Source organism: Sorex araneus, chromosome 5, assembly GCF_027595985.1.
Source record: "Sorex araneus isolate mSorAra2 chromosome 5, mSorAra2.pri, whole genome shotgun sequence".
Lineage (NCBI taxonomy): Eukaryota > Metazoa > Chordata > Mammalia > Eulipotyphla > Soricidae > Sorex > Sorex araneus.
The window spans coordinates 128388896-128528632 of NC_073306.1; the positions used below are offsets into that span (position 1 = coordinate 128388896).

At 51.1% G+C, this 139737-nt stretch overlaps 5 protein-coding genes across 8 annotated transcripts; 4 read left to right on the forward strand and 1 right to left on the reverse strand.

Annotated features, from left to right (window-relative positions):
- The first annotated feature begins 9044 nt into the window (after positions 1-9044).
- SYS1 (SYS1 golgi trafficking protein) lies at positions 9045-14677 on the forward strand. The gene is made up of 4 exons (XM_055138820.1): positions 9045-9232; positions 9394-9581; positions 11874-11941; positions 13576-14677. The coding sequence occupies exons 2-4, from the start codon at positions 9420-9422 to the stop codon at positions 13814-13816; spliced, it is 471 nt and encodes a 156-aa protein (XP_054994795.1). The 5' UTR covers positions 9045-9232; positions 9394-9419; the 3' UTR covers positions 13817-14677.
- Positions 14678-17017: 2340 nt separating this feature from the next.
- On the reverse strand, positions 17018-42098 carry TP53TG5 (TP53 target 5). Its single transcript, XM_055140202.1, has 7 exons — positions 41961-42098; positions 41300-41405; positions 23986-24104; positions 21009-21903; positions 20695-20825; positions 17677-18163; positions 17018-17183 (listed from the first exon to the last, which is right to left on the reverse strand). Exons 4-7 carry the CDS (start codon positions 21171-21173, stop codon positions 17175-17177), a joined length of 792 nt encoding a protein of 263 aa, XP_054996177.1. The 5' UTR covers positions 21174-21903; positions 23986-24104; positions 41300-41405; positions 41961-42098; the 3' UTR covers positions 17018-17174.
- On the forward strand, positions 41780-48245 carry DBNDD2 (dysbindin domain containing 2). 4 transcript variants are annotated; one of them, XM_055140207.1, is made up of 4 exons: positions 41780-41915; positions 44290-44439; positions 44980-45117; positions 47574-48245. In XM_055140207.1, exons 2-4 carry the CDS (start codon positions 44301-44303, stop codon positions 47780-47782), a joined length of 486 nt encoding a protein of 161 aa, XP_054996182.1. In that variant the 5' UTR covers positions 41780-41915; positions 44290-44300; the 3' UTR covers positions 47783-48245. The 4 variants fall into 4 exon arrangements, with proteins under 4 accessions (XP_054996182.1, XP_054996179.1, XP_054996180.1 ...); XM_055140204.1 differs by lacking the exon at positions 41780-41915 and adding an exon at positions 42385-42520; XM_055140205.1 differs by lacking the exon at positions 41780-41915 and adding an exon at positions 43052-43465.
- An 8257-nt stretch (positions 48246-56502) lies between these two features.
- On the forward strand, positions 56503-67662 carry PIGT (phosphatidylinositol glycan anchor biosynthesis class T). The gene is made up of 12 exons (XM_055140333.1): positions 56503-56742; positions 57225-57402; positions 60348-60475; positions 60701-60801; positions 60909-60995; positions 61394-61481; positions 61598-61695; positions 61803-61968; positions 62778-62978; positions 65297-65462; positions 65556-65639; positions 66786-67662. Exons 1-12 carry the CDS (start codon positions 56541-56543, stop codon positions 67036-67038), a joined length of 1752 nt encoding a protein of 583 aa, XP_054996308.1. The 5' UTR covers positions 56503-56540; the 3' UTR covers positions 67039-67662.
- Positions 67663-111743: 44081 nt separating this feature from the next.
- Positions 111744-117770, forward strand: WFDC2 (WAP four-disulfide core domain 2). The gene is made up of 4 exons (XM_055140245.1): positions 111744-112173; positions 112674-112817; positions 116167-116316; positions 117391-117770. Exons 1-3 carry the CDS (start codon positions 112023-112025, stop codon positions 116313-116315), a joined length of 444 nt encoding a protein of 147 aa, XP_054996220.1. The 5' UTR covers positions 111744-112022; the 3' UTR covers position 116316; positions 117391-117770.
- Positions 117771-139737: the final 21967 nt, after the last annotated feature.

The following is a 139737-nucleotide window of genomic DNA, read 5'->3' on the forward strand; positions in this document are numbered from 1 at the left end:
CCAGCCCACTCCCTGACTTCCCCCAGCCCATTATGCTGCTTCTTCAGAGAGGCCATTCTCTGGGGCCGAATTATGTTCTTGCTGGCACCTTTGACATAACTCTCTCCACAGCACTGCCCACAATTCACATTTGTACACTTGTTAGTTTGCTTTCTTGCTGATTGTCTATCTCTCCTGGCGGATCAGAAGCTCCCAGAGCGGGGAGGTATCGGGGCAGAGTCAGCACTCAGGAAGTACTAGTTGGGTGAGTGAATGAAGGCAGCTGCTCCCCCCCCCCCCACACACACACACAGAGTCTCCCCTCCCCTCAGCACACCTCACAAAGGTGTTGTAGATGATAAAGAACCTGAAACTGGGGGTTCTTTTTTTTTTTTTTTTTGCTTTTTGGGCCACACCCAGCAATGCTCAGGGGTCACTTCTGGCTCTGCACTCAGGAATTACCCCGGCCGTGCTCAGGGGACCCTATGGGATGCTGGGAATCGAACCCAGGTCGGCCACGTGCAAGACAAACACCCTACCTGCTGTGCTATCGCTCCAGCCCTGAAACTGGGGGTTCTTGGTAAGGACTAATACCGTGGCCCCACCTCTTACTCAGGTCCTGCCACACTGGGCCGCACTGTCCCTCAGACATGCCAACCTCATTCCTGCCTTGGGGAGTTGCACTTGAGTTCCTTCCCTCTGGAATGTTCTTCTCAGCTATCCAGTTGGCTCTGAACTTCAATTCAAACGTTGCTTAAAGGTGCAGCTTTAGGGAGGAGTTTGCCACCTTCTGTTTCTGAAGTACATTTTACGCTGCTCCTCTCTTCCTCTGGCCCCACATGCTCAGGCTTCTTTCTTTCACGCCTGAAAGCAGGCCACAGGGATTTCAGAGTCCTCGCTGCTGGCGGTTCAAGGTGACAAGTCCATAGACTTGTTTATTGAATGCCTCCTCCATGAGAAAACAAACTCTAGGCCAGAGTCTTTCTCCTTATTCACTTCATTTGTTTATAATCTGTAGCACCCAGCCCAGTTCCTGACACACAGCAAATGCTCCGGGATACTTAGCAAGTGAATGATTGATGGAGTGAATGAATGATAAAAAGAAAGGTGAAGAAGAGTTTTGTTTCTAAAAATAAAGTCCTGTGTCTTTCCAGGTAAGAGCAAGAAAAATTTCCCTCCCTCCCTCCCTCCATCTCTCCCACCCCCTCTCCTTCTTTCCTTCCTTCCTTCCTTCCTTCCTCCCTCCTCCCTCCCTCCCTCCCTTCCCCCTCCCTCCTCCCTCCCCCCTCCCTCCCTTCCTCCCTCCCTTCCTTCCTTCCTTCCTCCCTCCCTCCCTTCCTCCCTTTCTCCCTTCCTTCCTTCCTTCCTCCCTTCCTTCTTCCCTCCCTCCCTCCCTCTCTTCCTCCCTCCCTCCCTCTCTCCCTCCCTCCCTCCCTTCCTCCCTTCCTCTCTTCCTCCCTCCCTTCCTCCCTCCCTCCCTCCCTCCCTTCCTTCCTTCCTTCCTTCCTTCCTTCCTTCCTTCCTCCCTCCCTTCCTTCCTTCCTCCCTCCTCCCTCCCTCCCTCCCTTCCTTCCTTCCTCCCTCCCTCCCTCCCCCCTCCCTCCCTCCCTCCCTTCCTTCCTTCCTTCCTTCCTCCCTTTCTCCCTTCCTTCCTTCCTCCCTTTCTCCCTTCCTTCCTTCCTTCCTTCCTCCCTTCCTTCTTCCCTCCCTCCCTCCCTCCCTCCCTCCCTCCCTCTCTCTCTCCCTCCCTCCCTTCCTCCCTTCCTCTCTTCCTCCCTCCCTTCCTCCCTCCCTCCCTTCCTTCCTTCCTTCCTTCCTTCCTTCCTTCCTTCCTTCCTTCCTTCCTTCCTTCCTTCCTTCCTCCCTCCCTCCCTTCCTTCCTTCCTTCCTTCCTTCCTTCCTCCTTCCTTCCTTCCTTCCTTCCTCCCTTCCTCCCATCCTTCCTCCCTTCCTCCCTCCCTCCCATCTTCCTTCCTTCCTTCCTTCCTTCCTTCCTTCCTTCCTTCCTTCCTTCCTTCCTTCCTTCTTCCTTCCTTCCTTCCTTCCTTCCTCCTCCCTCCCTCCCTCCCTTCCTTCCTTCTTTCCTCCCTCCCTCCCTCCCTCCCTTGCTCCCTCCCTTCATTCCTATCTTTCTTTCCTTTCTTTCTCTCTTTTTACTTATGCACCACACCTGGTGGTCCTCAGGGGTCACTTAAGGGATCATGCGGTGCCAGGGATCCAACCAGGCCTCCTGCATGCAAAACCTGAATGCGAGATTTTTGATCCTTTTCCCTGTCCCAAGGAATAACTTTCGGGGAGGGGTGGGCTGAGAAAACCTGGAAAGATAGTGTGACATTTCAGAAAAATCTCATCCTCTGTCTCCTCCCTCCGTGCCTTAGACCAGAGTTACCTCTCCCTCGAGAAAGCACAGCCTCTGCATGGGGGCGGAGGACCAGCCTCGGCCCCCCTCCTCGGAGAGAAGGGATGCAGCAACTGACAACCACTGAGCTCGCAACGCAGAAAACCAGCTCCTTGCTCCCCTGCATCTTGGTCAAGAAGTAGGAGGCTGGGGCTGGGGAGACGGCTCAGAGGGCTCCAGCACTTGAGGACGTGAGCTTTGCGCACAGGAGTTCCAAGTTTGAGCCCACCAGCACCTGCTCCCTTGAGTACCACCAGGTTGGGACCCCAAAACTAAGCCAAATCAAAGGAAGAAGCGGTTGGGGTGCGGGGGGGGGCGGGGGGAGAGCGGCATGGAAACACAAAACTTCCGAGAGTTCTGGATTTGTAACATTTCAGCGCTGTGCTGAGTGTTTAGGTCCCTTCCTTCACTGAGGAGCCTCTTTTCCTCATCTGTAAAATGGGATGAAGATCTGTCCCTCCTTCCCTGGAGCGATTGAGGCTCTACAGTCAGCGAGGCAAAAGTTCTATGTAATGCTGTAACACACAGGCACACGGAACCCCAAAACATTTGGGGGTAACCAAAGGTTTCTCAGATTGGAGGAGAAAAGAAAGGATGACCTCTCTTGGGGCTGAAGCGATAGCACAGAGGGGAGGGCATTTGCCTTGCACGCGGCTGACCCAGGTTCAATTCTCAGCATCCCATATGTCCCTTGAGCACCACCAGGAGTAACTCCTGAGTGCAGAGCCAGGAGTGACCCCTGTGCATTGCAGGTGTGACCCAAAAAGAAAAAAAAAAAGGATGACCTCTCTCTCTGTGTCTCTGTCTCTCTCGGTCTCTGTCTCTGTCTGTCTCTCTGTCTCTCCAGTTTCCCTTCCCAGACAGCCACTCACTGGGCTGGCCAGAGCCCAGGATGGTTGCCGAGGCAGGGGGCAAGCAGCCAGCCTGATGCTAGCTTCCCATGTGGCATTTCCGAAAAGTGGACACGCCGAGTTACATAACCTGGCCTGAGATATGCGTCTCCCCCAAAGTGTTTTTTATTTATCAGACATTCCCTGAAACGGAGAGAACGAAGACAGGAAGGGAGGCAGGGGAGGCGCTGGCTGACTAGGGAGGAAAGGTACTGGAGTGACTCTCCCAGGCTCCCACAGACCTGAGAAATCCGGCATTATCGCTCTCACCCCAGGGGAGGGAGCAAGGAGGCTCCTTCAATACCACTAAGCTTGGCAGTGGGGGGTTTGGGGGGGACTGTGTGCCCAGCAGCTTGACTAGGGAGCACATATTGGATTCTCGGGAGACCCCCGGAGCATCGCTCCACAGTGGGTCAGTGACCCAGCCGTTGTAGAGAAGAGGAAGCTGATCCCTCTCGTAGAGAGGAGGAAGCCTGGGGTGGTGGGAGGGACGCTGGGCACTGGTGGAGGGATGGGCACTCGACCGTTGTGTGACTGAAACATAAGCACGACAGTTTGTAAGTCTGTAACTGTCCCTCACGGTGATTCACTGATAAAAAATTTTAAAAAATAATAAAATAAAGTATAAAAAATAAATTTTTTTTAAAAAAAGAGGAGGAAGCTGATTCAGAGGCAGCATATGGAAGGGAGTTCATGAAGATGCAGCAGCCCGACAGTCGGATGAGGCAGGATTCAAATCCCAAACCTAGAGATCTGCCTAAGGGCATTTCCCAAGGGGTTGTCGGGGCAGCAGCGGGCAGGGGGTGAGGAGCAGGGAAGTGGCCCCCGCAGGAGGTGAAAGCCAGATTCACAATAGGGTCTCAGGGTGTGGGTGACGTCAGTGGCCCAGGGGTGGAGGCACACCCCTCAGCTGGGCTCTGAGGACAGTTTGTCCCAGACCGTGGTGGCTATTCGTCATTCTGCCTCTGACCTAAAGTGTAGATTTTCATTCATAAGTTTGGAACAACAAACTTGGCAGTGTGGGATGGCCCCTGGGAGATCAGCTAGTGCCGGCCAAGTCTCTCGTATTACAGACGGGGGAAAAAAAAATCCCTCTGTGGCCCCAACAAAGCGTGGACACGGCAAGGTCACAGAGCAATTTTCTGCAGTGAGGAGGAGTCCGAGGTCGCCGCCGGATCATTTTGTTCTGCAGTTGGCAAACGTGGCCGTGCATAACGTGGCCGTGCATCTGAATCACTTGGGGCAGCTCTGCAAAAACCCAGCTCTGCACGCTTCCCCTAGAGCCTCGACTCCGCCTCGCCAAAGGACCTCCTGCACGCTCACTTCCGCCGGTGACTCAGATGGCGCAGGGCCACGAACTGTCGTGGGAGGTTGGAGTCCAATATGCTCCCCTCAAGGTCAGGTGTGGACAGTAAATCCCCATATGGGACTGGCCCCCGTGCCAGTCAGTGGGGCCCCTGGCCCAGATTTTGTGGGCTGAACCCCGGAGCTCATTCTTATTCTCCAGGCAGCCTGTGTTCAAGTTCTCAAACTGGGCCAAGGAGGCTGGCCAAGGGACTTTCTGTAGTTTTTTTCTCCCGCTCTTGGTTTCCTTGTTGGACCCAAATTTAAGCAGAAGCTGCTGCCGTTTTTTTATTTTATTGGCTTTTTGGGGGTCACACCCGACAATGCTCAGGGGTTACTCCTGCCTCTGTACTCGGGAATGACTCCTGGTGGTGCTCAGGGGACCACAGGGGATGCTGGGACCCCCCGGGCCAGTTGCAGGCAAGGCAAACACCCTACCTGCTGTACTCTTGCTCCTACCCCAGCTGCTACCATTTTAGGGGGTCAGGAAAGTTGGAAATTCAAGAGCTGGGCCCCAAAAGGGAAAAAGGAAAGTGAAATATGCTGTCATGCAGGCCTAGTGGGGGTTTTCCAGTGGCTTGGGGATGATGTCAGATGCTAAGGCTTCCAACAGGTCCCTGGTTCTACTGAGGTTTCCGGTTCAGGACAGTGAGTAGGGACCGGCCTTCCTTCTGAGGGAGGGGGCAGGGGGGAGGGGGAAGCTGGGGGGAGGGGGATCAAGCTTAGGAATATGACTCCAGCCAAAGAGAGGCATTCTAGCACTGGGAAGGAAGAGGAATTGATTTAATTCCCCTGCCTCAGGGGAATTAAGTCTAACCTTGCAAGCACTTTCCTTTCTTAATCTCTCACCCAGAGCTCTTGAACAGTGGTGGCGTCACTGCCCTGTTTCTACCTCTCCTCACTCTACCAATTCTGTTTTGGTTTTGGGGCCACACCAGGCAATGCTCTGGGGGTTACTCCTGGCTCTGCATTCAAGAATTACTCCTGGTGGTGGTGCTCAAGGGATCCTATAGGATGCTGGAGATCGAACCTGGGTGGGCTAGGTGCAAGGCCAGTGCCCTACCCTCTAGACCCTCTTTTTTTTTTTCTTTTTCCTAGGATTATTATGGAACTGTTTTTAATAGCTTACCATTATTAACTATTCTTTTTGGCTCATTACTAACTTTTACTATGAGTCAGTAGAATTGTGTAAACTCACATGAAATAGCAAATAATGATGTTGGCTATGATTTTAAGAGAATAAACTGAGCTGTATCTGAAAAGTTCCATGGTTCCTGTAGCCAGTGCCCTAAAATCTGTAACCAGGTAGTGAGCTGATCTGCGCTGATTCCCTATTTAGCAACGAATGGAGCAATATGTTGGAATTTTAGATGTGATGATGATAAGGCTTCCGTTTCCACCATGCTGCTCTAGCTTCTGTAATGCGCTGGGGATGGTATCTTGTCTGAAGCCAGATGTTGCTTTCAGAGGCTCAGCTCCTGTGAGTTCTCTGGCCGAGGTAGAGTCACATTCCCTTCTCTGAGTTTCAGGATCTTTACCTGGGAAAAGGAAGCTACAGGGCTGGAGAGACGGCCCAAGAGGCCAAGGCACGCTCTGCGTGTTGTATGCCTGAGTTTTAATTCTTGGCACTGTATGGTCTCTTGAACGCCATCAGGAAGTGACCCCTGAACATAGCCAGAGAGAGAGAGGGTAAGAGGGAAGGAAGGAGGGAAGGAGAGAGGGAGGGAGGGAGAGAGGGAGGGAGGGAGAGAAAGGGTAGGAGGGAAAGAAGGAGGGAGGGAAGGAGAGAAGGAGGGAGGAGAGAGAGGGTAGGAGGGAAGGAAGGAGGGAGGGAAGGAGAGAGGGAGGGAGGGAGAGAGAGGGTAGGAGGGAAGGAGGGAGGGAGGGAGGGAGGGAGGGAGGAGGGAGAGGGTAGGAGGGAAGGAGGAGGGAAAAAGAGAGGGAGGGAGGGAGAAAGGGAGGGAGGGAGAGAGAGGGTAGGAGGGAAGGAAGGAGGGAGGGAAGGAGAGAAGGAGGGAGGGAGAGAGAGGGTAGGAGGGAAGGAAGGAGTGAGGGAAGGAGAGAGGGAGGGAGGGAGAGAGAGGGTAGGAGGGAAGGAAGGAGTGAGGGAAGGAGAGAGGGAGGGAGGGAGAGAAAGGATAAGAGGGAAGGAGGGAGGGAGGGAGGGAGAGAGGGAGGGAGAGCACAGGCCTGCCTTGCGTGTCCTATCCCAATTTGATTCCCAGCACTTCCAGGTGTGGTGGGGTGGTCCCCCATATCCCCTTCCAAATACATAAAAGGAGGATTTTGGGGTAAGGAGATCATTCAAAGGGCTGGCATGTATGTTTGAGGTCCCAAGGTCAGTCCTGGTACCACATAGCCTCCCCGAGCACTGTCAGAGTGGTTGGTCCAGGTACCCCACACAGCTTCTGGGCCCGAGCAGCATTGCGTCACTGGGTCTTAGCAATGGAACCTTTGGCCTGGCTGCGAATGGCTCTGGGGTCCTCTAAGCTTCGCTTGAGTGACAACCCCCAAATAAAAGTAAATAAAAAATTGAAAGGGGAAGAGCCAGAGAAATAATCCAAGGGTTAGGTGTAGGCTTATACGTCCCTGACAGGGGGTCTGGATCTGGCATCACACATGGTACTCCATGCCCCGCCAGGAGTGATCCCTGATGTACCCCAAACCGCCCCTTCCCAAATAAAAAATTGAAAGGGGAACAATGCCTATCTTCTTAGATCATAAAGCTGGAATAAGGTCACATGGGTTTTATCACAGGAGCAACTTGGGACTGGAGAGATGGCTCTACAGAACAAGCTTTGCAGAGGTGGCCCAGCACCGCAGCTTTCCCTAAGCACCTCTGGGATCAACTCGCAAGCACAGAGCCCGGAGTATCCCACAGGCACCAACAGACCAACATTGCCCAAAAAAAGCCTTAATAAAGAGGAGTTATTTGCTCAGAAACACTAAATCGTGTGAGTCATCAGTAGATTAGAGAGATTTAAATATATATATACTAGTTTGTTTGGGGGTTCCACTTGGCAGTGCTTAGAGGACCATTTCGTGTTGATGAGTGTGCTCTGTGTTCCTGAGTATAAAACACGCTTTCCAGCCCTTTCAGCTATCCCCTGGACCATGAGGGTATTTTTGTTGAACTGAACTGAGGAACCCAGAATGGATAAACTGGAAAGCACTGAAGAAATCTTTGGGCTTTAGTGACTTCCAAACAGGAGTTGCAGTGAGCTGTTTACAGAATTTCCAAACGATAAGGGAAATCACCTAGTCTTGATAAAGTCTCAAGTTTCTTTACTTTTGTCTGGAATTGTATCAGCCCCAGGAGATAGCACAGTTTATCACTTGCTTTTCTGAAGTCAGAGTGGCAGTTTTGGTGGGTCTTCGATAAGTTGTTTTTTTTTTTTTCTCGAATGTGGAAATAATTACTTGGAGGTTAGATTGGATGTTGGAAAACATTCATCTTGTCTAATTCCTCATTTCATCATCAGGGAAGCTGAGGTTTAAAGAAGAAGGAAGTAGTTTGCTAGTTACACTGGTAGTAGAGTTGACGCTGAAATCCAGATCCTTTCCTGGAAACAGTTACTTCCCTCCTTTCCACTCCAGAAAACGGGTGTGTGTGTTGGGGAGGGGGGGAAGGGGGGAATCTAAACTCAATCAATTTAAAGGCTTTTGGTCTGCAGGGGCAGGAAAAAATGATTCATGAATTAGCTGCTGGCCTTTCTCTGTTGACTCATTCAGTAAACATTTACTGACTGTCCACACTATCTGAACTCAGAAGGCAGAGAGGAAACTGCCCTGGACGCAGGCAGCCAGGAACCTGCTCCCAGGTACGCCTTCACAACCTGTGCCTTCCCCGGCCTCCTTGGATACTGCCCGGTTCTAAGAGCCCACTCACTCCCCTGGCGTTCTCATGCAGTTAGGTTGTGTTTGAGCGCAGGGAATGTTTCAGTCAATGTCCCGATCCCCCAGGCTCCCCAGCCTGCATAGCATCAACGCGATGGGGTTGGAAAAACCTCCTGATTCTTAATCCCGCCGGCCACACACTCTGTCCTTGGGTGGGTGGGTGGGGGAAAATCTGTCCTGCTCTAGCCCTTAATCATTGGCAGCAAACTCGTGTGTGTGTAAGAGTTGACCGGTCCATTTAAGATCATTCCAGACTTGAAAAGAAAACCTTGGGAACCCCGAGGTGACACTACAGACCACGTGGAGTCCCCCAATCGTTCCTTCCCTAATCCCAGGCCCCCAGTCCTCCGTCTCTCCTAGTCGACCCTCCTATTCCAGGATTCCCCTCTAGAGGGCACTCGAGCTCCACGGCTCTCAGCACTCACTTCCGGTCGCCTTCAGGCTTCATACTACGCAAGTGCACGCTTCGCTTCCGGGAAGGGGGGGTTTTCCGACGCGGCTCGACCCGACGGCGCCTGCGCGGCTTGAGCCCCGCCCACCGCCCCCGGAAACGCTTCCTCCTACGCGGCCGCTCCTGCCGCTACCGCTGGCGCTGGCGCTTGGCCTCTCTAGGCCGGCGGGGAGGACGGCTCCTCCATGGTCCGGCCTGTCCGCCGGGGGTCCCGGTCCGGCCGCTGAGGCCAGCGTGACTCGAGGGCGCTGCGGCCCTGTCGTCCCGTCTCCGGTGAGTGATCGGGGGCCGGGGCGGCGGCGGCGGCGGCGGCGGCGGCGGCGCGGGCGGGGTTTCCCCTCCTCTCCGGGCGTCGCCCCCCGCGGCCCCGCCGGCGGGTCGGCGTTGCCATGGCGACGGCCGGCGCGCTGACGTGCTGCCGTGTGTCCTCGCAGGTGCGGGGCGGGCCCCGGGGGGCGGCATGGCGGGCCAGTTCCGCAGCTACGTCTGGGACCCTTTGCTGATCCTGTCGCAGATCGTCCTCATGCAGACCGTCTACTACGGCTCGCTGGGCCTGTGGCTGGCCCTGGTGGACGGGCTGGTGCGCAGCAGCCCTTCGCTGGACCAGATGTTCGATGACCAGGTAGGGCTACCCCGTGGCCGGGGCTCGGGGGGTGGGGGGAGGCTGCCATCGGCTTGCTTTGCAAGAGTTGGGGGGTGGGAGGGTCTGTCCTGTCTGCTTTTCGGAGTTCCCCCCACCCCACCCCCCAACCCCGGGCTGCACCGTCCGTCCGTAGCGTGCAGTGTGCACAGGTGACAGCAGCTTAGGTGCCCAGGAAAGGGCCCGGACGCAGCTGCTTCCTGACACCCCAGGAAAGCGGGTTCGCTTCCTGGGCCCCAGATTCTCAGGTGTCAGGATGTGACAGGGCTTTGTTGGGGGTGGGGGGGTTCATGGAAGCTGCGTGGACGTGGTGCCAGGCAGTCTTCTTCCGTCTAAGTTCCACGCAGCGGCTGGGTAATCTGGGGTGCTGTCACCTCTGAACTTCAGTTTTGCTGCCTGTGAAAAATCAGAGCAGGGGCGGAGGAGGCGTGGACAGCCGGCTGCCCAGGGCCGCTGCCCTTTGGATTCAGAGCCACTTGCTGGCCAGAGTAGCAGCTGTGGAGCGTGGGGGGCACTTGGCCTGTTTCCCGTTCCGGAAACCGAGTAGAATAATCCCTAGCGAAGGGTGAAGAGGGTCACAGGGCCCCGTGAGTTGGATCGTCAAGTGGAAGGAAGCCAGAGAAGAGGTCTTAGCTGCCGAGAGGCAGCCTGGGTCTGTGCTTGTGATCGTGTTTTCTTTGTAGCATTCAGGGAAGTCACTTTTTCTTTTTTTTTTTTTCTTCTTTATTTGGCTTTTTGGGTCACACCTGGCGATGCACAGGGGCCATTCCTGGCTCTGCACTCAGGAACTACTCCTGGCGGTGCTCAGGGGACCCGATGGGATGCTGGGGATCGAACCCGGGTCGGCTGCATGCAAGGCAAACGCCCTCCCCGTTGTGCTATCGCTCCAGTCCGTGGTAGTCACTTTTTTTTATTTTTTATTTTTTTTATTAATAGTTTATTTTTAATTAGTGAGTCAATGTGAGGGTACAGTTACAGATTTATACATTTTTGTGCTCATGTTTCCCCCATACAAAGTTCGATAACCCATCCCTTCACCAGTGCCCATTCTCCACCACCTGTAAACCAAACATCCCTCCCACCCTCCCCAGTCCCGTCTTCCCCCACCCCACACTGCCACTATGGCAGGGTATTCCCTTTTGTTCTCTCTCTCTGATTAGGTGTTGTGGTTTGCAATAAAGGTGTTGAGTGGCCATTGTGTTCAGTCTCTAGTCTATATTTGGCCCGTATCATCCTTCCCCCACATGACCTCCAACCACATTTTACTTGGTGTTCCCTTCTCTGAGTTGCCCAGAATGAGAGAACAGCCTCCAAGCCATGGAGACAACCTCCTGGTACTTATTTATACTATTCTTGGGTGTTAGTTTTATAGTCTATTATTCTATATTCCACAGATGAGTGCAATCTTTCTATGTCTGTCTCTCTCTTTCTGACTCATTTCACTTAGCATGATACTTTCCATGCTGATCCACTTATATGCAAACGTCATGACCTCATTTTTCCTAACAGCTGCATAGTATTCCATTGTATAGATGTACCAGAGTTTCTTCAACCAGTCATCTGTTCCCGTGGTAGTCACTTTTCAAGAAGAGGCATTCGTAATGCTAATGTCCACCGTGTTGCAGAGTTCTTGCAGGAAATCGTGGATGTCATGGGCCTTTAAGAGCCATGGGTGACAGGTGGATGTTTGGCCTATTCCTGAGTCAGGTGTAGCAGAAGTCGCACACCTCAGGGACGTGGTTGTAGGAGCCTCTGAGCTCCTGGGAAGGGCCCCGAGGAACCGTCCCGTGCAGCTGACCTGAATTTCAGACCAGGGGCTGGCCAACGTTTTTTCTCAAAAGGCAGAGACAGTGAAGGTTTTGCGCATGTCTGGCACTGGCCTGCCAAAGCAGTCAGAGGCAGTACTGAGGGGGGAATGGAGTCGGGGGGGGGGGGGCTCCAGAAAACCCTGATTTCGGAGGATTGGTGCCTGGCCTATGAGTTAAGAGTTTGCAGAGTCCATGCTCTCGTCTTACTCTCACCGTCTCTTTATTGGATCACTTTGGGCAAGTGACTTGACTTCTTCCTCCTTCCTGAGGTGAGGGGGCGGGGGTGGTGCAGGGAGAGCTCAGCGCAGGGGTGTCTGGGAGAGCTCTGGCCTGCCCCGCCTGAAGGGAGCTGTCCTTGCGCTCTGGGGGCATGGCTTGTTTCTGAGGAGACTCTGGGGTCCCGGAGTCCCGGGCCCTGCCACGGGGCACTTGCCTAGTCCATTTCCGTCTGTGGTGTCCCCTGCAGATCCTGGGCTTCTCCACGCCCCCCGGCCGCCTCTCCATGATGTCCTTCGTCCTCAACGCCCTTACCTGGTGAGTATCACCAGTTTTGCTGTCTTGGCCCCGGAACTGACTTCTGGAACTTGAACTCGAGACACAGGCTGTGTCTGGCACTCGTGATGTACTGGGCGGCAGAGGCCAACCCGGGGGTGGGGTCTGTCCAAGGGCTCCTTCTGCGACTTTTTTTTGCTTTTTGGGTCACACCCAGCGATGCTCAGGGGTTACTCCTGGCTCTGCACTCAGGAATTACTCCTGGCGGTGCTTGGGGGACCATATGGGTTGCCGGGGATCGAACCCAGGTCGGCCGCATGCAAGGCAAATGCCCTGCCCACTGTGCTATCGCTCCGGCCCCCTTCTGTGACTGTTTTTGACTTTGCTGGGAAACTCAGTACCCCGTGGTGCACGCGCTCGGGGGGGACCGCTCCCAGCCCCTGCTGTGCTTCGGGACTCGGGCACACGGGCTTGTGTTCATACTCCACGTTCCCACTGGCCAAATCATTCCCCGCTCTCCGGGCCCCGGCTCCTCGGGTGAGCACTGCGGCATTTGGGTGACATTGAGGGACCCTCTCGATCCCTGTGGGGCTCCGAGAGACAGTCTCGCACGGCGAGGAGCGCTCGGGTTCCGGAGGCCGACTCACTGGCTTGACTCCTTGTCCAGGCTTATTTCCTCCTAGTAAACTGGGGCTAATGATGTTCTCCTCCTCATGGGGAAATGAGGAGGAGAAAGGCGTTAACACACAGGATGTCCTTAGGACAGCCCGTGTGTGTTACCATCCCTGCCTTCTCTCTCGAGGTTGAAGACCCGAGGACCGACTTGAACCTCATTTTGTCTCCTCCAGAGAGATGTCGGCCTTGCTTGATACTTAAAAAAACATTTTTCACTTAATTGAAAATGAAAATTTTTATTTATTTTGCCTTTTTGGGTCACGGTGCTCAGGGGTTACTCCTGGCCCTGCATTCAGGGATCACTCCTGGCCGTGCTCGGGGGCCGTGTGGGATGCCGGGGATCGAAGGCACGCAAGGCAAACACCCTCCCTGCTGTCCTACCGCTCCGGCCTAGAGGGTATCTTTTATTTATTTATTTATTTATTTATTTTTGCTTTTTGGGTCACACCCGGTGATGCGCAGGGGTTACTCCTGGTTCTGCACTCAGAATCTCCCCTGGCGGTGCTCAGGGGACCATATAGGATGCTGGGAATTGAACCCGGGTCGGCCGTGTGCAAGGCAAATGCCCTACCCGCTGTGCTATCGCTCCAGCACCAGGGGTATCTTATATTTAAAAAAACAAAAAACCCCAAAAACTGTAGGTTTCTGGCTTTTCTTGAGAATGGGAAGAGCCGCTGACTTTAGGCCAGCATCCTCGTGTGAAGGTTTGCACAGATGCAGGTAACTCTCGCCTTGGCTCCAAGCAGCCTGGGTATGCGTCAGGGTGTCACAGTCCCCCTCCAAACCCAGAGGCCCCCTGACACTGTCCAGTGGTCACCAAGCCTCCACTTTGTTTCCCCTCCCCGCGGTACCCGCCGGAGCCCTCTCCACGTCCACTCTTGGTCACCCTTTGCTTCCGCTCACTGCGGTTATCCGAAATCGTCCCCAGCTCCCCCAGCTACTAAAAGCAGCCTAAGGCCAGGACAACCCAGTGACGACTCACGGCTGTCCTCTCCCCACAGTGCCCTGGGCCTGCTGTACTTCATCCGGCGAGGGAAGCAGTGCCTGGACTTCACCGTCACGGTGCACTTCTTCCACCTCCTGGGCTGCTGGTTCTACAGCTCCCGCTTCCCCTCGGCGCTCACCTGGTGGCTGGTGCAGGCCGTGTGCATCGCGCTCATGGCCGTGATCGGGGAGTACCTGTGCATGCGGACGGAGCTCAAGGAGATCCCCCTCAACTCGGCCCCCAAGTCCAATGTCTAGAATCGGGTCCCGTGTGGACGTGCCGCGGGGCCCCCCGGCCTGCTCAGACTCTCCGGCGGAGCCCGTGGGTGCGGGAGACGGCGGTGAGCGTCGGTGAAGAAGGCAGCTCGCTAGAGCAGGATTGCGGCTGCGCAGACGGCCACCCCCGTCCGCCCGCGCCTCCGTGTCTGCGTGGGGGCCATGGCGCGGGGGAGGGGGGCAGCAGGACCCCAACCGTGTCGCTCTCTGGGGCCACCGTAGACCTGCCACCAGCCTGCTGTTTTTTAAAAAGGGAGAGGGGAGAAATCAAGGATAGTTGATTGGCCAACCTTCCACCCGGGATAGCCGTTCCCGGGCCGTGCTCCCGGAGCGCAGCCGCTCTGTCCAGAGAGACGCTTGGTTCCTGGACCCGGAGCCCCGGGAGGCGCCGGAGTCCCAAGCTGGGGCTGCTGTGAGGGAGAGCACGGCGGAGGGAGGAGCCAAAGGGAGGAGTCCAGCGCAAGGAAGCGCGCTCCTGGCTCTGCCCGCGGTGCTGTGCCCACACCCGGGAGCCCGGCCGGCCTCCAGCTTCCAGGGCCCCGGAGCAGGACCCCCGGCACTGCCCCGCGCCAGCCCTGGTGACGAGCGAGCCCCTGCCCGTGCTCCGGAAATGGCCCAGCAGCCCGCGCCCCGCCCGCCGGACCTGACCTCCTCTCGGGTCCTCGCTCCTTTTTCCTGCCTTACTCGGGACCCTGCAGTGGGCCGGACCCGCCCTCCCGGCTCGGGCTGTGCCATTGTCCCAGGGAGCTGGGAACGTGCCGCTGAGATTGTGTCCTTGGGGCGCCTTGGGTATCCTCTGTGAGGGGCTTGTCCTTCCCATGTACATAAACGCAGTATTTTCCACGGTGCTGTCTGTGCTTCCTTGGTGGTGCAGGGGTGGGGCTGTGGGGGGCCGCACAGCCAGACGGAGCAGAGCAGTAAAGCTGGATTCCCAGGCCACCTGCCCCCCCCCTTCCTCTCTCTGGGTTAAACGTTCTTGTGTCCCGTCCCCACTAGCTGCTGCCCAGGCCTTGGCTGGATAGCCTGGCCCAGCTCCTTTCCCGCTTCCCACGGCCTCTGCAGGGCCCGGCGGACACTGGCCCGGAGGAGAGCCGGTGTGGGAACTGTCCCCCGAGCATTTTGGCTCCTCGGAAGCCTGACCTGCGTTCCCTGTGAGGGTAATGGGCCGAGAGGGGCGTCTGCCGGGTCCTTAGGAAGCCTCGCTGGCAGGGGCGGGGATGCACCAGGGTAAGGCACCCCGGGGACCCAGGGTGCTCAGAACCTGCCAGAGGGACACAGCTGGCCACCTGGGCGTCAGTCCTGACCGCCGTGCCCAGGAGGTGGCCCAGGCTGTGCTACCACGCCTGACTTGGCGGGTGCTGGCATTGCTGTGTATCCGCCGGCTGCATGTGCCCCATGGGAGGGCACCAGCTCTGGACAGTCCTGGTTGGTGCCTATTGTGCTGTCATCTGAAGTGACACCTTTCTGCCTTATGGGTGTTGATTGGATTTGGGGAAAGCAGCCCATAAGGGAGCTCCCCCCTCTTTTTCTTTATTAGGCTGGGCTTTCGGGGCACTGGAATATGGGGCCCACTGAGATTTTTGCAGTCTGTAAAGGAGCAGTTAAAGCGGAGTCTAGAGGCGGGGCGCAGAGAGCCCTGGGCAATGGCAGGGACATGTGACACTAGTAATAGTCTCTGGAGCACCTGGAAGGTCCCGGCAGGGAGCCCAGGGCCGGGCACAGCTCAGAGCCAGAGCACTTGCCTTGCGTATGTGGGGCCTTGGTTTGACCCTCCCTGCCCCGCAAACACAAAGCGCCCCTCTGGGGTAGGGAACAGCGTCTGCTTCCCCCACACGGAGCCCACCGTTACACGGCAGGAGCTGCCAGAGCCGGCCCGTGGGTGCGGGCAGTGACATCGATAAGCTCCTGGAAATTTACCAGTAAAGGACCTGGGCTGACCAGTGTCCCTGTTGTCACTTCTCATCCTACCGATGGCCTTCAGTACTAGGGCAGGGGCGGGAAAGGCACACGGGGTAAGCAGTGCTCCTTGCATGTGGCCGGGGCTCCTCAGGCCCCATGCCCCTCGAATCACTGTGTGTAGCGCTGGAGGCCCCGAGAACCACCAGATGTGGCCAGAGTAGCTCGGGTGATTCCTGGCATCACCGCGCCCAAGTGGCACCCCTTCCTCGGTCACTTGCACCGAACTACTGGTCACTTGGCCAGGAAACTGCCAGGAGGAGCCCCTGAGCACTACTTAGGAGCCCCCACCCCAATACTAAGGACCTTTATTTTATTTTATTTTTTTGTTTTGGGGCCACACCCAGCAAGGCTCAGGGGTTACTCCTGGCTCTGCACTCAGGAATCTCTCTTAGTGGTGCTTGGGGGACCCTATGGGATGCCAGGGATTGAACCCAGGTTGGCTGTGTACAAGGCAGACGCCCTCCCCACTATACTATCGCTCCAGCCCCAGCACTTTTAATCCTCTATAAACACCACTAGACACGTTTTTAATTTGGGGGCCACACACAGCAATGCTCAGGGCTTACTCCTGGCTTTGCACTCGGAGATCACTCCTGGTGTGCTCAGGGCACCGCACCGTATCAATTGCTCAGGTAGAACCCAGGCAGGCCATGTGCAAGGAAAGCACCGACCCTGTATGATGGCCCCGGCCCCCAAACCCCGCTAAGTTTTTGAGACTTTTTGCAGTGCTGTGGTGGATGATAAAAGAAAAGGAGGGGCTCTTCCCCACCACGGAGCTGGGGGGGTCTGAAGTCTGAGCCTCCGTTCATCCACCTCCTGCCTGAACCGGAGTGTTCCCAGAGAGAAGGGGACAAACATAGTTGTGCAAGGAAGCCAGGGAGGAGGACGGGAAGGGATGCCAGGCCCGTGGGGGAGGAGGTAAGTTCAGGGGAGCCCTTTCTATTCTCCACCCCCCCGCCCCCTCAATCCTAGGCACCCCTTCCAGGAGGGCCGCCTCCAGAGGCTAGGAGACTCACTGTCCCCCAGCAGAGAGCCTGGGGCTTCCTGAGCGACACGCACAGCAGGACCTGCTGGAGGGGGGGGCGAGGGGGGCCAGGGCTGCAGTGCAGGGTGTCGCAGACCCCAGCTGACTCCCTGTGACCTCACAGAGCGCCGGCGGAGGTGCCGACAGGTGGGTGCAGGGGGCTGCGGGCGCGGGGGGCAAGAAGGCTGCCGCCCCGGGACCCAGACACACAGGGCAGAGGCAGCCGTCGCGTCGTCCGTGCCCTATTTATTCATCTGCAGTCTTACGAACATCCCCGCCCTTTCTTCCCTCCCGCTCCGCGCCGGCCGCATCCGCATCCGCATCCGCTCCGCGCTCGCTGCCTGCGGGTCCTCGGGCTCACGCCACCTGCGAGCAGACACCGCGGGGTCGGGCTGCAGCTCCGGCCGCCGCCGCCAGGGGGCGCCGAGGCCCGCGGGGCGCCGCCGCCACCGGTCGGGCATTGGCGGTTCGGTCCCCGCGGGGAGACACTTCCCCTCCCGCGGGCCCAACCCGCTTCCTGCCCTGGGACCTCAGATGCCTCCTGGAGGGGCTGGAGTATTTCCCCCCCTATCGTTTCCCCCACCCCCCACCCCCGACATTTGTTCACAATAAATCTTACTGCAAACCAAGGAAGCGGGTGGGTGCATCCCCGGGTCTGGGATGCTCAGAGCCCGCTGTGTCCCCCGGGGACACATTTGCAAGTCCCTCGACTTGCTTTCTTGCACCACTGCCCCGCAGGGGGGCCTGGGCCGTAGCCGTGCTGGCCAGTGCTGCCACCTCCAGTCCACAGCCCGACTCTTGCTCCCAGCTCTGCCAGCCCCCAGGGCCCTGACGTGGGTGGCCAGTGGCCGAGTCCTACCCCGTGTGGACGGTACACGCGCAGCTTAAAGGAACAGGAGCGGGTGCAGCAGCGGTTGACCCAGCGCCACTGAGAGGGCCTGCACAGCACCCGGGGCTTGGGCACGAGGATCCGCGTGGGCAGCCCCTCAAACCACAGCGACTGGCTCTCCACGGCCCCCAGGGGCGTTCTGTGCTGCAGGGTCTTCAGGAAGACAGCGGGGGGCTCCCCGGTGGGAAGTGGCCCCGTGGGGCCCCCACAGGGCCAGGCACTCCGGCTTGGGCCCTGCAAGGCCTCTGGGCTCTCGGGTTCCACTTGTTCTTGCAGCTTCGCTACTCCCGGCCACTTGGTCTGGTTTTCTCTCAGCCTCAGTGCGGGCACCGACCTCTTGCTCCCCACGGGCTCTTCTTTGGTCTCAATGTTCTCCGGCTTCTGTCCGCTCTGGGAGCTCCCGGCCTTCTGGAGCTCCTGGTCGTGCTGTTTCACCATCTTGCAGAGCTTAGTATTCCTGGCAGGGAGAGACATGGCCATTAGCAGAGCAAGGTCGGTCTCGGCAGGCACCTACCCAGCCCCTCACCCCCCGCTCCTTCCTTCTTTTGGGTGCTGGGGCCACACCCAACAGTGCTCAGGGCTTACTCCTGGCTCTGTGCTCAGGGGTCACTCTTGGCGGTGCTCGAGGGACTGGATGCCCTACCAGGGGTTTGACTCCGGGGTGGCTACTACACTCGAGGCAAACGCTTCCCCCCCCCCCCCCCCGGTGCTCTCTCTCCAGCTCGCCATGCCTATCTTCTTAAACTGGGGGCGTTGTAATCGCATGGGGCTCTGGCCTGCCCCTGACAGCTTCTGGGCAGCCCAGTGCAGAGTGTAAAAGGCCGAGTGTCTGCCACCCTGAGGTGCCTGGCCGGAGGCTGTGGCAGGGACAGGCCAGAGTGGAGAACTCAGAGCCGGCCCTGCGTTGGTCATCGGGTTAGGGTTCCGTGTGCCCGGGTTTCAGGGCATGGGCGAATGAGCTTCCGGTCCTCAGAGTGCACCCCAAGACACTCTAGGATCCTGGAGCAGTAGCGCAAACGCTCCTCTTCCGGGCAGCGCTGCACCGGGACGGGGGCTGTATTTGGAGAGAGGCCCCCTGCTTCTTGGTTTTGTCTTCTCTTGTTTTTCTGCATTTGGGGCCATGTCTGGCGAAGTGTGGGTGACTCCTGGCTCTGAGCTCAGGAGTTCCTGCGGATGATGTTGGCCCCCGGGGACTCATATGGGATGCCAGGGATTGAACCCGGGTGGGCTGTGTGCAAGGCAACTGCCCGACCTGCTGTACCATCTCTCCAGCCCCCAAGAATAGAGAGGTTTGGTGCCCCCGCCCCCCCATATGATTCTTTTTTTTTTTTTTTTTTGCTTTTCGGGTCACACCCGGGGATGCTCAGGGGTTACTCCTGGCTCTACACTCAGGAATTACTCCTGGCGGTGCTGGGGGACCATATGGGATGCTGGGAATCGAACCCGGGTCGGCCGAGTGCAAGGCAAACGCCCTACCTGCTGTGCTATCGCACCAGCCCCCCCCACCCCCCTATGATTCTGAGCCTTCTGACTTGGTGGCTCCGGCTCAGGACCCCAAAGGGTGTGTGTGGTGGATTGGCGCCCCCTGCAGCATGGTGCCGGCACTGCAGCTGAGTGTCTGGAGCGGGTGGTCTCTGGCTCTGGTGGTCAGTAGCCCTCACCCTCACAACAGTCCTGCAAGGGAGACATGACGGGCTACAGGGGCTTTTCGGAGAGACTGTCTGGCTTCAGACGCTGCCTCACAACCATCTGTTTGGAGCCAGGACTTGAACCTCTTTGAATCTTAATTTCCTCCTGTGTAGAATTGGGATGATTGGGCCAGAGAGATGGCACAGCAGGCAAGGCGCTCACCTGGCATGCAGCAGACCCACATTTGATGCTTGGCATTGTGACCCCTGAGCTCAAAGGCAGGAATAGACCCTGGGTGGGGCCCCAAAACAAGACAATTTTTTTTCTTTTTTGGGTCACACCCAGCGATGCTCAGGGGTTACTCCTGGCTCTGCACTCAGGAATTACCCCTGGCGGTGCTCAGGGGACCATATGGGATGCCGGGGATCGAACCCGGGTCGGCCGCGTGCAAGGCAAACGCCCTACCCACTGTGCTATCACTCCGGCCCCGACAAATTTTTTTCAATGGCATCATTTTCACTCATGGTGGTGGTGGGGTGGGGTGGGCCACACTCGGCGATGCTCAGGGCTGACACCTGGCTGTGCACTCAGAAATTACTCCTGGCAGTGCTCTGGGGACTATATGGGATGCCGGGGATTGAATCTGGGCCAGCCCAAGGCAAGGCAAATGCCCTCCCCACTGTACTATCTCTCTGGCCCCGTGGCATCATTTTCAGTCTATGGAACTGGCTTGTGAAAAATCATTTGGATGGGGACATATCAAGTCCTTAGCAAGTACCCAGCAGACGTGAGCATACTTGCTATTTCTCTGGGGTCTATGGGGAAACAGTCCCCGGGGGCTGGGGGGATTACAAGTCTGCAGGAGAATATTGTGTTGGCGAGATGGAGGAGTGGGCCCTCTAGTGCCCTCGAGGCGGAGTGGCCCTTTCCCTGGGTGGCTGAGACCACTGCCCCTTTATCAGGAGGAATGGCACCAAACCCGAGCTGGCCGCGTGTCAGCTCAGTTCCCTGGGCCACACCCTTGCCCTCTCTGAGGCCCCCCTCAGTAACTGGGGGCTGAGAGGCCCCTTTCCCGAGCCTGTGAGTGGATTCATCTCCTAAATGCCTTGGCAGGAGCCGGAGCCATAGTATAGCGGGGAGGGCGTTTGCCTTGCATGTGGTTGACCCAGCTTCGATCCCTGGCATCCCATATGGTCCCCCGAGCATCATCAGGAGTAATTCCTGAGTGCAGAGTAACCAGGAGTAACCCCTGAGCATCACCAGGTGTGATCCCTCCCAAACCCCCCCCCCCCACAAAATCTTGGCAGGACATTTCTGATAACTCGCGACTATTGGCTATTGGCTGCTTGGTGAGCTCACCGAGGGGACGTCGGGAGGACCCCTGGCACTCTGAGCAGCGAGGTCCAACAGGCTTTGGCCAGGCTATACAGTTCTTGGATCCGGCGGTTGGGGCTCTTGAGGAGCTTCAAGAGTGACAAGTTTTTTAACACCTGTCAGGATGGAGACATGGGGAAAAGCCAGGCGGTTCCGATTTGTTGCGCTCAGCCTCCCACTGTCACCCTGACCAGGACTCCGCACAGAGCTGGGCCTGGTGTCCACTCGGGTCGCTCAGCCGGGGGTGGGGGGGCAGGCAGGGGGCCCTCCCAGGTTGCCACCGACACGGGGCATCTCACCACTTTAAGACGGTTCCGCTTGATCGTTTTTCTGACAGGCTGCGGTGTCTTGCTCTGGAGTGCCTTGTCTTGCATCTGAGAGAGGGGGCGGAGGGAGAGAGAGACAGAGACAGAGACAGAGAGGGAATGCCACACAGGTGGAACGTCCCGCAACGCCTCCACCATCCCTCTCCGTTTGGCATGGTTGGCCAGCCCTCGAGGGAGAGTTTGGTCATCTTGCCTCGGCAGGGGGGAGGGCAGGAACGAGAAGACCGTTCTAGACTCTCTTGATCTCCCTTCACCCTTCGCCGTGTCTCTCCCCGCCCGGCTGCCCAGGCACAGCCAGGCCCTCCGCCAAGCCCCCCCTCACGGCCCAGGCCCAAGTCCCACCTTGGCAACCCCTCCAGGCTTGAGCCTCTTTGCGGAGTGACTCATGCTGGGGGATCGGGGTCTCAAAACAGATGGAGCAAGGCCTGGAGCTGCTGCTGCCTGCGCCCTGCCCTGCTGTCCAGCCAGCCAGTGCTCAGACTGCGGATCAGCTTGTGTGTGCTGCAGCCCCCAGACAGGGGCGCTGTGACATCACTGTGACAGAGCGGGGCTGGGTCCCCAGGGAGGGTGAGTGGCAGAGGAGGAGGGGGGGCGGCGAGGAGGAAACACCCCTCTGTGGAGCCAGAGCAGCGCGGACTGTTGCGCTTCCCATCTTTGCTTTGTGAGCAAGGAGGTCAGGTCACTCACGGAAGGTCACACATGTTGAGGGGGCAGAGTGCCGGGAGGCTCGGGCCTGACGCCCACTGCAGAATCTGGAGTTCCCACATCATTTTCTTCCACTCACTGGTGTTGCCAGGATTGACCATGGACCCGCTGCCTCTCGGGTGCTGTTCTGAGCCTGGCAGGACATAGCCTCACGGAGCGCCCACTGCACAGGAAGCAAATGCTGTATGTGTGCTCAGAAATGTTTACCCATTGACACCCTGAAATGTAGTGGAGATGTATATAAGTGCTTCTCTGTGTGTTTATTTTAAAATTTATCAGTAGTGGTCAGCAGTGCAGCCCAGACAGAGTTAAAACACTGGCCTCACACATATGAGGTCCTGAGTTCCATCCCTGCCATGACCAAAAAAAAAAAAAAGAAAAAGGAAGGAAAAACAATTTATTCATAGAGGAGCTGGAACGATAGCATAGCGGGTAGAGCATTTGCCTTGCACTCGGCCGACCCGGGTTCAATTCCCAGCATCCCATATGGTCCCCTGAGGACCGCCAGGAGTAATTCCTGAGTGCAGAGCTAGGAGTAACCCCTGTGCGGGTTACACCTAGCACAGAAACGAAAAAAGAAAAAAAAAAGGAAAAAAAATTTACTCATAGAAATCTAAAAGAATTCCCTATAGCTAGTTTTTTTTTTTCTCTTTTGGGTCACACCAAAAAGATGCACAGGGGTTACTCCCAGCTCATGCACTCAGGAATTACTCCTGGCTGTGCTCAGGGGACCCTATGGGATGCTGGGAATCGAACCCGGGTTGGCCGCATGCAAGGCAAACGCCCTCCCAGCTGTGCTATCGCTCCAGCCCCTTTATTCTTATTTTGACTAGTCCCTGTATCCTGAATGAGCTTGTGGTGGTGATGGACAAACAAGTGTGGCTGGAGCTGAATTTTGATATTCTCACTGACGCTTAAAGAGGAAGAACAAGATGAAGATGAGAAAGAACAGATACGCTGGGATTCTCTCCTTTATCAGTGACATGGCTGGCCAATGTGCTGTGCTAAATATATTTTCTTAGTGGTGTATATGTGTGTTGCTACCTCTTGTATAAGAGCTGAGGACAGGATGCACGTTTATGTTTAAACTGCGTTGTTGACACTTCCTCCATTCCTGTCTCTTTGTGGGTGGAGAGTAGCTAAGGCCACACTCAGCGGATCAAGTTTTCCTTTGTCCCTGTGCTTACGGAGAAGTCCTGGTGATGCTTGGGGGACCCTGCTGGGAATGAAACGGGATCGGAACGGGTTAGCCATATGCAAGGTTAGCACCTGAACCCCTGGACTGTCTCTCTGGCATTCATTATTTCACCCTGGGGAGGACAAACTTCGGTAAATAGCCACAGAACAGATAGGTTAGACTGCAGGCCGCACCATTGCAACCACTTTACTGTCCTTCTGGAGGCAGCTTAGATAATATGCAAATGAGCGGGCACAATTCAGTGCCAATAAAACTTTATTTACAAAATAAGTTGATGAGCTGGATTTAGCCCCTGACTAGTTCCTGAGCTAGACTGTGTGCTTCTCAACCTTTTTTTGACTGTGATCTTCTGTCCTACTGATTGACCCCCTAGTCTTGTGCTGAAATACCTTCCCATTGGTGTGAATTTTACCTGGCTCTGAGAACGAAAGCCCCCAGTTGTTTGGTATAAAAATTACTGGGTTGAGGGCCTGGGGCCTGCGAGATAGCACAGGCTGAAGCACAAGTGGCAGATGAGACCAAGCCGGGATGAGACCCTCGAGTTCCCCCTTTGGCACCGGGAAGCCTTCCCCTCCGTATTTAAAACTGGGTTGTTTTTCATATTAATCGTTGAAAGTTGTCCTATTTTTTTTTTTGCGTTTTTTTGTTTTGTTTTGTTTTTTGTCTTTGGATCACACCTGGCAGTGCTCAGGGGTTACTCCTGGCTCTGTGCTCAGCAATCTACTCCTGGCGGTACTCGGGGGACCATCTGGGATGCGGGAGATTGAGCCCAGATCGGCTGCGTGTGAGGCAAATGCCCTCCCCGCTGTACTATGGCTCTGGCCCCAAATGTTAAAGGGTTTTGGGGGAGGTGTTTGGGCTGTGCCTGGAGGTGCTCAGGGGCTCGTGTAGTGCCGGGAATCAAACCTGTACTATCCCAGCCTTGAGATTTTAATATTTTTACTCAGCATAATGCTAGGGAGAAATATCCTGGTGATTGCACGTATCAGTGATTCTTTTACAAGCTTTAAGAGAAAATAATTGTAGATTCACAGAAATCTGTCTTACCTCTCTCCAACCCGGCTCGATCCCGACACCACATATGGCTCCCGGAGCACCGCCAGGGATCACACTTAAGCACAGAGCCAGGAGTAGCCCCTGAGCACTTCCAGGTGTGGCCCAAACACCTTTCAGTCAAACAGAGCAAACGAAGCAAAAGAAAACAAAGAAAAATGAATGATCAAACAAGAACAGAAAACCCCACAGAGGTTCCTTCACCAGGTTCCCCGATAACATTCTACTTGGCTACGGAGCAGTAGCAGAAGCATATGGCAGTCCCTAGAACCATCTCAATCAACAGGCAAAGCTGTCCCTAAGGCAAAGCTGTCCCCGCCGTTCATAACCACATCCACCTCCTTCCTCCTGGCCCCGGTCCCGGGCGAACCACACCACAGGTTTGGCTTTCATTAAAAGCTTGCCAGCTTTATTGATTATGCCAGAGACCAAGCCTTGGGAGCAGGGGATGTGGCTCAGGTGGCAAAGCACATGCCAAGCTTCCATCCCTGGCACCAGCTGCCTCTGCCACCGCCACAAAAAAAGAACCAGTTTTTGTCTCGTTGCTTTTTCTCAGCGTTGCTCTGTGTCCTACAAATTTCTTTTTGTTTTGTTTGGGGGCCACACTAGGCGATACTCAGTGGCCACTCCCGATTCTGCACCCAGGAACCACTCCCGGCGGTGCTCAGGGGGACCGTATGGGATGCCAGGGATCAAACCCTGGGTCGGCTGGATGCAAGGTAAGTACCCTACCTGTGGGACAATCTCTCTGGCCCTGAAGTATGCAATTTTTTTTTTTTTTTTTGCTTTTTGGGTCACACCTGGCTATGCACAGGGGTTACTCCTGGCTCTACACTCAGGAATTACTCCTGGCGGTGCTCAGGGGACCATATGGGATGCTGGGAATCGAACTCGGGTCGGCCGCGTGCAAGGCAAACGCCCTACCCACTGTGCTATTGCTCCAGCCCCAAGTATGCAATTTTTTATGCTGTGTTTTCATTTGGTCAAAAAAATGTTTTGGCTTTTGAGTGGGCCACACCTGGTGGTTTTTAGGGGCTTCTTCAGGTTTGGTTGTTGGGGGGGGCTTAGGGGGTCACTGCATGAGGTGTGTGTGTGGGGGGGGGGGACCCTGCGGTGCCAGAGATTGAATCTGGGCTTCTGAATACCGAGACACATACCAGGTGATCTCATTCATGCACTCCAGCCTGTGGGACCTTCCTCGGCCTTGGTTAGCTAGTTTTAATTTCCCCTGAGACTTGCACTGTGATCATGGATTATTTAGAAGTATGTCAATGAATCTGTGTCTGGAGACGTTCCTGCTAGCTTTCTGTTACTGATTTCTGGTTTGATTCTCTTGTGGTCAGGGAACATATGTTTTTGATTCTTTTAAGTTTTTTTAAGTTTTTTTTTTTCCCCCTCTTAGGACCTAGGATATTGCATGTCATGGTGAAGATCCCATGTGCTCTCGTAAAGAACATATTTCTTGCTACTGGTAGGTGGAATATTTACTAAAGTTTTGTAAGATGCTCTGGGTTGATGGTTTTGTGAAATCATTGTATTTCTTTGCTGTTTTTTTAATCTAGCATTAATTTTAAATTTAATATGTATTGAGGTATCATTGGTTTACAAGAGTGTAAATGTTGTGATATTTTAAGACTACAATGTGACCAGACCATATGCACCACTGAAGTGCCAGTAATTCCTTAATTCCCTCCACCATAGTCCATCGGTCCCCCACCCCACCATAACCTCAGCTCTGCAGTCAAAGCCCGAGGGTTTGTCTTCACTGGACATTGTCTCTTTCCCTCTTTTTTCTTTATACACCACCCACGAATGAGATCACCTGGTGTATATGTCTTTCTTCTTTGGACTTGTTTGGCTTAGCGTCACCCCTTTCTGTTCCAGCCATGTTATAGCAAAAGGCAACATTTCATCTTTTGGGGGGCCGGAGGGCCAGTACTGCGGGGAGGGCATTTGCCTTGCATGTGTCAGACCCGGGGTTTGATCCCTGGTATCCCATATGGTCCCTGAGCACCGCCGGGAGTAATTTCTGAATACAGAGCCAGGAGTAGTAACCCCTGAGCATCGCCGGGTGTGCTCTCTCCCCCAAATTCACCTTTTTTTCCCCCCTGAATATGGTTTCGTTGTGTGGAAAAATACAACTCATTATTGAATTCTTAGATATTACACTAATAATATTATCATAATGAATATTATAACAACGCCCTTATCCATTTGGTCTATTGAGCATGCGGGTTGCTTCTAAATCTTGGCTAGTGTTGTGTCCCGGTGAACAGAGGTATGAATGAATCCTTTTGAATTTGTGTTTTTTTTTTTTGGATTAGAAGCTAGGAGTGGAATGGCTGAATCCACCATAAGGTCGTTCTCTTTTTAACTTTCGGAGAACTCTCCCGACTGTTTTCCATAGAGGCGGAATGAGGTTCCTTTCCCGATCCTCCCCTTTAGCACTTATTTCTGGGCTTGGAGATAGAGGCTGGTCTGTGAGGCTATACATCACTCACAGACTTTGATTTGCATTTTCAGGTGCCTGTTGGCTGTTTGTATGTCTTCTTTGGAGAAAAGTCTTCACTTCTCCTCAGTTGTCTAGTATTTCCACCAACTGTTTTTGTTTGTTTTGGGGTCACACTTAGCAGTGCTCAGCACTTACTCCTGCTGAGTAAGGAACCCAAGTTGGCTGCATACAAGGTAAACATCTTACCCACCATACTGTGGCTCCAGCCCCTGCCCCAACTGCTGAGAGATGTGTGGAGTCTCCATCTCTATTTGTGTGTTTATCTATTTCTCCTTTCCCGTCTTTCAGTTAATTGCCCAATTTTCTTTCCTCATAGTTTGACCTTATAATCATCATGGAACATTCCTCTTTGCCCTGGGATTTCCTTAACTCTACTGTCTACTTTATGGGATATTAAGCTAGCTCACTCTGCTCTATTTGGATGTTTTTTTTTTTTTTTTTTTTTTTTTTTTTTTTTTAGTAAAAACAGCTATATTTATTAGGATTAACACATAGTACTGGTATAAAAATTTAGCAAAAATTTAGTGATTGTTAAATTTAATTTTGGTAGAATACTTTAATAAATAGGTTATATCTTTCAAATAAAATGGTATTAGTTTTTTTTGTCTCTAAGTCTGTTACACATGGCCTCAAGATAACTGTTCAAGTTCTAGGTATTATATATCACATCTTAAAATATCTTAATTTAGGAGCTGGAGAGATAGTCTAACAGGAGAGGCACTTGCCTTGCACATGATAGCTGATGAAGGTTTAATCCTGGATTCTATGATCTCAGGAACCCTACCAGGAGTGATCCCTGAATGTAGAACTAGGATTGAGCTCTTGTACCACCTGGTATGATGGAAATACACACACAAACACAAACACACATTTGTTAAAACCAAAATGGAAGAAACAGCAATATTTCCAAGATTCTGTCTTCCTTTCTCTTTCCCTTTTTCCCACACACTATCTCTCCTCAAAATTCAGAATTACATACATCATAGTCCTCATCATTTATGGATCAGGTCAGGACAGATAGTACAGTGGATTGGGTGCTTGCCTTCAACCCTTGGCATAACAGATCGTCTCCTAAATTCCACCAAGAGTTTTCCCTGGGTGCAGAACCAGAAGTCTGTCCTGAAAACAGCCAAGTGTGGCCCCAAAACAAAAACAAGCAAAAACACATATGTATCAGAGTTAGTCACTAACATTTCTAACTGAGAGTAAGGAACATGGAGTCATCATGTACATCAAGAGTGAGACAGTTCACTTCATTCTTGGTATTAGTGAAAAATTTGCAATTATCTGCACATTGTGACTTAAACAGAACTAGCATTTAACCAACTCAATGAGATAACTAGGTTGTTGGTAAAACATAATATTGAGCTCCAAAGCACCTACACTATTTTGGACTACTCTGAACTTCTATTTGGATGTTTTTATAGTATATTTTTTCTCTAAATCTTTACTTTAGACCTACCTATATCATTCTATCTGAAGTGTTATTGTTTTTTTTTTTTATCACAACCAGCCAGTCTCCAAAAATTTTCATTTTTCCCTTGGGGGTGGGGAACACCTTCTGGTGCTCAAGGACTGTCTCTCTGACCCTGTCCCTCTGTTTGATCCTCCTCGGTTCCATTTTACTACTCATCCTATGTTATTTGAACAGTTAGAAATTTGTTCTTTGTATTAAAAATTTCAGAATTCCTGGAGCACGCGGCCTCATTTGCAGCCTTGTGACATCTCATATGTTAGTAATATCTTATACAAAGACTTACTGGCTCCAGGGTGAAATGCAACAATCTTCACACACTTTCCTCTAGGGAAACTTTTTTGTATCATTTTTAGCAGATTGTTCAGAACAAGCAATACAAAATAAATTATTATTTACATCCTGCTTTGGGGGCAGGGTTTGGGGGTCAGAGTGGAAACATTAGAAATATGGTGGTGGGTAGGTGTAAAGGTGGTGGGATTGGTGTTGGAATATTAAATGTAACAAATTATTGTGAACAACTTTATAAAAATAAAATTAAATTAAAAAATAAACATTTATTTCCCCCCAATTTACAGTATACTACTAATGCTACAGTTTTATGTATATGTTTTTTTTTTTTTTTTTTTTTTTTTGCTTTTTGGGTCACACCTGGCGATGCACAGGGGTTACTCCTGGCTCTGCACTCAGGAATCACCCCTGGCGGTGCTCAGGGGACCATATGGGATGCTGGGATTTGAACCCGGTTCGGCCACACGCAAGGCAAACGCTCTACCCGCTGTGCTATCTCTCCAGCCCCTTATGTATATGTTTTGAACATTTTTTTAGCATTCTATTTTATTTATGGCATTTTGGAGTGTATTTCTTTATATAGACTTTTCATTGATGGCTCTAGGTATAATATTATATATACACAATTATCCCAGTCTACTGTATTACATTTTGCCACCTCAGGTGAGGTGTAGAAACTTTACCTCTTGTTTTGGTCCTTTCCCTCTTCCCTTTATAATGTTATTGTCTTAGGCATTTCCTCTGACTACCAGCAGTATACAGAGAATCATATCAGATGTTATAATTTATGTTCAACCATCATTGATGACATTTATCCATATTAATTTCATTTCTTGTTTTTGTGGGGTTTTTTTTGTTTGTTTTTTGGGTCACACCCGGCAATGCACAGGGGTTACTCCTGGCTCTGCACTCAGGAATCACCCCTGGTGGTGCTCAGGGGATCATATGGGATGCTGGGAATCAAACCCAGGTCGGCCGTTTGCAAGGCAAACGCCTTACTGGCTGTGCTACCGCTCCAGCCCCTAATTTCATTTCTTGTTCTTGATATATTAAGTTTTTTTTCTTTCTTCCTTTTTGGCGCACTTAGGGATAATTCCTGTCAGGTTCAGGAGACCATCTGGGGTCCCGGGGACCCAACCTCAAGTCCAGCTCCTCCTGTTTCAAGTTTTCTTATTTTACTATTTCCATTATGGTTGAAAAACTTTCTTTAGTCGTGTTTTCGAGTAGTTGTCCTGACCACAAATTCTCTAGTATTTCTTTCACTTAAGTACAGGTTTATTTTATTTTGTGGCCACACCCAGTAGTGCTCAGGCCTTACTCCTGGCTCCATGCTCTGGTGTCAGTCCTGGTGGTGTGGAGGTTAGGGATGGGAACCATAAACAGCATTTGAGAGAATTTGAACAGGGTTTTCTGTATTCAAGGGGAGTGTCCTCCCTCCAGTACTATCTCTCTGGTTCCTGGTTTTTTTTTCTCTTTTTTTGTCGGGGGAGTCACATTCAGCAATGCTCAGGGGTTCCTCCTGTCTCTGCACTCAGAAATTACTCCTGGTGGTGCTCTGGGGACCATATGGGATGTCAGGGATTGAACCCAGGTCGGCCTCGTGCAAGGCAAATGCTTTCCCTGCTGTACCATCGCTCCGACCCCCCTGGTTCTTTTTAATCTTCTCCCCTCCCCCTGAGATATTTTGTTTTTTCTTTTAAGAATGTTCATAATTATTGCTCACGGAAGCACTTATTTTTTTTAATCACTCTTTTAAAACCCTTTTCAGATCATTTTGACACTCTATGATTGAAGGGTGGGCATTTTCTGGTTGTCTTTTCTTTTTTTGTCTTTTTTTTTTTCGTGTAGATGCTGTGATTTGCAGTAGTGTTACTAGCAATGTATTTTTATGCCATACCCGCTACCAGAGTGGCGACATCCGCCCGACCACCTCTAGGGCCCCTTTGCTATGCCCCATTCAGAAAACTCCATTTTCTAGGCAGACTCTCAGTGCCTCTTACTGTTTGCCATTGTTTATTCCCTTACTATGCATCTTTATATTCCATATATGAATGAGATTATGCAGTATTTATCCTTCTCCCTTTGACTCTCCTCACTCAGCATGATACCTTCTAGTTCCATGCGAGTTGCAGCAAATGGCAAGATTTCTTTTCTTTTTTTTTTTTTTTTGTAGTTGCATATTTTATTTTATTTTACGGTTTGGGGGCCACACCCAGCAATGCTCAGGGGTTGCTCCTGGCTCTGTACTCAGGAATTACTCCTAGCAGGGATCAGGGGACCATATGGGTTGCCAGGGATTGAACTCGGGTTGGCCGTGTATAAGGCAAATGCCCTCCCGCACTGTATTATCGCTCTGGCCCCTGTTTCTTCTTTTCTTATAGCTGTGTATTTTTACCACGATTTCTTTCCCCACTCATCTTTTGCCGGACAGTTGGGTTGTTTCCACATCATGGCTATTGTGAATAGCACTACTATGCATTTTCTGCTCCACGTCAAAATTTTCTTAGTTCTTGGGGTGGTGAATTCTTTTCATTTGTAACCTATGCTTGCTGGAAATTCTGTTCTGAGACTCTGGGTCTCACTCATACTGTTTTAGGAGACCGTGCATGCACCTGAGATGGAAGGTTCCAGTTCTTGGCCACCAGGTGGGGGTAGAGGCCCAGGCTCCCCCAAGGCCTCCGCGGTCCTCATTACAGGCGCAAGGTACCCAAGGAGAAGGCGCACGTGACCTGTACATTCATGGCAAGGAAATGATGCCTCATTCTCCTGGGTGGGGGTGGGGCGGGGCACCGTCGTGGCCTCCAGAGACACCTGGGGGAACTGTGACAAAAATGTACCGTTCAGCAGAGCTGAAGCCCAACATCCTGTCGGCCTCAAGTACCACCTGTGGGCACCCGGGTCCCCTGGCATTTTGCTAGACTGCCAAAAATTTTCGCCTCTAGTATCCCCCTTTTGTCACCCTTTGGTGAGAGGACAGGCAGAGATGGATTGATTGACTGATTTAAAATGTTAGACACCCACTGGCGAAGGAGTGGGTGCTCCATCATTGTATGACTGAAACGTAATCATGAAAGTCTGTAACTATCTCACGGTGACTCAGTAAAAAAAAAAATTAAATTAAATAAGATGTTATCCCATTGCTCATCGATTTGCTCGAGCAGGCACCAGCAACGTCTCCATGGTGAGACTTGTTGTTACTGGTTTTGGCATATCGAATATGCCACAGGGAGCTTGCCAGGCTCTGCCGTGCGGGCTAGGTACTCTCGGTAGCTTGCTGGGCTCTCCAAGAGGGGCGGAGTAATCGAACCCTGGTCGGCTGCAGGCAAGGGAAGCACCCTACCTGCACAGTGAAAATAAAATGTCAGGCACCATGGTTTACAAGGCTATCAGTGGGAGGGTTGAATGTCTGGCACATTCCAGCACCACACCCTTCACCAAAGTGTCTGCATCTCTCCACCTTTGTCCCAGTGTCCCCCCTCCCCCACCCCATCCTCTCCCCCGGACCCCCTGCTTTGTTAAACTGCCTACTAAAGACCAGTTCTTTTTTTTTTTTTTCCTTTTTGGGTCATACCAGGTGATTCTCAGGGGTTACTCCTGGCTCTGCACTCAGGAATTACCCCTGGCGGTGCTCAGGGGACCCTATGGGATGCTGGGAATCGAACCCCAGTCGTCTCTGTGCAAGGGCAAATGCCCTAGCCGCTGTGCTGTTGCTCCAGCCCCTAAAGACCAGATCTTTATTTGGCATTTCATGAATGGTTAAAGGAGATGCATGTCCTTAGCGTGCTATATTTCAGGACTGCCCCAGCCCCCAGGCCATCTGACTGCTCATGTTTATCATACCAATAACATCCAGCTCTCTTGGCTGTGCTTGGAGGGCTAGAGGGTCACACACCCACTTCATCTTGTCCCAAACTGGAAGTCCACTCTGCATGTTCTATTCTCTTTATCCCTCTACATCCAACTGGAGATGTTCACGGACACAGAATCCTTTTTAAGGACTTGTGGGCCTCTCTGAGTCTTGTTCAGAAAAGTCCACGTTCTCTTCTAGATTATTCTCTTCTCGAGTTCTGCTGAAGTGGCCATGAGGAAACCCACCAAGCTTCCTCGAATCCCTACTGTTTGTCTCACAGGCTCTGGAGAGACACCCGCGCCTTCCCTCGAGGTCTTTATCCGGTTGACTGGTCCTCGGGGCATTACCTTACACCTTTCGGAGAGGTCAGAGGAATCGCTGTACGCAGCATCCTCAGTTTCATTTTTGGACCATGTTTTTTTTTTTTTTTCTGGCAATGCCATGGATCTGAGTTTTGCTCGGAAAATACGTCTTAATTGCATCATCCTTTGCCCCTTGGGAAAGCAGAAAGTTTTCTCCTGTGAAACCTGGATTTAGTCACATTGAGTAGGTCCTGGTGTCTCAGGGCTCACAGACATGGGGTGTGTGGAGTGTGTGTGAGCATCATTTTGGGGGGTGGGGAGTGGGTGGGAGGAAGCAGTGCAGAAGAGGGGCTTGGCCTGGGCATTGTGAGGTGCTTGGAGCATTCTTCCCCACCAACGGTGGCTTGTAGCAACCTTTCCAGTTTCGACAGCCCCAAATATCTCCAGATGTCGCCACACATCTCCTAGGAGGCAAGCCCGAGTCTCACTTGCGAGCTGCGGGTTCTCTTCTGCATTTATTTCACCAGCAGCAGCCAGAAGGATCCAGGTGGTGCTATTAACAGCTTCCTTGGAAACCTCCTCGGCGAGATCACCCAGTTTGCCGGGCGCTTTTTGCTGCTTTCCCCTCCTGCCAGCTAAACTAAGCTGCTAAATTCTGGCCACGACACAGCAAGAATTCTGTTTGCGTTTCTGCCACTCTTTCCCTCCTCTTCCTGCATGCCCCGATTGCAGCCTTGTCAAAGGCCCGAGACTGCTCGTACCACCTTATCTTCAAGGCTCGAAGACCTTTCGCTCGACTCTTCTCCAAGTCTGCAGCTCTGGTGCCACTTCCACGCTGCCGAGTTCTGGGACGGCCCACAGCACCCTGGCCCAGAACCAGCTCTAGATGTTATCCACTGCTAAGAGTATTATATTCCCAAATATGGCCATTTGAACACAAGTCCTGGGCTGGAGAAAGAGAGAGAGTGCAGCTGGTAGGACGCTTGCTTTGCATGCAACTGACCCAGGTTGAATTCCCGGCACCCCAGGCGGTACCCCAAATCCCTCAGGAGTAATCTCTGAGCACAAAGCCAGGAGTAAATCCAGTGTACAACTAAATGTGGCCCCCAAACCAAAGAAGGGTGGGGAGAAGAAGAGGGAAGGAGGGAGAGAGGGTGGAAGGTAGAAGGAGGGAAGAAGGAAGGAAGGAAGGGAGGGAGGGAGGGAGGGAGGGAAGGAAGGAAGGAGGAAAGGAGGGAAGGAGGGAAGGAAGGAAAGAAGGAGGAAAGGAGGGAGGGAAGGAAGTTAGGAAGGAGGGAAGGAAGTTAGGAAGGAAGGAAGGAAGGAAGGAAGGAAGGAAGGAAGGAAGGAAGGAAGGAAGGAAGGAAGAAGGAAGGAGGAAAGGAGGAATGGAAGGAGGGAGGGAAGGAAGGGAGGAAGGAAAGAAGGAGGAAAGGAAGGAAGGAAGGAGGAAGGGAGGGAGGGAGGGAGGGAGGGAAGGAAAGAGAAAGGAGGGAAGGAAAGGAAGGAAGAAGGGAAGGAAGGAAAGAAGGAAGGAAGGAAGGAAAGAGGGAAGGAAGGATGGAAGGAAGGAAGGAAGGAAGGAAGGAAGGAAGGAAGGAAGGAAGGAAGGAAGGAAGGGAGGGAGGGAGGGAGGAGGGAGGGAGGGAGGGAGGGAGGGAGGGAGGGAGGGAGGGAAGAAGGGAGGAAGGAAGGAAGGCAGGGAGGGAGAAGGAGAGAGGGAGGAAGGGAGGAAGGGAGGAAGGGAGAAGGAAGGAAGGAAGGAAGTCTTGTGTATCTCCGGAATCCAGGAATGCTGTAGCCAAATGGTTCTGCCTCAGTTTCTCACAAGCACTTTGGGGGTGGGGGGAGCTGCAGGCCTGCAGGCATCTCTCAAAGGCTATGTGTTGTTTTTGTTTGTTTGTTTGTTTGGCGGGGGGATGGTGGGAGTCTGTGTCTGTGCTCCCGTCCTGGCTGCTGGCTGGGATCTTCGGTTCCTTGCTCCCGGGGCCTGTTACCTGCTGGGCTGTTGACAACATAGGCACATAGGCACTTGCTTGCCCAGATGAGTGATCTAAGCCTGGGGGAGGTGGGGGATGGAAGCTGTGATTCCCCCCCCCCCCCCCCCCCCCGTGTTTAATCCTCGTTTGGGATGAAGCACCTTCTCTACGGTCACACGGAGTAACCTTGATACAGGGCAGAAGAGGACTGTGCAAAAACAGGCATCAATAAGCAGCAGGCAAGGGACAGGGGATCTATTTCGGTGGTTGGCTGCCACATCGAGATATTGTTCCAATTTCCTTTGGGACTTCATCTCTGACTCATAGGTTATTTTCAAGTGTTGCTTTATTTCCAAGTATTGGGGTGTCTTCCAGATAGCCTTCTGTTATTATTTATATTTTAATTCTGTTACAGTCATAAAAGAGACTGAGAACGTCTAAGTTTCTTTTAAATGTGTTAGGGCTTGCTTTCTGGCCGAGAATATGATGTATCTTGGTGGATGTCTTGTGTATCGTTGAAAAGTGTATCTGCTGTACTGTTATAGAGAAAGCTGATTAAAAAAAATAAATAAAAGCTTTTCAGAGCATGTTAATAGACGGGGTCTGAGTTTTCTATAGCCTTCCTTTTTATTTATTTATTTATTTATTTATTTATTTGGTTTTTGGGTCACACCCGGCGATGCACAGGGGTTACTCCTGGCTCTGCACTCAGGAATTACTCCTGGCGGTGCTCAGGGGACCATATGGGATGCTGGGAATCGAACCCGGGTCGGCCGCGTGCAAGGCAAACGCCCTACCCGCTGTGCTATCACTCCAGCCCCTATTTTATTTTATTTTTAACCAATAGTAACTTATTTTAGTTTCACTGAAGTATTGATAAATTAAAATTGTAGATTTAAGATGCACACTATGGTGTTTTAATATGCGCATGCATTGTAAATATTACTACAGTCAAGTTAATTAATATATCCATTTTAAGAATTATTTTTGTGAAAACACTTAAGGTCAACATCTTAGCAAATTTTAAATACATAATTATTAATGATGGTCACAATGTTAGTACTTTATAACTTATTCATTTCATATAAACTTTGTAACCTTTAACTTAAACATTGCCCCTTTTCCCTCATCCCACCCCCACCCCTGGAAAATACTTTTCTAGCTTAATCCGTTTTAGATTTTACATAAGTGATATTATGGAGCATTTGCCTTTCTGCGTCTGGCTTATTTCACTTTATTAATATTCTCCACGTTCATCCAGATTAGCCTTCCTTTTTAAAGAACTGGTTACTAAGGAAGATGTGTTGGATTTCTGTAAGTGCAATATAGCTTTTTCTCTTTCTTGTTTTAGATCAGTGGGTTTTAGCTGCATATACTTACTTTTTTTTTCTTTTTGGGCCACACCCAGCGATGCTCAGGGGTTGCTCTAGCTCTGCACTCAGAAACTACTCCTGGTGGTGCTCAGGGGACCATATGGGATGCTGGGTATTGAACCCAGGTCAGCTGTGTGCAAGGCAAATGCCCTACTCGCTGTGCTATTGCTCCAGCCCCAGCTTCATATACTTTTTAAACTTTGTTTTGTTTGTTGGGCCGCACCTGGAGGTGTTCAGGCCTTACTCCTAGCTCTGCACTCAGGGTTCACTTCCGCCAGTGCTTAGGGGTGCCGGGGTCTGAACTCGGCTTGGCTGCGTGCAATACATGTGCAATATCTGCTGTACTATCTTTCCAGCCCCTACATTCACTTTTTTTTTCTTTTTGGGTTTACACCCAGCGATGCACAGGGGTCACTCCTGGCTCTGCACTCAGGAATTACCCCTGGCGGTGCACAGGTGGACCATATGGGATGCCGGGGATCGAACCCAGGTCAGCTGCGTTCAAAGCAAATGCCATCCCCACTGTGCTATCACTCAGGCCCCAAGCGTTAGATTTTTAAAGGCTTCAAAACAGGAAAATGTCTCCTAGTTTCCTTTATTCTATCCATTTCCAGAGTTCTATCCTTTCCTTGCTTGGGGGCCACACCAGTGGTGCTGGAGGGCTACTTCTAGCTTGGTGCTCAAGGGCCACGTGGGGTAGAGCTGGGTGACGCTGTGGGACCAGGGTTTGAACCCGAGCCTTCTTTTTTTTTTTTTTTTTTGCTTTTTGGGTCACACCCAGCGATGCTCAGGGGTTACTCCTGGCTTTGCCCTCAGGAATTACTCCTGGCAGTGCTTGGGGGACCATATGGGATGCCGGGGATCGAACCCAGGTCGGCCGCGTGCAAGGCAAACGCCCTACCTGCTGTGCTATCGCTCCGGCCCCGAATCCGAGCCTTCTGCATGCATAGTATGTGCTCCTGCCCTTTGTGCCATGGCCCGGACTCCATTTCTTCATTTCCTTATAAGGTCCAAGTTTCTTTTTGGTATCATACTCTTTCTGAACCAGAACTTCCTTAGCAATCTCTTGTAGTTGGAGCTGCCGGTAATGAGGGGAACCAAAAGTGTCTTGTTTTCAAGTTTGAAAGCTATTTTTCCTCGGTATAGAATCCTGCTTTGGAGGGGCCGGATCCATAGCACAGCGGGGAGGGCGTTTGCCTTGCACGCGGCTGACCCGGGTTCGATCCCCAGCATCCCATATGGTCCCCCAAGCACTGCCAGGAGTAATTCCTGAGTGCAAAGCCAGGAGTAATCCCTGAGCATCGCTGGGTGTGACCCAAAACGCAAAAAAAAAAAAAAAAGAATCCTACTTTGGAGGTCCTTTTCTTTCAGCATTTTACTTTATTTATTTGGGCTGGGGGGTCACACCAGGTGATGCTTGGGGGGGTTACTCCTGACTACATTCAGAAATTACTCCCGGGGGTGCTTGGAGAACCATATGGGATGCTGAGGATGGAACACCCAGGTCAGCCATATCCACCACAAGTGCCCCACCTGCTGTACTATCTCTCGAGCCCATCTTTTAGCATATTAAAAATATTACCCTATTGTTTCTGGTCACGTAACTTCTCTGGTGAGAAGTTAGCTGTAGTTTTTTATCCCCTGGGTAGTGTTATCTCTTTCCTCTACATGCCATCAAGATTTTATCTTTGATTTTCCACAGTTTGGTTATGATAGATCTTACTGTTGGTGTGTGTACTTACGCACGTGTGTTTGTGTGCATGTTTTTTGTTGTTGTTATAGTTTTGGGGCCACACCTGGCTATGCTTAGGTTTTTTTTTTTCTTTTTGGGTCACGCCCAGCAATGCACAGGGGTTACTCCTGGTGGTGCTCGGGGAACCATATGGGATGCTGGGAATCGAACTCGGGTTGACTGCATGCAAGGCAAACGCCCTCCCCGCTGAGTGCTTAGGTCTTATACCCAGCTCTGTACTCAGGGATCACCCCTGGGGATGTTCAGGGGAGGATGTGTAATGCCCATGGATTACATATACAAGGACATGCAAAGCAAGTGCCTTACCTGCTGTACTATGTGGTCTCTTGTATATGTATTTAATTGTTTTTTAGATTCTCTAAAGTGTATTTCATTGTTTTTTAGTTTCTTGGCTTTGTGGTTCTTCCACTGCCTTTGGGAAGTTAGTGACAATTATTTCTATAGAAATGTACGCCCTTTCTCTGTGTGTTTCAATCTCTTCCTTATATCCTGGGATCCAAGCTACATGTATGTTAACGTTGGTATGTTCTGTTTTTCCTGGTTTGTTTCACACTCTTTTCTCTTTCTCATTCAATGTGGGTAATCCTGTTGACCTATTCTCTCTTTTTTCACTTTTTTTTCCTGTTTGTTTTTGTTTTTGGTTGAGGGACACCCAGCATTTCTAGGGCTTTCTTCTAGCTCTGTGCTCAGGAATCATACATGGCAGAGCTAGGGGAATTTACAGGCATACTGGGGACCAAACCCTGGTCAGCTGCATGCAAGGCAGGTACTTAACCTGCTGTTCTATTCTTCTAATTCCAATGGCCTATTTTTAAGTCACTGATGTTTTTCTCATCTGTGTTGAATTACTGATGAGCCTGCTAGACACATTATTCATCTATATTTTAAATTTCTAGCATTGTTCAATGAGTTTTTTTTTCCATACGACTATTTTATAGTTCCTGCCATCTCTGCTAAAATTACCCTTCTGTTGATGCATTTTGTCCACACTTTCCAACAGAGCCTTTTGCATATCAGCTTGTAAAAATAAGGCAAATTCTCTTACCTTTTTTTCTGCTATAAAATTACAAACATTTACCAGTGACTTAAGCTTGATTCTGTTGAGTACTCTGTCTCTTCATAGAGGCTTTCTTTTTTCTTATTAGCTTTCTCTATGTGTGTTTAATTTTTGGTTGATTTCCTGACAATAGAGGTGGGGGCAGTCTAGACTGTCGAGACGGTTCCAGATTTATGCCTGGAACTTGTCATATCTCATGTCATATCTCATATCTCATCTTGTGAGAGTGGAGGATGGAGTCAATTCAATTGATTGCATCTGTTGACTCCGGAGTTGAACTGGGTTTGGGTTTTGTTGAGTTTCCGTTCAAGGGACTCTCAGATTGTGTGCTCTCAAGCTAGCCATCCTGGGCCTTAAGCAGTTCCCAAAGAATGTAGCCACGTGCTTCTTATCTGAACACACAGAGACGTCATCGTCTGCCCAATTCTCAAGTGTGCTGTGTCTACATCTTATTTCTTCTTGGACAGGCTTATCTTTTGGAATTCAGGTGAATTCAGGTTATTCAGGAATTCAGGTTAATCGGTTGCCGTGCAACCTGAGCACTGTGATGGATCTGTTTTATTTATTTTTTTGCTTTTTGGGTCACACCCAGCAATACACAGGGGTTACTCCTGGCTCTGCACTCAGGAATTACTCTTGGTGGTGTTCGGAGGACCATATGGGATGCTGAGAATTGAACCCGGGTTGGCTGCGTGCAAGGCAAACACCCCTACCCGCTGTGCTATTGCTCCAGCCCACTGTGATGGGTCTGAAAAAAGTTTTTTCATCTTAAAACTGACCTAAGGACTTTTCAAAATTGTTATTTGTGTGGTAAAGATGTTTGTCCCGGTTTTCTGCATCCTAGGAGGAAGCCAGAAATCCTGGCCAAACACATTTTACTGCCATTTGAGATCCCTGTGGAGTTGCTGTTTGGATCTATTTTAATTTTTTTTAACTTTGATACCTGTTCAGAGTAGCCCACTGAATTATTATCTAGTCAAGTTGATTTTTCCTTCTCTATTTCCCTTCAAGTTGCAAATATTAGGTTAAGAGAAGGCACAGAGAGGTCCTGATATATTCACATCTTAGGGAAAGCTCAGAACAGGCCTGCATGGACTTGAAATAAAGGGAGTGGGGGTCAGAGAGGTTGTACAGTGGGCAGGTTGCTTGCCTTGCACAGTCGACCCTGGTTCAATCCCCAGCACCCCATATGGTCCCCCGAGAACTGCCAGGGGTGATCCCTGAGCATGGAGTTAGCCCTGAGCACATAGCTGGTGTGACCCAAGATTTAAAAAAAGAGGGGAGCTGATTCTGGGAGCTGGTCTTTCATCCACTCTGCTCCTGACTTGGCCTCATTCCTCTGTGCTTGGAAATGGACCCAAATATTTTTGTTTCATCCATTAATGAAGACAGAGAATCAAATAGACCAAACGATTTTTTTCTTCTTTGTTGGTCACACCCAGTGATGCATCGGGTTAGTCCGGGCTCTGCACTCAGGAATGACTCCTGTCAGTGCTCGCTCGGGAGACCTTATAGGATGCTGAGAATTGAACCCAGGTCGCGTGCAAGGCAAATGCCCTACCCGCTGTGTTATCGCTCCAGCCCCGCCCCCCCAGCCCCCAATGATTTCTTGAAGGATGAAAACTGCAAGAGGAGAAAAAGGGGGAAAGGCAGGGAGCAGTGGTCAAAAGCAGGCTCTGGTGGCCTCCCTGGCTTAAACTCCAGCTGCATCACTGACTAGCTGTGTGGCCTTGGACCAGGACCTACCCCGCTCTGTGTCTCAGTTTCTCTCTGTGCCAGATAGAAATAATAACAGCGCTCACTTTATGGGATTATGTCAGAGAGAAAGAATAACAGCATTTACCTCCCGGGATTGTTCCGAGGACTTACAGGGTTAATCTATGCAAAACACTTGTCAGAGTGACTGATGCATAAGGAGCTCTGCAGACGCATGAGCTATTAGGCCCTCCTTCCTGTCAGCTACAGAAATCCATGGCAGAAAGCACTTTCCCACTTGTCTCAGAACCCAGCGCGAGCCAAACAGTTAATGTTTATTGAGCATCTCCAGGGTACCCGAGCGCGGCCCTAAGCGTTATTTATATATGCGTTATCTCACGAGAGAGGAAGAGATAGGGATTCATTATTCCCATTTAATAAGCAAGGAAATTGAGGATCAGAGAAGTTTGTGTTTACGCTTCAGCAGGGCCAGATGCCCAGGTAGTTTTATGGCCCGGAGCACCTGGCTCGGGTCTATAACCCCTGCACGGCCGCCTCCACCTTTGTTCCTCTGTGGGTCAGATGTGGGAGAGAGGCCAGAGCAGTAGGACTGCAGGGAGGGTGTTTGCCTTCCACGTGGCCAGCTGGGGTTCAACTCCCAGCAGTCCATATGGTCTCCTGAGCACCAGCAGCAGGTGTAACTCCCGAGTGCAGAGTCAAGAGTAATCCCTGAGCACTGCCGGGGGTGGCCCCCAAAACAAAAATAAAAATAGATGGTGGGCTAGCAGCTCGTAGTGGGTGGCACTGGGTGGTTTTGCCATCCCAGGAGCACAGGGCGAGGTAGTGCCTTCCTTCCTCGTGTGGATTCCCTGCTCCCTGAGCCTGCTCCTTCTCCTCACCTCCAGCCCTTTGCACAAGCGCCTGGAAGGCAACTCTTAAGATGCTGCTCAGATGTCCGACCCCAGATTCTGTCCTGACGATGGCGAGGCTGGGAAGGGGAGATTAGAGGGTGCCACACTTACACTTGGATCTGAGGCCGTGTCTGGCCGCTGTGTGGGACATGGAGGTGCTGGAAAGAAACCAGCCAGCCGACTTCTGAGGAAGAGAGAGCGATGGGAACCGTGAGACCTGGTGGATGGGAAAGAGATTTAGGGAAGAAAATCACAGGAAGCGGAGGTGTGTTTGGATGTGACAGGAGGGAAACTGGGAGTCCTGGCTAGCTCGTGGGGGGGGGGGAGTTTGCTGACTGATGGAGGGACCCCAGGCAGGAGCCCCTGGGACCGACGCCCTCCCGCACCCTCCGTGGCTTCTGGAGCTAGAAGCACAGAAGTGGCAGAAAGGAGAAGGCCGGGCGTGGGCAGCGAGGCCGGCACCTTCGCCCTACGCCGGGGGTGGGGTGGGAGGTGCAGGGGTCGGGACGCGGCGAGGGGGACCACCGACGCCTGGCCACTTGGCCCGAAGTATCCTGGCCCCCGGCGGTGCAGCGGCCCTCCCAGCACCCGCAAGCCACTGGCCCGGCGCCGGCGTCTGGGGGCGCGGCCCCGCGGCCCGCCCCGTCCCAGCGCCCACCCCGCCCAGGACTTGGAGAGGCTGGGCGGTGGCTCGGTCCAAACTCGGAGCGGGGAGCAGGGGCGGCTGGTGAGTCCCGGGGCCAAGGGGGGGGGGGTCTTCGCTGCCGTGCACCTGTCGAGACGGGCCTGCCCCGAGTCGCGGCGCATCGTCTCCCCTCCACGCCTCGGGCGGGACTTCAGCTGGGTCCCCGGCGCGCGAGCCTTTGGGAGAGGGGCGCGCGCTTGCTAGCCCTGAGCGGTGCCCGGGGAGTCCCGGGCGGGTGCGGGCGTGCGATGCTGCGTGGGCCGAGAGGCCGGGCAGCGGCGGGCGGGGCAGAGTGGACCTGGGCGTGCGGGGCGGAAAGGGAGGAGGACGCGCGGGGCGAGGGAAGGATGCGGCGGGGCTCGACAACTTTTTTTTTTTTTTGCCCGTCCTGGAAGTAGCCGCGGCCGCGCCCCAGGGGGCACCCCCCTCACTGGCCCCGCCAGGCCCGAAGCGAGCGCGTGTGCCCGCGGGCGCCCCTCCCCACTTCCGCCTCCCGCCTCTTCCTCGTTCCCGGCTCCCAGGGCCCGTGGGTTCCCGGGGGAGCCGGCGGCGCAGCCCCACCCGCCCGGTGCGCCCCGCTCCCACGCCCCCGCCGCTCGCCGCGCCGCGCGGACGCAACTGACTCAGCCGGGCCGCGCGCGCCGCAGGTAGGGCCGGGCGGCCGGGGCGCAGGTGCCGCGGCGGGGGGCGGGGGCACGGGGCCCCCCCCGGGGCGCGGGCGCGAGGGGAGCGGGGGGTGCGCGCGCGTGTGTCTGTGCGCGCGTGTGTCGGTGCGCGCGCGCTCCGCCTCCCCCCCTTCTCCCTTTCGCCTGCCCCCACCTCCCTCCCCCCAGAACGCGCCGTGTCCATTTTTAGGGAATTCTTTTGCTCCTGCTGACTTCAGGGCGGGTGGGGCAGAGGCCGGGAGGATGTCTCCATGTTGCTGCGCCACCCCCCACCCCACCCAGCCGGGCCCCTGCTAGTCTCCTGCACCCCAATCTCCTCACCCCTCTCCCCAGCACCTTGAGTGCTGTAAACAACTCCCTGCCTCTCTCTGGCATCCCAATGCCAAGCTCCCATTCCCCACCCCCACCCCCGACTCCCTATTCCTAACCCCCTCGAGTCAGTCTCCCAGGATGGATGATGGGGTGCAGAGGGAAGGGGAAGAGAGAGGGGGCGTCCCGGAGAGCCGGGGGTCCCGCGGCTCGCCGCCTGCCGGCGCTCCCTCCTCCGCCCGCTGCCCGAGCAGACGGCCCCAGGGGCCCGGGTATTTTTAGAGTTGTGACCTGGGCGGCCTAATGAATCGGCGTCAGCGCCTCCCTCCTCCACGGCCGGCCCGGCTCCCCCACACTTCCTGGGCCCCGGCCCTGGCGCGCTCCGGGGCTTTGCGGGGTCCCCGCGCCGGCGGAGCTGACCTGGGTCCCCGAGGGGCTGAGCAGCGCGCCCAGGATGGAGACGTTAGCTGGTCCCCAGGCCAGAGACCCTCCGCCCCTCCCCCGCCGGCCCCGGGGATGGACTCAGGAAGGAAACTGAGCTACGGGCAGTCCCTGCGTGCCGCCCAGGGGCTGGGCTGACCCGGAGCGCCGGCGTTCTGGAAGGCTCTGGGCACCCGGGTGGGTCGGGGAGGCTGGGTCTGAGTCGGACTCGGGGCCCGCCCCGCCAGTGCCTGCCCTCTGATTAGTTGGGTGGGTGTGGGGAGGGGGGTGGAATAGACCGTGAGAAGGGGGTGGCGGAGACGCACAAACGCGGAGCTGTGGGAGTTCAGAGAAGGGCCTGTAAATAGCCCATGTGTCAGCGTCTTGGTTTGACAGAGCAGCCTCGCCAGCGGGCCTGGACCCAGCCAGGTAGGGCGCCGAGGCCGTGTTCAAAGGGGGAGACTGAGGCCGGAGGAAGACTCGCTTAGGAACAGCCTCGGCTTTCCAGGATGTTGGCGGTTGGGGCAGGGATGGGGGCAGCCCCGGGTTCTGGGGTCTGGAGGGTAGGCAGGAAGGTGTTACAGCCTAAGAAGTAGAAGAGATCTCTGCCTGATCTCTGTGCTCTTCTCTTCTCCGGCCTGGTGGGGGGCAGGGAAGCCTGGCCCGGTAAATGGGGGGCGGGGGGGGGGGAAAGAAAGTGGCTCCTCGCTTGGCCTGGACCAGTTCCTCCAACCCCTCCCTGCAGAGCATAAGACTGAGCCGTGGTGTTGGCTGTGGGCCCTCGGCACAGAGGAGCCTCTTTCCCTGTGCCTGGTACTCTTGTCCCCTTTGTGATGCTGGGGCCAGCTGGGCCTCCCCAGGACACTGGAAGTGGATGGTAACGGACTTGGTTCCAGGAGAGGCCCATGCGGAGAGCTCCAGGCTGGTCTGGAGAACCCACGGACTCTGGGATGCCGAGTGCTGGGGCTTTCTCCTCCCTCCCCGGCTCTGCCTCAGAGCTGCACCTGCGCTTCCCTCTCCAGGAGACCCAGGCATGGATCCAAATCCCCGAGCAGCCCTGGAGCGCCAACAGCTCCGCCTTCGGGAGCGGCAGAAATTCTTTGAGGATATTTTACAGCCCGATGCAGAATTTGTCTTTCCTCTGTCGCACCTGCATCTCGAGTCACACCGACGTGAGTCCTCGGTCCGGAGGGGTGGGGAGCGGAGGGTCAGGAAGGAAGCCTGATATGTTCAAGGACCAGGGGGGGTAGCACTGGAGCGCTGTCGTCCCGTTGTTCATCGATTTGCTCCAGCGGGCACCAGTAACGTCTCCATGGAGAAACTTGTTGTTACTGTTTTTGGCATATCGGATACGCCACGGGGAGCTTGCCAGGTGCTGCCATGTGGGCAGGATGCTCTCAGTAGCTTGCCGAGCTCTCCGTGAGGGACGGAGGAACCAGGGTGGGGCAGGGAGGAAATCTCAGAGGGTCAGGAAACTTGTTAAGTTTTCAGCTCCTCTTGACTTGGCTCTTTCTTTTTTTGCTTTTTGGGTCACACCCAGCGATGCTCAGGGGTCACTCCTGGCTCTGCACTCAGGAATTACCCCTGCCCATGCTCAGGGGACCAGATGGGATGCTGGGACTCGAACCCGGCTCGGCCGCGTGCAAGGCAAACGCCCTCCCCGCTGTGCTATCGCTCCAGCCCCTTGACTTGGCTTTTCTTGAAATCTGTAGCCCCTATCGGTAGTATCTCGTCCATGGAAGTGAACGTGGATACGCTGGAGAATGTGGAATTCATTGACCTGGCGGATCCGGACGGAGCAGACGTGTTCTTGCCGTGTGAAGATCCTCCACCGACCCCGCAGACATCCGGTACGTTCCTCTCCGTGGGTCTGGGGCACCCACTAGCTGGAGCCGGATGTCAGAGGTCTGAGCGAGGCCGCCGGCCTGGGCAGGGGGAAGTGCGTGCTCAGGGGGCTGGAAGGGGGCGTTCCGCCCAGTGAATAGCTCTCTGTTCAGATTTTTGGGAAGTTGGCTCTGTGGAGGAAGCCGGGTTTCTCGGCACCGGCTCTACATTGTTGGCATGCTGAACTTCTCCGGCTTTTGCCTTTTCTACACTTGGAAATTCATATCATTAAAATCATATACGATCAATAAAATTATGTACAAATATACTTTTATTTTCCCCAGGGATCGGGCTGAAGCACATGCTTTGCCCATAGGGCACCCAGGTTCGACCCTCCCCCCCGCCCCCCCCCACACCCCCGGCTGCCACATGGTCCCAGGGCATCTCTGAGAATGACCTCTGAGCACCAAGGCAGGAGTGACCCTTGATGCAGTGGTGGTGGAGTTGGGATTGGAATATTGAATGTCTGTAACTAAACTGATGACTTAATAAAGATACAAACAAAAAAAAGAAAAAAAGAGTAACCTTTTGAGAACTGCTGGGGCAGGCCCCCCTCCTTCACCTAAACGAAGAGAGTAAGAGAGACCTAAATCCAGGAGGGTTTTTGAGGATAAAAATCTGTGGGTGCTTATAAAATACCTGCCCAGAAACTCCAGCAGTTTTAAATAAGAGCTTTCTAGGTCATCGTAAGGTTTTGGAATTAGCCCAGAGCTGATTTGAACCAGCTTCTCTGCTTTCTGGCCCTGACAACTTCTCTGTAAAGCTTGAGTTAATCTATGTCAAGTGCATTAGCACTGTGTGCGAAATTTAATCAAGGCTTCCCCCCAAAAAATGTTAATAGAGCTGGGAGCTAGGACAGAACTAGACCGGCGCCTGACCCAGATGGATCCAAATTAGATTCAGCACCTCCTGGTCCCCCAAGCAGTGCCAGGAGCAGCCCTGGAGCACCCCCACGCACCTGCAGGGATGGCCCCCACAGTCCCCGACACTGCAGGGCCTGACAAGCATCAGACCCTCCTTTGAATGGAACTATGGAATGGACCGGCCCAGTTATTCAAGAATTTCTGGTGGAGTCCTTGGCTTGGGAGACTCCCACCCCACACACAAAAAACACAGTTAATAGTCTCTGTCACTGTCACTGTCATCCTCTTGCTCATCGATTTGTTTGAGCGGGCACCAGTAACGTCTCTCATTGAGAGACTTATTGTTACTGTTTCTGGCATATCCAATATGCATGGGTAGCTTGCCAGGCTCTGCCTTGCGGGCTCCATACTCTCGGTAGCTTGCCAGGCTCTCTGAGAGGGGCGGAGGAATTGAACTCAGGTCAGCCGCGTGAAAGGCGAAAGCCCAACTGCTGTGCTATCGCTCCAGCCCTAATAATAATAATAATAATAATAATAATAATAATAGTAGTAGTAGTAGTCTCTAGATGATTCAAACTGCTTACTCTCATGAGAAATTACTCTTTGTCAGGGCTGGAGTGATAGCACAGCGGCTAGGGCATTTGCCTTGCATGCGGCCGACCCGGGTTCGAATCCCAGCATCCCATATGCTCCCCTGAGCACCGCCAGGGGTGATTCCTGAGTGCAGAGCCAGGAGTAACCCCTGAGCATCGCCGGGTGTGACCCTAAAAGCAAAAAAAAAAAAGAAAGAAAGAAATTACTCTTTGTCTTTCACTTCTGGGCAGTACCAGGCAGTGCTTGGGGACTACTTCCAGCTCAGTCCCCAGCTTTCCACATCCAGAGCGTGCACTCCGCCCCCTGAGCTGTCTTACCGCGGAGTCCCCAAGATGGAAAGCAGCCTGCCCAAAGCTACTGGGAGCAAGGAGGTGGCCTGAGCAAGACTTGAGAGGGCTGGAGAGATAGTCCAGCGGGGAGGGTGCTTGTCTTGTACGCAGCAGATTTGGGTTTGACCCCTGGCACCCTGTATGGTTGCCGGAGCCCACCGGGAGCAATCCCTGAGTGCAGAGCCAGGAGTCAGCCCTGAGCACCACAAGATGTGCACCCCCCAAAAGAAAAAATGTGGGGCTGGAGCGATAGCACAGCGGGGAGGGCATTTGCCTTGCACACGGCCAATCCAGGTTCGATTCCCAGCATCCCATAGGGTCCCTCGAGCACCGCCAGGAGTCATTCCTGAGTGCAGAGCCAGGAGTAATCCCTGAGCATCACCGGGTGTGACCCAAAAAGAAAAACAAAAAATAGGACTTGTGCTCTTGGGTTGAACTATGATGGCAGAGGCCAGATATAGTGTAGGCAAGTGGACAGAGCTGGGAATTGGAGAGCTAACTGTTCACTGGACTGGCCGGAATACTCGGGGAATGTGCCGCTCCTCTCTGGGCTCCAGTCTCCACTGGCCAGCCCCTCTTCAAGACAGCTTGAGTTGTGCCCGGAGCCCTAACGAGGTCTTCTCTCTCTCTGGGCAGGGGTGGACGACCATGCAGAAGGGCGGAGCCTGCCCATGTCCACGCAAGACAGGACCACGTCCCGCACCTCCTCTTCATCCTCCGACTCCTCCACCAACCTGCACAGCCCAAACCCCAGCGACGGCGGCGCAGACACGCCCTTGGCACAGTCCGACGAGGAGGAGGAGGACGAGGACGCTGGAGAGGCAGAACCCGGAAGCTGCAGCTAGCAGTGGGCCCCCACCGACTGTCGGCCCGAGCTGGCTCTTCTCCACTTGAGACCGTGGAGGCCCAGCCGGGCACTGTGGAAAAGAGCAGACTTCCCCCCTCCCCGCACCCCGAAGTGGGCCCCAGAGGAAGGTGGGCCGGTGGGCCTCTCTGGGAATCGACCCTCTCCCGCTAACCTCGGCCTGCAGTAACCCTCTCAACCCGTTTCCGGCTTGTTTCCTAGGGTAGGGCTGGCAAGTGAGGATGGGAGATGAGGTTGGACAGGATGCCGCTGCTTTTCTTAGCACCCCTCCCTCCCTCGCCCCCCTGCCACGTTCTCAGAGCCCCCTGAACCGTTGTGTCTGAATGGACATGGACTCCTCGGCGTTCCAGGGGAGAGGTACTGCAGCATCCTGCTTCCGTAATCCTTTATATTTTGGACAGGGCACGGTGTCAGTAATAAACGGCAGTCCACCCTCGCCTCCACTCTAGATGTCTCCCACTGCACGGTGTCGCACCCTCCTTATTTCTCTAGCTTTCTAATCAGCAGCCCTCTCCCTCTCACTCTCTCACTCCATCTGTGCTGGGCCTTTGGTTACAGTTTTGAACGGGACAGGGGACAGCCCTGTCTCGGTGGAGTTTATTGTGTCCGGCGGGAGTGGGGGTGGGGCGATCGGTTAAATTACCACAGGACACTGTGTAATAAATAACATGACAAGGAACGCCTCTGGTTTCAGAAAAATAGCGGCTTCACCTTACTCGTACAGTCTCTGAGGAGCTGATTTTTGAAGCTAAGATCTGAAGGCTGAGTGGGCGTGAGCCAGGTGGGGGCTGTCATCTAAGCAGAAAAAGCAGCTTGGAAAGACTTGAAATGGAGAGAACAATGCCCCGGGGACCTGAAAACCACCCGGCTTTGGTAGAAGTGACAGGAAACATTGGATTTATCAAAGGTCAAGTCCTGACACGCTTGAAGTTGCTATCTGGTTTCAACCCGTGTGCCAGTGACTTAAGATCTAAACCAGCGGTGGGGCCCAGAGAGAACAGGGCTTAAGGTTTTTGCCTGACCTGATGTGTGCCGGACCCCAGTTTGATCCCTGACACCACCTGTGACCCCCTCTCCCTCCCCCCTCCCCCCTTCCAACTTCCTCCCCAAAGTTATCAATTAGAAGTTCCCAAACTTACCCGGTCTGCCACCCCCTCTTCAGGGAAAAGAAATCACTCACTACCACCCTGAAAATCTGTCTTTCTAAGTGAACGAATAGAAACCTCATCCCTGTTGCACCAGAGGCAACTACCTCTCCCTGTAGTTTCCCTTTTTCTCTCTCTCCTGGTTTTTGGGACCCACTGGTTGTGCTCAGGGGACCAAACGCGGTGTCAGAGATCTAACTGGGGGCGAGGCCCACAGAAGTAGCCTCATGACCCAGCTCGAGCAGTTAGGAAAAAAGTCAACAGAAAGGACCTAAGGAAACAGGAGGAAGTAATAAAACTTAGAGCTGAAATGAACAAAACGGAAATGGAACTGGGAACGGCCAGGTCAAGGCACGTACTGTAACCCCTCTTCTAGCTCTCCGGCCCCAAATCTGGATTTTTCCAGTGTCTCCCTACCCCAGGGATCAGTGTCTCTATTTGGGGAAAGACTGGTGGGACTTCCTCATACGGAAGAATTCCCAAGTGCAGGACTCCGTGACCGCTCCACAGGTATGGGATGACCTAGGCTCTTGGGAGTCCTTTTTGCTCAGCCATCCTCGGTTCATGGCTTTACTTCTCTGATGAGTCAAGTCTGAAGAATGCTGCTACTGCCCAGGTCATTGTGCCCTTGGAACCAGCACAAAGTAGAAGCAGAGTTGGGGACCAGCCAGAGTAGACCAGTCAGCTATCGACTCTCACTGCAAAGAGCATTTTTTTTTTTAACATCCAAGTAGCATCCACTTTGATTTCCTTGACCAGAACTCACCCACACAAGAAATGTTTCCCTTATAGATGAAATGGCCTCATGTTTTTACCAACACGAGGACACAGCAATATCTTAGAAGAAAGGGAATTCTGGTTTTCGGAAGTACTAGCTCTTTCCGTTCAAGTCACTGAATTCTGCTTCTTGATTTCCTGGCTGCCTGTCAAAGCTCTGAGAAGTACCCCCGTCACCGGGGAGGCTGGGATAGTCCCTGAGTGGGGCACATGGTGTGTGAATAAAATCAGGGTTATGTTACTGAGGAATAAGAAGAGGACCAGAATCTTGGGTAGACAAAATTTATTCGTGAGAGGCCACATGAACTAATTTGAACTTTATTGGTAGTAAAGATGGATTATGATTGTAGATTGCATCACTTGCACTTGGTTGTTGAAAAAGATCATTTTGCCTGCAGTTCAGAGAATATGCTGGAAGAAGCAAACTCAAGACAGAAATAAAGCCCCCACCCAAGAAAACAGTTCCCCAGAGAAGAGTGATAATGGTTGGTCTAATTGGGTTGAGGCAGGTATAAACAACTGAATTACACTTACTCAACAAATTAGGGTGGGGGATTTGGGCTCACACCTAGTGGTACTCGTTACTCCTGCTGGTGTTCAAGGCTACCTGCCATGCCAGGGATGGAACCAGGGTTGGCCACATTCAAGGCAAGTGACTTACACCCTGTACTAGCTTTCCAGCAAACAAGAAATACTGTGGTATACACCACATGTAGCGCCACCAAACATAGCTTTAGGGTTGTTGGGGGGGGGAAATAAAGGGGTGTGGACACACACACACACACACACACACACACACACAGAAACAACCCTACTCTAATCTCGGGAGGGGCCAAATGTAAAATTGCCAACTGTGACTAGTGGTAGGAAGGAGTTAATAGCCTCTTCAGAGACATGAGGTCATTCCCTTGAGGAAGAAGCATTTGAGTTGAGATCTGAAGGATGAGTAGGAGTCAGCTAGGGAAGATGACTGGCAGGTTCCTTGTGGGATCCTGATAGGAGGGCCCCAGAGCAGATGCCTGGAAGCCAGGAGAAGATTAAGCCACAGAGACAGGAGTTCATGCCCAGCATGCAGGGGAAGGTGTGGGAGCTGCAAGAAAGCAGAAGGGGTCAAGAGATACTCTGAAGGTAAATCCCCAGTGGTTTAATGGAAGGGTTCGAGAGAGGAAGAGTTCCAGGGTGCCACCCTTGAACTTTTGATTTATAGAGCAGGGTGGTGACCCAGAGTTCTTCATTCTGATGGACTGTAGGAGAGAATCCGATTCAAGAAGGTCATAGATTTGGTTCTGGACATGTTGGGTTCGAGGTGTTTTGGGGACATCCAAGAAGCCCGGGTGGGTAGACACATAGATCCGTGAGTGTGGGATTTTGAGGAGAGGCTGTGGCTGGAAAAATAAACAGTTGAGTTCTCAGTGTGTAGGCGGTAAGTGAAACCATGGATGTGCACGAGCTTTCCCAGGGAGGAAGGGCGAGCGGAGCGGGGAGTTGTTGGACCCGACGCTAAGAAACAGAAAATTCATTTCTCATATTAGAGAAGAAAACCCCACGGCCCTTCATATCAAACACCGCCCCTGGGATCAGTGGCCGTCAGCCACAACCCCCAAAGCTCTTTGTGCCGCGGTAGCTGAGTGACAGGGCTTCAAGTCTTCCCATGGTTTCATCCCCCTTCACCCCTGCAGGAGGCCACCGTAAGTGACAGTTTTTCAGTTCTTTCGCTAGTGAGAAACTTGTGGGAGTTTTGTGCTGCTTTTGTCTAAAAGCTTGTGTGCGCAGCAGTGCTGGGATGTGCGGGTGTGTATAGTGGGGGTTTGTGGGGGGGCGGTGAACCGGTGGTACCCAGCAGTGAACTGCAGACCTCTGCACGCTGGCCATGGGCTCCCACTTTTGGGTTATCTCCCCATCCCCCTCTCCCTTCCTTTGGAGTAGCAAAACCACCTGGCCTGAAGCTCTGCAAAACTTCTTGGTCCTGGGATCACCCGGCTTCCCTCCAAAGTGACTGAGTGATGGTTCTGCCGCTATCCCATGAACGGAAGGCTAACATGTGTGTGGGAAGGGGCAGGGACTGTGCCTGGGGAGAGGAAGATAGGGGTCTGTGAAGAGGAAGAATGGTTTATGGATCTAGAGAAGCCTTCAGTTGAGCTGCCATGAGCCTCCAGCCCTGCCGGGGGACGTCTAAGAGCAGCTGAGACCCCCAGGACCACTTCCTGGTTGGACAATGGTCTCTTCTTTTCCCAAGCCATAGGGACTTGGCTGGCCTTTAGCGCCAGCATCTCCAACTGACTTCACCCTCGCCGCCCTCCCACCCCCCTCTCCCCATCCCGCAGGCCACAAAGTGCCCTTAGAGATGGGAGAATAATTGGGAGCCAAATCTGAGGCAAGGAGCCCAGCTCTTGGTTCCCAAGCCACAGTGTGCCTTCTGTCTGTTGCAGAACTTGTCAGGGGGTGGGTTTCCAGACCGATTCTACACAGATTTATCTGGAGATCCCTACAGGATAGGAAGACAAACTCATCCTATAGAACCCAAGGCTGTGGAGGAAACAGGTGGGACCTGTTTCCTCGGGGAAATATTCCCTAGAAGATTCTCACAGGAGAGGTTCCCACTGCGAAGAGAGTGACAGAGTGGGAACTAAACTCTGCTGTTGTCATCTTGGGTGCCTATCATCCACTTGCCTCCTCCATGGAAATGCTCGGGTGACTTACAGCTCTTCAGGACCAGACGTGGTCGCAGAGGATGGGAAATCTAATGCAGGATGGAGCGTAAGTGTAAGGAGGACTGTAGCACCCCACAGAGGGACAAGAGATGCTTCCTCTGCAGGCTACTGGCTCTGGATTAATGGGGAGAGTTTTTTTCCCCCCAAGGTTTGTTTCAAGGGAACACATGCATTGAAATACAAAAATAAAGGCTGGATAGTACAGTGGGTAAGGCATTTGCCTTGCATGCAGCAGACCCAGGTTTGATCCCTGGCACCCGAAGTGTTCCCCCAAGCCCTGCCAGGAGTGATCCCTGAGTGCAGAGCCAGGACTAAGACCTGAGCACCACTGAGTGCGGTCCCCAAACAAACAAACAAAAACTCATACTCATGACAGTAGCCACCTTTTACTTCATTTTTTGGAAGAGGTCACACCCAGTAGTGCTTAGGGCTTACTCCCACCTCTGCTCTTACTCCTGGTGGGGCTTGGGGACAATGTGTGGTGTCAGGGATTGAACCCAGGTTGACTGCATACAAGGCAAGTGCCCTACCTGCTGTACTATCTCTCCAGCCCTTGCAGCCACCTTTTAGAAGAAAGTTGAGTCAATTGTGTAAATTCTAGTCTTGGCCCCATCTTTCACCGATCTTAGGCCATTTTCTGTACTCCAGTTTTGTAGACGTTAAATGGAGATAATCATTCCGAAAGAATTATTTGAACACGAGCAATGTTACTAAGCATTTACTGTGTTCTGGCTCCTATGTGTCCATAAATCCATATAATAATAAAATTTGGCTTATCTGTTTTACAGATGCAGACAAGTGACAGGACCATTCAGATACATAAGGATTAAAGTCTGCTTTGGAGTCTGAACTCATATCTGCTTGATAGCTTAAGTTTTCTATTCCATGTCTAGTAGGGCAGAACAATGGGTGTAAAGAGAAGGAGGGTATCATGAGACAGACTTTTTTTTTCTTTTTGGGTCTCACCCGTTGGATGCACAGGGGTTACGCCTGGCTCATGCACTCAGGAATTAATTATTCCTGGCAGTGCTCAGGGGACCATATGGGATGCTGGGAATTGAACCCGGGTCAGCCGAGTGCAAGGCAAATGCCCTACCCGCTGTGCTATCGCTCCAGCCCCAAGACAGTTGTATTTTTTTAAAAAAAAATTTTATTAGAAAATCACTGTGATGTATAGTTACAAACTTATGAACTTTTGTGTTTGCATTTCACTCATACAGTGATCATTTACCCATCCCTCCACCAGTGCCCATTCACCTCCACCAATGATCCCAGTATCCCTCTCACCACCTCCTCCCCATCCCCCACCATCCCACCCTGCCTCTTCGGCAGGGCATTCCCTTTTGTTCTCTCTCCTTTTAGGTGTTGTAGTTTGCAATAGAGGTATTGAGTGGCCCTCATGTTTGGTCTATAGTCTACTTTTAGTTCGAATCTTCCAACCCAAATGAGTCCTCCCAACATTTTCTACTTGGTGCTCCCTTCTCTATCTGAGCTTCCTTTCCCCCCAGCATGTGAGGCCAGTTTCCAAGCTGTGGGGCAGACCTCCTGATCCTTATCTCTACAACTCTTGGGTGTTAGTCTCCCACTCTGTTATTTTATATTCCACAGATGAGTGCAATCTTTCTATGTCTGTCTCTCTCTTTCTGACTCATTTCACTTAACATGATACTTTCCATGTTGATCCACTTATATGCAAATTTCATGACTTCATCTTTTCTAACAGCTGCATAGTATTCCATTGTGTGGATGTACCAAAGTTTCTTTAACCAAGACAGACGTATTTTTGATACTTCCTCTTTGGTTGAGGCATATCTTGGCAAACCTTCCTAAATCTATATATATAGTTCTTCATAAAAGTATAGTTTTTACCAAGACACTGGGCACAGAAGACACTTGCAGAATATGATCCCCACAGGGCAGGTGAAAAAGCCCAAGCAGAAATTTATCATCTGAACTATACATCTCGCTAATAAAAAAGGTATGCAACCCAGTAAAAAAGGAGGTAGTTGCAAAACATCTTCCTCATCTTCTAATCATCTTTAGAAAAGAAAATATGTGGCCAGTAAACACAAAAAATTGCTCAACGTCATTAAGCACCAGGAAAATGCAAATGAAAACCACAAGGTACCGCTACAATACACATCCACATGGCTAGAATTAAATTTTTTAAAAAAATCAATGATGAAGTATTATTTGGGGCACGGAACAGCCAGAACTCTGATACAATAGTGGTATGTGAATAAAATAATACAGTTGGGGGCAAGGTATGGCAATTCTTACAAAATTAAGCAAGAAGTTAACTCTTTGACCATTCCTAAATATCTACTCCAGGGAAATTATAAACATATGTGCGCTGAGTACTTTGTATAGCAGACTACTAACTGCAGACGTGAGAGCCCTTAGGATCTGACAGGTGAGTGGATGACAGTATATTCATGGGCAGTAGGTAGTAACAAAATACTGAAAACATGCAAGATGCAAGAACATGGATGATTCTCAAAAACACTCTTCCCATGAAAGAAGCTTACCCCGAAAGTATACACACGCCAATGAGAGTTTAATTATATGAAACTCTTTTTTTTTTTTTTTCCTTTTGGGTCACACCCGGTGATGCTCAGGGGTTACTCCTGGCCCTACACTCAGGAATCACCCCTGGCGGTGCTCAGGGGACCATATGGGATGCTGGGATTTGAACTCGGGTCGGCCGCGTGCAAGGCAAACGCCCTACCCGCTGTGCTATCACTCTAGCCCCAATTATATGAAACTCTAGGAAAAATTATTTTGTACAGAAAAGCAGGACAATGCTTGCTGCTGAAAGTTGACAAGGAAGGCTGCATTAGTGAACTTTCTAGGCTTTCAGGGATGTTCTAGTTAGTGTGTAAATGTGGGTAAAACCAATGTCCTGGACACATTATGCATGGTCACATGCACTGAATGTGGACTTGAGATTCATGCAGTTTATTACATGCAATTTTACACCATTAAAAAAAGAAGGGTGTGTGTGTGAGCAAATACTAAACTCTAATGATTTGCATGCTGGGACTGTGAAAGGCATCAATCAAGATGAATGCAGGGTTCATCCCTAAGACACACTCAGGGATTACAAAAAAGTACTCTACACTCTTACTTGATTTTTATTAGAGGAGTGCTGAGTAACAGTCACACGGGGCTGTGTAAGGAGCCCTCCCCTGGGTTTTGGAGGCCATAAGGAGGGTCGCCTCAGTCCTTTGAACTATCCTTCCTGCCCAAATTCATGGGTTGGTTTACAGATACATGAGAAACAAGTATAGTCAACACATTAATGGTAGCATCTTGGTGATGGGGCAACATGTTCATTTAACAGGAGTTCATTCTTTCACTTCTGCCATATATTGGAAAATTTTGAATAATAATAAAAAAAAGGGGAGCCAGGGCGATAGTAGAAACACTAGGGCCTTTACCTTACCCAAGGCCGACCCAGGTTCGATCCCCGGTATCCCAGGATTCTCCAGAAGTATGCTCCAGGTGTATGCCCTGAGCGTCACCAGATGTGGCGGGGGAAAAAAAAATCACTGTATCACTGTCATCCCGTTTGCTCATCGATTTGCTCGAGCGGGCACCAGTAACGTCTCCATCGTGAGACTTGTTACTATTTTTGGCAAAAACAACAACAACAAAAAAGAAAACAAACAAAAAAACCAAAACAAAACCCCCAAAACAAAAACAAACCAAACAAAAAAAGTAAATGTGCATTGGGGTTTGGGGCGGGATCTCCAGCAGGGAGCAGTGACCAGGACGGGAGCCCAGCCGGGGACCTCCCGGAGCACTGTGCAATCGGTCTCCCCACCCATCTCCATGGTGATGACGACGCTCAGCCTCAACTCCCTCGTGTGAGAGAGAGAGAGAACGCCTCTCAACAGGGACAGCGGCCACCCTCCGGCCCCGGGTCTCGCGAGCAGCCCCCCGCCCCTTGCGCTCTCTCGCGCCCGCCCCCCAGGGGACGGCGGCCCCGGGAGCCTCCCGCGCTTCCGGGACGGCCCCGGAAGTCCTTTCTCAAGGGCGCTTCCTATTGGAGGTTGGCTGCGCAGGGGGCGGGCCGCGCCGGGAGGCGGAAGCAGCCGCAGGCATGGCGGCGGCCGTGCGGCTGGCCCTCCCGCTGCTGCTGCCGCTGCTGCTGCTGCTGTTCCTGGGACCCGGCGGGGGCCGAGCCGAGCCCCCGCGCGACAGCCTGCGGGAGGAGCTGGTCATCACCCCGCTGCCTTCTGGAGACGTCGCCGCCACTTTCCAGTTTCGCACGCGCTGGGATTCTGACCTGCAGCGGGAAGAGGGTGAGAGGAGGCGGGAGGAAGCAAACCCGGGGCACCTGCTGGCGTGGGGGTGGGGAGCCCATCCGTGGGAGGGATTCTGGCCCCTTTGCACCGGCGGTGAAATGGGGTCCCCCGGAGCTGGGCAGTGGCCTTGCTTCCTGATGCTTCCTGCAGCGACCCCGCTGCAACCTGATACCTCGGATCCTGCGGTAACGATGGTGGTCTTAGCGGTTACCATGTGTCCCCCCTGGGCACAGTGCAGGGTTCTTTGAACGCTTGCAGGGAAGAGACGAGAGGGTGTTGAACAAAGGCAAAGGCCTTATCGCACCGCTGCCAGGTGACAGTCTGATGTGGCACGCAGATCTCTTTGACCCCACGTTCTGGCTGGAGTCTCTTGTCAAAGATCCCAAAGGTTTGGGGTCTGCTGTTTCTGGGCGGGGGGTGGGGTGGCAGAGAGCCCCGCTTCCAGGATCTTCACTCATCTACTGCCCTCGATTCTCCAGTGTCTCATTATAGGCTCTTCCCCAAAGCCCTGGGACAGTTGATCTCCAAGTACTCTCTGCGGGAGCTGCACCTGTCATTCACGCAAGGCTTCTGGAGGACGCGGTACTGGGGGCCACCCTTTCTGCAGGCCCCTTCGGGTGCGGAGCTCTGGGCCTGGTTCCAGGACACCGTCACTGAGTGAGTGCCCACTTTGCAGCCTGCTTATAGGCCGTGGGTTGAGGGAGGCGTTGCCATCCAGCTGCTGCCCTTAGGAACAGCAGTTGGGGCAGGAGCAATTCCACGTGGGCAAAGCAGGTGTTGGGAGTAAGAAATTGACTCTGAGTGGGGCTGGAGCGATAGCACAGCGGGTAGGGCGTTTGCCTTGCATGCGGCCGACCCGGGTTCAAATCTCAGTATCCCATATGGTCCCCTGAGCATGGCCAGGGGTGATTCCTGAGTGCATGAGCCAGGAGTGACCCCTGTGCATTGCTGGGTGTGACCCAAAAAGCAAAAAAAAAAAAAAAAAGAAAGAAAAGAAATTGACTCTGAGTAATGGTCTTTGCTTGGCTGAATATACATCCTTTCCCTTAACACTCTCAGACCTGAGGTAGTGCACACTTTTCTCTACAAAGGCAGAGAGCATAAAGTTGTGGCTTTGAGGCCGTAGAAAACGAGCCCGCTGGATAACCCTTTAGAAAGACTTTCTTTCACATAATAGTTTCATGAGGACCAAACTAAACATGCGTGGCCTCCCATTGGCCTATGAGATGCCAGGTCTTCAGAGTAGAGGATTTGCTTTTGTTTGGGAGAAGAGCATGTCCAGGAGCCATAATCCACTTAATCCCACTATGAAATCACAGTATGCCTTTATTTTAAAATTTTTTATTTTATTTTTTTTTATTTTGGGGCCACACCCAGCTGTGCTCAGGGCTTACTTCTGTCTCTGCACCCCAGGATCACTCCTGGTGGGCTTGAAGAACCATATAGAGTTTTGGGGGTTGGACCCAGGTCAGCCTCATGCCAGGCAAGAACCCTACCTACTGTCCCATCTCTCCAGCCCCATGAGTTAAAAAAAAATTCTGGGGCACTAAGAAGGGTAGCAAGGATGGCCATAGGCTTGAGAACCTCAGGGGACAGTTCTAGTGGGCCCCTATGGAATGCTGTTGTCTAGGAAGAGAGGGCTTGCTGCCATCAGTTCCTCTTCATTTTTCTTTTCTTTTCGGGGGGTGTTGGAGATGGGGTTGGTGGCAGACATGGTAGTGCCCAGGGGTGACCCTGACTTGCGGTGCTCAGGGGACACGTGGTGTGCCGGGGATTGAATCTGGGCCTGCTGTATGCAAAGCCTGCAGTCCGTCTGTTGCGTTTCCCCTTTAGCCCTGATGCTCTCATTTCCCAAGAACGGCCATAAATCTGAATCTAGTTAACTCATAGCTTGGCAGTGCTCAGGCCTTACTCCTGGCTCTGCACTCAGGACTCACTCCTGGCGGTGCTCAGGATACCTTATGCAGTGCCGGAATTCAAACTGGGATCTGCTGCATGCAAGGCGAGCATCTAACCCTCCAGCCCCTAAGTCTGAATTTAAATGTGAAAATTGGAACATTGAAATACCGGCCACAGTGACTGAAACATTGGTTTTGCTCTGTGTTCTGGGGCCACATCTGGTGATGCTCAGGGCTTATTCCTGGCTCTGTGCTCAAGGATCACTCCTGGCAGGGACCATATGGGATGATGGGGTTCACACCAGGGTTGGCTGTGTGCAAGGCAAACGTTCTAGCCTGCGAAATTGTCACTCCAGTCCCTAGTTAGGCCCGTGGGTCAGTTTTGTGTGGGCTGTATGTCGTGAAACATCATGGCCGGGGATGGGACTCACTGGCTTTGCATGCAGTCCAGAGTGGTCCTGGGCAGAGCAAAGAGGACAAACAAAGGTGATCTCATGGCTTCTATAAATTTGAACATTTTTGTTTGAAAAACAAAACATGGCTATGAGTTGGGTAGCTTTCGGACATCAGGTTTGCTGCCTTTGAGCTGTCGGGGTTGGCATGACTGGAACCTCAGGAACCTCTAGGATAGCATTCAGGAGGTTCAGATGAGCAAGCAGAGACTCGCAGATCTTCTGGTCTGAATTCTCTCCCCTTCCTGCCCTTTTTTTTAAAAATTTTTTATTTTTTGCTTTTTGGGTCACACCCGGCGATGCATAGGAGTTGCTCCTGGCTCTGCACTCAGGAATCACCCCGGCAGTGCTCAGGGGACCATATGGGATGCTGGGAATCGAACCCGGCTCGGCCGCGTGCAAGGCAAACGCCCTACCTGCTGTGCTATCGCTCCAGCACCCCCCCTCCTGCCCTTTTCTCTTTTCTTTGCTTCCACTTTCTCCTTAGTTCAGATATGCTGGATTTGGAGCTGGGGTTTGGAATGCGAGTTGTTTGCATCCTGTTATTCTTTTTTTTTTTCTTTTCGGGTCACACCTGGTGATGCACAGGGGTTACTCCTGGCTCTGCACTCAGGAATTACCCCTGGCCGTGCTCAGGGGACCCTATGGGATGCTGGGAATCGAACCCGGGTCGGCCCCGTGCAAGGCAAATGCCCTACCCGCTGTGCTATCGCTCCAGCCCTGCAACCTGTTATTCATAGAGAACAAATCTGTGTTGCTCTGTGTCTTAGAAGAATGTGGATGAAATCGTGTTTACCTTTTTCCCTGGTACATGTCAGAACCCCCTACCTGAGGCTAGAGCCAGAACCAACCGTCCCACCCAGGACTTGGCCAGGGAACTGCCCGAGTGAGGAGAGAGCAGGGTTGGACTGCTTCAGGGGGGTGTGCACAGAGGTGGCCCCAGTTTGCTCCCGCGCCTTGGGGCGCTCCCAGCCGGGAGCACCCCAGAGAGCAGGTGGGCGAGCCGAGCGTGGCTGCCCGGGCGTCTGGTGTGGAAGGGGGCCAGGGGCGGGGGTCAGGGATTCCTGAGCTAAGGTGTGGGGACGCAGGCTTGCCCGGAGCAGCGGGAGGAAGTAGGCCCGGGTTGGTGAGCGAGGTAGTGATGCTTTCTGGCTGCGTCCCTGGCCAGGGTGATGGCTCGCCCGCTGGCTCTGGGCCTGGAGGGGGGACCGGAGTCTCGGGATGGAGAGCGGGCGTGTGTCTCCCCCCGCAGTGTGGACAAGTCCTGGCAGGAGCTCAGCAACGTCCTCTCGGGGATCTTCTGCGCCTCTCTCAACTTCATTGACTCCACCAACACCGTCACTCCCACGGCCTCCTTCAAACCGCTGGGGCTGGCCAACGGTGAGCGCCCCCCGGCCCCTGCTCTCCTCTCCCCTGGTGTCCCTGCCCCCAAGCCCGCCCCGCTGCCCTTTCCCGGCACCCCCGAACCGTGCCGTGTCATCGTCATCGCCGTCATGTCACTGGGAGAGCAGTGGGGCTGGGTCATTGCATGGAGAGTGTGGGGGGCGGGAATCGCCCCCGTCTCCCACTTGTGGGTCCACCCCAGACTCACCCTGTCCCCCTCAGACACTGACCACTACTTTCTGCGCTACGCTGTGTTGCCGAGGGAGGTCGTCTGCACCGAGAACCTCACCCCCTGGAAGAAGCTCTTGCCCTGCAGCTCCAAGGTGAGGCTGAGTGGGCCCAGAACCGGACGTGGCCCCCTGGTGGCCCAACAGGCCGTCAGGCCATCTCTGTTGAGCACTGACAGAGTCTCTCTTGCCGCCCCCTCCAGGCAGGCCTCTCGGTGCTGCTGAAGGCTGACCACTTGTTCCACACTAGCTACCACTCGCAGGCTGTGCACATCCGCCCGATCTGCAGAGTAAGTTGTGGAGAGGGGCGTGGGCACGCCCGGGGGCTCGGAGAGGGAGCAGCACCTGGGCCACAGGGCCAGGGCCAGCAGGCAGCGGCGGCGGCCGCGATGACCACTGGCCAGGGCACTGGCCGCGTCCCGGAGGAAAGGAGCGGCGGCCTGGCTGTGGTTCAGCGAGTCTTTGTTGTGGCCCGGGAAGGGGGCCGGGCCCGGGTAGCCGCCAGCTGGCAGGTCCTCGAATGAATCATTTTGTCTTCCCCCGGCCTGGTTTCCTCCTCCGTGCAGGAGAATAATGGTGTCAGCTCAGGGTTGCCGGGGCCCCCTGGAGCGCCGGGGTGCGGGGGAGGCACAGCCGGCCCTGGGGGGGGGGGGGGTGCCCGTCCTCACTGCCGTGTCTCCCCGGGTAGGATGCACGCTGTACCCATGTCTCCTGGGAGCTGCGACAGACCCTCTCAGTGGTCTTCGATGCCTTCATCACTGGCAAGGGGAAGAAAGGTCAGCTGCCTCGGTGGCCCTCCTCGCAGGGCCACCCCCTCTCCCTGCTGCCCCCAGAGCCTGGAAGACCCGGGCCTCGCCCCAGCCCCAGCTCAGCTCCGCTCTCTGCCCCGCAGACTGGTCCCTCTTCCGGATGTTCTCCCGAACCCTCACGGAGCCCTGCCCCCTGGCCGCCGAGAGCCGCGTCTACGTGGACATCACCAGCTATGGCCAGGTACCCGGCCTCCCGCCTCACGTCGCCCCTCCCCAGGACCCGCCAGCCTCCCCCTACCCTGCCTGCTCCCCCCCACCCACGTCTCAGCCCTGCCCTGGTGTCCTCAGGACAACGAGACCCTGGAGGTGAGCCCAGCTCCCACCTCCACCTACCAGGACGTGGTCCTGGGCACCCGGAAGACCTACGCCGTCTACGACTTGCTCGACGCGGCCACCATCAACAGCTCCCGCAACCTCAACCTACAATTCAAGTGGAAGAGGCCCCTGGAGAGTGGTGGGTGGGGGCTCCCCGGGACTCAGGGTGCTTCCTCTTTTTTTTTTTTTTTTTAAATGCGGGGAGACGAAGTCACGGTAGAGTAGGTAGGGCGTTTGCCTTGCACACGGCTGACCCGGCTTCAATCCAGCATCCCATATGGTCCCCCAAGCACGCCACGAGTGATTGCTGAGTGTAGAGCCAGGAGTAATCCCCGAGCACTGCTGAGTATGACCCAAAAAGCAAAAAAAAAAAAAAAAATTTTTTTTTAAAAAAAAAGCTTATGGGCCTCACCTGGCTCAGTGCTCAGGGGTTTCCCCCTGTGGTGCGCAGGGGACCCTGTGGTGTCTGGGTCCAGCCCGGGCCGTGTGCTCCGGCCCTGCGGTGCTTCCTCTTCTCCCCAAGACCACAGGGTCTTGTTTAGGTTCCGGACCTTGTCAGAGGTCCCGGTTCCTGTTCGTTGCTGCCCCACCTGGGAAGGGGCCTGCAATAGGTGCCTCTTGCCCAGAAAACTCAAGAGTTCGTCCAGGCATGCTTGGAACCCACAGCTCCTTTTTGGAGCCCTGTGCCCAGGAAGCCACCCGTGTGCTGGTCGGAGGCGTCCAGCCTGTGGTGGGGATCATGCATGCCCTGCAGCGCCCCGGCAGGGGGCAGGGCCCGCAGCCCCAGGAGGCCCCTCCCCCCTCCCCCCTACAGTGGGTTGTTGGCAGGGGTGGAGCTGGGCACCTGTGGGTGTATCGGGTGTTGCGGTGGGCGGGGTGGCAGGGAGGGGGTGAAACTCTGCCCCCGGGGGAGTGAGCGAGTCACTGAGGCGGGCTTGTCTCACACAGAGGCGTCCCCGGTGCCCTTCCTGCACGCGCAGCGGTACGTGAGCGGCTACGGGCTGCAGACCGGGGAGCTGAACACGCTGCTGCACAACACGCACCCGTACCGCGCCTTCCCAGTGCTGCTGCTGGACACCGTGCCCTGGTACCTGCGGCTGTACGTGCACACCCTCAGCATCACCTCCAAGGGCAAGGAGAACAAGCCGAGTGAGAGCCAGCCCCCCTCTGCCTAACCCTGCTGCGCCTGGCCCCGCCCCGCCGCGCCTGGCCCCGCCCCACTGCACCTGGCCCCGCCCCGCCCCGCCCCGCCCCGCCCCGCCCTCAGGGTGGTTCCTGCAGTGCCCCTGGGATGCTGCCCCGGCACAGCGCAGCGGCATCCCTGGCTGGACCGAGGGCAAGGGGAGCCTCCTCCCCACCCTGCGGCAGAGCTGGGAGTCAGTTTGTGAAGGGAAAATAAGGGATCCAGCTGGCGAGTCTTACTAGGACGGGACTCGGGGGCTAAGGGGTTTTCGGAATCTCCTTCCACCTCCTTTGCCTCTCTTCCTGGTGCCACAGGGCGCATCCTTTTGTGATAATTCAAAGGACTCCCCCCTTTCCCCCCACACACCGAAAAAGTAGAGCAAAGTAGATGGAGGTGGATTTTGCCCTGGAGGGGCAGCGTTTTTTTTTTTTAAATCTCGGCCTCTGCCTTCCCTCCCGTGTGCGTGCGTTCCTGGCACGCTCTCCGGTTCTCCCCTGGGTCACTGAGCGTTGTCTCCGGCCCACGTGTGTCTTCTGTCCTCTTCTGTCCTCTGAAGAGGGACCAGGACTCCTGAGTGCTTCGTTGTTGTTCCAGCTTTTGTTTTTTTGTTTTCCTTTTGGGTCACACCCAGCAATGCTCAGGGGTTCCTCCTGGCTCTGTGCTCAGGAATGTCTCCTGACAGTGCTCGGGGGCCCATCTGGAAGCCTGGGACCAAACCCAGGTGGGCTGTCTGCAAGACAAATACCCTCTCTGCTGGACTATCGCTCCAGCCCTTTGAGTGCTTTTTTTCGGTGCCAGACATAGCACTAAGCACTTATATTTCTCGGGGGGCCGGAGGGAGCCTGGTAATAAGGAAAAAAAATGCCTCAAGGAAGAGCTGACAGCACATCCCAGTGGCCAGACGGCCACGATCCCCCCACACCCCCACTGTGTCATGTTTTCGTCCCACTTCTGGTTCTGTCTTCCGCTTCTCAGCTCTGGGCCCGCTGTTCTGGCTTGGGAAGAGATGGTGGTTTCCATCCCCGACCGCCAGACAAAAACAAAAACAAGCCCTCTGAAATCCTAACTCCCAGCAATCCTCCTGTGTATCTTGTAGGTCTCTCTGTTTTGCTTTGAGACTCTGGAGTCTGGACAGTTGTGAGCGCGTCCTCAGAGGGGATCTGACGATCCTGCCCATTTGCCTGTCTCCCCGCATGTCTGTTTCATCTCTGTTTCCCTTTATTTATATTTCCATTGCAATTGTTTTCTCCTCCTGCTGAAATGTCTTACAATACATCCTAGGTCTATCACTCCACTTTTAAATACTTGACTCCATGTCTGTAACAGATAAAGGACTTGAAGACAAAAACCTCAAACTTATCCCTCCCACTTTTTTTTTTTTTTTTTTGCTTTTTGGGTCACATTTGGCAATGCTCAGGGGTTGCTCCTGGCTCTGCACTCAGGAATTACTCCTGGCGGTGCTCAGGGGACCCTAGGGGATGCTGGGAATCAAACCTGGGTCGGCTGAGCAAAGGCAAACGCCCTCCCTGCTGTGCTATCGCTCTAGCCCCTCCCTCCCACTTTTTATAATTAGTTTGTTTGAGTTGGGAGCTAAACACAGCCCTCGGTTCCTGTTTTGAATTTGCTTGCTATGCTCTTCCATCTCTCTCTCGCTCCCGCTCTTTAATCCTTGGCTTTCTGGGAGCAGTGTTTGGATCACATAGAAATTGAGCACAAAGTACAGAGTTCTCAATGCTCCCCCACCCCCTGCCCCAGTTTCTCTTCTTATTAACATCTTGCATGACTGTGGAAACTCTTAAGAGTCTCTTCTCATCTAGAACGGTTTCCACTTTTTTTTAAAAAAAAAAATCTACTTGTTGGCGAAAGTGGGTCATTGGTTGTGGAGCCCGGTTCCCGTTCTGGATCTGTCCCTGTGCTGGTGTTGGAGAGGCCCATCCAGCCCCGGCCTTCCTCGCTGTTGGTGGTTGGACCGGGAGTCTTGTCTGGACTCTGGTCTAGACGCCTCCTGGGCCCAAGTGGCGGCCAGGTGTTCACAGCCAGGTGTCTGCGCTGTCGGGTGCCCCGGGGGGTGAGCAGCAGGAAGATTGATTGCATTTTCTGGGGGTGGCTCTCCTGAGGCATCCTGGCCCCTTCCTGAGACCCTCCCCGGGGCTGCCTGCCTGCCTGCTGTGGGCACCCAGATTAAAGCCCCCAGACCCAGGCCCCACGGCCAGCCTCAGCCTTGGCGGGTGGGGGGAGAGGTGTGGGGAGAACGTGGTTCTGGCTGACCCCGGCCTGTCTCCAGGTTACATCCACTACCAGCCCGCCCAGGACCGCCTGCAGCCCCACCTGCTGGAGATGCTGGTGCAGCTGCCGGCCAACTCCGTCACTAAAGTCTCCATCCAGTTCGAGCGGGCGCTGCTCAAGTGGACCGAGTACACGCCGGATCCCAATCACGGCTTCTACGTCAGGTGGGCCCCCCCGGGCTGCGCGCCCTGCCCCTCCCCCCCACCCCCGCTGGCTCCCGGCCGGAGAGCCGTGGCCAGCGCGCTCCTTCTCTGCAGCCCGTCGGTGCTCAGCGCCCTCGTGCCCAGCCTGGTGGCAGCCCGAGCCGTGGACTGGGAAGAGAGCCCGCTCTTCAGCTCCCTGTAAGTGTCTCCTCCCCGCCGGCCCCTAAACTGGCTGGGGCTCCCCACGGCTGCCTGCCGCGGGCCCCCGGAAAGGGGCCAGTGTCTCCCCTCGGCACAGACTTCAGAAATGGAGTCTGAAGCGTTTCTAGAAGAGATGGGTGAGAAGAGCAGCACTCTAGAGCCTACCTTTCCTCGTTGACTGTCTCAACAAATATGTCCTAGAGGGGGCCGGAGCCATGGTACAGGAAGGGGCCAGGATGCGTTTGCTTTGCAGGTGGCCGACCCAGGTTCGATTCCTGGCATCCCATCGGGGCCCCTGAGCACCACCAGGCATGATTCATGAGTGCAGAGCCAGGAGTAAACCCTGAGCATCGCCGGCTGTGACCCAAAAAGCCCAAAAACCAAAGACAAAAAAAAAAACAAAAACAAAAACAACCCAAACCTCAAATATTTCCTTGAGCGCCGAGCCCAGGGTAGATGGTTCTGAGAGCCTGGGTGAGTGCAGGAGATAGACAGACAAGTGCCCCCTCCCTGCCCCCATGCTGACTGCTCCAGCTGGAATCCCGAGGGGAGGGTCTGTTCTAGCAGCGAGGGGCCCAGGGAGAGCTGGTCAGGGTTTCGGGATGAGGGGTGGGAAGGCATCGTTCTCTTATTTATTTATTTATTTATTTTCTTTTTGGGTCACACCCGGCGATGCACAGGGGTTACCTCCTGGCTTTGCACTCAGGAGTTACTCCTGGCGGTGCTCAGGGGACCATATGGGATGCTGGGAATCGAACCCAGGTGGGCCGCGTGCAAGGCAAACGCCCTGCCTGCTGTGCTATTGCTCCAGCCCCTCGTTCTCTTATTTTTGTTTGCTTTTATTTGGGGGGGTCACCATCAGTGGTGCTCAGGGCTTACTCCAGGCCCAGCGCTGGAATCCCCTCTGAACAGTGCTCAGGGGTGGAGCCGGGGTTGGCCACGTGCACGCAGGCGGCCCCCCCCTTCTACTCTAGCTCTGGACTCCGGAAGGCATCTATAGACCGAGCCTGACTGGAGGCTGCAGCCAGGGAAGGCAGAGCCCAAGACCGCACCGCTTCTTGGGGGGTGGGGAGGGGACGGCCGCCCTGGGTGGGTGGAGCCTCGGGCCCCGCCTCACCCCGCCGCCTTGCCCCGCTGCCACAGGTTTCCGGTGTCCGACGGCTCCAGCTACTTCGTGAGACTGTACACGGAGCCGCTGCTGGTGAGCCTGCCCACGCCCGACTTCAGCATGCCCTACAACGTCATCTGCCTCACCTGCACGGTGGTGGCCGTGTGCTACGGCTCCTTCTACAACCTGCTCACCCGCACCTTCCACATCGAGGAGCCCAGCAGCGGCGGCCTGGCCAGGCGGCTGGCCAACCTCATCCGGCGGGCGCGCGGCGTGCCCCCGCTCTGAGAACCCCCCTGGGCACCGCCCGGGCGCGGTCAGCGCGGCCTCCCGCCCTCTCCCGGCTTGGCTCTGGGACCAGACTTGCCTCGGGCGGCACCGCCAGCTGTCCAGGCCCCCCTCAGAGGTGGCGGCTGGCCGAGCCTGGAGCAGCGTCCCTTGAAAGTTCACTTATGGGCGTGGAGAGAGGACTAACCGTGGGGGCTTTACATGGGGGGGGGGGCAGGTTTGCTCCCCAGCACTCCACAGTCCCCAGAGCACCGAGCCAGGAGGCACCCCAAAAGCCAGGGTGGTCCAGAAGCCAGACAGCCGAAACCAAACAAAAATTCCTTTCTCCGCCCGCCTGTCTTGTCTTTCTGCTTTGTTTTGTTGGCGGTGCTGAGCTGGACCCGGGCTGTCCCCGCCCCCCCCCACTGCGGCAGAGCAGCCCCCGGCCCCTGTATTTGCCGTATTTCAGGTCATTCGTGACCAGAGGAGCTGGTGGCCTCACTGGAGTAGCGGAGAACCATTTCCAGCAGAAGTGCTACAGAGAGCTCCGTCAGGCCCACTGGCCGTGCGGCCGGAGGGAGGTGGGCATTTGCCCCCTTGTGTCATCGAGGAAAGTTGGGGAATAAAAATCGGCCCCTTCCTCTGTCTTGCCTCAAGTCCTTGACTCCTGGGAAGAGTTCTGGGGTCCGAACCTATTCGCTGGCTGTCTGAACTGGAATCTTCCCCCCCACCCCCATACACCTGCCCCCAGGACAGAATAAACTCGGACCTCCTCCCACCCCTGCCCCTCCCCATCTGATACTCCCAGAACTCCTGGGTCTGGTGGGGGGGGGGGTGTGCAAACAGGTCCATGACCTGTCAATGAGTCACCCTCTGCCTCTTGAGGGCCTTGAGATCTAGTGTCCACTTCCCACGGGGAGGGCTCGGGGGTGGGATTGAGTGTCCGTGGGTGCTGTGGTTGGGATGAAACAGGCAGACACGGGGTCCCGTCGGTCGGGGCGTGGCCCAGTCTGGGTTTCTCTCTGGCTCCTTGGAGCTTGTGCTGTGGGTGGTCCTAGGCCTGAACCATGGGGCCAGCCCTGCTGTGGCCCCCGCCAAGGGTGTTACCCGGGATCCGGAGAGGGCTTGCCCTTATGCACAGGCTTCCCCTCCCCCCTCCCTGCCACGCCCCCTGCTCTCATTCTCTGCCACATCTGGCACGAAACCTGAGTTGCGATCTGCTCCCCTCACCCTCAGTTCTCACGTCATAGTGGTTTGCCTTGGGATATCCTGTTGCATAGTTCCCGCCTCCCCTGCCCACCTCCCCCCCACACACACACATATACACACATACTCAGCTGCTTGGGTCGCTACAAAACCAGACAAGATGCTTCCTCCAGGAAGTCTGCCCTGCTGCCCGCTGCTGTGGGTCATCCCGCCCTCTGCCCCCACAGCTCCTTTAGTGTTGCTTTTACGTGCTCCTTACAGTCGGGACTACGTACCCTTTCTCTTCCGTTCGACCCTAAGCTTTTTTTTTTTTTTTTCATTTTCTCACATTTTGATTAACTGTGATTTGTGAGTGTCAATGGTTACCAGCTCACACTCCTAACCCAAGTGCCGGTATCCACCTGACACTGTCCCTAGGTCCCTTCATGTTCACAGGCTCCTTCCTGTCCAGGTCACCCCAGATCTGTAGTCGGAGTCTGAGGGCTTGTGTGTGATGGACGCTTGGTGACTAGTGACTAATTTCACACCCTCTCGGTCCATCCATGCCCTAGCCAAAGGCAGTATTTCCTCTTCTTTTTTTTTTTTTTGGCTTTTTGGGTCACACCTGGTGATGCTCAGGGGTTACTCCTGGCAGTGCTCAGGGGACCATATGGGATGCTGGGATTCGAACCCGGGTTGGCCGCGTGCAAGGCAAACGCCCTACCCGCTGTGCTATCGCTCTAGCCCCAGTATTTCCTCTTCTGTTGTTTGCGCCTGCCTCCCTTACTCAGGGGGACTGAGCTCTTGGGAGTCACAGGGGCTGTCTGGCATCTGACCAAGGACATGTAAGTGCTCAACAAAAGGCTGGGGCAGCTCCTCCGGGGAGCTGGGGCCCCCCGGTAGGCGAGAAGAGTCGTGAGCTGCACAGTCCTTGACACGGGCCTGCCATGCGTGACGTTTCCGGCCCACCTGGAGGGTTTTCTCATGGTTTTCCAAGAGCCCTGAGAACGTCCAAGTGTGCACGTGTGGAGGAGAGAGGCAATGAGCTTGTCTCAGGCAAGAGCAAAATCAGTTTGAAGGTCTGACAGTCCCTGATACCAGAAGGCAATTTTGTTCCAAGACCCCAGAGGCTGCCTGGAACCAGGGGTCCTGGCCAGCTCGCAGGACGTGGACTCTAGACCTGCATGCCCGTGACAGACTCAGTCCTTGTACTGGCCACAGCCAGAGAGCGATGAGCACTAAAATAGAGCAATGACAATGTAGGATAACACTGGTTTGCCCTTCCTCCCTGGCCGCAGGGAGCTTGGGTTTGTGGGTTGCTCCCCCCAACCTGTCAGCTACCTTTGTCTCCTGATCAGACTCTGTCGACTTGTAAAAATGGTTTCTCTCGGGGCTGGAGCGATAGCACAGCGGGTAGGTGTTTGCCTTGCATGCGGCTGACCCGGGTTCGATTCCCAGCATCCCATATGGTCCCCTGAGCACCGCCAAGAGTAATTCCTGAGTGCAGAGCCAGGAGTAACCCCTGTGCATCGCCGGGTGTGACCCAAAAAGAAAAAAAAGAAAAAGAAAAATGGTTTCTCTCCTCTCCTTAATGTCCTTTGCATGGTTAGTTACTTCAGAGCAATTTTTGCATGGGAAGATAAACCAATGTTATCCTACATCTCCCCCTTTTCTTTTTACAAAAACTCAGAATTTGAAATAGAAAAATAGGCAGACCAATGTTACCCTACAATGACAAAAAAATAGATGTAATAACAAGTCGTGGCTGTTATTGTATATGATATTCTTGGCCTGCTCTGGACTAAAACCCCAGAAAAAAGAACCTGGAGGAGAAACTGCAATACCCGAGTCTCCCCTGAAATTCCACCTGGGACACCTGCATGGCTGTAGAGATACTAAGAGCCTTGAAGACACCGCTGGGCACCAGGCAGATCTACCTATTCCGTGCCCAAGTGCTGCAGAATAAGCCACTTTGCTGACCAGAGGCGGTTCCAGAACCCAAGGGTCAGTTCCCAGCCCAAATCCTCATAATCCAAATTGGGACTCAGTTCCACAGCCCTCCCCTCTCCCCAACCCCCCCGCTCATGGTCACCCCCCTGAATTCAGATGTACATAACTAGTCTCCAAACCAGAATGATGGGGGTCGGAGTGATAGCACAGCGGGTAGGGTGTTTGCCTTGAACACGGCCGACCTGGGTTCGATCCCCGGCATCCCATATGGTCCCCCAAGCACCGCCAGGAGCAATTCCTGAGTGCAAAGCCAGGAGTAACCCCTGAGCATCGCTGGGTGTGACCCAAAAAGCAAAAAAAAAAAAAAAAAAAAAAAAACCAAGCAAACAAACATAAAAAAACAAAATAAAACCAAACCAGAATGATGGGGGAGGATCAACTCTTCAGAACCTGATCTGAAAACCGGAAACCCTGAGGAAACCAACATCCTGCTGGCTTCACGGGGGCACTGATTCTTTCTTCCCAAGGCCTAGGAGAGGGTTCGAGGATGCTCACGAGGTCCAGAATCAATTTCCAAGACAGTTAAAAGAAAGCGAGGTGGGGGCGTGGGGGAGGAAGGGTCTGGAGCAAGCCGGTAAAGCGTTTGCCTTGCACGAGGCAGACCTGGACTCCATGCCTGGCACCCCTTATGGTCCCCGACACACCGCCAGAAGTAATTCCTGAGTGCAGAGCCAGGAGTAACCCCTGAGCATCGCTGGGTGTGACCTAAACAGCAAAATAATAATAAGGAAAGAAAAGAAAGCGGGACTCTGTCTAGACTCCGGAGAGCTGCCGGTAGTAGTTGCCTGACCACAGATGGAATGCAAGGCACATTTCTGTGTGTCCCCCGCCTCTACCTGCTGAGCTCTGGCCTCCTGCGTGCCGCAGGCAGGCACGAAGCCAGGCCAGTGTCTCTGCCAGGGCTGCCCATTCTCCCAGGAGCCCTACCAGAAAGAGTCAGGTTCAGAGCAAGCCGTGGTTTGCCCTGGCGTCTGCCAGAATTGGGCAAGGTTTGCATTACTTTTAATTTCAGTTTCCCCCTGGGCTGTTTGAGGTCGTCAGTGGCAGGATTTGTGAAGAACCGTGTGGCGTCCTCTCCAGCCCTGAATTGATGAGTGATGACCAGCGGGGCGCAGGGCCAGGCCCTTCTGCTCCTAAGGCTCAAATCCCTTCCCGCACGCGCGCGCACAGATGAGGGCGCCCCGGCTCAGAAACCAGAAATCAGGCGGGGAGCCCCCGCCACCCCGCAGCCTGTGCACCCTGCAGGCTGGACACTAGGGGGCAGAGGAGAGGCATCCCAGAGTTTCCTCTCCTGGTCCCAGGTGAGCGTGTGGACTGGACTCCGCCCTGCACCCCTTCCAGAAGCCCAACCCTCAGAGAACTCACTTCAAGGCCAAACCTCGCTGGCTTAGGAGCGCTTCAGGGCAGGCAAACCGAGGAGGCTTTGTGGCCATGACACACTTCCTCCCCAGCAAAGCCAGAAAGAACTCTAGCCCTGTCCCTGCCGTATGAAGCAACCCGCCCACTCTGTGGCCTCTCGGTGACAGGAATGGTGACAGGCTCCCCGTTCTGGCCCAGGGGCCCTTGGTCTCCGCCCGGTGAGCCCTGCTTCGGTGCCCTGTGACACAGCTGAGCCCACTGCAGACCAGAGGCCATTCCCACAGCCCCAAGGCGCCAGGACACTCTGATGGATGCTCCCTCTCCACATATCTCTCTCCACTGTCCTCCCCCCAGCTCTCCTCCTCTTCCTCCTCCTCTTCTTCCTCCTCCTCCTCCTCCTCCTCCTCCTCCTCCTCCTCCTCCTCCTCCTTTTTCTCCTCCTCCTTCTTCTGTTTTTGGGCCACACCCTGTGGTGCTCAGGACTTACTCCTGGCTCTGCACTCAGGATTCACTCCTGACAGTGCTCGAGGGACCCTGTGGGATGCTGAAGATCCCACTCAAGTCAGTCATGTGCAAGACAAAACTGCTGTCCTATCACTCTGGAAAACACATTTCAGTTCTTTTTCTTTTTTTTTTTTTTTGAATTTTTGGGTCACACCTGACGATCAACAGGGGTTACTCCTGGCTCATGCACTCAGGAATTACTCCTGGTGGTGCTCAGGAGACCATATGGGATGCTGGGAATCGAACCCAGGTGGGCTGCGAGCAAGGCAAACGCCCTACCCGCTGTGCTATCGCTCCAGCCCAGCATTTCAGTTTCTTGAGACACTGCCCCAGCCAGACCCAGAGCTCCTTGAAAATTCAGGTGTTTGGGACCAGCCCCGGGTCTTAGAAAGCTTCATAGGTTGGCAGGATCTGGGAGCCCACGAGAGCCGGAGGGAGCGGGTGTGGCTTCCCTGTCCCAGGAGCATCCGGCACTGAGGCGGTGGGGTGTGTGGTCACAGGCTCTCTCCCACTCCTGGGCACCCATCCCCTTGGACTCACTGGCAGCGTGACCCTGAATTAAAAACCTCTTGTAATCCAGCCAGGCAGCGCTGTTGATGCATAAAGTAGATGGCCACCCTCTGCACTTCTGTTTCTGTTGTCTTCCGGGCCACACCTGACTGTACTCAGGGCTTTCACCTGGCTCTGCTCTCAGGGGTCACTCTTTAATTTTTTTTTTCTTTTTGGGTCACACCCAGCGATGCTCAGGGGTTACTCCTGGCTTTGCACTCAGGAATTACTCCTGGCGGTGCTTGGGGGACCATATGGGATGCCGAGGATCGAACCCGGGTTGGCCGCGTGCAAGGCGAACGCCCTACCCGCTGTGCTATCGCTCCGGCCCCCTCAGGGGTCACTCTTGACAGGACTCAAGGGACCGTGTGGATCAAACCAAGGGACTCACGGGATCGACTCAAGGGACCAGGATCGAACCCAGGTCAGCCTCATGCAAGGCCTCGCCCACTGCCCTGTATCTTGGGCCGCAATTCTATTTTTGTTTTTGTTTTTGTGACACACCTGACTGTGCTCAGGGCTTACTCCTGGCTCAGTGCTTAGGGTTTACTCCCAGCAGTGCCTGGGGACCATATGGGGTGCCGGGGATCGAACCTGGGTTGGCCACGGCTCTGTCCTCTGAAGTTTTAACTCTGAGCTAAATTAATCCTTGATTGTAAAAAGCCTCCATATAGGGGGCCAGAGTGGATCGTATAGCAGGCAGGGCCTTTGCTTTGCATGTTTTTTTGATCCCCAGCATCTCCTACGGTCCCCTGAACACTGCCAGGAGTAGTTCCGGAGTGCCTGCACATTGCTGGGTGTGGCCCCCAAACGAAAAATAACAGAGTCTTCAGGTATAAACTTCTAAGGACTTTTCAGCTTACTAATCAGACGCTGTCCCTGACCTGTTCCCATCTGCCACGCTCCCTGGCCGCTGCCTCTTCCCTGCTCCTCCTCACTGGAGTTTAACGCCAGGGTCAGTATTTGATGTTTGCTCAGATTCCTCTCCCAGGCCTTCAAAAATCCCTGGAATTTACAGTGTTTTTGTATGATGATGAGATAATTCAAGGCAGGGACCCCTAAAGAGCTTGCAGTGGGGTAGCAGGGATCAGGGGGCTAAACTTTCCCCTCCCCAGTGATTTACAATCAATTGTTCCTCAATGAAGACTGAGGGGCACTCAGGAAGTGTGTTGGTGAACTTGGGGAGCCCTGAGGGTGGTGTGTCCAGGACGGGGCTAGAGTCCCGTGCCCCCTGCACCAACCCACACCAACCACCCCTCCCCGTCTCCTCCATTTGGCTCTTGCTAAATTTTACCCGCCAGTGTTCCGGACAAGGACACGGTTATGGCCCATGGATTGCTCTGAGATGAAGGTCATGAGCTCCCGCAGGCTCGGAAACACTTTGACCTCTCTCTTCATTATCTAAAGAATTCAGATAAGAGGTCCGACCCAGGGGGAGACGATAAGGAGAAGCTGGCCATTGCCCGAGGACCTCTCTGTCCAGAAGGCTTCTGATGACCCAACATCCGGTCTCCTCATCTTGTCCGTTTCCTGTCCTCTTTGCCCCCCACCCCACCCCGACCGTACCCCCTCCCTTATCCCTGGATGCTGCTGGGCCTCAACTCTCAGATCTTGCCTTTGTGGCCTCGGCCAAGAATCACGAGGTAGAGGAAAAATTTTTTCCTTCCTGTACTGGTTCTTCTTTGTTTTTTGTTTTTGGGTCACACCCAGTGATGCTCAGGGATTACTCCGGGCAGTGATTGGGAGACCCTGTGGGACCCTGCCACTCGAATCCAGGTTGGCTGCATGCAAGGCAGGCACCCTATCCACCATGCTATCACTCTGGCCCCCACTGTACTTTTTTTTAATTACAAAAGGCATAGATGAAGCTTCTACCTAGTGAAGGGATTCGAGGATGTGCCTACGGCTCTGCCTCTCGTAGGACCTTTCTCAATTCCCCAGCGCTCAGCCCCTCTGCCTGCTGACACCTGGGCTTCAGGCTGTCCCCACCTGGGACTCTTATTATTGGCTACTGCTGTCCACAGGTTGTAGCAAAAACGTTTGGACTCACTAGATTCCTGGCGTCTTCTCCACAGACTCTCTCAGCAAGAATCAGAAGGAAGAGAGGCAGAGGCCAGAGCCCGGGGGAAGGACCCACGAGCCCCTTACCTCTGCAGGTGTTCCCTGAGCAAGTTCACCGAGTGGGGCTCCCCCGGAATCCCGGAGTCTCCTTTCTGAGGTGATGGCGGAGAGCAGGGCCTGTTAGGGCTGACCTCTCTCTACCTGGGGGGTTGGGCAGGAGGTTCTGACCCTGTGATGGGGACCCCTGGTCCATGCTCCCATCCTCAGGTGCCTTCTGAAAGGCGCTAGTAACAGACGCCTGCGCTGCTCTCCTTGCTGAGGAAACTCTGAAGGTTTTAGGAGCACTGTGTCAGGAGTGGGATGAAGACCAAATACATATTTCCTATAAGTGATAATATCACACCCTCCCCCCAATATCCCACTCTTTTCTTTTTTGAGGGGAGCACCCCAGCAATGTTTGGGGGCCAGTGACTATCATACCTGGCAGTGATGAGGACAGGTATGTGGGGCCAAGGATGGAACGTGGGGTCTCACACACGCAAGGCGTGTGCTCCAGCCCTTGAAAGTATCTTTCTGGGCTCCAAAACCCTATTTTTTTAAGTTTTCCTGTACTGTTTTCCACATAGGCTGAAACAGTTTACATTCCCACGGCACGTGGACGAGGGGTCCTTTTTCGCCACACCCCTGCCAACACTGGTTGTTTTTAGCCCCGTTCTCACTAATGCAAGGTGAGCTCTCACTATTGTTTTGACATTTTCCTGATCATCAGAGGTGCCGGGCATTTTTCATGTGTCTGTTGGCTTTCTGTATGTCTTTTATGGAGAAGTGTCTGTTCAGCTATTCCCCCCATTTTTTATGGGATTGTTTATTTTCGTTGTTAAGTTTTCCAAGTGCTTTTTATATCTTGCCTATCAGTCCTTTGCCAGATCAGATGTATGCTGTGACTAATTTCCCCTTTGAATAAAGTCACTCGTCCATTGCATGAGGCCCACCCTGATGATCTCATCCTAACTTGATTATCTTTCAAGAGATCCTATTTCTAGGGAGACCCTAGGGGGTGAGGTTTACAATTTTTTTTTTTTGAGGAGTGGGCACAGTTCAAATGAACCCCAGTTGGGTTTTCACGATATAAACACCAGTTGCTTGAGTAACAAGAGTTGGTGTAAGAACAAAGATGTATTCAGTTGATGGAAACCTTAAAAGATGCTTCTTGTCATCACTACCTGCCTGGGTTAGGGCCAGAGTGTTGTATCATATCCGTGATCTTCAGCCTGTGCACAGACCACTGCCAATCTGCAGGTGTTGAAAAGTTGAAAACCACTGGTCTGTTGCCCTGGTTATAAATGCCAGTCTGTAGACTGGAATGCAGCAAGGTGTTTATCTTGAGGTGTAGAGAGGTTGCAACATGCTAACTCACTACGGCGGAAAAAGTGAGCTAGAATAAAAATGGGTAGCGAGGGCCAAAGAGATAGTACCGTGGTTAAAGCACTCGCCTTGCATGTGACTGATCCTGATTCAAATCCCAGGCACCACATATGGTTTCTCCAGGCACCATCAGGAATGAGGCTGAGCACTGCTGGGTGACCCCCCACCCCCCATGGCTAATGGGTCAGGGAGAAAGGGTGCAACATCGCTCGAGGCAGTCCAATGTGTATCCATGGTTTATTTTACAAAATTTCGGGGACCCGAGTCATAGTACAGCAGGTAGGGTGTTTGCCTTGCATGTGGCTGATCTGGATTTGATCCCCCCGGGCCCCATATGATCCCCTGAGCACTGCCAGGACTAAGTGGACAACCAGGAATAAGCTCTGAGCACTGCTGGGGGTGGCCCCCCTCCAAAAAAAAAAAAAAAACCAACAAAAAACTCCCAAGCCCAAAAAAGAAAAAATCCAGGGGATTATAGCCTGTTCCTTGTAAAACTCTAAGAGTATTGTTAAACAATACCCACCTCCAGGCGGACGTGACAACCCTCAGGAACCTTTCCACATGGCCTGATGTTTGCTTTTCCCCCTTAACCATAACATGAGCTAGTTTAGAACACCTCTCAGGGCTGAGCGAGCAAAGGCCAAGGCAGGTGAGAAAGTCTCTAAGAGCATCTGTGGAAACAAGATGGAATCTCTCAGGCTTGCACACTTCTGATAATTTTGTAAGTAAAAGGTAGATCAGAAGCAAATAGAACAGAGCCTTTAGGTCCTCCTCAGCACACCCCACTGAGGAGACTGTAGCCCCAAGACAGGTTGTGTGTGCCCTGGTTTCCACTGTGGGGAGCCAGAGACAAAGCTTTGGCCACAGATGCAGTGTGGGAGCGAGGCAGAGGGCCTGGGCCCTGGCTCTCCTCAGATCAGGTCCAGGCCAGCTTCCTGGAGGGAGGGAGGGAGCGGGGGAGGGAGAGAGAGAGAGAGAGAGAGAGAGAGAGAGAGAGAGAGAGAGAGAGAGAGAGAGAGAGAGAGAGAGAGAGGGGAGGGGGAGGGAGAGAGGGAGAGGGGGAGAGAGAAGAGGGGAGGGGGAAGGAGAGAGGGAGAGGGAGAGGGAGAGAGAGAAGAGGGGAGGGGGAGAGAGAGGAAGAAAGAGAGAGAGTGAGAGTGAGCGAGATAGAGAGAAGAAGGGAGGGGGAGATAGAGAAGGAGAGGGAGAGAGAGAAGAGGGGAGAGGGAGGGGGAGAGGGAGAGAGAGAAGAGGGGAGGGGGAGAGAGGAAGAGAGAAAGAGAGAGAGTGAGAGCGAGCGAGACAGAGAGAAGAAGGGAGGGGAGAGAGAGGGAGAGGAAGAGAGAGAGAGAAGAGGGAAGGGGGAGAGAGAGGGAGAGAGAAAGAGGGGAGAGGGAGAGAGAGAAAGAGAGAGAGCGAGAGAGAGGGGGAGAGAGAGATCAAGAGCGAGCGAGAGAGAGAGAGAGAGAGAGAGAGAGAGAGAGAGAGAGAGAGAGAGAGAGAGAGAGCTGGAGAGCTGAGTTCTGAAAGGTGTACTGGGGTCCGGCAGGAATAAAGAAAGGGAGAGACAGAAGCTCTGGGCTGTGATCAAGAGCTGAATTTGAGGCTCAAGAATCCAACCCCTGGACTAGAGCGATAGTGCAGTGGGTAGGGCATTTGCCTTGTATGTGGCCAACTCAGGTTCAATTTCCAGCATCCCATAGGGTCTCCGGATCACTGCTAGGAGTAATTCCTGAGTGCAGAGCCAGAAGTAACCACTGTGAATCGCCGGGTGTGACCCAAAAAGCAAAAAAAAAAAAAAAAAAAAAAAACCCCAAAAAACAAAACAAAAAAACCAAAAAAAACCCCTCCAAAACAAACCAAAAAAAAACAAAAAAAAAAACCCACGCACAAAAAATCGAACCCCATCCATTCCCCACCTCACTGTGGCGGGAATTTTCTCACCTCCTTTGTGCTGGTTTCCTGGTAGATGCTGAGCGCTATGCATCGACTCTAACTTCCCCTCAAAGTCTTTTCCACCCCGAGCACTAGCACGGGAGTACCGGGGAGGAGGGAGGGAAAGGGGTGTTTACTCAGAAGACACGGGGATCCTGGCCCACCTCCTGGCTCCTGCTTTGATCTCTTCTGAGTGACAGACCCATCTAAGATGGGGTCAGAAGCGTGAGGGTATTGGGGTGAAGGAGAGAATCTGTCACTGAAGCATCTGCACCACCCAGCCCTGTAGTTCACAGACACCAGCCGGTCTGCAGCCCTGCCTGTATCCGCCCTTCCCCACATGGAACCACAGGCCCTGCCGTTTCACACGGAGCCTGGTTCCACTCCCAGGAAACCCACCGGCAACAAATGTGCCCCTTTCTGTCCTCCGTCCTGCAGAGACTGGGCAGGGAGCACAGTCAGGGAAGGGCACTCCACTCCCCCAAATGTCTGATTTTGGGGGGAGGACATTTCACCAAGCTCGCAGGGTCTCAGGACTCAGAGTGGAGGGAACGTCCTCTTTGTCAGCTCCCACAACAGATGCAGACGTTGCTGGTCACCCGTGCAATGTGCCCCCTCAAACTGGCTTGGAGGAGAATGGTCAGTAGCTTGGCACTTCCCGGATTCCCCTCATTCTTGCCTCCCACAGCTGGTCAAGAGCAGAAGTGATGAGATGGCGTGGAGTCATCAAACACTCAAAGAGGAAAGGGCAGGTGTGTGTGTGTGTGTGTGTGTGTGTGTGTGTGTGTGTGTGTGAGACAGGGGTGGGGTGGGGGGGTGGAGAAGGGGCCTCTGGGATGCCTGCAGGTATTTCCCAGGATGCACCACTCTCCGATTTCTTGTTAGGCTTTCCCAGCTGCAAGGCATTGTGGGAAGAACTTGTTTAGAGGGCCCCCAGTCAAAGGGAGGGTGTAGCTCTCTCAGATGGAGTTCTTTGGACTGTGATTTCATTTGCACACCCCCATCTTCGGGTTGAGGTAAGCAGTCTACTTGGGGAGGGTGACAGAAGAGGAAACTGAGGCACGGCATGCTCAAATAGCCGGAATGGATCAGCAGCGGGACTGTGCACACACTCTGCCACCCACACACCTTTATTGTTCTGGTAAAGTCCCCCAGGCCCTCTGGGTTTCACTTTCCTCATTTAGAAAATCAGGCTAATGCCGGTACCCGGCCAGAGTGCCGGTCACAGGCAGCTGGAAACGTTCTGTCGCGTTTTGGGTTCATGACTCGTTGACTTGTTGCAACAAAGGCATCCCATGAAGAAGATGTTGGAAACAACTTCCAGGATGTGGGCTTGTCATGGGCGAATTGGGGTGGGCTTCGTTCTGGGTTGGATAGGCCAGTTTGACGACTGCCTAGACCCAGCGGTACTCAGGGGCTACTTGGCTCTGTACTCAGGACTGACCCCTATGGATGCTCCAGGGACCGTATCTGGTGCTGGGAGTTGAACTTAGGTCACCTGTGTGCAAGGCAAGTACGTGAACTTCCTTACTCTCTCCTGGGCTCAGTGGATCTTAATTCCACCTGAGCAAGGGCAGCTGGGAGCGAGGTACCGGCAGAGGTGGTACCTCTGAGTCCTCTCCGGGCCCCAAGAAGCTTTAGGCCCTTCTTTAGCCAGAGTAGGGGCAGGGGGTATGAGGCCATTTTTGTGCTGCCTTTTTTTCTGTGGTCCAGGTGTTGACCGAAGGTGGTTCTGTTTGTTGTTTAGTTTTGGCTTTTGGGCCACATCCAGATATGCTCAGAGCTTGCTCCTGGCTCTGCACGCACAGGGAGGGAATCCAGATGGGACTGGGGAAGGGGGACATATGGGGAACCAGGGAGCAAACTTGTGTCGACTGCATGCAAGGCCTTGCTCTTGGTACTTTCTCTCTGGTTGGAGAATGGTACTTTCGTCTGTCCACCCTGGTCAGATAAGAAGACCTTATCTGATGCCCGTATTCTGTGGATCATTTGGGTCTCCCGGAACCCAGCAGAAACCACTGAGAGGGCCAGGCTGGCGACCCCGCTGGTCCTTTTACCAATGTTGTAGAATTAGAGTGAAGAGAGAAAGGATGGGGTCTTTGTAAAAAGGTCCAGGATGAATGTCCGGCAGAGTGACCCGTCAATGTATGGTCATTGTGGTTCGAGTAAATGATCTGTTATTGGAATCAGAGTCCTGGAAATGAATTTGGTGCCGGCCACACGTGGCTATGTGACAGTGAGCCAGAGCCATGCATGTCACTGAAACAGTGCAAACGCATGTACCTGGCCCGGGTTTGGTTTTGAGAACTATGCTGATCACGGGGCTGAAGTGCTTTTTCAGTTGAATCACCTGAGATACACTGTTACAAAGTTGTTTGTGATGGAGTCTCATTCATACAATGTTCCAACATCCCTTCCTTCACCAGTGCTCATTTCCCACCACCAAAGACCCCAGTTTCCCTCCCAGCGCCCCCCGCCTGCCTCTAAAGCAAACACTTTTCTTCTCTCTTCTCTCTCCCCTTCTGGGCATTATGGTCTGCAATGCACTGAATTGCCATAAGCACTATAAAATTTATTTATTATTTTGGTTTGGGGGCTATGGCAGCTATTGCCTGCTAAATGCTGGGTGCCCTGGTCACTCGGGGGCTTTGGGAACCAAGCCGTGGGGGGGCGGGGCGGGGACCTGACCCAGCCCCTGCAGGCAAAGCACGGTCCGTGCTCTGAGTCCTCTCCGGGCCCCAACACTACAGATCAAAGCAACTTGTCTAAAGGGACAAGAGTTCCCTTGGCTTCTCTTTTTCAGAAAGAACTGCGCTGTCTTCTGGCCTAAAGAAAGTACTGGGGGAGGGCGGGGTGAGCAGGCTTCCCTCCCCCCGCCACGGCGCTTCTCTCAGGCGGCAGATGCCGGTTCCTCCCCGCCCGACCTGTTCCTCCAGGGAAGAGCTGCCGCCCCTAGTGGCAGCACGAGGAAGTGCGAAGTCCTCTTGGACTGTCCTATCCCATGAAGCTGGAAATCTTTTCTTTGTCTCTGTCTCTCTCTCTCATTCTTTCTTTCTCTCTCTCTCATTCTTCCTTCCTTCCTTCTCCTTCCTTCCTTCCTTCCTTCCTTCCTTCCTTCCTTCCTTCCTTCCTTCCTTCCTTCCTCTCTCTTCTCTCTTTCTCTCTTTCTCTCTTTCTCTTCTTTCTCTCTTTCTCTCTTTCTCTCTTTCTTTCTTTCTTTCTTTCTTTCTTTCTTTCTTTCTTTCTTTCTTTCTTTCTTTCTTTCTTTCTTTCTTTCTTTCTTTCTCTTCTTTCTTTCATTCTTTCTTTCTTTCTTCCTCTTCCTTCCCTCCTTCCTTCCTCTTCCTTCCTTTCTTTCTTTCTTTCTTTCTTTCTTTCTTTCTTTCTTTCTTTCTTTCTTTCTTTCTTTCTTTCTTTCTTCTTTCTTTCTTTCTTTCTTTCTTTCTTTCTTTCCCTTCTCTTTCTCTCTTCTTTCTTTCTTCTTTCTTTCTTTCTTTCTTTCTTTCTTTCTTTCTTTCTTTCTTTCTTTCTTTTCTTTCTCTTCTTTCTTTCTTTCTTCCTTCCTTTCTTCTCTTTCTTTTTTCCTTCTCTCTTTCTCTCTCAGTTTCTCTTTCTTTCTTTCTTTCCCCTTTCTAACTTTCTTCTTTCCCTTCTCTCTTTCTTTCCCCTTCTCTCTTTCTTCCTTTCATTCATTCTTTTTTCTTTTTTCCTCCCTCCCTCCCTTCCTTCCTTCCTTCCTTCCTTCCTTCCTTCCTTCCTTCCTTCCTTCCTTCCTTCCTCCCTTCCTTCCTCCCTCCTTCCTTCCTTCCCTCCTTCCTTTCCTTCCTCCCTCCCTCCCTCCCTCCCTCCCTTCCTTCCTTCCTTCCTTCCTTCCTTCCTTCCTTCCTTCCTTCCTTCCTTCCTTCCTTCCTTCCTTCCTTCCTTCCTTCCTTCCTTCCTTTCCTCTCTCCCTCTTTCCCTCTTTCCTTCCCTCTTTCCTTCCTTCCTTCTTTTCTTCCTCTCCATACCTGGTGATGCTCAGGACTTACTCCTGGCTCTGCACTCAGGAATCACATCTGATGGTACTTGGGGGACCAAATGTGATGCCAAGCACTGAACCCAGATCAGCTGTGTGCAAGGCAAAACACCCTACTTGCCGTACTATTTTTAATTTCATTCTTTCCTGAAAATTTCACAAATTTTCATTTGTATCTTTGTCATAAAAAAACTTTTTTTTTTTCTGGTGGAGAGGAACAGAGAAAGTGTTATTGGAGAGAATAAGTAAAAATAATTAATGAAATGTTTATTGAGCATATGTTAGTCCACAAAGTAGTGTGATCATAGATCCTGGAGTTCATTTCCTGGCAAGATGTTTTGTGAGACACTGAACAGTGATCCTGAATCATGAATGTGGTGATTTTGAGTGAAAGGGAAGCGAGAACTGTGAGGGCAGATTCCAGGCAGCAGGAGGCTGGCGCTGCGTGGGTGGGAAGGAGGAAGTGAGCCTTCAGCTGAAACTTGGCTGCTGAACAAGAGCTGTGGAGAGGAAGTGAGGGGAAGAGTGTTCTTAGAAGATGGAAAAGCATGACATGGTTTGAGGAAGAGTGGGCTTGTGAGAGTGAGTGAGATGACATGAGTGACTGGAGTGACCAGTCCTGGACACAGCCTGGACATGAGGAACCCTCTGAGGCACGAGTTTTGGGTTTTGTCATAAGACCTGGACATCTTAGAAGACTCTGAGGAAGGAAGAACCCCCCCTTCAGACAGGAAGGGGGCTTGGCTTGGCTAGTAGACTGTTGTCGGGGAGGGATGACAGGGAAGGCTTCAGGTCAGCACCCCATTTTCTGGGAGAAAGGCGAAGAGGCAAGTCTTTGGGAGAGAGGGTGAGGGCGTTCTGCTCTGGAGAGACTGGCTCTGTGGTGCCTGTGGAACATGAGGTGATGCTGAGACACTCTTTCCTCTACTCTCACCTTCAGCAAACGTGTATGAGGCTGGTAGATGTGGCCATCAAAAGCTCAGATCATATTCTGTGGCTTCCAACATGGATTCTGTCCATTTACAGCCTCATGGTCAAGTCCCTTGACTCCTTGGTCACTATATGATTCTCCACAAAACAGAGGTTGGGTGAATGGCAGCGTCACCTCTAGGTAGTGAGGACAGAGGGGGCAGAGCCATTGGAAGCCTTTATTTATTTATTTATTTATTTATTTATTTATTTATTTATTTATTTATTTTCTGATGCCACCCCCAGCGGTGCTCAGGGCTGACTCCTGTTCTGCACTCAGGGGTCACTCCTGGCAGGACTCAGGGAACCATATGGGGATTGAGCCTGGGTTGGCTGCTCGCCAGGCAAGCATCTTATCTTCTGGACTATCTTCTCGCCCTTATCCAAAGTCTTCAGCTAAATGACTTCACCCAGAGAGGACTCAATCATGTCATCAGTCCTGTGGTATGTGCCAGGCTCTTTCCTAGGCTCTGGGTCACAGCAAGGAGCAGCAGAAAAGCAGCCTCATGTACCCGGGGCAGACATTCTAGCCCATTACTTGCATACAGGTTGTTCGTATGGTAAGTCCAGCTAGGAAGAATAACAGACCAGGTCCCGGGTTCGATGAGGCTGGGTGGGGTGTGTTGGGTTGGAGCCTTGGGAGTGTCTGGGTGAGTGGAAGGAGTGAACACAAAGGCCCCTGTACTAATGCCACTCTGGTGTGGTCAAGGAACTGAGCGCCTGTGTGGTGGCTGGGAGAGATGGGGAGGGCTGTGGGCGGTCACTCCACGGAATTGGAGTATGAGGACACCGTGGCCTGAGTTATTAACTTATTTATTTGGTTTGAGGACCACACCTGGTGGTGCTGAGGGGCTACTCCCGGCTCAGTGCTCGGCAGTGCTTGGGGAAGCTTATGGTAGTGAGTCCGGGCTTCCTGAATACAAAGCATTACTTCAGCTGGTTTAGCCATCTTTCCAGCCTTGGGTGTATTTTTAAAAATTATTATTATTATTGTTTGCTTTTGTGGATGCTGGTGTGGATGTATGGGACAGCCTTGCAAGCTTCCCATGGTGTATTCATATGCTAAAGCCAGTAACAAGCTGGATCTCATTCCCCTGATCCTGAAAGAGCCTCCAGTGCGACATCATTGGGAGGGCTGAGTCGAGAGAGACTTCTAAGATCTCAGGGAAAGGATGAATAGAGATGTTACTGAGCCCGCTCGAGAAATCGGTGATTAACAGGATTTCGTGATTCATAATTCGTGATTTGTGGATGCACTCAGCAGTGGTCTGGGCTTATCCTGGTTTTATGGCTCAGGGATCACTCCTGGCAGGGGGCCCCTATGTGATGCTGGGGACTCAGCCAGGTCGCTGCGTTTAGGGCAAGTGTCCTGGCCGCTGTGCTGTCCTTCAGGCCATTGTGTTCCTTTCAGGGTCAGTGCTTGCCCCTATGTTCGTGGGCACACTCTTTATTTTTTTATTTTTATTTTATTTAATTAAAAAATTTATAAAGTAGTTCACAATATTTGATTTAATATTCAAACACCAATTGCATCACTATTATACCTTCCCATCACCGTATTTCAAATGTTTCCATCCTGAACCCCAATCTCTGCCCCAAAGTAGAACCAAAATAATATATTTTATATTGTTTGTTATGAGGAACTGCTAAAAATGCTATAAAAAAAGTGTCCTTAGAGGAAAGAGTGTGAAGGTTGTTGTACTTCACACAGGGGCCATTAAGCCCTTCTATAAGTCTGTAAAAAAATTTATTTTTCTCTAAGATTGGTTTCCTTCTACTTTGAACTCCATCAATATGGTGCAGTACTCTTGGAGCATGGGTGGTTTGTCCTATGCAGTGTCAGGTGGCCTCAATGTGGCCACGTGGTCCAGGAATAGATTCATCTTGGGTGAGGCTTGGCCCGAGCTTGTGGAGAGTGGCCATGAGCATGGCGGAGGTTGAGTTCTGGAGGCTTTTAGCTGCTAGGATTGGGTCCGTTGGGCGGGGAGGGGTCTCCCCCTCCCCCTCTGGGGTGCCCCAAGTGAAACAGCCCGAGTGGGGTTCAATGGCATGGTTATGGTGAGCGTCCTGTTATGCTCCCTTCCAGGAGAGAAGGACATGAGGTCTGGATGGTGGCCGATGACAAGGTTATCTGGCGCCAGCCAGAGGGGCTCAACTCTTTAGTGGAGGCGCACGTTGTTCTGCTTGTGGTGCTCTCTGGAGGTCACTGCAGTGCTCACACGTGCTTGTGGATGGCAGGAATTGTGCCTTCCTGGCTGGGTAGTCCTCCATCTTTTAGGTTCAGTGCTTGCTGGGTGTTGGACCCCTCTGTTGTGGTGCTTGCACACACCTGATTGTGATGAAACAGGAAACTGCTTGTTGTGCCAAGGATTGCAGACAGCAGAGCTGCCAGAAACTTGCTTGATGCTTGTGGGGGCACTGGGGATGGAACTCATGACCATATGCCAAAAAGGCAAGGTGTTAGAAGCCTCTGAGAATTTCCCTGGGCCTACATGTGTGCCTGTTGAACAATTCTGGGAAGCATTTCCCATGAATTCTTGCTGTGTGTGCTGGAGGACCTGCCTTCATTGGGATGCAAATCAGCTGCGGGTTTTCTTCTCTACAAAGTGGTTGTGATCAAGAATTGCTTTAGCTATTCATGGGCGTTTATTGTTCCATATGAATTTCAGGAGTGTTTGATTAATTTCTTTGAAGAATTTCATGGGTATCCTTATAGGGATCGCATTGAATCTGTATAGTGCTTTGGGGAGTATTGTCATTTTATCTCCATTCAAACCATAACACCCAAAAGGAGAGAGAGAACACTAAGGAATTCCCTGTCACGGGGGCGGTGGGCGGGGGGGGGGAGGATAGCACGGGGAGGAGCGGGGAGGGAGGGACCCTGGGGCCATCGATGGAGGTGAATGGGCACTGGTTGAGGGATGGGTACTCGAGTATTGTACGACTGTAACACAGGCACGAAAGTCTGTAACTGAACTCTCACAGTGACTCATTAATAAGAAAAATAAAAATAAAAAAACAACAAAGTGGTTGTTATCAGATTTGACTGTCCACCTCTTAGGAGGCACAAGGATGCGGTTAGATGGCCTTGGAGGGAGGCTTGCATTATTTGTTCCTTGATTCCTTTTAACTTTTTTTGTTCGTGTTGGTCTTGGGGTTACACCTGGTGGGGTTCAGGGCTTATTCCTAGCTCTGTGGTCAGGGATCGCTCCTGGCAGGGCTTGGGGGATGATATGGGGGCTGGGGATGGAACCCAGGTTAGTTGTGTGCAAGATAAGTGTCCTCCCTGCTATGGTATCATTCCAAGCCTCTGTTTCCTATTTTTGTTTTTTTTGGTTTTGTTTCTCTCTCCCCAATCTCTCTCTTTCTCTCTGTCTCTCTTTCATTTATCTTTTTAAGCTACTTCACATCATGCATTTACTAGGGTTTATTTTGTTTCTACTCTCTCTGCAATTTTGCTTTCTGGTATTTGTGCTCTATCATTCCCTGATTTCATCTGCAATTGTTTGCTAGTTTTATAGACTTTTGTACTTGAGTCTTAGTTTTACTATTCAAATGTGACTTACTTGTTACTGAGCATGTAGGTTCCAAGAGCATGTTGAAAGCCTCATGCTAAAATGTTTCTCATATCTATGTTTAATTGGTCCTTTGTAGGGGAGTATATGTCAACATGCACAAAATAATGAGCAATTTTTTTTTAATTGAGCCACAGTGACTGGAGCAAAAGCACAATGGGTAGGGCATTTGCCTTGCACGTGGCTGACCGGATTCAATTCCTCCATCGCTCTCGGAGAGCCCGGCAAGCTACTGAGAGCATGCTGCCCTCATGGCAGAGCCTGGCAAGCTACCCATGGCATATTAGATATGCCAAAAATAGTAACAACAAGTCTCACAATGGAGATGTTACTGGTGCCTGCTCAAGCAAATCAATGAACAACGGGACAACAGTGCTACAGAGCCACAGTGAGATACACAGTCACAAAGTTGTTCATGATTGGGTTTCAGTCACACAATGTTCCAATACCTGTCCTGTCTTTTAAAAAAATTTGTTTTTTGGGGATCATACCCAGTGATGCTCAGGGATTACTCCTGGCTCTACACTCAGGAATTATTCCTGGTGAATACCTGTCCTTTCACCAGTGCACATTTCCCACAACCAATGTCCCCAGTTTCCCTCCTGCTCTCCTCCTCCCAACTGCCTCTGTGGCAGGCACTTTTCTTCTCTCTCTCTCTCTCTCTCTCTCTCTCTCTCTCTCTCTCTCTCTCTCACTCACTCTCTCTTCTTCTTTTCCCTCTCTCTTACTCTTTCCCTTTTTGGGCATATTATGGTTTGTAATACAGGTATTGACAGGTTATCTTTTACCCTACTTTGAGCACTCAACTGAGTGATCATCTCTAACTATTATTGTTATATTGGTCCCTTGTCTATACTAAGTGCCCTTTGCCCCCCACACATGTGTGGCAAGCTTTCAGCTATTGACCAGTCCTCCCGACCCCTATTTTTCCTGGCCTTGTGCCATGCACAAAATTGAACTATCTATCTGAGTACGGAAAAGAAGGGGACGCAGTTGGGTGACTGGCTGGAGCTGTCTTTTCTGCCCCTTCCCTGCAGAGATCAGGCTGAGACACCACAACACCCAACTTGACAAGACAGAGACAGACCTGTTACACAACATGAGCAGGTGGGAAATGTGTGCTCTGTGAGTCTTTTGTCCAGAACTTGAGGCTATCTGAGCATGAAGGTAAGATGAATTGTTGGTCCTGCTGAGATGGTGCCAGGGCATCCACAGGGCATTTGAACAATAGCTGTGAATTGAGCATTCGCATTGTCTTAATTGCTTTGTAGAAAAAAGAAATGATCACTTCATCTAAACTGACCTTAGGAGTCCAAGGCACATTGCTCACTGCTCAGATGACAAGTGTTGGTGTGAGATAAGTTGGGTTATTCAGGGGTTAACAGCTGAGTTGTGGTAGACTTGTTCCCCACCCAACACACACACATACAAACCCTCTGACCCTCATCTGGAATTTGGGATTTAGTAAAGGGCTCGTGCAAGCAGTTGGACAGCACAGAAGGGTGGGGGGTCTGTTGGGGGAGAGAGTCTTCCACGTCCTGCTGGCATCTGGCCACTGCTGGGGTTGGGGCATGCTGACCCGTTCTTTGTAAGGCTTACCAGAACCCTGTCGTGCAACCTGGTGAGGGATAAGCTCTGTTGTTTGTTCTTTTCTGCTCCTTTGTGGTTGGATCCTGGTTTAAGAGCAAATATACAATTTAAGGAAACATTTCCTGACATCTGGGGAAGGGCAGAAGCAAGGGCCAAGGGGAAGATAGAAAAGTTCTGTGGAGAACAAAACAGAATTTCTCTTGCCTGCTCCCTTCCAGCTTTATCCCCTTCCCCTCCCCCACAGCATTACCTGTCTGTCTTTGATCAATGAGGGAGACTGAGCAAAGTTAAATAGTTTGTTCAAGGTCATGAAGTAGGACATGACAGAGTTGGGACTCAATGTCAGTCTTAACTCTTCTTGTAGGGGGGGAAAGAGGGTCGATTTAAGAAATGATGGCCTTCCCTCCTCTTGCAGGATGATTTTAGGGGAGTAACCACCAGTCATTCACAGTCTATTCTAATTCTCTCTACTCCACAACCCTGATTTAACAGGGTTATAAAAAGAACATCCTTGTTTACATTTTCCACCTGCTCCAAATGATCTATTGCTCCATAGCGAACCATCCTAAGGCAGATGCAAGGTGGCAACTGTTTCCTTATGCTTGTGGAATCCCTCTTGGGTCAGGGTATTGGACAAGACACAGTGGTGGTGGGAACAGTTCAGCTCTCCAATGTCCCCTGCCATAACTGGGAAAATTACTAGGGGTGACCCCGTAGCTGGGTCTGGAATGATCTAGTGCCTTCTTCACTCACACATCTGGGCTGAGATGACACAAAGGCTGGAATCACTTGGGATCGTGGGCCAGTGTTTTTTTTTTTTTTTAAATTTTATTTTTTTATTGAATCACCATGTGGAAAGTTACAAAAGTTTCAGGTTTAAGTCTCAGTTATACAATGCTCAAACACCCATCCCTTCACCAGTGCACATATTCCACCACCAAGAATCACGTGGGCCAGTGTTTTAACCTCTGTTTTGTCCAGGTGCCTTGAGCTTCTTCAACATGACGGCCTGGGGCTAGTGTTTCAGGGCTGCTCAGGCCTCAAAGAGTTATTGTTCCAGTGAAAAGGAGAATCTGCATGACCTTTGATGACCTTGTCTGGAAGTCCAGGGCATCACTACTACTATACTTTGATTTGTTGACATAGTCACAGATCTGTCCAGATTCAATGCAAGGGGTCTCAGAGTCAATCAGATTTTCAGTCCTGCACTGGTGAGTGACTCAAATGGTAGAGCACCTGGGACTCCAGGGGTAGTACAGTGGGTAGGGCATTTGCTTTGCCTGAAGCCGACCCAGGTTCAATCCTGGGCATCCCTTTTGGACCTCTGAGCACAGTCAGGAGTAATTCCTGAGTGTAGGACCAGGAATAACCCCTGAGCACTGCCAGGTGTGACCCCCAAACCAACCAACCAAACAAAAAACGAAACAAATGGTAGAACACATGCCGAGCCCATGTGAGACTTGATGCTGGACTCTGGCACTGAGCGGCCCCTTGAGTATCACGGGTGTGTCTCTGGCTATAGCATCTATTTAAAAAGTGACAGTCATGTTTCAAAACTGTCACGTTATTCTTGGTCTCACGGTAGGAAAATCTCATGAGTACCCAACACGCTTCCCTTTGAAGTGAACACAGCTTTCATGATACCTTACGTAAGTTCCCCCATATTTTCATTTTAGGAGGGGCTTGAAAAATAAAATGGTACAAGGGGCCTTATATCTGTGCGTCATTTCAAAATTCTTATGTTAAACATTCATTCCCAAATGCTGGTGGTTAGACACAGGAGCCCTTGGAAGGTAAGTAGGTCTTGAGTGTAGAGTTCTTGTGAAGCGGATGAGTGCTTTATTAGAAGTCAGAGCTAAGTAGCTGTCTTTCAACCCCACGAAGCAGCCGCCTGCACCTTCACAGAGGATTCTCACCTGAACTTGAACAAGTGTGTACCTGGGTTTGTCTGAAATGACAAGAAACCTACCTCTGTTGCTCAGAAGTCACCCAGTGTGTGACAAACTTTTATAGTCGCTCAACTGGGCCGAGACAAATATGATTAGGCGTTCAATGGATGGATCAACAACCACATAACTTGTGGTTTTTACCTCCCATGGGCCATTTTCTTCCAAGCCTCATACATCAGGTCCATCTTCCAAAGACAATGGATGGGCCAGTGCTGAGTGTCCACGATCCTTGGCCTAATGGGAGAACCCGTTATCTCTTTGCCCCACCACTGCAGCTCCTCCACCCTTGGGGCTAGTCTAGTTCCACTCGCCAGCTGTGTCCCTGAAGCTAGCCTGCACCTTCCTCCTGTGTGTGGCAGATCTGCCACGTCGCTTGCTGTGGGCTTGGCCTCTGACATGACCTCAGCCCTGCCTGGCTCTTGGGCAGCCTTCCTGAGTCCAGCTTGTACAACTCTGCTCCGGCCATCTTCGTTTTCTTACCCTGCCGGGCATTCACCAGGTGTGACCCGAAACTCACTCCCCTCTTCTGAGGGCAGGGGGAGATGGAAGCAAAAGATAGACTGTTCCGCAGAGGGAGAGATGCAGTTTCAATCCCCCAGGGAACCTCGTACATGCTTTGGAGGTTTTCTGCACCACTGCCTGTCACATCTCAAGGGTTTTGATAGAGATTTGAGCTGTGCTCAGTCATAGGCTTTCTCAAGGTCGTTTGCTTGGAGCAGCTTCTGGGAGACCTTGCTCCCAGGCTCTGTGTGTGTGTGTGTGTGTGTGTGTGTGTGTGTAACTTCCGGTTGCCCAAGATCTAGGCCTTACTTTTCTTTTTTGTTTGTTTGTTTGTTTTTTTTTTTGTCACACCTGGCGATGCACAGGGGTTATTCCTGGCTCTGCACTCAGGAATTATCCTGGCAGTGCTCAGGGACCATATGAGATGCTGGGAATCGAACCCGGGTTAGCTGCATGCAAGGCAAACGCCCTACCCGCTGTGCTATTGCTCCAGCCCCAGGGACTTAACTTTTCAAGGGAAGAGGGAGGAGCCTTCACTTGGACGGTTTCAGCTGGGGTTCTAGTCCCAGGCTTATGGCTTTTTGACAGAGCATGTTCCCCAACTTGCCCTGTTCAGTCCGCCAGCAGGAAGGATTTGCCTTACAATTTCGAACACTCAGTTCCCAGGGGACGGCATGGAGAAATCACACACATCATTTGGGTCTCAGCTCAAATGTCAGAGGGGCTGGAGCGATAGCACAGCGGGTAGGGCGTTTGCCTTGCACGCGGCTGACCCGGGTTCGAATCCCAGCATCCCATATGGTCCCCTGAGCACCGCCAGGGGTGATTCCTGAGTGCAGAGCCAGGAGTAACCCCTGTGCATCGCCAGGTGTGACCCCCAAAAAAAAAATGTCAGTTCATCACCCTGTTCCCACCCCCATACCCCAAGTCACACTCCCACTATACCCTGCTTTATTTTCTTTATAACACTTATTTCTATCTGCAGTGTTATTTCACATGGACTAATTTATTTACCTCTTTTAACTTTTTAATTTTGTTTTTATAAAGTTGTTCACAATATTTGATTACATTTAATATTCGAACACCAATCCCACCACCATTATAACTTCTCACCACCATATTACAAGGACTAACTTTATTTCCTTATTTTCTTCTTTTGGGAGTATCTTCTATGGAGCAGAGACCCCGGTCATCTGATTTACCGCTGTTTTGGCCTCTGTGGTTGCAATGAAACACAATGGTTCAAAACAATATCTTGTTCCTTCCCATGGCCCTGCAGGTCGTGTTGGATATTGGTGGCACGGTACTGTTCATCTGAAGGCTTGATGGGGCTGGATGTCTATCCAGCTTCCTCTTAAGACTGGTCTCAGTGCAGGCTGGGAGCAGTTTGTGCCTGTGACTTGAAATTTCACAGTGTGGTAGTGGTGTTCAGAGAGGAAGTGCCCCAAAGGACAGGAGCTGGAAAGTGGTTGGCCAGGTTTTGAGTGACCCTCACCTCCTGGGCATCACGTTCCTTCCCCCACTTCCTACTGATCAGAGCAGCAGGTAGACTTGCCCAGCTTCAAGGAAGGAGATTAATGAGCTCCAAGTCCTGCTGGAGGATTGAGCAGGGCATGTCAGAGAGGAGCTTGTGGCTTGTGAGCTGGGATTTACGTCGCTATCATCCTTAGAAAATACAGTCTGTGGCACCGAGCCTCCACAGTCAGGCAGGGATGGATTGAGGACACTAATACATTCTCACTTAATGAGTAACTTTAACGAGAAGGAAACATCTGCAAAGGAAATTCCCAGCAGGGGAGTTTTGATTTACCTTCTTTTAATCCAATAAAAACTAGAACTCATCTCTTGTGGAGAGACTGCACCCAAACAGATGTTTCTTATGTAATCTGAGCTGCCTGACTGTAAGCATTGTACCAGGAACTGCCAGGAAAGAAGACACCAAGGTGAGCTTAACGGAAGGGTGTTTTGATGGGAGAGATAGTACAGTGGCTAACCACCTTCCAGGTGATTAACCCAAGAAATTGAATCCTGGCCCCACATATGGTTCCTTGAGCCTGCCAGGAGTGATTCTTGAGCACCACTCGGTGTCACCCCCAAAACAAAGAAAAAAACAGATTAAAAAAAATTTATATTTTTTAAACAGGGACCAGAAAGGCATTTAAGTGGTAGGGTATTATATCCTTCCCATGTCACAAGGCCTTTTATGGGAACATGCACCACTGGGAAGGTTTATGCAGCGTAGATGAGGATGAATTTAGAAATAAAAGCCGGGATTAGGCAGACAGGCTCAGAGCTCAGCCTTTCTCCTGCAGGTAGTCGAGAGGCAGCAGCTTCAGGCCAGAAGCATGAAGGCTGATGTGTTTGGGAGATGAGGAGTTTGGGGCTGGGTGATGTCTTTGTACATTTGGAGAGGCACAATGCCCCATGCGCATCCTGGTCCTCCCTTCACCCTTCCTGGCCTGTGACTGGGGAGAGGGATGTGTGGCCTCTCTGAAGCTGGCTTCCGGCCTTCCCAGAGTAACAGTCCCCAGGAAAAATGGTTCTGAAGATGAGAGGAGATAGCTGTGCAGAAGCTATCTTCTGAACAAGAAATATGCCAAGATGAGAGTTATTCAAAGCAGGATCACTCATTCATTCATTCATTCATTCATTCATTTATTCATTCATTCTTTTACTCATTTGATAGTCAGTGAGCATTATTTCTGGGAGGTGCTAGGCAATTGTAAGAGTCTTGGGATTCGGCAGGTGATCAAAGAACATTCCTGCCTCCAGTGGAGCTAAGTTTCTAGAAGACAGAGAATGTTAACTTACCACAAACCCCACAAGTAAATAACATGGCAGCTGGCGCTGAGAGCTTTGGAGGAAAATAAACAGAGGACAAGAGCTGCTGCTTTACAGAGCATCACCAGTGAAGACCTGAATCAAGGGAGATGTTTAAGGGAACGGTTCTTGGGAGAAGGGAATTCCAGGCAGGTACCAGCAAGAGCAAAAGCCCTGTGGTGGGGAACAGCTTGGTATGTGGAGCAAGAATTGGAGGCAGGGGGAGTTCAGGAAGAGGATCAGTCAGACTTCAGTAAGGTGCGTTGGAAGTATCTGGCAGCAGAGTAAGGTACAAGCCTGAGAGCTGGGGGCAGTGACCTACCTGGCCTCTACATGAGTGTCCTTTTTTCATTCTATCACTGAGCCCTCTTTCCTAGGAAGCAAGATGTAACCCAAGCAAAAGAAAGCAAGGTCCCTGGCCTCACGGTCCTTTTATTGTAGAGTGGGATGCCTCACGTAAGCCAAGAAGTCAGTGCATGTGACGTATCAGAATGAGCATCTCAGAAAAGATATTATGCATGGAGAGGAGCTTAGAGTGTGGGCAGGAAGGGGTGCAACTGTCATTTGAAGTTGCATGGTAAGAAAAGGATTTATTGGGGCTGGAGTGATAGCACAGTGGGGAGGGCGTTTGCCTTGCATGCAGACCAACCTGGATTTGATTCCCAGCATCCCATAGGGTTCCCTGAGCACCGCTAGGAGTGGTTCCTGAGTGCAGAGCCAGGAGTAGCCCCTGAGCATCGCCAAAAAAAAAGCCAAAAAAAAAAAAAAGAATAAAAGGATTCATCGAACGGAGGAATTTTGAGTAATAACATGAGGAAGGAAGCCCTGGCAGCATTTGGGGTTGGGGGTGGTAGAGGTGGTGATGGTGGTGGGACAGGGAGCATTTCAGGTAGAGGGGAAGTGGTGAGCGAAGACAGGACCTTGAAGGATTTCAGAAAGAGCGGTTGGGCCGGAACAGTGGTGTAAGAGGAAGTGGCTACTCACCACCGGACAGAGGTGAGTTTGGAGGGGACTTTGCAGCTCATGACCAAGCTCTGTGGCTGCATGAGACGGGTGGGGGAGTGTGTGAGGAGAGAAATGCCGTCATCCAGCACACTCTTTATAGCTGTGCACAGGAAGGGTAAATGGAGGGGGTAGGGAAAGGACATCATGTCACATCAGGTAAGGGTGGTGGAAAGGGTGGGAAGTATATTCTGGTCGGATCATATATCTGAAATAGGAATCAACAGTTTGCTTTAGGGGAGGAGAAAAGAGAGGTTGCCAATGATTTGAAGGCATTTGACCTGTGCATTAACTTGAGATGTCATGGACAATGAGGGGAGAAGTAGGTAAAGAGAGTAATGGCGATGGAGAAGGTTTTGATCCCTTGAGATGGGGAAATGTAAATCAAATCCACCATGAGGCAGCACCTTGAGGGTGAGCCACAACTCTGAGTGTAATAGGGAAGGAAAACACTGGTACGATGTGGGGGGAATGGAAGCTGGTGCAGTCTCCATGGGGATCTGTATGAAGAGTTATTGAAAACAGGAAAGTAAAACATCCTGTGATCCAGATAGAAACCCTGTGAGGTTAAAGAGATGGAAGGGTATGGAAATATTAATTCAAAAAAGATACTTGCCCTCCTGTGCTCATAGCAGTGCTATTCACAGTGGTCAAATCATGGCATCAACCTAGATGCACATCAACAGGTGATTGGATAGAGACACAGGGAATATGCATGGTGAAAACCAAACTAAGAAGATCAACAAAACTGGGGGAATAGGTGGAACAGATAACTTTTGGTGATTATGTGACCCTGGAACTTTGGTGGTGAGTGTGGTAAATCCTATACACATAGATGCTAGTAAGCTCTTGAAATTCCAAGGTGTTGTAAACTTATGTTAAATCCATAAAAGTTGGGGGAGGGATACAATTTGGGAGATGTCATGTTTGGGATGCATGTTAGATAATTCTATCTCCATAGTGGGAGATAAATAGTGGCAGAGCATAAAGAAGGATGAGGTAACAAGAGTGCACTGCAGAGGGGGCAATGGGAGGTGTGAAGAGCTTCAGAAGGAATACAGGATTCAGTGGGGTCGGTTAGGAGGAGTCAGCCATGCGCTGCCATTATGGACTTTTCCTCTGACAGTGAGGCAGGAAGGTGGATATTACTAAAGGGATTGAGCTGGAAAAGATCATTCATTCAGGTAGAATGCTTTATCCCAGGCAGAGCACAAAGCCGACAGCAGAGGGTGAAAAACTGATGAGAGAGGAGATGGAGTGTCATGGACTTGAGAGGCGATGGGATGGAAACTGACACATACAGGCACCGCTTATGTGCCAGTCACGTGTTCATGCTTTGCTAATGGCAGATACCCCTTCAAAGGTGTCCACAGAGAGGTATTCTTCATCCTAGTTAAGTAGGGGATTCCAACTTGGAGAAGGTAGAGGAGGTTACTGGTGCCTCCAAGGGATAGTATTGAAGTGAGTGCTCTGTTCAGATATGGTGGTAAAAGTCATGGCATCGATGAGCATCTCTGGGGCAGGGTGTGTGTGTGTGTGTGTGTGTGTGTGTGTGTGTGTGTGTGTGTGTATGTGAAATACAATATATTGTGTAATAATAACCTTAGCCACTAGTTGAGCACACACGTCTCCATTACATACCTTGCAGCATTCCAAGAAGACTTTGCTTCCATTTTTAAAGTCAGATCAGCTAAAGCTTAGCAGTGAAATCTCTTCTCCAAGGTCACTTGACCAATCATGGTGGGAGTTGGGAATCTCACTCAAGACTCACTCCATAAACTGACCTCTGCAGAGAGGTTTGGAGGCTGTGACTTTGAGACTGTGACTCTGCAGGCTGTGGTTCAGAGGAAGGACTTACGGTGCCTCTGCTGGGGATGCTCAGAACTTCTTGGAAACTCTGTGTTTTGTATGTGTGTATAGAGAATTTGGCATAAGCCACTTGGGTTTATGTCATGAGGGCCTTCGCTGTGCACTAGAGGTGGATGAAGAAAGATCATGGGATTAGAAAATGAGGAAGTTTGTGGTGACCCAGGGACAGGTAGCCCTACCTCACATTTAGCTCAGCAGAAAGGAATTTTGATTATTGTCAAGAAAGAATTTGGGAGAATGGTGCTGGGATATCCTGGATTTTCATTCACTCTTCCTTGTGTTTGTTTATTTGTTTTTGTTTATTTGGGGCCACATTGGGCGATGCTCAGGTGTTATTCCTGGCTCTGTACTCAGGAATCTCTCCTGAAGGTGCTCAGGGGGACCACTTGGGATGCCAGGAATCAAACCTGGATTGGCTGCAAGCAAGGCAGATGCCCTACCCTCTGTACTATTGCTCTGACGCCATCATTCTTCCTAATAGTCTGCTTAGATTAGCCTTGGCTGGATTTTTTCTGCTTATAGTCAACAGCAATATCTGACTTAATTTGCTCACACAGCTACCAGGAAAAGCTCAAAGAATCCAGTCTGGCACCTCCAGGCTCACAGACCTTTTGTTATTTATTAACAAGTTAAAAAATTTTAGAGCGAGCATCAGATGACAGTCTTGGGGGTTCAGGCCAGCACTTTGCTTAACAGGTCTTCTCGCCTTCCTTGTCCTGAATGAGGAAAATCAGGGCCTCCAGAGCAAAATCGGGTAGTTTGGTCAGAAAAGGCATGAGCAGGTAAAATAAATAGTAGATTAGGGCCAGAAAGCCCATACAGAAGTTAAGGCATTTGCCTTGCATGTGGCTGACCCCAGTTCAACCGCTGGGTACTACATGGTCCTCCAAGCATCTCTGGGGGACCATGAGTTGGTCAGCATTGAAGTCCCCCCAAACACTGACAGGGGTGGTCCTAGAAGCTCCTGAACTTCACCAGGGTAATCCCCAGCATCAGTCTGAGCAGCACTGCAATCTACCCTTGCATTGAGCTACTAGTCCCATTGGCTGATAATCATTGGAGGGAATCCCCAAATCCCGAGCTTTGCTTTGGAGTCCTTCTGCCAGCTGTAGACTTAGCCAATACTCTCCAAGTGTGCGGTTTCCATGGAGTGAAAGATGTCTGAATGAGTCCAAGAGTGTGAGAGGCCAAGAGACAAGGCTCCATTGTGTGGTTAAAAACACCCCTGCCTGTGCCTAGGAATTTCTCACAGGCTCCACGTTGACCTGTTGACAGCCATCTCAGAGGGGCCCATCCACAGCTGACCACACCACCTCCCATTACAAACCTTTCCTTCTCCCCATTCTTCTCTAGTTCCACTCTTCCTTGATAAATATTATTTCACTCTCATAAACCAGGTCCAAAATTTTTGATGCCTCATCTATATTAACCACAGATAGATGTGTATGTGTGTGTGTGTGTGTGTGTGTGTGTGTGTGTGTGTAATAACTCGGATCACATGAGTTAAAAAGGTTTTGGCAAGTTGCTTCCTTCTGATTGATTTACTGGCTGTGTTTCCTCCAGTAATACTTTTTTTCTAGCTGATTTTTCAAAGTCTTCATCTGTAAAATGGGAATAGTGATACCTGATCCATAAGATTGCTAAACAAATACAAATTTTCTCCAATGCAGAACCCAGCCTGTAATCACAATGGTGAATGCCCATAAGGCAAGTGATGTGAATGGGAGTCATCTGAGTGGGGGAGGGGGTTAGGTGACACCGTAGGAAGCAGTGGAAGGGTGGGGAGAGAGAAGGCTCTCCCCCTACTGAGATCAGCTCTGGTTCATGCTTTTGGAGTTGGACGATTTCTTTTTATTTTTTTGGTTTTGGGGTCACGTCGTTTTGCTCAGGGCTTATGCCTGACTCTGTGCTCAGGAATCAATCACTCTTGGGGGTGCTCGGGGGGCCATATGCAGTGCTGGGAGTGGAACTGGGGTTGGCTACGTGCAAAGAAAACACTTGACCTGTTGTACGATCACTCAGGCTCAAGTTCATGGTTCCTCATGGTGCTTCAACTGGAAACTTCCCAGAATCATACTCAGGTCCCACCCCAGACCTTCTGAATCAAAACCCTGGCTTTGGAGTTCTTAGAATCTGTTTTAACTTCCCCATATGTGACTCAGATACACACCCCAGTGGTTGACCAACACTCTGGCCGGTGGTTGCTATATACTGTTACAACATTGGAGGTCTGGGTTTCCAGATCTGTGACTTCTAAGAGAAACAAAAATCTTATTTTACATGGACCCCCCCCCCCCGCCCACACACACACTTTTATATCATGGCAGCTCATTCAAACTTCAGAAATGTACACTGTGAGCTGTGTCTGTTCGAGACAGATTTGTGACCTCTAGTTTATACTTCGCAGCTTTAATCTTTAAAATGGGGTGGGGGTGTGTGGGTGGAGCAGAGGATTTAACTCAGAATAGCATAGCGGAGACCTGTGTTCAATTCTCTGTACCTCATGGATTTCCAAACACTCCCTTCAACCCCACCAAAAAAAAAATTTTTTTTTTTTAAAACAGGGGCCAGAAATGTATTTCAGTGATAGCGTACACCCTTCCCACGTATAAGACCTTCAGCTCCATCCCTGGAGCATCATCAGTTGTCATGGTATTCCTAACAAGACTAAGGGAAGGGCAAATTACCACGATATCCTTCTTATGGAAGAAGGATATAGATACAAAAAAATGAAGTGTTGTTCTAAGTCACACAGTTAGGAGCAACTCATCTGATTTAGACCTGAAGATACTTGCCTCTAAAGCGTCTGACCCTTTGATGTATTATGGAGAAGAGAATATGATTGAACGCACCTAGCACTGAGCCTAATATCACTCAGGATAAGCATAGCATCTTTTTTCTTTAATATTATTACTTTTTTTATTTTATTAGTGAATCACTGTGAGACGAAGTTACAGACTTGCAGGTTTTCATGCTTACGTTTCAGTCATACAATGATCGAATGCCCATCCCTCCACCAGTGCCCATTTTCCACCACCAATGGTCCCAGCATCCCTCCCACCATCCCCACCCTGTCCCCTTCACCCCACCCTGCCTCTGTGACAGGGCATTCCCATTTGCTCGCTCTCTATTTTTGGGTGTTGTGGTTTGCTACAGAGGTATTAAGTAGGCATCTTGTTCGGTCTATAGTCAATTTTCAGCCAGAATCTCCCATCCCTAGTGGGCCCGCCTAGTACCGTTTGCTTGGTGATCCCTTCTCTATCAGAGCTGCTTCTTCACCTAGCATGTGAGGTCAGCTTCCAAGCTGTGGAGTACTCCTCCTGGTACTTATTTCTACTATTCTTGGGTGTTAGTCTCCCATTCTGTTATTTCATATTCCACACATGAGTTCAATCTTTCTATGTCTGTTCCTCTCTTTCTGACTCATTTCACTTAACATGGTACTTTCCATGTTGATCCACCTATAAGGCATAGCATCTTTTCTGGGGGGAAGAGGCAAACCTGGAGGTGCTCCAGGCTTACTCCTGGCTTTGTGCTCAGGGTTTATTCCTGGCAGGGCTCAGGGTCCCATATGTGGTGCCAGGGATCAAGCCCAGGTCAGCCACAGGTAAGCAAGCATCCTACCCACTGCCCTGGAACTCTGGCCCAAGATAACCATCTTTTGCTGGTTGGATCGGGACAGATGAAACTTCCTCCTCCATCTTTCTGCCTCACCCTATCCCCTGACCTCAGACTAATCCGCATTCCAGGAAGAAAGAACCAATCAGCAGGGGAGCGCGGAGAAGTTTCCTGGCCTGGGGACCTGGGTAGGTTCTGGAAGAAAGCTGTGGTCAGCGGTGCCCAAGGCTGACTGCTCAATAGTTGTATCCACAGGCTAAAACCAGCAACCTGTTCCCCCTCCCCATGCCCTCTGTGTGCCCTAGACTGAGTTTCGGGGGCCCGCCCAGTGCTGTGTCCCCAACTGCCTCACCGTTACTGTTGACTGTTCTCTGAGCTCAGAGTCAACAACAGTCCAAACCCCTCCCTGTGGGCGGCATGTATCCGGTCCTCGGCTGGACAGGGGCAGCTGGGGGGAGCGGGGGCGGGGCGGGGAGTCCCTGCCTCTTCATCCAGGATCTGTCTATGGGGACAGTGGCTGGGTCATCTGTCCTCCCCATGGTCAGGGACTTGCATCTCCTCTCGGCTCGCAGCACCAAAGACCCCTCTGGGGCTTGCAGTACCTTAGACTGTCGTGGGGTGGAACCGTGTTTGGAGGTACTTTTTTTTTGGCCTAACTCCACAGGTTTTAGCTTTTGCTGGCCTGGATTCTAAACTTTGGTATGTCTGTGCAAGGCTCCTTAGTAAGTATAAACACTGCCCGGTGCCCACTATCTGCAATGCTGGCGCTCTCTGTCAATTGTGTGGACCTCCCCCTGCAGGAACATGCCATGCTTGTTCCCTGGAATTGTTTTGTTGTCTTCATCCGTGACAAAATGTAGCTCTGGATGTGATCTCCAAGGTCCAGGCCCTCTGCCACTCTTTGATCAAGAGACAAGGTGATGGGTGGGAAAAGAGCTTTGGCGGCAATAATTCAGAAGGTTGAAAGACCATCTTTGTCCTCAAAATAATTCAGAAGGTTGAAAGACCATCATGTCCTCAAAGCACCGTCCTGTCTGCATACACTGTTTAGAGAAAGAGAGAGAGAAAGAGAGAGAGAGAGAGAGAGAGAGAGAGAGAGAGCGAGCAGGGAGGGGGTTGGAGTGATGATACAGCTGGTAAAGCACTTGCCTTGCACGTGGCCGACCCACGTTCTGTCCCCGACACTCCATATGATTCTCCAAGCACACCAGTAGTGATGCCCACCACAGAACCAGCAGTAAACCCTGAGCTCTGCTGGGTGTGGCTCATAAAAACAAAAACTATAATAAAATAAGTTTGACATCAATATATTAAAAAATAATAAAAAAAGAAAACATGGAAGCGCATTTTAAAGAAAGGGGTGTTGTGAATGGGGGCGGGCAGGAAATGTGAGTATGCTCTCTCCTGGGCGATCCCCTGGGGTGCACTAAGCAAAGGTTTCTGAGTCAGGATGCAACCCTTTTTATTTCTGGCGCTGGGGTGGGGTGGGGTGGGGGCAAGGACAAGGGAAGGACAACTGTCCCTGCCCAGAAGAGTTTGCTAGTTTGGAATTTTGAATTCAGCTCTGCATTTCTTTTTTTTTTTTTTTCTTTTCTGTGGTCACACCCGGCGATGCACAGGGGTTACTCCTGGCTCTGTGCTCAGAAATTACTCCTGGCGGTGCTCAGGGGACCATATGGGATGCTGGGAATCGAACCCGGGTCGGCCGCGTGCAAGGCAAACGCCCTACCCGCTGTGCTATTGCTCCAGCCCCCCCAGCTCTGCATTTCTTTAGAGCCAGTTTCAAGGATTCAAAAGTGATTCTCCGAAGGCTCCTCTCATGCAAAGTGATAAAAGAATTAAGCCCAGAGCCGAGAATTAAGGAATGAAGCAGTGCTGAGGGATTCTTTGTCAACTTTCTCTGAATCAAGTATCTCACCTGCCATGTGTCACTGAGTAGCGCTGCTGGGGAGGGGGAAATGTCCCCGACCCTTCTGGGTCCTTTCTGAATAATCAAACAAACATCAGACAGAGGCATGTGTATGTGCGTGCACGTGTGTGCATGTGTGTGTGTGCACGCATGTGTGTGTGGGTGTGATAGAATGAAATTACTTGAATATTGAGGATCCACATATACCTGAGAATTCCAGAGACAGTGTTTCCCATGGCAGGGGGCCGGGGCTGTTGTTTTCTGAACTAAGGTGTGTGATAGGGCCTGGGCTGCAAGGAGAGAGGAGGAACACTCACAGAATAAAAAGCAGAGGTTCTCTGGCTAGAAGTGTGCCCTGCCATAGAGATTAAAAGGGTATTTTCTGGAAAGAACTCAAATTGTGGGCAAGCCCTCCATTTTCCTTCTGCCTTATTCCCTTCTAGAAGTGTTGCACATTTCTTTTTTTTTTTGGGGTCACACCTGGCGATGCACAGGGGTCACTCCTGGCTCATGCACTCAGGAATTACTCCTGGCAGTGCTTGGGGAACCCTATGGGATGCTGGGAATCGAACCTGGGTCGGCTGCGTGCAAGGCAAATGCCCTACCCACTGTACTATCTCTCCAGCCCCAAAGTGATGCAAGTTTCTCGTGAGGGGCTGGGGAGTTGGCTCAAGCACACGGCTGAATTCTGCCCCCGCACCTCAGGCCTGCCTCCCGTCCCCTGCCCACCAATCGGTGTAGTTCTGAGCACCTTGAACACCTCTGGGCCCAGGCTCTGAACCTAAGGCCGGCACTGAGGCTATTCGCCACTGTGCACAGCCCGACAGCCCCACGAGTTACTTCCAGGGTCGCCCCTAATTCAAAGAAAAGGTTTCTTGTGGGCCTGCAGGGTCTAGGTTGACTTTAGCTTGAAGTAATCCACCTGCCCGAGCAGTGCTTGCCCTTCACTTTCGTCCTTGACGACTTCCTAGACTCTCACATTTCACAAGTTGGGCTGGCAGACCGGTTCCTCCCCTCCTGCCAGCCTGTACCCTGAGATTAGATCAGTCCAGTTAGCTGTAGTTCATTTCTCGAGGCAGTGATGCAAATGGGCTTAGGCCATGGTACAAGTCACAACAGATGTTAGGGGAAGGGGAAGAGACGTTTCTATGGAAGCAAAGGATAAACAGTGGTTAATGTTTGATGTAGATGAAGCTGCTGATTTCTGAGGTGAGTGGAGATTCCCAGCTGTCAGCGTTAAAGCATCTTCAAACATGATGGCCTCTCAGAATCTGTATTGCAAACCATGATACCCCAGAAGAGAGAGAGAGAGAGAGAGAGAGAGAGAGAGAGAGAGAGAGAGAGAGAGAGAGAGAAGAGAGAGAGAAGAGAGAGAGAGAGGGAGAGAGAAGGAGAGAGAAAGAGAGAGAGAGGGAGGGAGAGAGAGAAAGAGAGAGAGAGGGAGAGGGAGAGGGAGAGAGAGAGGAGAGAGAAGGAGAGAGAGAGGGAGAGAGAGAAAGGTGCCTGCCACAGAGGCAGGAGGTGAGAAGGGGTGGGGGGTGGCAGGAGGGATACTGGGGACATTGGTGGTGGAAAATGCGCACTGGTGGAGGGATGAGTGTTCGATCATTGTATGACTAAAACTCAATCATGAAAGTTTTGTAACCGTATCTCAAGTAGATTCAATAAGAAAAAAATAATAAAAAAAAGGATATCTTCAGAGGGAGGGAATGGTGGGCAGCAGCAGTCGGACCCATTTTTCCTGAGGTGCAGTTCAAATGATCTTTCTGAGAGCCACACTAAGCTAGAGGCAGACATGGTCTATGCGGTGATTCCACTAGTGTTTGCATCCAGTCCTAAATATCTTGGATAGTTTCTGAAAAAGGACAATTTCAGTTCCCAGTAACTCCACTCAGAGGATGGTAGGAATGGAAACAAATGAAAGGGTAGTTTGGAGACTCATAACTAGAGGTTGAGGATATTAGAACAAAGCATGTCCTGGAGCTGCTGCCAAGAAGTCATCTTCATTCTACACCTCGTTAGTGCTCTGAAATCCAGTCCTTGGAGGCATGTTCCTGGCCCAAAGACTGCATTTCAAATTTGATTTTGAGAAACTCATCAAAAGTATCAAATTTGCCTAAATGGGAGTGTGGATCATCATGAAATGGCTTAATGATCCTTTAAACCAGGGGGAAAAAATCCCAAACCAGAGTGACTTGTAAAACATTCCAAAGGCATATGTAAAAGTTTTACATAGTTCTGAGAAAAAATTTAACTCAATGTTGCGAAGACAAGATTTACTTACTGAGACCTGGTGATAAAGATAACACACAGTACAAAATCATTTCTTCCTAGGTAAAGAGAAGGGTTTTCTCTTTCACAATCTCTTATCAGGAACAGATCAAATAATCCAAGAAAACCCTGTCCTTGGGGCTGGAGTGATAGCACAGCGGGTAGGGTGTTTGCCTTGCACGAGGCTGACCTGGGTTCAATTCCCAGCATCCCATATGGTCCCTTGAGCACCACCAGGGGTAATTTCTGAGTGCATAGCCAGGAGTAACCCCTGTGCATCGCCGGGTGTGACCCCCCTCCCCCCCAAAAAAAAGAAAACCCTGTCCTTTCAGCAGATGGAAGAAACTTTTAAGCTTAATGCCAATAAAATATACTTTAACAATATAGTATGCTATACTATTGGTATATTGCTGCCCCTTAGCCTGAATTTTAGGGTCCTTATAGCATACACTTAATCTTTTTTTTTCTTTTTCTTTTTGATCACACCCGGCAATGCACAGGGGTTACTCCTGGCTCTGCACTCAGGAATTACCCCTGGCGGTGCTCAGGGGACCATATGGGATGCTGGGAATCAAACCCGGGTTGGCCGTGTGCAAGGCAAACGCCCTACCTGCTGTGCTATCACTCCAGCCCATACATTTAATCTTAACCAGCTTGAATGACTATACATAACAGTCTCCTCCCATGTTCCTCTTCCACAAACCTTCTACAACTTTCCTCTGCATTCAGATTATTTATTTGTTTTCTTTTCTTTATTTATTTATTGCTTATTGGGTCACACCCAGTGATGCTCAGGAGTTACTCCTGGTTCTGAAATTGGGAATTTGATAATTTGTTTTCCATTGCTGAGAATGAAGAACATATGCGGTTTTAGATTTCTGGTATTTTAGTAATTAAGTTCAGAGAAATTTCTGCCAGAAGTAGAATCACTGCAAACTTGTACCTCTGTTTAGTGGGCCTTATAAGATGGCGGTTGCCATGCCACCAGCGAAAGGAAAGGCAGAGAGAGAAAAACCTTTCCCCTCCTGGGGTAGCATGGGGCCGTAGCTTAGTTCACAGTCTAGAGGCATTTCTGCAAGAAGCCACTGGGTGCTGAAAGTAGTTCACAAATCCTAATTTCTTTATATAGAGATTTTCTCTTACTGTTTACATTAGTTTCAATTTTACATATTAGAATTCTTAATCTTTAAAAACCTCAATTTTTAACAAACCCTCAAAGCAAGCAATTTTGAACTATCTGTTATAGCAGCATCATTTAGATTGGCAAATATATAAACCCTTTTATAATTTCTAGGAATATTTCCTTATATAAATATAATTTTTAAAACATTTTTTTGGGTCAGACTGGTGATGCACAGGGGTTATTCCTGGCTCTGCACTCAGGAATCACCTCTGGCAGTGCTCAGGGGACCATATGGGATGCTGGGAATTGAACCTGGGTCGGCTATGTGCAAGGTAAAATGCCTTACCCACTGTGCTATTGCTCCAGCCCCCTATAAATATAATTTTTATATGACATAAAATGTTTATTATAGGCCACAGAATTCTTCATTTTTTTTGGCATTTTTGTCACACTGGGTGATACTCAGAGGTTAGTTACTCCTGGCTCTGCACTCAGAAATTAATCCTGATGGTGCTCAGGGGATCATACTGGATGCCAGGGATCAAACATGGGTTGTCTGCATGCATGGCAAAGGCCCTACCAGCTGTACTATTGTTTTTGCTCCAGGTCCCAGAATTCTTAATCTCTCTGTAATTAGAAACTCTGTAATTATGAATAATCTAACTTTAGTGATTAATATTTCAGCATTTTATTTTGTTTAGAAGTTTCTGGATATATATTGAATTTCTAGAATTTAATTCAACTTAATGAAACTAAGGTGTTAAGTGTTCGAAAATATTTGAGGTCACTGTATCACTGTCATCCCGTTGCTCATTGATTTGCTTGAGCGGGCACCAGTAACATCTCCATTGTGAGACGACTTGTTACTGTTTTTGGCATATCAAATACACCATGGGTAGCTTGCCAGGACAAAATTATTGCTGGGAAGTTTACATGGAAACTCTTATCCCATTTAAAGTCACTTAAACAATTTACTTATATTGATTGTAGGGTGTTTCCCCTTGCAAAGGACTGGCCCAGGATTCGATCCCTGGCATCCCATATGGTCTCCTGAGCACCACCAGGAGTAATTCCTGAGTGCAGAGTCAGGAGTAACCCCTGAGTAACACCGGGTGTGACCCAAAAAGCAAAAAAAAAAAAGAAAAAAAAAAGAAATAGTAAACAAAAATCAGACATTATTTTAAGTTATCTTCTTACTAACATCAGCTTATTAGTTTATTTTATTATTATTATTTATTTTGCTTTTTGGGTCACACCTGGTGATGCTCAGGGGTTACTCCTGACTCTGCACTCAAGAACCACCCCTAGCGGTGCTCAGGGGACCATATGGGATGCTGGGAATCGAACCCGGGTCAGTTGTGTGCAAGGCAAACGCCCAACCCGCTGTGCTATAGCACCAACCCCAGCTTATTTTCATTAATAAATGCACGGGGGACAGAAAGCAAATGGTGAAAGCTGTGCACTCTAAAGTAAGTTTCGCTCATTTTAATTAAACCCACAAACTTTGCTTTGCTTTCATTTACCGACAATAATCCTATGCTACATTAACTTGAAAAGTTTTGGAGTTAGTTCTTATTCTTCTTCTGGATTTTAGGAAGGAATTTATGTATTTATTAAGTAGAACTCAAACACTCTGATAATCAGACACATATAAAACATACAGTTGCAGGGAATTTACAGCTTTCATTTAAGAAGTTTTCCACCAATCAGGCAGAGAAATGCCTGTGAGTTAGATTTTAGGTTAGGTTAGAAAAGAGAGCTTTTCTTTGGCCACTCATATTTAAAAGAGTTTCCTTTCCTCCTTTTCCCGTTTCTTATCTCCCTGCAGTTTCTATTTCAGGGGGATGACGGGCATCAGGAGTTCTTGGAGGGCTTAAGATGTGGCTCAAATGAAGAGCCCACGTGCCTTGCCGTGTGTTTGTCCAGGGCCCCGTGTGTCAAGCTCAGGCTGTCTCCTTCCACCCCCACACCTGCACGACCAACTAAAATGAAACGAGGAAAGAACCCAAAGTCTTTAAGAAAGGCTATGAGGTGTTTACCAAGCCCAGACTTTTGTAATACCTGAAGACATTTTGAGATGAATCAGCAAGGTTCTGCAGATGGTCAAGATAGATGGACAGCCTCAAGGATTATACGGCCAGTTCTGCAAATAGAAAAAGGTCCTCTTTTACCTCTGGATACATTAAGTGTGGGGGAGAAAACTGGAAGACAATCTTACCATGCTCAGAGTATTCAATTCCAATTTGACCACATTTAAAGCTAGAGCTATTGAATTTAAAAATACACACACACCCACACCCACACACACTCCAGGAGTGACCCCTGAGCAGAGCTGGCACTGCCTGGCGTGATCTAAACCCACCCGTTTCCCCACCACACACACAAAAATCATGTGAGATTCCAGCTGGGGCAAGCAGAAAATAGTATATATATTTATATATATATATATATATACTGGCAGTATATATATACATTATATATAAACACATATATATTGTATATATACACTATATACATTATATATACAAATATATATATATATATATATTGCTTTTTGGGTCATACCTGGCGATGCACAGAGGTTACTAATGACTCTGCACTCAGAAATTACTCCTGGTGGTGCTCGGGGGACCATATGGGATGCTAGGAATCAAACCCAGATTGGCTGTGTGCAAGGCAAACGCCCTACCTGCTGTGCTATGGCTCCAGCCCAATTCTGGCAGTATTAAGCAATCCTATGAACCCAAGAGATATCACTGAAGAGGGTGCAAAGAATGATTTCCCCAAGATCCAGACAGAGCTGTTCTCAGGGAGAGTTTTAAGAAAGGCTGAGACAATGCCCCTGAGGGCTGGCCATAGACTCTAGCTGCAAATTGGGAATAACCATATTTCTGTCTGGCCATGCTTTGGATTCTCAACCTGATGGGTGAAATCTCTGCCTAAGCCAACAATCTGCATCCCCCTGGCAGACAGACAGCAGGACAACCTTTCAGCATGTACAATAGGATTTGACAGAACATCCCTATGTGGGCAAGGATTTGGGTAGCAAAGGATAACAGGGAATGGCCAACTGAGGCCTGAAGGGAGAGTACAGGAAATGAGGCACTTGCCTTGCGTGTGGCTCCGAGACCTTGGTTTGAGTTCCTGGCTCCAAGGATGGTCCCCTGAGCACCATCAGGGGTCATTTTGTGAGCACAAAGCCAGGGATAACCTCTGAGCCCTTCTGGGTATAGCCCCCAAACTAGAAATAAATAGCTTATTGCAGGGACTGCCTGTAAGTGGGATTTCATCCCTTTAAGATTTGAGCTTCTCCTTGGTTATTTAAGGGAATAGCTGAAGGCAGTTTACTATAAAATTCACTTGGGGAGGGTTTTAATCCACTGCAGGAGGGGTTTTCTAAGCCCATTAGCTGGGAAGGCTTTTCAGAAGGGTGATTTGTGCTACGTTAGATGTGGTTTCTAATTCTTGTTTTAAGTTCTGACTTCTGTTCTTTCATCTTAGTAAGAGGCCCCTTGAGGGTGCGAGGCACTTCTTTGTGTTCAGTTTCAATTTGATCTCCCTACAGGCCCCCATGACAGCTGGCTATGATGAAAGGGCTCTTAAAAGCTTTTGAATCGGGCGTGGGGGGGTGTGTGGCGTGTGTGTGTGTGTGTGTGTGTGTGTGTGTGTGACAGGACAGAGGCAACACAGCTACATTGGCAGAGGCCCTGAGTTTCATCCCTGACACACGTGGCCCTGGGGGATCCCAAGCACCGCACCATAAGGGTGACCCCTGGTAAACAAAAACCTTTTTAAATATAGGAGTCTTTCCAGTTCAAGGTCCCTATGCCTGGCCACTGACAATGCATTTCCCTTCGTGTGTTTGTTCCACTAGCAAACCCAATCTAAGAAGTCTTCTTCTTCTTCTTCTTTTTTTTTTTTTGCTTTTGGGTCACACCTGGTGATGCTCAGGGGTCACTCTTGACTCATGCACTCAGGAATTACTCCTGGCGGTGCTCAGGGGACCATATGGGATGCTGGGAATCGAACCTGGGTTGGCCGCATGCAAGGCAAATGCCCTCCCCGCTGTGCTATCACTCCAGCCCCAGCCAAGAAGCCTTCTTTACGGCTTTAGGTAGACCTGCAAGAAAAGGCAAAGGATGCAGCCGTCACCAGATCCAGAAGATCCACTCCCGGAGTTTGACCTGTCCCTAAAGCTGTCCCAAACACAGAGAGAGGCATGTTCTTTGTCCTTTCACACAGAATAGGTATTTTCGCTCCCCCCAGACAAACAGCATGAAAAACAGAGGCAAAGGACAGCAAAGGTGGCTCTGGGAGGGAAAGAATCAAGAGTCAACAGTTAGGGAATTAAAGTACTAGTTTCACCCCTATTTTCTTCAGTTAATCTTACTTTTTTTATGGAACATATATTTGTTGTTTATTGATGGTACTCCAGAAATTATATATATTTCAAAGGCTCTCTAAAGAATTTTTTAATTGAATCACTGTGAGATAGTTACAAAGCTTTCATGTTTGAATTTCAGTCATACAATGATCGAACACCCATCCCTCTGCCAGTGCATATTTTCTACCACCAATGTCCCCAATATTTAACCCCCCCCATATCAACTCTCTTTTCCCCATATTCTCTCTATACTTTTGGGCATTATGGTCCGCAATACAGATACTGAGAGGCCATCATGCTTGGTCCTTTATCTACTTTCAGCACACATCTCCCATCCTGAACAATCCCTCCAACCATCATTGACTTAGTGATCCCTTCTCTATTCCAGCTGCCTTCTCCCCCAGCTATGAAGCGGGCTTCCAACCATGGAACAATCTTCCTGGCCCTTGTGTCTACTGTCCTTGGGTGTCAGTCTCTATTATGTTATTTTATATTCCACAAATGAGTGCAGTCCTGCTATGTCTGTCCCTCTCTTTCTGACTCATTTCATTTAGCATGATTCTCTCCATGAGCATCCACTTTTAAGCAAATTTCAGGACTTTATCCTTCCTAACAGCTGCATAGTATTCCACTGTGTAGTCAGTCTTACTGTTAGAGGACAGAAAGACTTCTCCTTGCTCTCACTTCCCCTGGCCAATGTGTGTGGAGGTCTGGGAAGTGGAGAGGGTCAGAATTCCTACCAGTTGGGTATTGGCAGAGATCCCAGGCTTTCTCTTTGTATTCATTGTTCCTGAATATGTCCAGCCAGTAAAGTCCTATGGGGGTTGCCAAGCTTTGGGAAAGAGGGGTCAGTTGCTACCCCCCTCTTCCGCCTCCCCCCAGCACCTCTAGGTTTAAGGTCAAATGTTCAACTTAACACCAGGCAGATTAATGCCAAATAATCAAATTAACACCAGGTAGGAAGGAAACCTAAAAAAGTACTTTGATAGAAGGAACCTATACAGACATGGAAATCCCAAAGCCCAAGGTGCCAATGGTGGTATCTGTCCAGAGCTAAAAGCGGCAGGGGTGAGTCTCAAGGAGACGAGAGAGACTCACCCAGAGCCCTGGGGTGAGATTGCCATAGTCTGTCGTTTGGATGGGTGACTCTGATTTCTTTTTGCTTTTCTTTCTCTTTTATCTGGCAGTAAAGTCAAATTCTTCATGAGAATTTCCCCAATTGCCATCTTTCTAGGGCTGTTAGGGGAAGGAGGAACGGTTCCTGTGAGCTGCAGTGCTCCATCACACTGTCAGGAATAATTTCCCTGAGCACAAGAAATGGGAGGACTGGTTTAAATGTCGTGTGTGTGTGTGTGTGTGTGTGTGTGTGTGTGTGTGTGTGACAGAGAGAGAGAGAGAGAGGGAGAGAGAGAGAGATGGGAGAGAGAGGAGAGAGCGAGTCATCTCATCTTTGGTATCTAGTGAATATTGAAGATGAAGCAAAAAAAGAAAAAAAAACACCAGGGGCTTGGAGGGAAGACTTAGGTCACAAAACATCGCCGGGACAGCTTTGCATGGGGGCTCTGTCTGGCCCTCAGACAGAAGAAGGGAATCCGAGCTCTCTGCTCATGGGCTGGGAAGATCAGGAGGAGACTCCAGGGACGGTGCAGGACCCTAAGCAAAGTCCCAGGAGCGCAATGGTGTGGCAAAGGGGAGACCCCACACTCCTCCACCCCAGACAATCAATCACTCGGTCTTTTACTTTCCTGCGGTCCGGTCCGTTGTCAAAGCCACAGCTTTCCCCCGCAGCCTGTCCTGCTGTTCCGCATCGCGGTCCTGGACCAACTCCTCCAGCCCTAACCTGGGACCTGCAATGCAGCCCCTTAATAATCCCCCTGGGTTCTGCCCATTCCCTCTCCTCCCCCCAGCCCTGGGCATGACCAAGAGACCCCACAGTCTTGGAAGGTGAACCCAGGAGTACTGAACAGAACCCTCCGGTGCAGGGGCCCTGCCAAGTGTCTCCGTGAGGTTGGGGCGGGCGGCAGGGGTGGAGGTGGTGGTGGTGGTGGTGGAGGGGGGGTGTTGAGTGGGGGAAGGGGAGGGTGCACAAGGGTCCGGCTGCAGCTGGTCGAGCTGCGCCCGGCCTGGAAGCTGCTTCGGTTCCTGGTTCCCACCCGGGTCAAGAGTGACACCTGATCCCGGCGGATTGTGAAATGGCATGAGGTGGCAGCTTGCCGGAGGTGCCCGCTGAGTCCTCTCGGCGTGGGCCGGCCCCGCCCCCGCCGCCCGCCCCCCGCCCCCCGGGCTTGCCCGCGCGTTAAATCCCCCCCATCGCTGCGCTGCGGGCGCCTGCACCGCACACCTGCACCGCACACCTGCACCTCACACCTGCACCGCCGCGCCATGCCCGCCCGCAGCCTCGGCCCGCCCGGGGGCCCGCTCCGGGGCCTGCTCCTGGGCCTGCTGCTGCTCGGCCTGGCGGCCGCCGCCTCCACCTCCACCTCCACCTCCGCCTCCACCTCCACCTCCACCTCCGCCTCCACCTCCACCGCGGGTGAGTGCGCTGGGGCCATGGGGGGAGGCGGGCTGACCCCCGGAGACCCTCGAGAGGAAGTCGGGAGTGTCCAGGAGAAATTAGGGGAAGCCCTTGGCGCCCCGGGGTTGAGGGGAAAGGTGCAAGAACTGGGGAGACCCCCGAAGAGTGGAACCCGGGTGGGTGGGGGAGATGGGCAGTGCCTCAGGTGGAGACCCGAGGCCAGCGCGGAGACCTCTGCATGGACGGCAGCCCCGCCCAGAAGCACAGGTATGGGTGCCCCTGACGGCTGAAGCCAGGGGTTAGGATGCGCCCCCCACCCCACTCCCGGGTGTGGGGACCTGTGTCCTGGACGTGGGTTTCTTCGAAGGCTACATACAAGGGAGTGTGTGTGTGTGTGTGTCGGGGGGTCCTCACATGCAGAAAAGGCGAATTCCTCCCAGTTTGCAGTTGGGGACGGGGACGGAGGGAAGGTTTTTAAGGGGGGGGCGCCAACCTCACACCCCCTGCCCCCCTCTCAGCACCAGGAGTAGAGAAAGCAGGTGTGTGCCCCCCGCTGGAGGCGAGCTCAAACTGCACGCAGGAGTGCCGCTCGGATGGAGACTGCGCAGACAACCTCAAGTGCTGCCGGGCGGGCTGTGCCAGCGTGTGCCACCTGCCCAATGGTAACCCCAGGGCCGCCCGCTTGGGGGCGGGGCAAGGCGGCTGGCGCTGGCTGCAGGTGGCGGGGGGAAGGCAGGAGCTCCCGGAATCCGGAATCCGCCAGGAGGGGCACACTCGTGCGCAGGGGGACCCTTGGAGGGGGGCGGGGAGATCAGCACTGCTGTCCCAGGCTGGGACCCGGGAAACAAAGACTCCTCTGAAGCTCGGAGGTGCGGGGACCCGAGCTCCCCTGCTCCCTCCCCCGCTACCCTACCCCACTGGAGTCTCTGGTGCATGACGGGCTTCCGGGCAAGCACGGCCTGGATGTGGTTTCCGGGAGCCATTTCCTCCCCGCGGCCAGGGGCTGGGGCAGGGGCTGGAGCGTGGGCAGGGGCCCAAGGGCTGGGGCGCGCATCCCTTTCACGGCACCTCCAACCCCCCCCCCCCCCGCATCCATTAGCACACCTCTGCCCCTCAAAGATGCACAGCAGCTACTCCTGTCTTTCCCTGCGTGCGCTCGAGACAGTGCGCGCGAGACAGACGCAACAGGCTGACTCCCAGCGCCTCGTCCAAGGGCAGCCCCCACCTCCGTGGCTGGAGCAAGGGGCTTCTGCTTGGGCCTGGGTGGCTGCAAGAAAGAGGGGGATCCTTTTGTGCGCCCTCCCTGGCTGCCTCCCTCTGGCCTTGCCTCTGGGCCTCCCCGGAGTCCGGAGTGCAGGAGGGGGTCTGCAGACGGCCACACCCAAGGTTCTCCTTTCTCAGGAGCAAAAGTGAGGCCCATAGACAGGGGTGGGGTGGTTCTGAATCACCACCCAGAAGCTGCCCTCCCCTGTGTTTTCCTACTTCACTTTTTTTTGGGGGGGGGGCCACACCTCGTGGTTCTTAGGGCTTACTCCTGACTCTGTGCTCAGGGATCACTGTTGGCGGACTCAGAGGTGCTGGAGACACAACTTGGGTCAGCAGCATGCACGGCAAATGCCCTCCACTCTGCCCCCCATTGTGCGATTGCTCCGGCCCCTCCCTCTTTCTTTCTTCTGAGATGCCCACAGGGTTCTGAGGGGTTGTAGTTAGAGACCAGACACAGGGGTGGGAGATGCAGGGAGCTCTGACCATCAGGGGCAGCTTCTGGATTCGAGGGCCTTGATTCTTTGGCCTGGAGGGGAGGACTGGCAGGAGGGGTGGGCAGGGGGAGAGGGTCCAAGCAGCACGCAGGAGAGAAGGTGAGGGGCAAGGGCATCGGTGCTGCTTGGTGAAGTCCTTGCTGTTCCCATGTCTCAGATGGGCAGGCTGAGGCAGGGAGGGGAACCTGAGAGAACCCTCAGGACACCCACCACCTTCCTTTGTGGGATCCTCAATCATCACTGCACCTCTTTGAGTCTCTGCTTCCTCATCAGACATAGAAGGAGAGCCCTCCTTGGCACGACTGAAGGAGGGCTAAATGAGATGACGCATGCCCTGCCCTCCAGAGAGAGCAGGGCGTGTGGCGTGGTTGTTGGGGGCTGTGCCCCTCGCACAGAGCGGTCCAGGTGGAGAGGTCCTGCCTCGGTTGTGGGATGCATTTCCGGCCCTGGCAGACCGGGACGGACAGTCCCCCTGTGCTCTCTGCTCTGCCTCCCTTCTGCCCCTGGTGTGCTCTGGACAGGGGTGGCCCTGGGCATCCGGGCAAGGACCCCGACTTCTTCCTCCTTTACCCAGGACCTGGCTGTGTGTGTACACGGATGTGTGTGTACGTGCGTCTGTGCGCGTGTGTGCGTGTACGAATGTGTGTGCCTGTGCCTGAGGAAGCACATCCCGGAAGTCTGCGCTCAGGCTTGCTCCTGGCCTGCAGCACTTGCTGGTTGAGGCCCTGACCTGTCTGTGGTCCTTCTCCTCATGTGTGGCAGGAGCAGTCTAGAGAGATCCCCACAGTGGAGCACTGTGGGGTGAGGATTTAATCAAGGCCCTTTGTGAGAGGCACTGCTCTGCAGTGTCCGTGTGTGTATGTATTTATGTGTATGTGTTTATGTTCGGTGTGTTTGAGTGTGTTTATGTGTGTGTGTAGTGTTGTGTGTTTATGTGTATGTGTCTGTGTGTCTGTACACAAGCATGTGTGCATTTATGTGTGTATGTGTTTATGTGTGTATATGTGTTTATGTGTGTATGTGTGTTTATGTATGTGTATGGGTGGATAGGTACGTATGTGTGTGTGTTTATTTATGTGTGTGTTTAAATGTGTGTATGTGTATATGTGTGTTAATGTGTGTCTATGTGTGTGTCTATGTGTGTGTTTATTTGTATGTGCACAAGCCTGTATGTGTATGTATACGGCAGAGCCTGGCAAGCTCTCCTTGATATGCCAAATACAGTATCAATAACGGGTTTCATTCCTCTGACCTTGAAAGAGCCTCCAATACGGCACCGTTTGGAAGGATGAGTTAGGAGAGGCTGCTAAAATCTCAGGGCTGGGACGAATGGAGACGTTACTGGTCCTGCTGGAGCAAATTGATGAACAACAGAATGACAGTGATACAGTGTATGTATGCATGTGTGTATGTGTTTATATGTGTGTCTGCGTGTACGTGTATATGTGTGAGTTTATGTGTTTGTGTATATGTTATGTGTGCGTGTGTGTATGTGTGCTTATTTGTGTGTGCACAAGCCTGTATGTGTGTGTGCTTATATGTGTGTGTTTATGTGTGTGTGCGCGTGTGGGCGCATGTGTGAGACACTCGCCTGTGCAGACCTGGGGGGCTGTAGAGGTGAGACCTGTGCTGTGTGATTGTCGCCGGGGTGAGAGTGCGGAGTCTGTGGGTGTGTAGCCTCCCCAGCTGCACGGGCTCAGGGAGGGACTTGGGGTGTCTGATTCCTTCCTGGGAGATGTTCGGCCACTCCTTCACCTGGCCTGCCGCGGTTTCCTCATCTGCAGCAGTGGGAAGTGTTCCTTCCTGCGACCCAGAGTGTCTATCACTCCTGTCCCCTCTTTCAGGCTTCGCCTAAATTCACAGAGGCCGCGGGCCTGGATGCTGCCGCTAGGGGGAGCCGCGTCAGGGCTCTCGACCCTCTGTAGTACGTCACAGAGCCACGAGGGGCCGCTCAGAGATGCTTTTGCAGGACCCCCGCGAGGATGCAGCACCCCTTCCGTGTCACAGGGGGGCTCTGGGAGGTGGGGGGTCCTAGGCCACAGCTCGGAAAAGGCAGAGCGGGAGCTCCAAGAGGTCCCTATGGTCCCCAGAGCGCAGGCAGAGGAAGAGGAGGATGGGCAGTGGGTGGCCTTCCCCAAGGCTTGAGACCACCCATGCCCTGTCCTGCTCTGGCGCCTGCTCAGGGGAGGGGACGCCGCACGGGGAGTGTCCGCCTCCCGCCTGCCACCTCTGCCCTCCTTTCTGTGCCCAGAAAAGCCAGGCTCCTGCCCGCAAGTGGACAGTGGCATCCCCCAGCTCGGGGTCTGCGTGGACCAGTGCCAGGCGGACAGCCAGTGCGCTGGGCAGATGAAGTGCTGTCGCAATGGTTGTGGGAACGTGTCCTGCGTCACTCCTGTCTGAGGTAGGTCGGGGGGGTGGAGGGTTCAGTGCATGGGCTCGTGGCAGGGAGGGGACAGTCCCCTAGTCCGGGCAGTGTTCTGGGCTGGCGAGTCTGCGCACGGCACCGAGGAGCGTCCAGGAGATGCGGAGGGAAGGGGCCCTGCGTGGGGGTGGGGCTGTGTTCACCCCGCACAGCCCACGGGAGCCCCAGCGAGAGCTGTGCAAAGGCCAGTGTTCAGAGGGGTCCTGCAAGAGGGTGACAGATGCGGGGGCCTTGCGAGGGGGGGCCCTCCTCCATGTATCTCAGGAAGCCCCAGAAGGTGGGCCAGAGCCAGGACTGGGAGAGGGGCCAGCTCCGCGGGCCACTGTGAGTGTCTGGCCCGCAAGGTGCCGTGTCCTGAAAATGGGTCAGGCCGGGGCCATCGACTTGGAAGGATCTTATCACCGGTGGGAGGGGTTGGGCTCCGTGGTCTGGCTGGGGGAGGGTGTCCAGGAGAGGGGACACTGCCAGGGGCACGGGGGTGGTGAGGCAGGAGCCTTGCGGGCCAGAGGGCACCCGGAAATCCTTGGATTGAGCCTCCTGGTGCGTCTGTGCTACCGGGGACAAGCTCTGCCAGGTGCCACCTGGGGTTGCCCGGAGAAGGAGGCTGAGGTTTGAGAGAGAGAGAGAGAGAGAGGGGAGGGACCCCAGGAGGGGGACCCCGCATCATGGCCCTGCACTGCCGGACTTGGCTTACAGAGGGGAGGAAGAGGCAGTAATGCTCCCTCACCTAAGGAGGAGGAGGGAGACTTCCTAGGGGGAGGGAGTCCTTAGGATGGGGGACCTTGACCCCCCCCGGGGCGCCACAGTGGCCAGCTGGGGTCATGGTGGACCCAGGGGTGTCTTAAGGTTCTCTAAGGCAAGGAGGGGAGTCTGGGACTTGCAGGGAAGTGTGGGTGGGGGTGTGGGGGGGGAGAATGCCCTGCAAGGCAGGGCCTGGCTGCGTATGTGGCCGGGTGCTGCAGAGGTGCCTAGTCAGAATGTCAGCTGGGGGGACTCTTGCCCAGGGGGACGGGCATTGCTGCTGATGGCGTGGTCCTGGTTTTCTTTCTCCAGCTCCAGCCGCCACCATCCGAGGAGTGGGGGACGGCCCCTGGGGCTCCGGCCCAGCGGCCTCCCTCTCCCTGGCCTCCGCACTCCCTCTGGCACAACTTCTTTCCACCCAATAAAGTGACCACTTCCAGCACTGGGGGCTGTGGCCTCTGTCCTTCTCACTCACACCCTGCACCCCTGGCTCTGGGTTGAGGCGGGAGGAGGGTGGCCCCGGGGAGAACCCACTCACCAGGGCTCGTGCCTGGACACTTGGGGCTATTGTGCCAGGGTGACGGAGAGCGAGTGGGGCTCTGGCGGGTGATGGCACGTGCGGTCACCCCACCCTGCAAGGGGCAGGGGGACAACTAGGAGCAGCAGTGGGTGCTGTCTGGGATATCTGCCGGAAGTTCGACCGACTTCCTTCCTTCCTTCCTTCCTTCCTTCCTTCCTTCCTTCCTTCCTTCCTTCCTTCCTTCCTTCCTTCCTTCCTTCCTTCCTTCCTTCCTTCCTTCCTTCCTCTCCCTCCCTCCCTTCCTTCCTCCTCTTCCCTCCCTCCCTCCCTCCCTCCCTCCCTCCCTCTTCACTCCCTCCCTCCCTCCCTCCCAACCTCCCTCCCTCCCTCCCTCCTTCCTTCCTTCCTTCCTTCCTTCCTTCCTTCCTTCCTTCCTTCCTTCCTTCCTTCCTTCCTTCCTTCCTTCCTCCCTCCCTCCCTCCCTCCCTCCCTTCCTTCCTTCCTTCCTTCCTTCCTTCCTTCCTTCCTTCCTCCCTCCCTCCCTCCCTCCCTCCCTTCCTTCCTTCCTTCCTTCCTTCCTTCCTTCCTTCCTTCCTTCCTTCCTTCCTTCCTTCCTTCCTTCCTTCCTTCCTTCCTTCCTTCCTTCCTTCCTCTCTTTCTTTGCCTGCCCGTCTGCCTTCTCTCTTTCTCTGCCCTTCCATTGTTCCTTCCTTTTTTCCTTCCTTCCTGCGCCTTTCTCCATACAATCATAAAGTATGTCTTTACCACGAAGATTGACTTCATTCTTTCTTATGGCTTCATAGCACCCAGTGTTCGGGTGTCTGGAAGCCAGATCACTCTGCTGTGTGGTCGCTCTTCGTGTTGTGCAGACCTTGAGCTGCCCGGGGTGATGTGACACCAGCGTTTTCACACTTGTTCCCTTGCAGTGATTTCTCACTTCCACCCCTGGGATGTGAGGCTAATGTTGGGGTGAGGAGGAGGAGGAAGGAAGTAGAGTCTGGTCTGTTGAAGGAGGGTCTGAAGGACATGTCTGAGAGGAGAGAGCAGGCCCCATCCATGACGCTCAGGGGGCAGCTCCGGGCTCTGTTCTCAGGCTGGACCCTGGGCATTGCTGCTTCCACATGTGGTGCCCGGGATTTGAACCAGGGTCACAGCCCTGGCACCGGCATGCAAGGCAAGTGCCTTACCTCCTGCGCTGTCTCTCTGGCCCCTTGAGGGGAGGTGCGTTGAGCACTTTTGCCACTGTGGAAGCATCAGGAAGTGCAGTGACACAAGCCGAGAAGGTATGTCCTACTGCCCACCAGGCAGCCTGTCACAAGATCCATGCTCCGTGGGGTCCGTCATCGACACGAAACGTGGCGGAGTGACCTGACACCCCCAGTGCAGCCTCTATAGCCTCCCTTTTCCGGGGCTGTGAAATGTGAGAAATCAGGTGGCTGAGCGCTGTAGCATGGAAACAGAAAAAGTGCTCCCGCTGTGTGTCCCCACCGTCGTGTGCTCCCATCTGAGGCGGGGCGGGTAAGGTAGAGCAGCTCCACGCACTCAGGAGCCCCAGGTGCAGCCTGGCTGGGTGTACCAAGCCGCCTGTGGCAAGGGGGGGAGGTGTCTGTGTGGCTTTGACCCCAGCTCTCCCTTCTCCGAGTTTCAACCTATCCATGCTCCTGGCTCTGGGCCTTTTAGGCAGGACAAAGTCATCCAGTGATGGTCACGCAGAGGGACACCTGTGCGAATACCCCCACCCCCCCCACTTTCTTGCTGTACCCCCCAGGGGCACCCTGTGTGATGGAAATCTCAGGATGGAGAGGTGTTCCTGTCTCTGTGCTCTCATCCCTTTTAGCAGTCCCACCGCTAAGTTTTTTTTTTTTTTTGCTTTTTTGGGTCACACCCAGCGATGCTCAGGGGTTACTCCTGGATTTGCACTCAGGAATTACTCCTGGCAGTGCTTGGGGACCATATGGGATGCCGGGGATCGAACCCGGGTCGGCCGCATGCAAGGCAAATGCCCTACCCGCTGTGCTATCGCTCCGGCCCCTCCACCACTAAGTTTTACGGCTGTTGATACTGCTTTGTGGGCCAGAGAAACCCCAGCACAGGGCAGTGGCCACCGCTGCCTCATTTCCCATTGCTTGGGGCTGCCAGGCTGCTCCTGTGCCACCCAGGGGTGACAGGCCAGGTGGGAAGTGTCACAGGGAGAAGAGTGTGGGGTGTCCCAGCAGGGTGCGAGGGAGATGGAGATTTCTCACTGTCATCCCATTGCTCATCAATTTGTTCGAGCGGGCACCAGTAACGTCTCTCATTGTGAGACTTATTGTTACTTTGTTTTTGCATATCTAATACACCACGGGTAATTTGCCAGGCTCTGCCATGCTGGCACGATACTCTCCGTAGCTTGCCGAGCTCTCCGAGAGGGGCGGAGGAATCGAACGCGGGTCAGCCGCATAAAAGGCGAATGCCACACCGCTGTGCTATCGCTCCAGCCTGGAGATCAATTGAGTTAGGAAAGTATAGAGTAGCCAGATGACCCAGCCTTTCCACTTCTTGGTATTTATCCCCAGGACGCGAAAACATTCATTCACAAGGAAATATACACACCATTATTCACGGCAGCACTTAGTGAAATAGCTAAGCTACCAAATCAATGGGGTGTCCAACAGATTCATGGATTGTAAAGATGTGGTGTATATTCACAACGGAATACTTATGCCGCTGCAAGGAACGATGAAATAATGCAATTCCCTGCATGTTGGACAGAACTTGAAGAAATCATATTAAGTGAAGTCAGAAGAAGAAAGACAAACTCAGGATGGTCTCACTGATCTAAGGAATATAGAATAACAGGACGGGGGAATGCAAGGTATCAAAGTGGGGATATTGAGATTACCCTGGTCCCTTGATTATAGAAAGAAACCAAGAGGGGAAGTGAGAAGGGGCAGATGAGTGGTTAGTAGGAGGAGGAGGAGACAGATGCTCTGGGGTGGAGATGTGTGGCACATCTAGATAGCTAAACCACAGGACCAACAATACTGAAAGCACGAGATCCAGACTACAATAGCCAAACTTTAAAAAGTGCCCGTCAAGGAGAAGAATGTGTGTTGGGGGGGTGAGGGGAGAGGGAAACTGAGGACATGGGAGGTTGACAGTGATGATGGGATTGGTGTTGGAATATTGTCTGAAACTTAACTATGAATAACTTTGTAAATCATGGTGCCTTAATAAAAATTTTTAAAAAGAAAAAAGTATCTTCAGTAAATGGTGCTAGGCAACTGGTTAGTCACATCGAAAAACAATGGATTTCTCTCTCACACCATACAGGAAAGTTCATAAAAAAATAAATTAAGTTTTTTTTTTCTTTCTGGGTCACACCTGGAGATACTCAGGGGTTACTACTCCTGACTCTGCACTCAGGAATTACTTGTGGTGGTGCTCAGAAGATCATATGGGATGTCAGGGATCGAATCTGGGTTGGCTACAAGCAAAGCCAAGCCCTACCCATGTTGTACTATCGCTCTGCCCCCGGATTAAAGATCTTGCTATTCGTGGTGATTACTAAGCAGGCGTGATCTCGGTGGCGCGGGACGAGGGGGGAAAAAATAGAAAAGTTATGTAACAAACAGCGGGACTTAATATCTCTACATTCTCAGCAATGGAGAGCCATCAAATGCTTCCTTGACAGTGGGACTGTCTTCTCTTTTTTGGGGGGAAACCCTAGCAACAATAGTGAGTTATGTGTTGAAACATGGACTGTAACCAAGATAAAGCGTAAACGAAGTGAAACTTATCACTTACAAGGGCGGGGACTGGGGGGGCGGGAGGGGGCGGGAGGTATAATGGGGTGGTTGGTGATGGATTATGGGCACGGGTGAAGGGAAGGGTGTTTGAGTACTGTATAACTGACATAATCCTGAGAACTTTGTAACCCTCCACATGGTGATTCAATAAAATTTAAATTAAAAAAAATAAAGATCTTGCTATTAAGACTGAATCCATAAAATGATTTTTTTTTTTAAAATGGCATTTGGGTAACTTTATTCCTCAGTCTCTTTTTTTCTTTCTTTTTTTGGGTCACACCCAGCAATGCACAGGGGTTACTACTGGTTCTGCACTCAGAAATTACTCGTTATGTTCATTGCAGCACTGTTTACAATAGCCAGAATCTGGAAAAAACCAGAGTGCCCCAAAACAGATGAGTGGTTAAAGAAACTCTGGTACATATACACAAGGGAATACTATGTAGCTCTCAGAAAACATGAAGTCATAAAATTTGCATATAAATGGATCAACATAGAAAGTATCATGTTGAGTGAAATGAGTCAGAAAGAAAGAGACAGACATAGAAAGATTGCACTCATATGTGGAGTATAATATAACTGAGAAGTACAAGTTGGCAATGATGCAATTTCTGGCAGATATTTCTCTGGACTTAGTTACTAAAATACTAAAATACAGAAACCCAAAACCGTGAGGCCGCTAAGTGCAGTCACTTGACCTCATACCTCTTCATTCTCAGCAATGGAAAACAAATTATCAAATGCTTCCTTTTCAGCAGGTTTGACTTTAGGGGGGAGACTCTCCAAACAATAATAGTGAGTTTTGTTGAAATATTGAATGCAATCAAAGTGAAAGTAAAGCGAAATTTATCAGTTACACAGGCGGGGGGGCTAGAGGTGGGGGGGTGCTAGGGGTGTGGGGGGACGGGGTGGAGCTATACTGTGATTCTTGGTGGTGGAATATGTGCACTAGTGAAGGGATGGGTGTTCGAGCATTGTATAACTGAGACTTAAACCTGAAAACTTTCTAACTTTCCACATGGTGACTCAATAAAAAATTTAAAAAAAAGAAAAAAAAAGGGGCTGGAGCGATAGCACAGCGGGTAGGGCGTTTGCCTTGCACGCGGCCAACCCGGGTTCGAATCCCAGCATCCCATATGGTCCCCTGAGCACCGCCAGGGGTGATTCCTGAGTGCATGAGCCAGGAGTGACCCCTGTGCATCGCCGGGTGTGACCCAAAAAGCAAAAAAAAAAAAAAAAAAAAAAAAAAGAAAAAAAAAGAAATTACTCGTGGCGGTGCTCAGGGGACCATATTGATGCTGGGAATCGAACCCGGGTCAGCTGCGTGCAAAGCAAACACCCTACCCGCTGTGTTATTGCTCAGCCCCCTGAATCCATAAAATGATTTGAGAAAAATATTAAAAGTCTCCATGATATTGATGTTAGAGGTATCTATTTTTTTCCTTTGTTGGGGTCACATCCGGCGATGCACAAGGGTTACTCCTGGCTCATGCACTCAGGAAATACTCCCGACGGTGCTCGGGGGACCCTATGGAATGCTGGGAATCGATCCCGGGTTGGCCGTGTGCAAGGCAAATGCCCTACGCATTGTGCTATCTCTCCAGCCCCAGTGTTAGAGGTATCTTAATTAAAGCAAAAATAAACAAATGGGGCTACATCAAACTAAAAAGTTTCTGCCCTGCAAAAGAAAAAAATAACCGAAATAAAAGACACTCCACTGAATGGGAGAAAAATATATGCACACCATATCCAATATCTATAAAACACTCATAAGCTTTTTCATTCTGAAGAAGCCCGTGTTCAGTCTCACTCTGTCTTGTGAATTTCTTTCAATAAAGCTATTTTACTTAAAAAAAGAACAAACTCACAAAACTCAACAAAAGCATATGCAAAAAAATAACCCCATCAAATAATGTGGGAAGCAGATAGACAAGGAAGACATACATCTGGCAAATAGGCCTATGAAAAATATATTCCCCACCACTGATGAATAGGGAACTGCAAATCAAGATGTCGGTGAGATGCTACCCTTCACCAGTGAGAAGGGGTTCCATCAAAAGGCAAGGGAGACACCAGTGCTGGCTGGATGTGGCCAAAAATGAACCCTGTCAGTGTTAGAAATTCTCATCTGATTTGCCCACTAGGGGGCAGTATTGAGACTCTAAAATGCTATAAATAGACCACTTAACCAGTGATGCCATTCCGCATCTATTTCAAAGATACAAAGTATCAATTAGAAATGATTTGCACACCTATGTTCATATGCGCTATTTTCAATAGCCCAATAATAGATGAGCAGCTAAAGAAATGTACATATGCACAATGGAATACAATTGAACGATAAGGATGACAAACTACCTGTTGTTACAAGTTGGATGAAACATGTTAAGCAAAGGATGTCACAGGGAGAAGGACTAGTGTTGAATGACCTCACCTATGTGTGGTATGTAAAGAGAATAGAGCAGGAGAATAGACAATGACAAATGAAAACATACCCTTGGATTCTGACAGTAGAACTGCGGGTTTTAAGGTGGAAGAATGAGGTGTCCTTGGAGAGGGCACATTAAAACCACGCTAAAAAAATTAAGAACTTAAAAGTGAGGTCGCAAAGCAGACCATTTGAAGATAGCCAAGTCTGAGGAACAGCATTGGAGGCTTTTGTGAAGGTAAATATTGATTGAGCGCCTACTACATCCGATGGGGATTTGACATAAAGGAAGTGTGGTGTCTGTGTGTGTTGAATGGATCCACACGTGATAGACTGTGGGGAAACAAAGTTGGGGAGGAGGATTTTTTTTTAATAAGAATTTTATTTTATTGAATCACCATGTGGAAAATTACAATGCTTTAAGGCTTAAGTCTTAGTCATACAATGCTGAAACAACCATCCCTTCACCAGTGCCCATATCCCACCACCAAAAAAAAACCCACAGTACACCTCCCATCCCGCCCACCCCCGCAACCCCCCACCCCGACTTGTAACTGATAAATTTCACTTTACTTTCTATTTACTTTGGTTACATTCAATATTTCAACACAAACCTCACTATTATTGTTAGGAGTACCCCACTAGAGTCAGACCTGTTGTGAAGAGAAATGAGGTCGCGCGGCCGCGGTAGCCGTGGATTTCTGTACTTTAACAACTAAGTCCAGGGAGATTTCTTCCGGATATTGTATCATTGCAAGCTTGTAAACCCCATCTTGGTTGTCATAATATGGCGGTCCCCATGCCCTTCATCCCCGGAAAGGAAGAGGCAGAGAGAGAAATACCTTTCCCTTCCTGGGTGGGCATAGGGTCGTGGCTTAGTTCTCAGGCTGGAGACATTCTGCAAGGAGCTGCCCATGTCGAAAGTGGTTTAGCTGGGTCTGGATTCAGGCTTGTGCAGCTGCGGAGAAGCCGCACATGCGTGCGGCCCCCGGGGTCACATCTCGGCGGCAGGAGGAGTGGGGAGGAGGATTCTTGAGTCTAGCGGAGAGAGTGAAATTAGGTGGTCCTCTCGCAGAGGATATTCGTGGAAGGTCTTTCATTTGTCATCTCAGGTAGTAAGACGTCAGACTATGGAAGAGCTGTCCAGGTCGAGGGAATGTCCACTAAGGAGCCGTGATCAGCAGGTGCTCTGGCTGTGTGAGGATCATACAGGAAACCGAGAGGCTGGGATGGTGAGGAAAGGTGAGGCCAGAGAGGGGGGGCACAGATCGCTGAGGAGCCTGTGGGCACTGCAAGAAATTTGCCTTTCACTGGGAGGGGAGGATTTTGAGTGCAGGTTTTGTGCCCAGACTTCTGTGTAGAACCTTTGGCTGCTGTGTTCAGAACAGTACAGTGGGAGAGTGTTTGCCTTGCACAAGGCCTATCCGGGTTCAATCCCCAGCATCCCATGTGGTCCCCTGAGCACCGCCAGAGGTAATTCCTGAGTGCAGAGCCAGGAGTAAATCCTGAACATTACCAGGTGGACCCAAAAAAGAAAAAAAGAAGTTTGACTGAGACTGCTCAGCAGACCCACTCCTCCCAGCCTCCTTTTTTTCCCTCTTTTTTTTTAGCTTTTTGGGTCACACCCAGTGACGCTCAGGTGTTACTCCTGGCTCTGCACTCAGAAATTACTCCTGGTGGTGCTCAGGGACCCCTGTGGGATGCTGGGAATCGAAACCGGGATGGCTGCATGCAAGGCAAACACCTACCCGCTGTTCTATTACTCCAGCCCCTAAACACCCAACAGGACCTACTACATCCAATGGGGATTTGACATAAGAAACTACCAGAAGGCTGGTGAATGCCTGCCAAGCTCTCTGGGCACTAGCGTAGCTCTCGAGAAGCTGGTGTTGAGACCTTGTTCCACTGCTCCATTTATCTGCACTGCAGGAAGATGTTCCAAATACTCCTCAGCGCAGTGTCACGGCCTTTGACTCCAGTTCTGGGAGGAATGAACGAAATACATGGGGCATATTGAAAATTACTTAGTGTCTTTGACACTCAGATTCATAACCTGCTTTTAGCAGTCAACGTGATTGGAGGCACATTTCCCCGTTATTAAGCAACCCAATTGCCAAATGGTGCAGGGATTTCTTTTATGAAAATATCACAATTGATTTAAGGATGTCCAAGCATAAAACCTTACAGTTGTTTATGGTCTCTTAAGATGGCAATGTTGCAAGAATGATAAATCATGCTGGACATTTCCGATTGCTTACTTAAACTAATTCGAGAGAAGTAGAACTTCTCGTTCGAAAAGGGCATGCATTTTCAAAAATTTTAATATGTAACACTTGTCATTAAAATGTAAATATTACATTTCTCCTCCCCATTTCTTTTTATGTGGTAATATGCTTCTTGAAGCAGTAGTCTACTAAATGGGCTTAATTCAGATGTACTTTTCTTTTCCTAAGGGGACGAAGTAATCATTATGAGATGCTTTTGGAGTTCTTCCAGGACCTTCGATATTGACTTTTCTTTAACTAATTAACATTTTATTTATTTTTTGCCTTATAGTTTTTATTTCTGAATTTAGTCTCATAAGTATCAAAAGATTTAGAGAACCCTCAAATTACTTGAAATAAGCAAAGATTTCAAGACTGCAAATAAAATCTAACTCACCTAAAACCAAGACTAAATTTATGGATAGCTAATTAATTACCTGACACAAAAACTGACATGCAGCATATATAATACTTCTGTCCTTTCCTGCTAACAGAGGAAAGTTAAAAATCTTATATTACTCAAAAAATATGGTACAGATATAAAACCATTGCATGCACAACTAAAGGCCTCTACACATCTTTGTTTCCACATTCTTCACAACTTTTCTTCATTTCACTTGACACACAGCACACACAACCAGTTCCACTTGAAAACATAATTTCTGGGGGCTGGAGTGATAGTGCAGTGGGAAAGGCACTTGCCTTGTGTATAGCCAGCCTGAGTTCTATCCCGGCATCCCACATGGATTCCTGAGCAGAGCCATGAATGGGCCCGAGCACTACCAGGTAGGTCTTCCTCCCAAAACCAAAACCCAAACCAAACTCAAACCTAAACCTAAGAAAAACACACAAAAAATGGGTGTGCGGGGGGAGGGAGAGGGAAATATTCCTCTATAAATATATTTCTACCCATCATTTTTCTTACTTAAAAATACACTTCTGTAGACTATGTATAATGACATTGGGTAGATACAACTCCTAGTTTTAAAACAAAATTCATCCAATAGTTAATATTGGTAAAATGATCCAGCTGCTTAACAAATTTCCATGGTTAAGCTTACCAAAAGATGAGTTTTCCAAGTGCCTGGGGAACAAGTTGAGACACATGTTCGAAATGGAGTGTTGTAAATTTTCACAAAGACTCAGGATTGTAGCTTCAGTTTTCAGAGATAGAGTTTTGTTCTATACAGGAGATATGATCTTGCCTAAACTAATCGTGGCTTTTCTCTCTCATTAAATTGCTGTTAAATTTCAGGTTATAAAAAACCTCCAGTAACCATTTGCCACCAGAGATTTCTCTCCCTACGTGCAGGGCCCGGCCTGGGGTATCAGATGGGAGCTTGCCTGCATCCAGCTCCAGTGTCCGACTCCAGTGTCCTTTATGACAGTGCTCCTGGCCCAGCATTCCACAGAGCTGCTGATGGGAGGGAGCAAGTCGGCACCTTTGCTGTTCTTTTATATCAGACTTCCATTTGTTATGAATAATCCATTCGCATAGGTCACAATTCATCAGCTTAAAACCAATGAAATATATAAGAAAAAAGTATCTTGTCTCTGGGGAGATGGCATTGAGTTAAATTGCTTGCTTTGCATGTGGCTTGCCTTGGTTCAATACCAGAAACCAAATATGGACACTCGAACATTGCCAGGAGTGACCCCTAAGCACAGAGACAGAAGTAAGCCCTGAATATTACTGGGTGTGACCCCAAAACAAACAAACAAAACAAAACCAACCCCCCCTCAACAAACAAACATGAAATACCAAAAACCAAGAAAGGGGTTGGAGCAATAGTCTGTGAGTCAAGAGCTTGCCTTGCTTGTAGCTGACCTGGGTTCAATCCCTGGCACCACACGTGCCCCCCTGAGTACTATCAAGAGTGATCCCTGAGTACAAAGTTAGGAGTAAGCCCTGAGGATGGCCCCAAAATTAACCGACCATCTCCACCCTAAAAAAAAGAAAAAGAAAAGAAAAGAAAGAAAAAAGAGAAAGAAAAACTGTCATTCGCCCGTGACTCTTCCCTTTTATACACAGCCACCCAGTTGCTCTCTATAGAGGCAACTGATCAGCTTCTGTAATTTACTTGCAGCTAGACCCCCACCCTGCCTAATTCCTGCCTTCCTTCTCTCCCTCCTTTCCCCATGTCATCTATTCTCTCACTGCCCCTCTTCTCTCTATATTAGCTATCATTTTTCCCCATCCCACCATTTCATTTTTCCCCATCCCACCATTTTTCTATCCCCTGTATCAGTCCTGCTTATCTTGCAACAGCCCCCTCTTAATGTCCCTTCTTCCCTCAGTTATTTTACTCTCTTTTATCTTATTTACTATCTTAGGGAAGATATGGTGTTTGAGAACTTCAAGAAGCACCTGCTGCTATGTTCAAAATAGACGGTAGGGGGCAGTGTGGCAGCAGAGACCATTGAGCCCTGCAACTGGGGAAGAAAGGATGATCTTTATGTGCATATATACACATAAACACACACATATATGTATACATATACATATATATAGACAAAATACCAAAACTTCCCTGGAGAAGTCTTGGTTTCCTAAATGAACCACGTTGTGTCTTTTTTTTTTCTTTTTGGGTCACACCCGGCAATGCACAGGGGTTACTACTGGCTCTGCACTCAGGAACTACCCCTGGCGGTGCTCAGGGGACCATATGGGATGCTGGGAATAGAACCTGGGTCGACAGCATGCAAGGCAAACGCCTTACCCGCTGGCTATTGCTCCAGCCCCTCATTGTGTCTTTTAGTGGAGGTTTTCTCTCTGGTCTTCTATACAGTAGAGCTAGGGAACTTCTGAGAACCAGGACTGAGAAATATAAATTTAAGTTGATTATTGCATCTGTTGGGCTGGAGCGATAGCACAGCGGGTAGGGCGTTTGCCTTGCATGTGACTGACCCGGGTTCGATTCCTCTGCCCCTCTCGGAGAGCCCAGCAAGCTACTGAGAATTTTCCACTCACACGGCAGAGCCTGGCAAGCTACCCATGGTGTCTTCGATATGCCAAAAACAGTAACAAGTCTCACAAAGGAGATGTTACTGGTGCCCGCTCGAGCAAAACGCTGAGCAACGGGATGACCGTGATACAGTGATACAGTGATTGCATCTGTTATTGCCATTGTCATACTGCTTAACTAGGTAACCCAAATCATAGTGGCTTATAGAAACCATCATTCTCGGTCTGTCTGTCTGTGTGTGTGTGTCTGTCTGTTTCTCTCTCGTGTGTGTATGTGTGTGTAACAATGATTTTTAAGTGTAGGGAAAATAGGAAGGTTGTTAAATCTTTCTGTGCCTTGGGCCTGAATGTGCATTTGGGAGCCCAGAGAGAAGTGAGAACACAGGCATCTGCTCAGTTAATGGTTGAGCCTTTGTTACATTATACTACATAGATAATGTAGATGATTAATGTAGGAAATGTGAAATGGGCCAGTCACCTCCTTTGCTTCCTGACATATCACTCCAGCAGACGGCAGGACACGGGAATGGAATTCAGAAAACAGCCTGTCCTCCGCACTGTGCTGGCTTCGTCCCGCTCTCTCGAAGTGAGTGCCACCTCAGACTTTGTGGACATGCGTTTCAATTTAATTATGGGCACCCTGGCTTACAAAACCGTGAATGGTTTGGTTGCCTACATATAGCAGCCCAGCGCCAACTCTGCGGATGTGTGTGCTGCTGGAGTTCCAGGAAGGAGAGGCGAGCAGAGCTTGGGCTCTCCTGGGTAGAATTGACTCTGACTACAGCCTGGTGGGGAACTACTGAGAATGTGCGTTCCAGAGTCTGACTTTGATTCGATCACCAGCTTCCTCTCAGAGGTTTGGGATTTGGGACAAGTAGTTGATCTTTCTGAACTTTAATTCCCTCAATTAGGATGAGTGTTGGAATGTGATAGGACTGAGACCCAGATCATGAGCAACTTTGTAACTCTATACCTCACTGTAACTCAGTTAAAAAAAATTCCCTCAATTATATGATAAAGCTACTATAATAGAATCTGCCTATCTGTGTGGGTGGAAATGTGAAATGGGCCAGTCACCTCCTTTGTTTCCTGACATATCACATTAGCTATTTTAATGAAAGTTACTGTGTATCAAAAGATTTTCAATTCATGTCCTCTTTGGCCCAGAAATGACTACTTTGGAATGTAGATAATTAACACACAAAAACACCCATGATGATTTCTTCTCCCCGCAACATTATTCATTATATTGAGAAGCCATAAATAACCTTTCAGTTCAATCAGACATTTTCTAAATCAGTTGTGAGCTCTCCATACAAAGAAGAGCCCAACACCTTTCAAAAATTGTATCATAAATTGTTTTTGTCTCTTTTATGGGTCCCACCCAGCCATGCTGAGGGGCTACTACTTCTGGCTCTGCACTCAGGAATTACTCCTGACTGTGCATGGATAATCATATGAGATGCCGGGGATGGAACCTGGGTTGGCCACGTGGCAGGCAGATGCTGTCCCCACTGTATTTTCACTTCAGCCCCTCATAAAATATTTTCTCTGGAGGCAAATCCGGTCCCTGTGATGTGTAGTCAAAGCAGGCACGGGATAAGTATTGAAGCTTACTGATGTTATTCTTCTCTGAATGTCTCATGGATATATTTCATCTTTGTCAGAATGTTTCTAAAGGTTTTCACCTTTCACTCTTTTCCTGAAAGGGGTTTCCTCTCTGTGGGCTCAGATGTCTTGCAGACTAAGCATGAATGACTGGCCACTTTCAAGTTCCCCCAGTGTATTATATGTATGTTGGTATGTATTTGACAAAGAAGGTCTGAGGCTTTCAATATATGCAAAGTATTTGTAAGGGTTGTTGGCACAGAGATGAGTGAATATAGGCACCCTGCAGGGAGAATGAATTTGGATAGAGGAGATCTCACTTTTTTCACAGCAAAATCTTTTATTTATCATAGAGTATTTGCTCCGGGGAGGATGTGTTCACACCATAATCAAGATTTCACGCACGTCTTCTCACAGATCTCTTTTGTTGCAAAGTTGTTGATAGGGCCGGCACAGCTTGCATAGAAAAAATTCTCACAACGCCCAGTTTTTATGTTGTAAAACCATCTGCGGCCTACTTCCTTGCAATCAGCAGTTACCATGGGAAGTTGGCATGGATCAGGGTGGTAGCCTGGAGTTATAAAGAGACAGGGCGGCAGAGAGAGGAGAGCAATTACATTTCTTGTAGGACCTGTATGTCAGGGCCCCTGAGGATATCCACGAGTCTTTCCATAGTAGCAGAGCTCATCTCCCCCCCTCCTAGCCCATGTGACCCTCCCAACCACGGTTTATCCATCAACTGTCAGTCCAGATGAGGAGCAGAGTGGGGCCTGTGTAGATGGTCCTGAGACAGCCGAGTCACCGCAACCTCACGCCCTGGACTCTTCCAGGGGATGCTGTGGGGCTGGAGTCCTGCTGCTTCTCATTCTCTCAGTCCTGACCCTCTGTCCATCCATGTCTTTAAAACAAAAGACCACCTGGCCTCCTCTCATCTGGAATGAGGATAACGATCCCTTCTTTTTCAACTGCTGTGTGCACTTGTACACAGAATGCCTGTGTTTTCAGCAGGAAGGACACTAAGTTTTGTACATTTGAAGAATCCATTTCCCTGGCCCTATTCTTCAACAACATTCTGCTTTCTTTCCACAATCTTTCTTGTTTCCTATTCTATTTTTGGTCCCTTTTATTCTTTTATATTTGGGAGGTTTTTCTCTAGGGTCCTTCCATAATATCTTGATACAGGCTTTCTGGTTAATAAATTTATGTATCTGTTGACATCACCATGCCACCAGACTCTGCGTCGGACTGTTATCACTCGAGGTGCCCCAGAGGGGTGCGGGTGAGAGCCCTCCCACCCCAAAGGTGCCCAGACTCGGCAGCTGGCTTCCACTACCCAACCGGCGCCATGCTCCGGGCCACTTTCCACATGCTCGGGCTGAGCCTTACACAGGAGGTGTATATATATACACCTGGCAAGCTTCTGAGAGTATCCTCCAACCTGCACGGCAGAACCTGGCAAGCTCCCTTTGGCATATTCGATATGCCAAAAACAGTAACAATAACAGGTCTCATTCCCCTGACCCTGAAAGAAGCCTCCAATCATTGGGAAGGACGAGTAAGGAGAGGCTGCTAAAATCTCAGGGCTGGGACGAATGGAGACGTTATTGGCGCCCACTCGAGCAAATCAATTAACAATGGGATGACAGTGATACAGTGATACAGTGATCTGTTGACTTACACTTTCTTTATTGACAGAAACACGCCAGGCTGCAGAATTACTTCTAACACAGCTGCCTAACATGCTTTTATATTGAATGCATCTTTGTTATCTGCTTAGGGTGAGTCTGGGGGAGCTTCGTGTGAGATAGGCTCCTAATCTTTCTCTGCATGATAGAAGAGGGCTAGACAGTAGTGTAGGTACAGATCTTTCTGACTTAACATTTATTTATTTACTTTTTTTCCAGGAGAGAAAAAAATGCTTAAAATTGGGACTGGAGGGATTAGCCACACCAGGTGGCGCCCCTCTCTGGGAGTCCTGTGGTGCAGGGATAGAACCAGAAGTGACCTTGTGCAAGGCACACCCCTTAATCACTTTGTTTGTTTGTTTGATCTCTCTGGACCCCGTTAATTCTTTTTCTTAAAAGTTTCTGAAGCCTTGGGGCCCAGCGCCCAACAGACTGAGCACATACTTGGCCTATAGGAGGCATAGCCCGGATTTGATTCCCCGGCAATGCAAATGTTCAGAGTGGGAACAAACTCTGAGCCTTTAACCAGTAGTAGCCCCCCACAAACCAAGATTCTGCGGCCAAGTCTAGGTTTAATGGGGAAAGTGCTATTTACTGGACTCCTGGATGCAGTGTGTTGTGTCTTGCCCATAGCATGGCCATGGGTGCCTGGGCTCAGGATGGAAGAGTGGCCTTTGGGCTACTGCCAAGGGCTGGACTCTGAACTTCTGCTTGGAAGGCAGGTGCTGTATTGCTGGGTTGTCCCCACGCCTTGCAATTTTCCTTTCCTTTTTTCTTTTTTCTAAATGGTCCCTAGGGTTTTTAATTTCTTTGTTTTAAAGACACCTGTCAGGGTCACAGCGATAATACAGTGAGTAAGGTGTTTGTCTTGCACGTAACTGACCCAGGTTTGATCCACAGCATAATATAGAGTCCCCCTGAGCACTGCCAGGAGTAATTCTTGAGCTCAGAGCCAGGAGTGACGCCTGAACATTGCTGGGTGAACCAAAAAGCAAAAAAATAAATAAAAATGTATTTATAGGTCAGAAATTCATAGGGAAGTGTTTCCAGCAGCTTGAGCCATAACATCATTAAAATTTTATTTATTTGTGGCGGGGGCAGTTGCCGAGTCCCTTGCGGCTAAGTCAAACAGTCCCCAAGGCAGAGAGGGAGAAGGGCAACGAGGTAAGGAGGGCTGGACAGGGGCTGGAGCGATAGCAGAGCGGGTAGGGCGTTTGCCTTGCACGCAGCTGACCTGGGTTTGAATCCCAGCATCCCATATGGTCCCCTGAGCACCGCCAGGGGTAATTCCTGAATGCAGAGCCAGCAGTGACCCCTGTGCATCGTCAGGTGTGACCCCCCACAATAAAAAAGGAGAGCTGTAATAGCGATGCTCATGCTCATGCAGCATCTTTATTGAATAAGCAACAGACTTTTATAGGTCTCTAGAAGGAAGCATACGTTGGGAAAATATACAGGATTGTTCAGGATACGTAAGTTTAGAATTACTGGGCTTCTAGATGTCAATGATGTTTTTCTGTAGTTACATCGTTTCATGATATTTTCCTTGGTTATATATTGATACTGAGTGATTGCACAGCAGGAAGGGTGTTTGCCTTGCAAGCGGCCGACCCGGGTTTGATTTCTCTGATCTTCTCGGAGAGCCCGGCAGGCTACTGAGAGTATCCCACCCGCACGGCAAAGCCTGGCAAGGTACCTGTGGAGTATTCAATATGCCAAAAACAGTAACAAGTCTCACAAAGGAGACGTTACTGGTGCCCGCTCGAGCAAATCGATGAGCAATAGGATGACAGTGATAACAGTGATCTTTATTATAGTATTTTTTTCAAGATAAGAAACTTAAAGTTTGGAAAATAATTTTTTTTTTTTTGCTTTTTGGGTCACACCCAGCGATGCACAGGGGTCACTCCTGACTCTGCGCTCAGGAATTGCCCCTGGCGGTGTTCTGGGGACCATATGGGATGCTGGGAATCAAACCCGGGTCGGCCACATGCAAGGCAAACGCCCTACCCGCTGTGCTATTGCTCCAGCCCCTGGAAAGTAATTTTTTTGGGGAGAGGTCAGACCTGGTAGTGCTCACAGGTTACTCCTGGCTCTGCACTCAAGAATTACTCTTGATGGGCTCAGGGGACCATACGGGTACCAGAAATCGATCTCTGGGATGCTGCATGCAAGGCAAATGCCCTAGCCCCTGTACTATCACTCCAGTTATAAGTGAGAAAACTATTACAAGTTAAGTTACATCGAAAGATTCACACATCAGCAGGTAAACAAACTGAAGGTAAACATTGTTCTGATTTTATAACAGGAAAAGTTGTAGGGTTAAGTACACACAGGCTTAAGGGATACTCTCAGGGCCCAGAGCATGTGAAAAGGGTTGTCAGATTTGTAAATGGATGGGCATGGAGAGTATCATGCTGAGTGAAATCAGGAAGAGAAACAGACATAAAATGATTGCACTCATTGTAGGATATAAAAAACATAATGAGACTAATTTCAAGGACAGCAGGAACAAGAGTCAGGAGGATTGGTCCATGATTGGAAGTCTGCCTCTAGTGCTGGGGGAGAAGACCGGGCTAGAGAAGGGACCACTATGACAAAGATAATTGGAAATGATCACTCTTGGGTAAGAACTGTGTGCTGAAAGCAGGTAAAGGAACAAACATGATAACTTCTCAGTATCTGTAGTGAAAACTCCGAAAGGAAAGTGAGATAGAGAGAAATAGAGAGAGAGTGGGACAGAGAGAGGGAGAGGAGAGAGAGAGAGGAAGAGAAAGAGAGAGAAAGTATCTGCCATAGAGAGAGGCTGTGGAGGTAGGGGTGACAGTAGGGTAACTTGGGACATTGGTGATGGGAAATGTGCACTGGTGGAGGGATGGTATTGGAACATGTATGACTGAAATCCGGCCATGAACAGCTTTGTAGCTGTGTATATCATGGCCATTCAATTCTTTCTATCTATCTATCTATCTATCTATCTATCTATCTATCTATCTATCTATCTATCTATCTATCTATCTATCTAAAGAATGCAACAACCTGAACTAAAGCATCTGACTCCTGATGTGCCTGTCCTATTGATCACTTAATTTTATTCCTATTGCAGAGGTTTTGAAAACTTGAGTGAACCTCAGAAAACTTTGAAGGCTTGTTGAAGCAGATTGTGAGACGTACACTGAGAGTTTCTGATCCAGCAAGACTGAAATCAGTAAAGGTTCTCGCAAGCTCCTGCTGCTGCTACTGCTGAACCAAAAATGAAACCTGGAGAACTACTTGTTTATTGGGTTATTGGAAGGTTTAGCATCTCATTTCATATAAGAATTTATAGCCTATAGTGTTAATGAGCATGTGTACCTGCAGAGGCAAGGCCATTCATCCTAGTGCCAACAGTGACGGTCTCTGCAGGGAAGATGTAACAAAGTTTTGCTGGAGAGATAGAACAATGGGGAGGCTGCCTTGCACGTAGACTACCTGAATCTGATCCCTGGAATCCCATATGGTCCCCTGAGCACCTCCAGGAGTGATTCCTCAGTGTGGAGCCAGGAGTAAGCCCTGAGTATCTCTGGATGTGGCCACAAAAAAAAAACAGAAAAGATTTGAGAAAGTTTTGCTATCTCATCATACTTCTGCCTATTTGAATTGTCCAGAAAGTATATGTTTTATGTTACTGTTACTGTCACTGTCATCCCATTGCTAATTGATTTGCTTGAGCGGGCACCAGTAACGTCTCTCATTGAGAGACTTATTGTTACTTTTTTGCCATATCCAATATGCACGGGTAGCTTGCCAGGCTCTGCCGTGAAGGCTCTATACTCTCGGTAGCTTGCCGGGCTCTCTGAGAGGGGCGGAGGAATCGAACACAGTGTGAAAGGCGAAAGCCCAACTGCTGTGCTATTGCTCCAGCCCTGTTTTATATGTACATATAAATAATCAATGATAGCTTATTGCAAAATGTATATTCAAGGGAGTCTTCTGATTTCTCAAAAGTTTGGGTTTCAGTCATGCAATGTTCCAACACCCGTCCCTTCACCAGTGTACATTTCCCACCACTAATGTCCTCAGTTACCCTCCTGTTTTCTCCCCAGCTCCACACCCTCACCTGCGTCGACATTATGGCTTGCAATACACATACTGAAAGGTTGTCATGCATATTCCTTTACCTACCTTCAGCACTCAATTCTTATCAGGAGCAATCATTTCCAACTCTTATTGTCATAGTGGTTCCATGGGCAGTTTCTAAACTTGAGGAAAGTAGTCCTGGAAGAGCCTTACCTTACAAGTAGGTGTGACTTGGCTACACTAAGCCTCTCACTTTCCCATCACAGCTCTTCTGTTCTCCTTTCCCTCTTCTGTCCTTATTCCCCTTCAGGATTGGAGTCTATTTCTCCTCCTCACAGTCTCACTTCCTCACCTCTTTTCAGAGCACGTTAGCATCCAGTATTGTCTCTCTTTCTCTCATGTACATTGATCTTAGAGAATTGGTCTGTCATTTTGTTTTTGTTTGTTTTTTTTGGGAGGCAGGGCAGGGTCTCACACTTGGTGGTGTACAAGAATTACTCCTGGCTCTGAGCTCAGGGATCACTTTGGCAGACACAGAGGGGCATATTGAGTGCCAGGGATCAAAACAAGTTCAATTGCATGCAAGACAAATGCCCTACCCACTGTATTATTGCTATGGCCCTGGACCTGCCATTTTGCTCTTTGACTGAAGCTCATCTGTATATTTCCTGCACATTATTTGAGCCCAACATGTATTTGATGAATAGAATTGACTCAGCCTCCTCTGAAATAAGAAATGGACTTTCTTTGTGCTTGTTTCCCCCCTCCTATTCCCTATTCTCTTTGAGCTCCCATATTCCATACTCACCCAAGTCTGCTTCTGTTCTGAGCCCTTGGAAAGTGACTAGAAGCAACACGTGGAGAAAGGTCTTAAGCTGCATGGTGGTGATCGGTAAAAGACGAGCGCAGGACTGGTAGTTTATGGAGAATGTCAATTTAGGAGGTTCCTCTTTGAATATCAAGCTCCTCTGCTGTTATCCCTTATCATTTATGAGAGCTGTTATCTCAGCTAAGCAAAGAGTTCTGCCAAATTTCAATTCTGAACATTTCTCCTGGGAGTAGGTAATAAGATTTTATCCAATTTGCCTTCCTATTCTTTAGAATAGAAGCCCCTTGATTATAATAAAACAAGATTTATCAATTCTTTGGTGAGTCTCTCTGTCTCTCTATGGCTCCATAGAAATTTCATCCTGTGTTATTTCCCTTGAATCTATGCATGGTTCTCATAAGGCCTAGAATCCCCTTTTTTGTAGACGAGAAAGGGTTAAACTACAATGACTATTATCACATGGAAGACAAAGTTTGGATCCAGAACTTTAAAACAGGACTCATTTCTAATGTCTAGGAACTTGCAGAGTTTTGAGAGGAGCCAGACAGAGAAATAAGGAAATCAAGCGGGGCCCGAAGAGAACTAGAAATAATGGGTCAATAGGCTTCAGGGCTTTAGTTATGCCAGTGAAATGAGTGAGGGGTCTAGTCATATATCCAAAACACAGACTTCACAGAACTGAAAACATGAGACCTAAGTGGTAACCACTGATACTTTGCTGTGTGCCTGTCAAGGTGTGGAGTGTGGGGAGGGGTGAGGAGGAAACCTGGGAACATTGGTGGAGGGACGTTGACACTGGGGGAGGGATTGGTATTGAAGTATTGTATGCCTAAATTAAGCTACCTGTAACTTTGTAAATCATGCCTCTTTAATAAATATTTTTTTAAATATAAAAAATATCTGGGAGTCTGAAATTTTTTCAACAGACCTGGGAAATTCATACTGCGTGGAGTTCAGGTTGATATTGCTCCTGGATATTGTGTCCTGGTAAATTTTTCACTCGAGTGGCTGAGATCAGGATGTGGAACATCTTGTACTGTCTTTGTTCCCAGAACACTAATCTACCCTACATTCCATTGCATTACGCACAGTGCACACATCATCTCTTATGACCTTTGCAACAACTCTATGCCTCAGGTTTTCTTGTTTTGTATCTGGAGAAGGAATGCAGGATCCAAGGAAGTTATGTCACAATTATTATGTGATAGCATTACCATCTCATTCTGTCAGGGTCTCTGCCAGCGAGGCATTTTCTGCCACGACTTTCCATATCCTGGGCCTGCACTGGTGCTCTATGGAGTCAGTCACTGTCCACTTAGGGATTTTATTCCCTCTGGGTGGGAATCTCATTGGGAGTAGATGAAAGAAACATTAAAAAAATTCTTTTAGAGGCACTGTGATTTAGAAAATTAGAGTTTCAGGCATACTGTCTTCCAATTCCAATCCCACCCCCATTGTCAGCTTGCCTCTACCAATGTCCCCTGGCTACTTCTCACTCCTCCCCTCAGTCTGCCTCCTGACAGGCATAGGGTTTAGTTTTGTCTTATACACGGTGTTTTATAACACTGTTAAAGGTAATTTTTTGTATATAACATGATGCAGCACCACTCGCTTCTCCAGAGTGCCAGCTACCTTTCAAAATCATCGCAGAGTCCTGCCATGCCCTCACCCTGAGTCAGGATGCCTACTTGAGATCCTTTCAAGGATTTAATTGCTTTGGGTCATCTGTTACTGCCCTGTATTGTTTCTTTATATTCCACATATGAGCAAGATCATTGTGTGTCTGACCCTCTCTTTCTGTCTACTTTCACCCAAGATGATACTCTTTAGATTCCTCCATGTAGTGGCAAATTGTATGATTTTATCCATTTTATCTTTTCTTGCCCCCGTGCCTGGCTGTCTTCACCAGGGTTCCCTGGAGGGGGGCGGGTTGCATTTCCCTCCCCGCCCCGAGCAGAGCCCCAGCAGCTGAAAACCTCCAGAACTCAGCCATAGCCATGCTCAAGGCCACTCTCCACATGTTCGGACAAGCCTCATGCATGAAGAAACCGGCAGAGTGGAACCCAGGTGTGTGGGGCCTGGGGCTGAGATCCCCAAGCCTGCTCGGATTGGGACTGGGCCTCTTCCACCCACACCCCCCCTTTTCCAGTAGCTTGGCAGCCACATCCACAAACTGCCCCTGGCACCGTGTAATCCCATCAACAGCCAAGATCCAGAGACTATAAAGCAAAGCTCCTCTTCTAGCCTAGTTCTCCCTCTTGGAGAGTTTGGGAAGGTATTGAGAGCATCCTGCCCACATGGAGAGTCTGGCAAGCTCTCCGTGGTGTATTCAAAATGCCAAATACAGTAACAATGATGAGTCTCATTCCTCTTACCCTTAAAGAGCCTCCAATGGGGCACCACTGGGAAGAATGAGTCAAGAGAGGCTGCTAAAAACTCAGGGCTAGGACGAATGGAGACATTACTGGCACCCGCTCCAGCAAATTGATGATCAATGGGATGACAGTGATACA

Excerpts from the sequence above, each read along its gene's own strand:
- SYS1 (XM_055138820.1), top strand. The coding sequence starts at position 9,420 with ATGGCGGGCCAGTTCCGCAGCTACGTCTGGGACCCTTTGCTGATCCTG. Across the intron at positions 9,582-11,873 it reads ACCAGATGTTCGATGACCAG|ATCCTGGGCTTCTCCACGCC; the intron begins GTAGGGCTACCC and ends TGTCCCCTGCAG. Across the intron at positions 11,942-13,575 it reads GTCCTCAACGCCCTTACCTG|TGCCCTGGGCCTGCTGTACT; the intron begins GTGAGTATCACC and ends CTCTCCCCACAG.
- TP53TG5 (XM_055140202.1), bottom strand. The coding sequence starts at position 21,173 with ATGGTGGAGGCGTTGCGGGACGTTCCACCTGTGTGGCATTCCCTCTCT. Across the intron at positions 20,826-21,008 it reads AGCGGAACCGTCTTAAAGTG|GTGTTAAAAAACTTGTCACT; the intron begins GTGAGATGCCCC and ends CCATCCTGACAG. Across the intron at positions 18,164-20,694 it reads GTCCTCCCGACGTCCCCTCG|GAATACTAAGCTCTGCAAGA; the intron begins GTGAGCTCACCA and ends TCTCCCTGCCAG.
- DBNDD2 (XM_055140203.1), top strand. The coding sequence starts at position 43,639 with ATGTGTCAGCGTCTTGGTTTGACAGAGCAGCCTCGCCAGCGGGCCTGG. Across the intron at positions 43,697-44,289 it reads GCGGGCCTGGACCCAGCCAG|GAGACCCAGGCATGGATCCA; the intron begins GTAGGGCGCCGA and ends TTCCCTCTCCAG. Across the intron at positions 44,440-44,979 it reads GCATCTCGAGTCACACCGAC|CCCCTATCGGTAGTATCTCG; the intron begins GTGAGTCCTCGG and ends TGAAATCTGTAG.
- PIGT (XM_055140333.1), top strand. The coding sequence starts at position 56,541 with ATGGCGGCGGCCGTGCGGCTGGCCCTCCCGCTGCTGCTGCCGCTGCTG. Across the intron at positions 61,969-62,777 it reads GAAGAGGCCCCTGGAGAGTG|AGGCGTCCCCGGTGCCCTTC; the intron begins GTGGGTGGGGGC and ends TGTCTCACACAG. Across the intron at positions 62,979-65,296 it reads GGGCAAGGAGAACAAGCCGA|GTTACATCCACTACCAGCCC; the intron begins GTGAGAGCCAGC and ends GCCTGTCTCCAG.
- WFDC2 (XM_055140245.1), top strand. The coding sequence starts at position 112,023 with ATGCCCGCCCGCAGCCTCGGCCCGCCCGGGGGCCCGCTCCGGGGCCTG. Across the intron at positions 112,174-112,673 it reads CGCCTCCACCTCCACCGCGG|CACCAGGAGTAGAGAAAGCA; the intron begins GTGAGTGCGCTG and ends CCCCCCTCTCAG. Across the intron at positions 112,818-116,166 it reads CGTGTGCCACCTGCCCAATG|AAAAGCCAGGCTCCTGCCCG; the intron begins GTAACCCCAGGG and ends TTCTGTGCCCAG.